Here is a 130,562-nt window from a genome sequence, read left to right as displayed (position 1 = left end):
TTTTTCCCCATATTAGCTCCCCCCACCCCCGGCATCACAAAGTTTTTATGGACTGCCCAGATTTTCCCCATCATTCCTGTGATATTTCCCAAACTTGGAGTTATGTTTATGAAAGATCTTAGCAAAGCTGGTAAAAGGTAAAGGTTGTCCCCTGTGCAAGCACCAGTCGTTTCCAACTCTGGGGTGACATTGCTTTCACAACGTTTTCATGGCAGACTTATTACAGGGTGGTTTGCCATTGCCTTCTCCAGTCATTTACATTTTTCCCCCCAGCAAGCTGGGTACTCATTTTACCGACCTCGGAAGGATGGAAGCCTGAGTCAACCTTGAGCCAGCTACCGGAACCCAGCTTCCGCTGGGATCGAACTCAAGTCAAGAGCAGAGCTTAGGACTGAGCAAAGCTGGAATGACACACATATGGACAGGAAAGTCTGGATCTTTGTGATCCAGTCCACATCAGCATTATTTTTGCCATCCTGGTTTCTTACAGTGGACATTCTCCTTGGTCCCCTCCTCAGTTTCTGATTTAAAAATAACAGCTAAAAAGTTCCAGGTGACAAAGGGAGAAATGGTTGCTACCAAGGAACTGGGGCAGGAAAATGCCAAGAGACCTACCATATGGAAGCCTCATTGCTGTTGTGCTATAGCAGTAGCTGTAGCAGCAATGGGACAACTGACCAAGTACAAATTAAAAGCTTCCTTTCAGGATTTAATTTGCACTACATATCACAAGTTCCCAACACAGGAACTTGTTTTACATTCAGTCCTCAGCCCCCCAAAATATAGTTTATCTTTTAGTTATGTAAGAGTGTTCTATCCATCTTTCTTATTTAAAAAAATCAAAATTGCTAACTATGTAAAAAAAAAAAAAGTAGTGCTATGACTGTTAAACAATGGCTGTTTTCCCACTTACCTTACCCCGGGGCGACGTCCCTCTTCACCGTGCTGCGTCTGCGCGGATTTCGCACAAACTGCTGCGCAGCAGCAGGAAGAGCCGCGTAGTCCCGGGGCTTTTGCGTCGCAAATGTAAACTGCTTTTTGGCGGTTTACATTTGCGACGCAAAATCCCCGGGACTACGCGGCTGTTCCTGGTGCTGCGCAGCAGTTTGTGCGAAATCCGCGCAGATGCAGCGCGGTGAAGAGGGATGTCGCTCCGGGGTAAGGTAAGTGGGAAAACGGCCAATATAAAGTTATACAGGTGAAAGCAACAACAAAACCTTAAAGTTTTAAAATTAGTCAGATACTAGAATTCCTGCCTAGTTTAAAAAAATAACCTTTTGCCTTGTAAAAATTTGCAGTATTAAAGATTGACAGATCACTTTAGGGACAGAATTCAATAAAAGTTATGAAAAAAATTAGGAAGATGTGATAAAGAGAGAAGGCCCACTGGACATGTGCCAAGTGCTTTCCCTCACCCCTAATTGATCACAGGCAGCCAACATGCATCTGGGATTAAGGATGTTTGAACAGAGCACTTCTATTTCCAGAACATTAAGCTCTAGAACAGCACTCTTCAAGCACCAAACAGGAAGTTAAGTGATGGCAAGGTCAATTGACCCAAAGGGAGAAGCCAGAGCTATGGCTTAGCAGAGTCAAGGCCAGGCAGCACTACCAAGAAGGCTTTGTCCTTTGTGGCCTCCCACCTTATTTCTGAAGCTGGGCATTTCCTCATTGAAGAAAGAACCAACACGAGGCCACACACACCTATCCCCCAGTAAGGCTCCATAATTTCAATAGCTTACAAATTAGAAATAGTGAAGAGGAACAGGACTGTTTTCCCCTTGCAGACTTACTTACCCACACTCCATGGATAGAAGCAGATGTGCTTCTTTAATTATCTGAAATACTTCAAATAATCACAACAGTTTGCCTCAGAAGGGATATGACAATGCTGAAATTGGTTGCTTTATATTCATAATAATGTTCTAGAATGAAAGGTCTGGTTTGCAGAAGTCACCCAGATCCTAGTAACTGAATAAATATGAAGGGCTAGAAAGAAAATTCCAGAAATTTTAAACTGAGAAACAATGAAAGTATTAATTTTCATATTAAATAGGACCATTTCAGGCAGGTCTTCCAGTTATATTAACTAGTATATGTTTTGTTTTTTCTTCTTACAGCCTCCCTCATTCAAGTAGAAAATCAACCTAGGTAGGAAAGCATATTTATTACCAAGCATTTTCCTTCCACATTAAAAGCTTAATTGTTTCAGTCATTGTCTTTGTGTCTTTATTTGTAATATAGGAATAAGGCCCATTGTGGAGAAAAATACAACGGGCTCAATAAAAAGGCTCTGGGCAAGTGCTCCCCTCCTTTGTAGTCTTCCCACCCACCCAAGTGAAGGCATTCACTCCCTCCCCCTCAAGGGGAGCTGATCTCAGCCATCTGGAGAGCAGTTTTAATTCTGAGTGATCTCCATCCCTTACCTGGAGATTGGCAACAATAGTTCCCCAGGAGGAAATGGCTGGTTTGGAGGGTACAGCGTATGGCATTGTACCTGTCTGAAGTTCCACCCCTCCTCAAACCCCACCATGTTCAGGCTCCACCCCTTAAATCTCCAGAAATTTCTTAACTTTGCAACCCTATCTCCTTTCCTCTCCCTTCCCTGTCACCTCCCCACTCTCTGCAGCTTTTACATAGGAAAAAGACAGTCTTTCTCCATAGTGTGTGGGGCGGGAATGAAAGCAGCTTATATCATTCTTCTTCCCCCCTCCCTTTGATCTGCACAACAACCCTGTGAGATAGGTTAGGGTGAAAGTGTGTGGCTGATCCGAAATCACCCAGTCAGCTTCCACAGCAAGAGCCTGGGTCTGGTAGACCCCACTCTGAAGCCCTAACTCCTCTGCCCTCTTCAAAGTGCACAACAGAAGCTCCAGGAATTTTCCACCAACCTGGAACTGGCAGTCCTGTTCAGGACTGACCACAATAAACTCTCCTTCATTTTCCCTCCCTGTCTCTGTCTCTGGTCTGCTGCTACAGAACGCCATTTTCCCCTCTGTCTCTTGCTGTTTTCCTTCCAGAGGAGGATAGGGAGAAGCCTTCAGCCAATCAAGGGAAGGCTTTGTTTCTCTCCTCTGTGAAGCACTGTGACAGATGGGTCAGCCAATGGGAGAGAAGGGAGAACCAGAAACTGCCAGAACCAAGGCTGGTTGCTGTTTACTAACAGAATCAGCTTGGCTGACAGGCAACAGCTACTTGGTTGGGAGAGAGGAGTGTACTCAACCAGTGGCACGCAAGTACTCTTCATTGATGGTTTGATAGGCCAAATAGGCCAAAGGTTGATGCAGCACAGCCCCAACCAATCAGGATCCTCTGTTTTGCCACCACAAATGAGCTTTTATTATATAAAGGATGTAGATAGAAAAAGTGTACGACTTGTCTATAAAAAGTGTAATATGATTCTAAGTTTCCAGTAACTGGAAATGATTGTGTTTCATATGAATCTGAATGGAACCCTTGGGTTGCAGTCCCTCAAAGAGCGGTACATATGCTCCATTTAACTGTACTTTAATCCAACTATCAATATGTTAAGCCTTTGTATATATATTTTCAGGGCCCTATAATTTTCATGTTTCTCTTAAAATATTGGATGCTTTAGGTCAGGGGTGTTGAACATTCAGTTTGGGGGCCGAATCAGGCCCTCGGAGGGCTCCTATCAGGCCCCCGAGCAATTGGCTGTCATCTGCTTCCTTCTCCCTATATCTTGCTTCCTTCTGCATAACAGCTTGTTTTGCAAGGCTTGCTCAATTGCACGGGAGCTACAGAGTAAAACCTCTGTTTTCTCCATTGGCCGAGGCTCCTCCCTTGGGAAGTAAGGGGGGAGGAATAGCTTACTTTGCCAGGCTTTCTCAATTGCATAGCAGAGCTACTGAGCCAAACCTGTCTTCTTTCTATTGGCTGAGGCTCCTCCCCCCCCCAGTCCCCTGGGGAAGGAAGGAAAGAGCCAGATCTTCTTCGTGGTCTCCGTGCTTCACACTCATGGGATATAGCGCTCGCGCCGATCCCCCGAATGGGTACCTAAAAAGCCCGGGATTTTTTGTGCTCGGAACCAGTGGGCATGTACAGGTGTCCCAGTACGCATGCTCACCGGAGCCAGTGCGCGGATCCCGCCGGTTCCTTTTTGACCGCCGCGTTGATAGGATCTCCTTTCGATTGCTCCAGTCAGTATTTGGTAATCCTTTGGATTTTCTCCTTGTTATATAGCCCGTTCGTTGTTTTCTTAGTATAGTAGTTAAGTGTTATAGTTAGTTATTGTTGTTTAAAAAAAAAAGACTGTTGTTGGACTTGCCCTTTGGGGTTTTATTTCCCCCCCATTCCCTTAGAAATCGCTCTGTGTGGGTTCCAACGCCTATGGAAAGGCGTTGGGTTTTTTTAAAACGTTGCCGCAAGTGTGGTAGCAAAATTGCACCTCTTGACGGTCACTCCCTCTGCTTACTGTGTCTGGATGAGGGATACCGAGTCGACTCATGCCTGCATTGCTCAAGTTTCTTGAAGCAAACTCACAAAAACCGGGCGGTAAGACTATCAGCAGCACTCATAGAATCAGCTCTTCATCCGCCGAAAATGGCAACGGGCCCGTCGGTATCAATGGGGGAAGCCACCCCGGCCCCGACGGTTACATCGGTCAATCCATCGTCACCGGTGCAGACCGATATGCCGACCGAGCAAGGCCGACCCACAAAACGATCCTCTGAAGGGTTAGTGGTGACTCCAGCCAAGAAATGTCGGGATGATTCGGGGACCCGATCGTCCCTCCCAAAGAAGTAGGGTGACCATAATGTCTGAAGGCCAGCCAGGGACACGTTGGGGGGGGGGGAAGGTAGGGGTGCGCGCAAAGTGCGCGTGCCGCCGGAAACAGGAAGTGACGTCACTTCCGGTGACGGCATGCCACCACAGGAAACAGGAAGTGACATCACTTCCTGTGACATCATTTCCCCGCGTCACCTGCCGGAAATGGGAAGTGACATCACTTCCTGTGACATCATTTCCCCCAAATGACATCATTTCCCCCAAATGACATCATTTCCCCCAAATGCCACTGCCGGAAACAGGAAGTGACTTCACAGCACTTCCTGTGACATCCCCAAAAATCCCCCAAATATCACCGCCGGAAACAATTTTGTTCTGAAATCCTGTATATACTTCATCAGTATATGGGATAAGGCACTTTCTCAACTGTGCTGCATAATGCAGCCTATTTATTTTGTCCTGTTTGCTCTGTTGGCTCTATCTGCGCCACCTTCATCACTTTCGGGGTGTGGATCCCCCAGTGGGGTGCTCTCCCGACTCCCTCCGCCGGCTGTTTCTGATAGCCCTGCGCCCCCTCTTTCATTTGATATGTGTCCCGTGCGGGTGCCACCCTCCCGCCGGGAGATGCTGCAAAATGAGCCCCTTTGAGGCTTATGGCGGCAGGGCTCGGGGGAAGCGAGCTAGACTGCTGTTCTTTTGAGGGGTTATAGAGTGTTTCGAGCCCGTCCCTGTGGCATCGGTCCCATCGTTGTGGGGCCCAGGGGGCCGGCGCAGCGGCACGCCGAAGCAGCCTGTCACTAATAACACAGGTCGAGATGCAGGACAGGAACCCGGAAGTGACCGACAGGCTGCTTCAGCGTGCCGCTGCGCCGGCCCCCTGGGCCCCACAACGATGGGACCGATGCCACAGGGACGGGCTCGAAACACTCTATAACCCCTCAAAAGAACAGCAGTCTAGCTCGCTTCCCCCGAGCCCTGCCGCCATAAGCCTCAAGGGGGCTCATTTTGCGGCATCTCCCGGCGGGACGGTGGCACCCGCACGGGACACATATCAAATGAAAGAGGGGGCGCAGGGCTATCAGAAACAGCCGGCGGAGGGAGTCACGAGACCACCCCACTGGGGGATCCACACCCCGAAAGTGCTGAAGGTGGCGCAGACAGAGCCAACAGAGCCAACAGGACAAAATAAATAGGCTGCATTATGCAGCACAGTTGAGAAAGTGCCTTATCCCATATACTGATGAAGTAAATACAGGATCTGAGAACAAAATTGCACCAGAAGACACAAACACAAAGCTCCCTTACACTGAATCAGTGCTTGGGTCCACCAAAGTCAGTATTATCTACTCCAGTCACAAACACAAAGCTCCCTTACACTGAATCAGTGCTTGGGTCCACCAAAGTCAGTATTGTCACATAAGAACATAAGAGAAGCCCTGTTGGATCAGGCCAGTGGCCCATCCAGTCCAACACTCTGCGTCACATAAGAACATAAGAGAAACCCTGTTGCATCAGGCCAGTGGCCCCTCCAGTCCAACACTCTGTGTAACATAAGAATATAAGAGAAGCCCTGTTGCATCAGGCCAGTGGCCCCTCCAGTCCAACACTCTGTGCCACATAAAAATATAAGAGAAGCCCTGTTGCATCAGACCAATGGCCCCTCCAGTCCAACACTCTGTGCCACATAAAAATATAAGAGAAGCCCTGTTGCATCAGACCAATGGCTCATCCAGCCCACCACTCTGGTCACATAAGAACATAAGAGAAGCCCTGTTGCATCAGACCAATGGCTCATCCAGTCCACCACTCTGGTCACATAAGAACATAAGAGAAGCCCTGTTAGATCAGGCCAGTGGCCCCTCCAGTCCAACACTCTGTGTCACATAAGAACATAAGGAGGGAAGGAAGGGAGGAGGGAGGGAAGGGAAGGGAAGGGAAGGGAGGAAGGGAGGAAGGAAGGAAGGAAGGAAGGAAGGAAGGAAGGAAGGAAGGAAGGAAGGAAGGAAGGAAGGAAGGGGGGAGGGAGGGAGGGAAGGAAGGGGGGAGGGAGGGAAGGAAGGAAGGAAGGAAGGAAGGAAGGAAGGAAGGAAGGAAGGGAGAGAAGGAAGGGAGGGAGGGAAGGAAGGAAGAAAGGAAAGAAGGGAGGAGGGAAGGAAGGAAGGGAAGGAAGGAAGGAAGGGAGGAGGGAGGGAAGAAAGGAAGGCCGCCCCCCGCCCCCCCGCTTTCGGCCCCCTTACCTGCTTCCAGGGCGGAGGCGAGTCCAGCGGCGGCGGCCTCTCCCACGCTTCCCTGGCCTCCGCCGGGCCCCGCGCACAGGCGGAGAAGGCGGCGAGGGTGGGAGCTGCCGGCGCTGGCCTCTGGAGGCCTCCAGGGACCAGCGCCGGCTGCTCCGCGGCCTCTCCGCGGCCTCCGCTGGTCCCTGGAGGCCCTCCAGAGACTCGGGAAGGCCCCCAGCGACCAGCGGAGGCCGCGGAGAGGCCTTCGCTGGTCGGCGCTGGTCCCGGAAGGCCCTCCAGAGTCTCTGGAAGGCCTTCCGGGACCAGCACCGGCTGCTCCGCGGCCTCTCTGCGGCCTCCGCTGGTCCCTGGAGGCCCTCCAGAGACTCTGGAGGGTCTCCAGGGACCAGCGGAGGCCGCGGAGAGGCCTTCGCTGGTCGGCGGTGGTCCTGGAAGGCCTTCCAGAGGCTCTGGAAGGCCTTCCGGGACCAGCGCCAGCTGCTCCGCGGCCTCTCCGCGGCCTCCGCTGGTCCCTGGAGGCCCTCCAGAGACTCTGGAGGGCTTCCAGCGACCAGCGGAGGCCATGGAGAGGCCTCCGCCACCGCTGCCGGCCCCGCGGGCGGGCGGGGAAGGCGGCGAGTGAGGGAGGGAGCGTCCCTGCGCGTGCGCAGGGGCCCTGCGCAGGCGCAGGGACGCTCCCTCCCTCACTCGCCGCCTTCCCCGCCGGCGCCCGCGGCCCACCGCCTCCGGGGCTGGCTAAACCGGGACCTCTAAATGGTCCCGGTATAGCCAGCCCGGGAGGCGGGAATAGGGTGCCAGAACCGGGACATTCCCGGGCTCCCGGGACGGTCTGGCCACCCTACAAAGAAGTCTAAGTCAAAGGAGAAGCGGAAGAACAGACTTTCCCACACTCCTTCTCGGGATGCTTCGGCATCAACGCAAGCTGCTCCACCTCGGAAGATCCTGGCATCTCCGTGTCCATGGAGTCCTTCGGTGTTGAGAAGCAGAGGTTCGCAGCCGATCCATCTGTCGGGATCTGAGCAGGAGATCTGACCCAGCGCACCCATTCATCGGGATCGCATCGTCGGAGCGACAGCGGTTCGGTATCAGAGATCAAGGCTTCAGCACCGAACGAACCCCTGGCACCTCTTCCACCAACTGTGGGACAGAGAAAGCTTGAACCGGCTGCTATGGTGAGACGTTTCCCGCCACCTCCGCTGTGGGATCAACATCAGTGGCCTTGTTCCTATGGTTATCCGTACTCACCATACCAGTGGTACTCTCCACGTGACTTCCCCAAATGGGACCAGCGGTCGGAAGCCTCGCATCTCTCGAGGGTTTCACATCACTCCGTGCATCGGCATCGATCCCTCCTGAGCGACGCAGAGAGCGGGTGGAGAAAGTACAAGCGCGTTCGTCGGTGTTGCTGCAGTCACCTGAACGAGCTTCAACCGCGATGCTGTCTGAGCACTCGGTGAGAAGAGACTCCTCGTCATCGGACTCTGAGGTCGGTACAGATGATCCTAACAGAGCAGTGGAACCTTCACTAGAGTCGCATATTGCCGAAGACTTTCCCATCTCTCCATCAGAAGATCTGAAGTCTTATGGGGACCTGGTGAAGCGGATGGCACACTCCCTCTCCCTCACAGCGGTTCAACTGCAGCCAGTCGTCGATGACACCGTCTTTGATATAATGCAGAGAGACACATCGATGGCTGTGGCCCAACCAGTGACCAAAGTTATCCTGCAGGCGGTGAAGGAGCCCTGGGCAAAGCCAGCATCTACACCGATCTCTACGCAGAGACTGGACCATATGTATCGGGTCCAGGAGGCTGGTGCTGAGTTTCTGTTCTCCCACCCCAAGCCCAACTTGGTGGTGGTCTCCTCATCATTTAAGGCGTGCAAGACCCATTCTTCTCCACCTGACAAAGAGGGCAAGAAATTAGACAATGTGGGCAGAAAATTCTATTCAGCTGGAGCATTGAGAGTTAAAGTCTCCAATTACACTGCGTGCATGGCTCACTACCAATAGCAGCTCACACCGCTATTGTCTTCCTTGAGCGAGGAGAAGCGATCTTCATTTAAGAAGCTGCAAAAGGAGGGCTTTGCTGTGGCTAAGCAACAACTGGCTGCAGCAAAGCACATGGAGGATGTATCGGCTAAAACCATCACCTCTGCCGTTTCCCTGCGTCGTCACTCTTGGCTAAGGTCTACAGCTCTTCAGCCTTACACCAGGGCCTACGTTGAAGACCTGCCTTTTGAGGGTGAAGGTCTTTTTAGTTCAACCACCGACAGTGTCCTTCAAGAGATGGACAAAAGCATAAAGACCTCAATAAACCTGGGTGTCCCGGCTTCCTCTAGGTATGGCAAGCCTAAGCAATGGCATAAATCTTGGCTCAAGAGGCCCTACCAGAAATTCTCCCCTGACCAGCAGTGGAGACCTCGCTCTTCGCACCCAGAGAGTAGGTCCCCCTATAGGGGAAATAACAAAAACAGATTTGCTTCAACATCTCAAACCACCGGCAAATCTAAGGGTGCCTGCCCACAGAAGCAGGGCCTTTAACTTTTCTGTAGCACACATTGTCGCCCCTCCTTCGTCACATATCTGCCTCCGTCAATATCTTCCGGCTTGGGAGTCCAACTCCACAGACAGGTGGGCTCTTTCCATCATAGCAGAAGGATACAAGATAGACTTCAGTTTCCGACTCAGTCAGTGATTGTCATCACAGCCCCTTCCCCACCTCCGCTGGTGGAGGTGAGCAAACTCTTGCAGAAACAAGCCATAGAACCGGTCCCAGAAGGGGCCAGAACGGGGGGGTTCTACTCTCATTATTTTCTGGTTCCCAAACGAGATGGGGGATTGAGACCAATTATGGACCTTCAAAATCTGAACAAGTTTATTGTGTACCAGAAATTCAGGATATCCACCCTGCAAACAATCCTTCCCCTCATCAACCAAGGGGACTGGATGGCAACGTTGGATCTCAAGGATGCCTACTTCCACATCAGCATCCATCCTTCGTACAGGCATTTCCTTCGTTTTGCAATAGGTTCCAACCATTTTCAGTACAAAGCCCTTCCATTCAGCCTGTGCACTGCACCACGGGTGTTCACCAAGATGATGAGTGTTGTAGCAGCACATCTTCGGCTTCAAGGCATAGTCGTATTTCCGTATATCGATGATTGGCTCCTTGTGGCGGAGTTGGAAGAACGTCTATCCAGCCATATTGCAACTACTCTTCATCTCCTTCACACCTTAGGTCTGCAGGTCAACTTAACAAAGTCTCATCTTACATCATCACGGACAGTTCAGTTTATAGGGGCCTTGCTGGACACAAGCCTTCACTTCTCTTTTCTGCCTCAGCAGAGAGCAATGGACATTATCAATCTCTTCCATCTTTTCCAAAGTCAGAAATGGGGCACAGCACAGCAGCTGCAGTGGATGCTGGGGCTGATGGCGGCAACTACAAGCGTGCTGCTGTTTGCAGAATTGAGAATGAGAGGTCTTCAACTGTGGTTCCTCAGACAGTTCCAGCCTTTACGGGACTCACCTCAGAAGAGGTTTACAATTCCACTCTCAATCCTCCAGACCCTTCAGTGGTGGAAATCCAGAGACAACATCTGTCAGGGAGCTCCCTTCCATTTACCTGTGATGACAGTTACAATCACCACAGATGCGTCTTTGTGGGGCTGGGGTGCTCACATAGATTCTCTGTGTGTGGGGAGACCTTGGCCTCCACAGCTGACTCATTGCCACATAAACTATCTAGAACTGTTGGCAATTCATTTCGCCCTTCAGTCTTTTCATCCCATGGTGGCGGGGAAGGCTGTGGCTCTGTTGACGGACAATACTACAGCCCTTTGTTATGTCAACAGGCAGGGTGGGATAGTCTCGTGACAGCTCTGTGCGCTAGCAATAGAACTGTGAATGGAGTGCCTGGAGCATGGCATCTATGTAAAGGCTGCGCATCTTCCAGGGGTGCTCAATCTGCAGGCGAACTCGTTGAGCAGAGGAGCAGCATCTCCACACGAGTGGGAGATGCAGTGGCGCTTCCTTCAACCTGTGTTTCAGCTCTGGGGGTATCCTCAAGTGGATATGTTTGCCACTGCCAGGAATCGGAAGTGTCCTCTGTTCTGTTTCAGGGGGGGCATGGATCCAGAGTCACTGAGATACGGCCTGATGTTCCCGTGGAATGATTGGTTCCTGTACCTGTTTACGCCTCTGCTGACAAGAGTTATCAACAAAATTGCGAGGGAGAGACCATGGTGCATTCTAGTGACGCCGTGGTGGCTTTGGCAGAACTGGTTCCCAATCTTGCTTCAATTAGCGAGGGAGGTTTTCTATCAGTTTCCGACGGAACCGGACCTTCTGTCGGTCCAGGACGGACACGTGTTTCATCACAACGTGCCTCATCTACAGCTGACAGCGTGGTTCATCGACCCTGTGAGTTCTCCAGCAGAGTCCAACATGACTTTCTAAATAGTAGAAAGTTGTCTACCCGTGCTTCCTATGACAGGGGAAGTGGGGGAAGTTTCTTCAGTTTTTGGCTGACCCTACAGTTTCACCCCAACGGGTGGGTCTGTCGGTGATTTTTGATTTTCTGTTATCTTTGGTGGATGCTGGACTTTCCTTTTCTTCTGTTAAAGTTTATTTATCAGCGATATCAGCGTACCACGAGCCTGTTGAGGGGAATTCAGTTTTTGCTCATCCTCATTCAAAGAGGTTTCTAAAAAGACTGCTCAGATTGCATCCTCCATCAAGATCACCTCCACAGTTGTGGGACTTGCCTTTAGTATTGGACAGGTTGACACGGCGTCCCTTCGAACCAATGGCAACCTGTTCTCTTCAACTTCTGTCATGGAAGACTGCTTTTTTGGTGGCTATCTCATCGGCACGCCATGTAGGGGAACTCATGGCTATGCGTTGTGACCATCCATGTTTAGTTTTTCATGAGTCTGGAGTGACGTTGGCTCCTGATGTTTCTTTTCTTCCTAAGGTGGTTTCCCAGTTTCACCTTAAGTTGGACATTTGGTTACCCACGTTTTATCCCACGCCTTCCTCGGATGAGGAACGTCAGTGGCACACTTTGGACGTTAAGCATGTGTTACTGTTTTATTTGAGTCATTCTAAGAGTTTTCGCCAGGACCAGCATCTTTTTGTTTCTTACGCTGCTCCTAAGTTGAGTTCCAGAATTTCATCTCAGCAGCTCTCGAAGTGGCTCACTGAGACTATTAAACTGTGCTACTTGCTGGCAAAGAAGCCGTTGCCTGGGCCCATTTGTGGACACTCTACTAGAGCAGTGGTGACGTCGGTGGCATTCCTGAAGGGTGTTTCCTTGACGGATGTGTGCAAGGCCACCACCTGGTCTTCTCCGCATGCTTTCATGAAGCACTACACCCTGGATGTGCATGCTCAGCAGAGGACTCATAATAATAATAATACTTTTTATTTATATCCCGCCCTCCCAACCGAGGCAGGCTCAGGGCGGCTCACAACACATAAATACAATGTACAATAAAACCATACACGATAATTACAATTATATAAAACCATCATTAAATCAACTTGTATTAAAATTAACATTATGGTGCTATGACTCAGATCTTCTATAAAATTCAGTGGCTAAAACATTTCCAGCGAAACTTTCTTGGCTCGGTATTAAGTGAAGGCTATTTTAAAGAGGTAGTTCTTGCAGGCCCTGCGGAATTGGTCTAGACATCGCAGGGCCCGCACCTCCTCTGGGAGTTGATTCCACAGTAGTGGAGCTGCAACGGAGAAGGCCTAGTCCCGAGTAGTCTTCAATCAGGCCTCCCTTGGCCCAGGGATATTCAGCTGGTTCTTTCCAGCTGACCTCAGCCCTCTCTGGGGTTCGTATGGGGAGAGATGGTCCCTCAAGTAGGCAAGTCCTCGGCCATATAGGGCTTTAAAGGTAATAACCAGCACTTTGTAACAAACTTGGTACAACATTGGCAGCCAGTGCAGTCCGCGCAGCCCCGGCCATATGTGCTCCCATCTTGGGAGTTCCAACAACAGCCTAGCCGCCGCGTTCTGCACTAGCTGCAGCCGCCGGGTTCGGCACAAGGGCAGCCCCATGTAGAGGGTGTTACAGTAGTCCAGTCTCGAGGTGACTGTTGCATGGATCACCGTTGCTAGGTCCCAGCGCCCAAGGAAGGGGGCCAACTGCTTCGCCCGGTGAAGGTGAAAAAACGTGGACTTGGTAGTGGCTGCTATCTGTGCCTCCATTGATAATGAAGGCTCCAGAAGAACCCCCAAGCTTTTGACCCTGTGAGCCGCTTTCAGCGGCACACTGTCAAAAACCGGAAGGGGGATTTCCCTTCCCGGGGCACCGCGGCCCAAGCAAAGGACCTCTGTCTTCGTTGGATTCAACTTCAACCCACTCAGCCTGAGCCAACCTGCCATGGCCTGCAATGCTAGGTCCAGGTTTTCCGGGATGCAGTCAGGCCGGCCGTCCATTAGTAGATACAGCTAGGTGTCATCTGCATATTGGTGGCACCCAAGCCCAAACCTCCGAGCAATCTGGGCAAGAGGGCGCATGTAGATGTTAAATAACATCGGAGAGAGAACTGCACCTTGTGGCACCCCACACACTAGTGAGTGCCTGCAGGACAGCTCTCCCCCAATTGCCACCCTTTGTCCCCGTCCGTCAAGGAAGGAGGAAAGCCACTGTAAGGCCGACCCCCTAATCCCTGTGTCGGCGAGCCGGCAGGCCAGTAGCTGATGGTTGACCGTGTCAAATGCTGCCGACAGGTCTAACAACATCAGCACTGCCACGCCGCCTCGATCCAGATGCCGCTGGAGGTCATCCACCAAGGCAACCAGCACTGTCTCCGTCCCATGACCCGGACGAAAGCCAGACTGGTGAGAATCTAAGGTGGAAGTGTCATCCAGAAAACTCTGCAACTGTAACGCCACTGCCCTCTCAATAACTATATCTAAGAATGGTAAGTTCAAGACCGGTCGGTAATTCGCCAATTCGGCCGGATCTGCTGTACTTTTTTTCAAGAGAGGGCGGACCATAGCCTCTTTCAAGGATGTTGGAAATTGTCCTTCCAAGAGGGATCTATTTATGATATCCCATACAGGATATCTAAGCTCCATCTGGCAAGATTTAATTAGCCAGGAGGGGCATGGGTCAAGATCGCAAGTTGTAGGGCGCACAGTAGAGAGAATTCTGTCGACTTCCCCCAGGCTAAGTGCGTCGAAGTGGTCCAAGACAAAATCAGAAGACAGGCATGGAGCCTCGAGTTCTTGTATCCAACATAGCAGGAAAGTCCTGGCGGAGCGACGAGATTTTGTCTGCAAAAAATTTCGCAAAAGCCTCACAGCCTATTTCTAATTCTCTCACATTTGGTCCACCTTGAGGCAGAGTAGTCAAATTCTCAGTTATCTTAAATAATTGTGCCGGGCACGAATTTGCAGACGCAATCCTAGCCGCAAAGTAATCTTTCTTTGCGGCCTTGATTGCCATCTCATAAGACTTCACAAACGTTCTGTAGGATGTTCTCGTTGCTTCATCACGAGTATGCCGTCACCACCTCTCTAGTCGTCTGAGTCCCTGTTTCAGCTGCCGTAGCTCCGAGGTGTACCATGGAGCCAGCCTATTATGGGGACGCAGAGGACGCCGGGGTGCGATCTCGTTGATGGCCCTGGATAGCCTGTCACGCCAAGCCTCTACCAGGTCATCAAGGGAATCACTAGGGGGCCAGGGGTCCCGCAGAGCCATTTGGAACCGCTCAGGGTCCATCAGACTCTGCAGGCGAGCCAAAATAGGCTCGCCGCCCATACAGGGTTGGGGTGGCGCACCCACACGGGCCTTGAGGGCTAGGTGATCCGACCATGGCACCGCTTCTACAGCGATGTCGTCCACCAAAATCCCGGACGCAAAGATCAAATCTAACATGTGCCCGGCTTGATGCGTGGGAGTGGTAACAAATTGGGAGAGTCCCAGTGTCGCCATGGAAGACACTAGGTCCATTGCCCGATTGGAGGCCATGTCATCCATATGGACATTGAAATCACCCAAGACCATAAGCCTTGGGAACTCCAACGTCCAGCTTGCCACGGCCTCCATCAGGGATGGTAAGGCATTGGCCAGTGCGTTAGGCGGATGGTACACCAGCCAAATCGCCAACCCCTCCCCCACATCCCACGCCAAACCAGCACATTCTAAATCATCAATCGTTGGGGCCGGGAGAGCCCTGAAGGAATAATCCTCCCGTATGAATAGCGCCACCCCCCCCCCCCCGCTCGTTTGTCCGTGATTGGTGAAAGACCGAATAACCCGGGGGTGTCATCTGGGAGAGAGCCACTGTCTCCCCATCTTGCACCCAGGTCTCGGTCACGCAAGCCAGGTCCATATCCTGCTTAAGCAGGAATTCCCTAAGGATTGAGGTCTTATTGTTTATGGACCTGGCGTTACATAATACCAATGACGGAGACGGGCTATTCCTCTTAGCCCCACTACCTGTCACTGTCGGGATGGGACACAGGCTGGAAGGGGGCCAAGCACTGTTTTGTCTCCGCCTCCTTCCCTTATCATTCCGTCTGCTCCCACCGTCATACCTTCCCCTCCCCATGAACACTAGGATCCCCAGGTCAGACATCCCACCTGTGCCCGGTATGTCCTCCACTAATACCGAGTTGTCTTCTCTTCTTCTCCCCCTACCTATATTATTCTAATCTTAACCTTCCTCCCCTTCTTCTACGTCATCCCTGAAATTGCCAGTCCACATCTGGGAGTTGTGGTGCTGCAAGCTGTTTCTTCTGGTTGACCATCTTCCCGCCTCCAGGTATGTCTTGCTTGCTAATCTCCCATGAGTGTGAAGCACAGAGACCACGAAGAAGATAGACAGGTTGCTTACCTGTAACTGTAGATCTTCGAGTGGTCATCTGTGCATTCACACTACCTGCCCTCCTTCCCTACTGCTGACAGTCTCCCTATGTTAGGGGCTTCCAGCAGTCAAGAAGGAACTGGTGGGATCCACACGCTGGCTCCGGTGAGCATGCGTACTGGGACGCCTGCGCATGCCCACTGGTGCTGAGCGTGAAAAATCCTGGGCTTTTTAGGTACCGATTCGGGGGATCGGTGCGGGTGCTATATCCCATGAGTGTGAATGCACAGATGACCACTTGAAGATCTATAGTTACAGGTAAGCAACCTGTCTTTTCCTTTGTCCAGTTCCCTGGATCCCATGATAGAAATACAAAGAAAGCATCTTTAAAACCAATGAGTGCTAATGTTTTAAGCATGTTTTAAGTTTTTAAAAATATATATTTGGGTTTGTCTGTGTTCTTTATAAAATTTATATCTCTGCTACCTGATCTTAAATAGGTACACACATGGCCCAGCATGGCTTGGCCCAACCCAACATGGCTCGGCCCAACAAGAGCCGCTCGAGTCCGCTTGCGGAGAGGGCGGAATATAAATTGAACTTAATAAATAAATAAGGTCTCATTTATGTCAGATCCGGCCCTCATAACAAATAAGTTCGACACCCCTGCTTTAGATTATCCTTATGTTTCATTGTTCTGTTAAAATCTCACAGTTCTACTGCAATAATGATCCAGTTGTTTAAGCTTCAGCGGGGAGGGCAGGATATAAATGGAAATAAATAAATATTATGTAGGGTTGCCAGATCCCCCCTGGCCATTGGTTCGAATGTGGGGTAGGATGGACAAATCCATGTTGGAAAACTCCTAGCAATTTGGGAATGGAGCTGCAGGGAACAGAAACCTCAGCAGGGTACAATGCCATAGAGGTACATACCCTCCAAAACATCCATTTTCTCCAGGGAAACTGATCTTTGTAGTCTGGAAATGAGCTGTAATTCCATGGGATTCCCCACCTGGAGGCTGGCATCCCTATCTTTTGTATATACTTACTTATAGAAGGTGAAAGACATAAGCCCTTTTCAGTTGTTATGTTATTGGAATTGTTACCACACGTATAGGACAAAAGTGCTATACACATTCCTCCCATTATACAAAATTGCCATTTCTTCTGAAAGTCTTAGTACGTGTGTACTGGACAGTTAAGTACCTGTTGATTGTGCACTTTGGGAGGATTGCATGCAGAGCATTCATGCCATACGGATGGTTATAACACCAGGAACATAATGACTGAAAAGAGTTATAAATATGCCAGGTATTCGGAAATATTGTGTACACTTCTTGCAAATGCTAACGAAGTGTATCAACACTTTCAAAATAATGCTCAAATTGTGTTGATGTTGGCAACAATCTAGATAAATAACTATTATAAGATCTTAGTTATTTCAATAAGACAGAGGCAATATTTTACTTTAACTGAAATTAATGGGAGTTAGAAATGCTTGACATGGAGTAGATTGTTCCCCTTTCTGGTGGTACACTCAGTTAGAATGCTTAAGCTGAAGTCATTTATTTTAGAGACACTAGATTTTTCATGTGAAGATTATCTGAGTAGGGGGTTTTTATTCAACATTTTATATATCAGTGCATGTGTTATTTTCTTCTGCGCTTCAGTTTTTTCACCTACGAATAAAATAAATAACCAGACTGAACTTCTTCTGTTTTCAGCTCTCTGAGCCTTGCTCAGGCAACAGAAGAAAAGCATCCTGGAACAGCATATGTCACTTTGCAGCTGGGAGAAAAAGAACTCCAAAATATGGCCTTGGGCCAGGGCACAAACATTTCTTCTCCTTATTGCAAAGCTACTGCTTGGCGATTAGAGAAGTATCACAGTGCCAAGGCCACTAGAGACAAGACAACTTCACTTCCCAAAGGTTTTCTTAAATATATATTTGGAATTATTAGCAACAGACTCTCCAGTAAAATCACTGAAGCTTCATTGGTGGGGCTTTGCTCTCCTTCTCATTCTCTGTTGTACCCATTCTTGTCATCTGCTATTCTAAAGTGGGAGTGGGCCTGTAGCTCAGTGGTACAGCATCTGCAGAAGATTGTATATTCAGTCTGGCTAAAAGGATCAGGTAGGAAATGATATGAAAAGACGTTTACTTGGGACCCTGCAGAGCCACTGCCAGTCCAAGTAGACAATACTGACTTCAACATACCACTAGTCTGATGTGGTATAAGGCACCTTCAAGTGTTTGTGTCCTCTGTACCTGCTATGCTTGTCTCAGTGCTTGGCTACTCTTCTCTAATATTAAAGTGGGCTAGACAGCATAAAAACAACTGAGAACTGCTTGGAATTCCAAGTTCTGTAAAAAAGTTTTAATAAATTCAGTGGAATAAGCATTGTCTGCACACCCTGGGCTTTCACTGTCTTTCATGGAAAAGCCATTGGCTGCGTACTAGTAATACCTGTTGCCTATGTTGCTGGATTCCATTTCCTAAGGAAAGGAAATATTTTGAATTGAATAGCGTTTTGTCCATCCATAGCTTTGTCCTGCAATACTGGAGTGAAGCAAATATGGAAATTAAAATGTTGCTTCCATTGGGTTTCAGAGTTGCACATGGGTTAGATATTTCAAAACAGCCTTTTGTTAGGATTGTGGAGATCTTTTCACTGCCTGTTTGACTAACATTTGTCCATTTTTACATGGATGTTATGTGTGTGTTTGTTGTTGTTATTTGATGGGTCTTTGACCATATTAAACATGGATGATGATGACTAACAATAATAGATGGGCATAAAAAACCATAGATTTCTGACACAAAAATGCAAAGGGTGAAATCTTTTATGTACATTTATTTTATTCATTTATTTTTCACATTTATATTCTGCCCTCCCTACAGTCGGGTTCAGGGTGGATTACAAATAATTAAGCCATTTGGCTTCTTAGTACTACACAAATTAATAAATAATGAAAATACATTAAAACAAAATTTAAAAACAAATTGCACCATTTGTTATGTGCACAGTCTCCATAACTGGTGCCGCTGAACTCTGGAGTTTGTTTAATCTGGGCTGTGTGAAAGTAGTATCTTCAGGGGGTGGGGAGGCAACTTTTTTATTGGATGCCTACCACCTTAGCCAAAAGCCTGGTGGACCATCGCCTGCAGAATGGTAGAAGGTCCTGCAGAGCCCTGATCTCATGCAGGGGTGAGTTCTGCCAGGGCAGAGACAGCCCTAGTCCTGATCAAGGCTAACTGGACACCCCCTTGGGCCAGGGACAAACAGCAAATCCTGGTCAGCAGAGTGCAGGGCTCTCCAGGGCACATATGGGGAGGGGCAGTCTCTAAGGTATGTTGGTCCCAGGCTGCATAAGGCTTCGAAGGTCAAAAACCAGTACCTTGAAGTGGATCTGGTACTCAATCTGTAGCCAATGGAATTTGTGTAGTGCCAGCTGAATGTGTGCCCACACAGGGAGTGCATGCAGCAGGCATGCAGCCACATTTTGCACCAGCTAGAGTTTCTGGATCAGATGCATGGAGAAGCCTGCGTAAAGTAAGTTAGAGTAATAAAGCCTAGAAGTGACCATTGCATAGGCCACTGTAGCCAAGTCCTGGGAGGAGACGTAAGGGGACAGTTACCTGATTTGCCAAAGATGATAAAAGACAGACCTAGCAACAGTGGTGACCTGGGTGACACAGGGAAGGCATCCAGAACCACCCCCAAGCTCCTCACCTTCTGGGTTGGCACAAGTAATGCACCATTCATAGTGGGCAGCCTGATTCCCATTTCCATGCCCCCCCAACTTATGTACAGGACCTCCATCTTCATTGGATTAAGTTTCAACCAGCTCTTCTGTAGCCATCCAGCCACAGCCTCCAATGCCCTGGTCAGATTTTCAGGGCAGGGTCTGGGCAGCCACCCATCAACAGATAGAAGTGGGCATGTTACTCTCAGTCTAAGACTAGCAATAGTTGGAAAATATGTTTAATGGAGCTGAAAGATTTTTCTGATTCAGAAGGTTCTACTAGTACACATATATTAGCACTGCACAGAAAAATTTGACTAAAAGCAGTTGTCCTGGTGAGTTGTAACTCCTACTGAACTTTAGAACTCTTGTTTATCTTTGGCCCAGGTCTCCTAGACAACTCAAAAACGAATTCTGATGGAAAAGAAAGGAAAGGGAAGGAAGGATCACCTCCCAGAAGTGCTAAGTTTGGCAGAAAAAGGGAAGAAAGCCATGGAGGAGATATCAGACTCAGTAGGTTCTCTCATACACAAGATTTTCTACCTCTCTCCCTGCCTTTTGTAACAGAAGCGAAGTATGGACAAGCCCCTGAAAGATGTCAGAGAAGTGAACCACATTCCAAATGCTTAGGTCGCTACCGGTAAGTGTGTAGAAAAACGAAACACCCTATCTATTCAGAGCATTTCTCAGTACTTCTGCTAAGAGACTTCTCATGATCCCTGACAAACACTAAATTTAAGTCCGTGGGAAAGAAAATGTAATATGGACTGAAGAAACCCATGCCAGTATGCAGTTGAAAGTGCAGCCTGTGCTGCCCAGTTTGGTACCTCAAATGAACCTCTTGTGCATAGCTGTCCTATTCATAGTGGAGTCAAACACACCAAAAGTGCATGAAATGCAGATGTATTAACAGAATTCATGTTGCTGTTCAAAAGTTTGGACCCATCCCTACTAAGAACCCCAGTAATGCAGACATCCTGTACCTCTTGCTTCTTGCATTATGGCTGTCTCTTTGTGTGCTTGCAATTTAAAACCTGATATACATAAAACAGCCATCCCATAGGGTTGGTTCCTTTGGCTGTTTATGTCCATGAGTTGTTACAGGAGAAATCCCTAGTCTGCATGGAGACAACCCTGGGGAGGAATTTAAATAGTTTCTATACAGTTGTAGTTTTGTGTTCTCAAAATAGGGGGAGGTAGGGACTAGGAGTAGAGAATGGGATCTAAAAAGGCTAAAATAGGTGGTATAGTATCAGTTTTGCCAGAAAGAGCAAAAGGCTTTGCTGAAGAAGTGGTCTGAGGATTATAATAAAGGTTATGTTAGCAGAGGCGGGATGAATTGACTGAACAAGGGAGAGATGGCAGGAAGCAAGGTCCAGAAGGACCTGTAGCATCTGTACAGCGTTTTAGAGTACGCTGCATAGGAAATCACCTCAAACAAACCTTAAAAGGAGTCTTGAGATACCTTAAACATTAAGTACCATCTTAAGTAGAATCAATGGATATAGAAGGGTTTCAGGGCAGTACTGCAAAAGATATATTATATTTAAGTTTCCATGGAGTCAAACATGTTTCATCAGCCGTGTTGAAATATGGTAAGGTATCACAAGATTCTTAGCCTGTTTGGAGTTCTGCTGCAGCAGGATAGTACAACTACACCTCTGGAATTAAACGCAGGTAAGGCTCTTAGTAATAACTTTCTGAGTATTTACATACTCATTCCCTGAAGATCATAAACAGGATTGTTTAAATGTATTTTGTGTAGGGCAATTTGGATTTACTAGCCACAAACAATGACTGGATTAGCACATACAAAGAGGCTGCATAGTCAGGATAATAATCCTCTCAAAATGTGGGGATTTATCTTTTGTGAGACAATGACTAATTTACTGTGTTATTTGTGCAGACCACGCCTGGTTACTCTATCAACTGCAAAGGAAACTAATAAGACGATCTTACTGAAGCGCTGTGAAGATGGTGAAACATCCCATTCTTCATCTCTACTAAACACCAGACAAAAAAAGCCCCCCAAAACCCTACTGTGCCAGAGTGAAAGCAAGTTTTTTTCTAAGAGACGCAAGAGTGAGTGCCTGAATCATAGGCCCCCAACACAAGACCTATCATCCACTGAGAGAATTTCCTTTCATGCTTAGAAACTGCTTCAAGTTGTGGGTACCAGATATGGCAAAGCATACAGCCACAAGATGTATACAGTTGAAGGACTAGCAATGACCTCTTCAGAAACATATGGCTTTGTATGTGGTGCTCGGACAATGCAGAAAAGTGGTCTCAGGGCCACAGCAGTCATGCTGGAACAGGGTTTTGGAACACAGGATACAAATATACATGGATATCATCCACAGAAGCTTCTGTGACAGATAAAAACAACACTATGAATGAATTTATTTTAATGTTTTATTGTTGGCAAATTTCACAGGGAAAATTCTGAATTAAGATTATGTTGTTTTAACAAAATGGCTAACTGAAGAGGGCGGTATTGGGTACTCAGGTTTCTTGGAATAAGTTGAGGAAAAGCTTTCCTAAGATTCTGATGTTGAAAGGAGAATCAATGTTACATTCTTGGTTTCTCTTAGAGCCTGAAAAAACTAGGGACCTAGACATGGCTGCCTTGTTCGAGTGAGAGCCAGTTTGGTGTAGTGGTTAAGTGTGCGGACTCTTATCTGGGAGAACCGGGTTTGATTCCCCACTCCTCCACTTGCACCTGCTGAAATGGCCTTGGGTCAGCCATAGCTCTGGCAGAGGTTGTCCTTGAAAGGGCAGCTGCTGTGAGAGCCCTCTCCAGCCCCACCCACCTCACAGGGTGTCTGTTGTGGGGGAGGAAGATAAAGGAGATTGTGAGCCGCTCTGAGACTCTTCGGAGTGGAGGGCGGGATATAAATCCAATATCTTCTTCTTCTTCTTCTTCTTTCTTTTATGCAAGAAAGACTGTCCAGGTCCTTCACTTTCCCTAACTGCATTCCATTGCTTGAAACCTGTTCCTCTCAGCCCAGCTCAGCTCCAACAGTGGAACTGACCTGGGCCTCAGAGAAAGATACATCAGGCAACAGACCCCAACAAACAGAGGTTAGGGAGAAGGGGAATGGGAACATTCACTTTCCTCTCCCATACGCTCTTTTAATGGAAAAACAAAATAAGCCACACCGCCACTTTAAAAAAGGACAAAACACACAGACGTCTAGTTGGGTCCTTTGAGAAATATATGGAACAGATCATACTGCTGACAAAGGGGAAAATTGTAATGTGATTTTTACAAATCTGAAAGACAAGCAAAATGAACTTTTTCAGAGATCCCAGTTTGCCATATGCTTGGCTGTGCTGTTACACACTGTGTCAGATCATATTTTCAGACTTCCCCCTCCTGTATGCAGACCTCTTTAAGTATATGAATCCTTAAAGAAGTCTGCATACATATGAGGCCATACTCTTTCCTTGGACCAACATACAGCAATTCCTAGAAAATGAAGAGTTCAACAGAAGTCCCTACAATTGTATGGTCTCATAGCACCTTAAAATTTGCATGTCTAGAACTTTCGTTTGTTTATTTTAAGCATTTTTATGCCATGTTTTCCACCCAATTCAGTGTTCCCAAGGTGGCCAGTAGTCAAAAATATTAAAGCAAATTTTAAAATGCATAAAATTTAAAGCATTCTGCTACCAGTTGGGCTTTAGTTCATGAAAGCTTAGACTAAAAACTAGTCAATCTATTTTTGCTGCAACAAACTAACACAGCAGTCCTTCTGGAATGATTGCTTAAGGGCTTAGTTACATGTTATACTTTTCCCAGGTCTGTCCCTGATTCAATGTTGGAAGTGCAGAAAAGGACAACTAGAATGATTAAAGGGAACACTTCCCCTATGAGGAAAGGCTAAAGCACTTGAAGCTCTTTAGCATGGAGAAACGACAACTAAGGGGTGACATGATAGGTTTACAAGATTATGTATGGGGTAGAGAAGGTAGAGAAAGAAGTACTTTTCCCACAATTCAAGAACTTGTGAGCACTCAATGAAATTGCTGAGCAGTCGGGTTAGGACAGATAAAAGGAAGTACTTCGGTTTGGTGTAGTGGTTAAGTGTGCGGAATCTTACCTGGGAGAACCAGGTTTGATGCCCCCCCTCCACTTACACCTGCTGGAATGGCCTTGGGTCAGCCATAGCTATCACAGAGGTTGTCCTTGAAAGGGCAGCTGCTGTGAGAGCCTCTCAACCCCACCCACCTCACAGGGTGTCTGTTTTGGGGGGGAAGATATAGGAGATTGTAAACCGCTCTGATTTACAAGACATGAATCTGCAGTCGTCGTTTTCTTCTTCATCCAAAGAGTAATTAACACACGGAATTCACTGCCACAGGGGGTAGTGGCAGCTACAAGCATAAGTAGCTTCAAGAGGGGATTGGGAACAGATGTCCATCAGTGGCTGTTAGCTACTTAAGAGCCATAACTGTTTAACTTAAGAGCCATAGAATAAATGTCAGATGTTTTAGAGCCACAAGACATGAATGTCAGGTGTTTGAGAGCCACAAGACACGATCGTCAGATGTTTGAGAGCTGCAAGGCAGGCAAATTGATGGGAGGGAGGGAGAGGTGGAAAGAAAACAACTTTAAATGCATTCTCCAAGCTGGCCACCGGGGTGGTGGGGGCTTCAAGAGCTACATAATATGTGTGAAATAGCCACATGTGGCTGCCGAGCTGCAGTTTGGCCACCCCTGGTATAGATGGAATTCTCTATCTGGGGCAAGTGATGCTCTGTATTCTTGGTGCTTGTGGGGGGGACGGACAGTGGATGGGCTTCTTGTGTCCTGACCCCACTGGTGGACCTCCTGATGACACCTGGTTTTTTGGCCACTGTGTGACAGTGTTGGACTGGATGGACCATTGGCCTGATCCAACATGGCTTCTCTTATGTTCTTATCAACACACTTTCCAGGTTTGACCCAGTTCTGATCAGCACCATGGTGCACATAGAACAGGAACTTAAACTCCCCCCTGCACCATTTTTCCAATCTCATGACACAGGAGATACCATTTATCATGTGGATGAAACTTAACCTGTAGTCTTATCAGTACATGTGAAGTTTCTGTAGAGGATCAAATAGCAACTTCCTCGGGTCCTTTCAGGTTGAGAAAACAGCATAGGCTTAACCTACTCTTCATGGGCACTGTGATCCAGATCTCAATTGACCCTACACACACCTGAGAACTTGGATTTAGGAAATCCCAGCACTCATCTGTTAACTGGACCCAGGGATGGCCTGGGAAAAGTATAGAATGTAATTAGGCTTTGAGCTTGAGGGTCAACACATTTAAAGGGACCATTTGCCTATTAAATGCCTTCCCTTCATTTGGAAATAAGGAAGGATAAGGGCACCTTCTTTCGGGGCTCATAGAACTGGACCCCAGTCCAGTCTTTTTGAAACTTGGGAGGTATTTGGAGGAGATGCACCAGATGCTATGCTGGAAATGTGGTACCTCTAAAAAAAACAGCCCCTCCCCCCCAATACCCACAGATCGATTCTCTATTATACCCCATGGGAACCAGTCTCCATAGAGTATAATGAAGTGCTCAGCAGACATTTCCTCCCCCCCCCCCTTTCTGATAACCTTGAAGCAGGGGGAGGGTCTCCAAACTGATGAATCCCCTGCCCCCAACTGGCGATTGGCAACCCTACCATAATTCCTAATTGCTTGAGTATTTTAGTATATCAGAATTTTTCATTAAAAGACTCCACATCCTGTAACCAAGGACTGCCCTGTCACTGTTGAGGGACAGGTCAGATTTAGGTATAGTTTCCAACTTCCTGACTAATACAAAGAAAGCCTACTGATGAAATTTTGTTGATGATACACAGACGTCAGCCAGTTCCTACAATGAATTTGTACCTTAGTTATCTCACTGTTTTTGGTACTTGGCTAGCAGCCTGACTGACCCCATAATCAGGATTTTAAAGTGTTGCATAAATTAACCTGAGCGCTTCACTTAACTGCATTATATGCCTGTAACACAGGAATGTATACCCCACCAACACTGTATTGCATCCATTAATTCTGCCTGGGAGATGATAGGACCAAGACCAGGTTCCAAAGAGTACACAATGGGATATTTAAGGCCAGGGTTTCAGCCTTCAGCCTGCTTTGCTAACAGGATCTATCACAAGGCCATCAGATTAGATAGGCCCAACGTTTTTTGTTTTTTGTAAGATTGAGAGGAGTTGAAGTTCTGTAAACCACTGAAAGGGAATGCATACAGAAAAATTCAAAACCATCCACAGAAGACGACTAAAAAAATCACAGGAGAATTTTGAATAGCAAAATTTTAAAAAATCACATAATACTTTTTATTAAGATCAAAATAACAGAACACAATATGCAAAGTTTTGAACTCCCGAAAACATTACATGGGGTATTGAAGGGAGTAGAAGATGTCTCAGACCATGATCTTAAGATTTCTTCATCAGCATCCTGGCTGGTTGCTAACCTCCAGTTGGAGCCTAGGGAGATCTTGGAATTACAGCTGATGTGGACTACAGAGATCAATTCCCCTCAACAAAGTGGCTGCTTTGAGAGTGGACTGTAAGGCATTACACCCTGCTGGGGTTCCTCCTTTCTTCAAACCCCACCCTCACCAGGCTCTACCTCCAAGTCTCCAGAAGTTTTCGTATCCAGAAATGGCAAGTTTAGCATTCTGTGCAGAAAGCCTTATCAACCAATAGTAATAGGTCGGTATCAGGTTGTACCTTGACGTGTTGGAAATAAAAAAAATGGAATCTGTCTAATGAAAAGCTAATCCAATGGAAAGCTAAGAACTTCTAAAAGGTTTCCCTGGTACCAAACAGAACAGGCATGTCCCTCTGAGGTCCCCTTCTCCCATTTCTCCTAAGGGGTTTCACACAAAGAAGGCTCTCATAAGTCTGATTTGCTATGGGAGTCATCAAGGCAGTGTATTGTGCACTGTTGGGTTATTACCAGAAATGTTTTTCTGCATGTTGTTAAACCCCTCCTATAGCAGATTTGTACTGATTTATTTTTTGACTGGTGTGATGCCCTCATTGAAATTGATCTGCAGTGCTAATAGTAATTTAGCAGAACAGCTCTAATACAAGCTTGTGCAGAAGAATGTACAAAAAGTTGATGGGTGTAGCAGCCTAATAACCGGGGGAGGGGAAATGACTCTGGATGGACATAAAATATGATAAATGATCTACTATTCAAAGATAGCTTTTGGAATCACTGGGTAGCTTGAAAGCCCCAGTGTAATCTCTCCAGGAGATACTGGTTATTCTACAAACCTGGGCAGCAGCACATCATTGTAACCATGTAAGATCTATTTCATATCTGAGCTCCTAGTTAATGTATACAAATAGCTTGCCATGCAGAGAAAGACATTTTCAAGAGACCTTTATCAGGCAATGAGTCATAAAAATAGCCCTAGGGCCCTGACCTGGATAGGCCAGGCAAGTCCAATTTTGTTAGATTTCAGAAGCTAAGCAGGGCTGATGCTGGCAAGTACCTGGATGGGAGGCCTCCTTGGAATACCAACAGTTGGGAAGTGGGGACAGGATTTATTCAGCTATCTCTAGGAATAGCCTCCAGGCCCTTAATAGGGGTCAGTCACCAGAGGTCACCATGACTTCCAGATACACTCTCACTCACTGTCTCTCACACATGCACACACAAATACAAAAAAACCAAAATAAAAACAGCCTTAGAGAACAGCAGAATACAAGTGCAATCCATTCTTCTGCTTCATCTTTGCTTATCTTGGATGCAGAGGGTCTCCATGTTACTTTCTCGCAGTTTCTATGCCATTCACGAGTGTGTAACAAGCAGCAACTTGTTCCAGTCATTGATGATAAACTCCAATCTGTGCATTTTCATGTTGTAAGAGAAATGCACACCTTGAAACCCTTCCTGCTGTATAGCTGCAAAACAATGCATGAGTCCTGACTAGTTGCTGAAAACCAGTTTCATATTGTATTTGTATTAAAAGGAAAGTGAAATAGCTGTACTTGATCCAAGGCTTGTTGACACAGGCCAGCATTCTCTGTTCTGCATTAATTGTTGCTGTAAATTCAGAGGCATTTAAAAAAGCAATCCAGCTGTGAAGCTGGGGGAGGGATCCATATGGATGTAACTACAAATTAGTAGGGTTGCCAACCTCCAGGTGGGGCCTGGAGATCTTCAATTGGAGTTGATCTCCAGACAACAGTGATCAGTTTCTCTAGGGAAAATGGCTGCTTTGGGGAGTGGATGGTACCCTGCTGAGACCCGAGGGGTCCCCCTCCTCAAACCACACCCTTCCCAGGCTCTACCCTCAACATCTCCAGGAATTTCCCAACCCAGAGCAGGCAAGCAACTATACTAGAAAACCTTAAAATGGACGGAAAGGTTTGGTTGGCCCACAGGTGTGGCAGAAGTGTCAAGGACGTAAGATGACACCATCTTTGGGACCAATCGTATCTTAAGAAAGGGCTGGAGGACATCAACAGAGGAAGCGGCTTGCAGCTCTCCGTAGTTAAGGGAAACCAAAACGAAAGGGAAATTCGGCTGGGAGGCGTGTCCCGGGAGTACTGCACGTGATTGGGAGGCAATGCATCTCCCACGAAGAAATCAAGAGTTAGAGGAAACGGGAAGGTTGGAGGGCGCTTCAGTGTTATCGTCGGGGCCAGAAAGCCGGTAAATACTTCTACTATTTATTCTTGAACTGTTTTTTCGCTGTGCTAATATTGAAAGGAAATATTTTGATGCGTTTTGAATACAAGAAGAGGATTGGGGCATTTAAAAGCACGGTTTCACAGCTGTTCAGTTCGCTTGTTTTTACTCTCGGTAATTTGATAGGAGTTTTCAGTGCAATCGCGTTCGTGATGCCTCAGCAGTTCCCGTCTCTCCCTCGCCGCCACCCCCTTCCTACCACCATTGTTTATCTCTGGTTTTCTCACAACGCTGGTTTGAGACCAGATTTTGTTCTGTTTATTCGTTAGGGGAATATTCTGCCATCTTCCAGTTTGGGTGGACTCAAAAGCATGATACAAAACACAGCTAGAAACAATATATTGGCAGGATACGTTGTACAACTATACGATAAACACTGTGCACCAGACAATTTTCTCACACTTAGGCCATTAGCCTAAAAAAGCGGTCTTTGCCTACTTGCTGAAGTTTAAAGCCCAACCCATTAGTCAAAAGGAATTCTATGGGGTTCTTTGGGAAGTTTTTACAAGAAAAAGTGAAAACACGCAGTTGGGCGGAACGCGCATTCGCTCTCAGATTTGTATTTGCCAGTGTCTGCTTGTTTTTACGGCTGGTGGATAACATAATAAACGAATACTTAATTGCATGCTGAAGAATTTAACTTCAGGCCTGTGAAGCAATCTTAAATTCACACTATAGCTTCGGAATAAGATGCCAGCTTCTGGGGTGGGGTGGGGTGGGGTGGGGTGGGGGGAATACCCCAGAATCACAGTGCATCTCCAGACTACAGTTTCCTGAATAAAACGGATGGTTTGGAGGAGAGATTCTGTGGCATTGTAGGCTATTGAGCTCCTTGTCCCTCCCCAAGCTCAATTCTCCAATCTTATATAATAATAATAATAATAATAATATTTTATTTATATCCTGCCCTCCCCCGCCGAAGCAGGCTCAGGGCGGCTAACAACATCCAAACTTGAGCAGTTTCCCAACCTGGAGCTTGCAGCCATAAATTATAATTTGGCAGGGATAGAAATTTGTTTTCTGCTTTTGTAACCCCCAGCTAGGAACGGAATAAGCCAGGAAGAGGTGGAACCTTTTTATGCATGGAAACTGGTGAGGGAGGGAAGCTTTTGCTCTAAATTGTAATTTTAGAATTATTGTTTCAGAGATGTGTTATTTAGTGAGGAGTGCATTTGGGACTCTCATTTTGGAAGCCTGTTCACAATTTTCAGCCAGAGATTTCTTGGCCCACCAAGAAAAACATGAACTTGGGGGGCGGGGGGGGGGCAGGCTGTGTGAAGGAGGGGGAAGTTAATTGTTTGGACTTAGGTCTGGGTAAAGGCTGGATCTAGATTGTTTTACATGGATCCTCATGAATACATATTATTTCTACATGGAAACAAAATAAAACCACCATCATATTGTAGACCATGGATGTCAAATTTATGGTCCATGGGCAGCAACCCATGGTTTTAATCAAGTCGGCAGCTCTTTTCTGTCCCCTCTTCTCCCTCACCCTTTGATGCTGTGAGGCTGCCAAAGTTCCCAGGTCCTTCTGCCTTGTTTGCCTACTTCAGCAGGAAGCTCTTCTGGGCTCGCAAAGCTGCAAAGAAAATGTGGGATGGCTTTTCCATTAAGGTCTCTGCTCCCAGATAGGCATAGTCTGTGAAACATAGCCTTGAAACTTTGTCTGTGCTGCAGTGTATTTCAATGGAGTGGAACTCCAGTAGTTTCACTTTCCAGCATTTGTATGGCCAGTTGAAGCTGTTGCTTGCAGGATTTGTCTCCTTGCAAAAAAAGGATTAATGCTTTGAGACGGCTTCTCTCTGCTGAATGGACCTGAGAACTGGTGCCTAGTGAGTACTCCAATCTGGGAATCCACAGACAAAGAGGGATATTACACTGAAGAACCATTGCTAATCAGAGTAGACTAGGGGGATGGGGAAGAAGCTTGCCCAGCCATTTCACATTTTCCTAGGCTCAGAGCATTTTATATTTTTTGTTTCTGCTGTGATCCTTGTGCTTTTTCTTGAGGTTTTATTTTAAAAATTGCATTGCCAAATCCCACTATTCCCCATTTTAAACAATATTGCAAGAGTTTTAAGCATGTTTGTATTTTAAGTACAAAATTTCTTTAATTGTTTTTGTCTGTGTCCTTTATAAAGTTTATATCTCTGCTATCTGGCATCATATTTTATGTTACGAATGGCCCAGCCCCACAAATCCTATTTATTGCAGATCCATCCTTTGTAACAAATGAGCTTGACTCTCCTGAGTAGACCATGTCTTAGTTTGTGGTCAGCACAACAACCATCACTCATCCACAGATTCATGGTGCTACAACAGTGCAAAAATGTTCCAAAGTACAAATTCTCGTTAAATAAAGCTCTCTCTCGGCTTGACTTCACGAACAAAGATTTAAGAAGGGTGCAGTACTCCATGTCTGCTGCAGGCTCGCTGGTGGCTGACAAGACCAATGTGGGACAGGCAGATCCGGCCACAGTGGCTGCAGGGAAAAGTCTGATTTGGGGTTGGTGCTGTAGCAGTGCGATTCTTCCTCAATCTCCTTTTGTCCTCAAGACCAGCTATGCGTGCGTTCTCAAAGGAAGAGACAGCCTGGTGGATGGTGTGCCTCCATGCTTTGCGATCTGAGGCTAGGTCAGACCACTGGTGATGGTTGATGCGACAGGTGCCAAGGGATTTCTTCAAGGAGTCCTTGTACCTCTTCTTTGGTGCCCCTCTATTTCGATGGCCGGTGGAAAGTTCGCCATACAGAGCAATCTTGGGAAGGCGGTGGTTTTCCATCCTAGAAATATGCCCTGCCCAGCGCAGCTGCGTCTTCAACAGCAGTGCTTCGATGCTTGTAACCTCCGCCCTCTTGAGGACTTCAGTGTTGGTCACAAAGTCACTCCAGTGGATGTTGAGGATGGTGTGAAGGCTGATGAAAGTGCTCAAGGAGTCGCAGGTGATGACGGTATAAAACCCACGATTCGGAGCCGTAGATGAGGGTTGTCATCACAATCACTTTGTAAACATTGATCTTTGTGCCTTTTTTCAGATGCTTGTTGCTCCACACTCTTTTGTGCAGTCGGCCAAATGCACGATTTGCCTTTGCCAGCCTGTTGTCAATCTCCTTGTCGATCTTGGCGTCTGAGGAGATGATGCACCCCAGGCAGCTGAACTGCTGGACTGTCTTCAGAACTGATTCACCCACAGTGATGCAGGGAGGGTGATAATCTTCCTGGGGTGCAGGCTGGTGGAGAACTTCTGTCTTCTTCAGACTAACTTCTAGGCCGAATAGCTTGGCAGCCTCTGCAAAGCAGGATGTCATATGCTGCAGAGCTGATACCGAGTGGGAGACGAGTGCAGCATCATCAGCAAATAGTAGCTCTCGGATGAGTTTTTCCATTGTCTTGGAGTGAGCCTTTAGTCGCCTCAGGTTGAACAGGCTGCCATCAGTGCGATAGCGGATGTAGACACCATCGTCATCATCTAGATCTACTGCAGCTCTTTGAAGCATCATGCTAAAGAAGATCGTAAAGAGAGTTGGCGCGAGAACGCAGCCTTGCTTTACACCTGTGCCTATTGGGAAGGGCTCCGAGAGGTCGTTGCAGTGTCTGACTTGGCCTCGCTGGTCTTCATGTAGCTGGATGATCATGCTGAGGAACCTTGGGGGACATCCTAAACGTTCCAAGATTTGCCATAGGCCTTTCCTGCTAACGGTATTGAAAGCTTTGGTAAGGTCGACAAAAGTCACATATAGACCCTTGTTCTGTTCCCTGCATTTCTCTTGGAGCTGCCTGAGAACAAATACCATGTCGGTGGTGCTCCTGTTAGCTCTGAAGCTGCACTGGCTCTCTGGGAGGAGTTCTTCTGCAATGGTGGGCACCAGTCTGTTCAGGAGTATTCTAGCAAGGATTTTGCCTGCGATGGAGAGCAGGATTATCCCCCGGTAGTTGGAGCAGTCTGACTTTTATAGCTACAATTATACTATAGACCATGTCTTAGTTTATTATAGGCAGCATGATAAAAATTCCACATCCATGGGTTTGTGGTGCTCCAACAGTGCGAAAACATAGCTCCAAAGCATGGATCCTTGTGGATCCTCATGATTTTTGCACTAGGTCATCGCAAATTCAGCATCAGATAACCTATGATGTCGATAGCCACAAATTGCATAGCAAAAATCATGTATTCATAGCTTCGTGGCACCACAACAGTGCAAAAACAGGGTTCCAAAACACAGATCCTCAGTATCTTTGCATTGGATCATGGTGCAACATCACCATCAAAATACATATCATAGCCATGGCTGTGGACACTATATGCGGTTTGATGGTGAGTTTGGGGTGACCCAAAGTGAAGACCATAAGGATCTGTGCTTCAGAAACATGTTTTGCACCATGGTGTTTCCACAAAGCCATGGATATGTGATTTTGTGTGTGTGTGTGTGTAGGCCCTGCCCATAGACATGATAATGTGATTTGATGGTGAACTTGGGGTGACTCACAATAAAAACCCCAAGGATCCATGTTCTGGAACCATGTTTTTACACTGTTGTGGTGCCTATATAGACTAAGACATGGTCAACAATATGATGGTGGTTTTATTTCATTTCAGTATAAAAATCATATGAATTCATGAGGATTTGTGCTTTGGAACCATGTTTTTGCACTGTTGCGGCACCAGGAATCTGTGAATGTGTGGTTTTTGTGGTGCTGCCTATAGAATAAGATGGTGGTTTTATTCATTTTGGCTTAAAATCATATGAATTCATGAAGTTCCATGTAGATCGATTTTTAATTTTTTCCTTTGGACTTTAAAAGATCACTGTTCTGTTGTGTTACTAAGTTCTGTTTTTGTTACATGATATGATGTTGTGAAAAGTAAAAATGTTTTGTTCTCTTCGGATTATTGCAAGATTCATTCCAAGTTCTACCCCACAGAACCCACAAACTGAGGTTACAAAACTGAAACCCATTGTGGGGTGGTTGGAAGTGAACTTGCAGAGATCCCAAAACTGTGGCTGGTATAGGAGGGTTGGCCATTTTTCCACAGGTAGTGAAATTCATAGTATCTAATATGAGAACAGGGGTCAGTATCAATAATAAAAGGTTATTGTATTGAATCATCACACTGTAGTTGTTAAAGTTTATGAAATGGAGTTGTCAAGAGGTCATGCCAAGCTTGGACACTGCAAATATAAAAGATGATTTTCCACTTCTACATTTTGAATCTTCAACATTAAGTAAATCAGAGCAAAGAAGGGTTTCACAATGTATAGCAAGAGAACACACGAACAGTTTTAAAACACACATGAGTCCAGCCTTGGGAGAGTTTCAGGTGTGATACAAAATTTGCTTTAAAAGTGAGGTGCCTTTTAGACAGAGAACTTAGGTGAGTTTCACCTGAAGATTTTGAAGATCTAATGCAACATTTTAGGGTACTAGCTGCTTTAGATGTAATTGAAGAGACTAGTAGCCCATATGCATCACCAGTAGTGCTGGTAATGAAGAAGAATGGAGCTTTTATAATAGTAGCAGACAACAGGAAACTAAATAATTTGACAGAGAAATATGTTTTTCCTCTGCCAAGAATAGAAGAGACTTTTGCATTGCTTGCAGGATCCCAGTGGTTTTCCGTCTTGGATTTTAAAGGTGGATATTGTAAAGTGCCAATGGAACCAGCAGATTGCCAAGAGATAACATTTACCACCCCTTTTGGTAATTTAAGATGATGCCTCTAAGGACAAACCAGCACTCCATCAACATTTCAGAGAATGATGGAAAATGTGATGCATGGTTTGAATCTAACAGAAACAGTTGCCTTTTGGGGTGACTTGATTATACTCTCTGCGATTAAGGAAGAACATGAGCAAAGTCTCCTCGTTGCAAAGACTTTAGAAGTGTGGATTGAAGTTGGCCCTTTCTAAATTTAATCTATTCCAATCCTCTTTATCCTGGCCATGTAATATCTGCATCTAGAACAGAGCAAGAGAAAAACAGATTCTATTACTACCTGGCCAGTGCCTACAAATATCTTTGGAGATTTCATCGATTCTTTTTCTGTAGGTTCTTCTTGCTTTCTGAGGACTTTCCCCCCTCCTTTGAGCCACCTTTAGGCAGAGCCTAACAGCTTGAAAACAAGAAGAATAACTGGGTCTCCTTCAGAGAGTTAAAAATAAACTCTTACCATTTTGGTAGCCAGTTCAGGATATTTTATCAAACATCTTGATTCCTCTCTTCCTTAATGACTCCTATAGAAGTCTCCTCCTTGCCTTCCAGATCCATATTATTAACCATTTATTGTGATGTAAGCTATGCTTACTATGGGATAGCGGCATCAACACATTAACTTTTTTCATTCGATAGGAAATAATGGGGTATGTTTAGTATAGAGGTGTAGCGCTGGGATATCTTAACGTGAGCTAGCTTCAGAGGACTCTTTGCTTGTGACATTGATAGTTCTGAATATCTGAAAGAAATATCAGCTTGTTTTCTAGTGTTTTCAACAACCTGTTTAAACACCCAGATTCAGAATTTGTGAGCATTCATGTAGCCAGGAAGTCTGCCCTGCCTTTGTCCCCTGTTGTGCATTGAAAGGCTAGAACACATTCAGCATTTATTCTTATTTACCTCGGTTATGCTCCACTTGGCTTTCCAGTGAGGAGGACCCAAAGTGGCTTATATTGTTCTCTTCTCCATTTTATCCTCACAACAGCCCTGTGAGGTATGTTGGGCTGGGAGTGCATCACTGAATCAAGGCTTTTATGGCAGACTGAGGAATTGAACCTGAGGTCTCTCAGTTTCCTAGTCCAGCAGTATAAGCATCACACTGTTATGACTTTGACAGAGCATCTAAGGGGCATAACAGGTTAATTCGTGTTACTGAGTCATCATGCTTTACCAGGTTATCAGGCTGAAGTCTGCTAGTTTGATTTGTGTGTTGTGCCCTTAGTGTTTAATATGATTGAATAAAGGCATTACTGCAGACAAACTTCTATGTCTAACACATACAATCAGTGGAAAGATGTGAAGTTTTGAGGGGAAAATGCAACCCCCCCCCCTCAATTCTTTCCCCTCCCCCCATGGATTTTTTAAAAATCCAACATAAACACTGGAAATTATGGGAGAGACAAAACATTTCCATTAAATCTTTTTGGGAATTGAAAAATGTTGTTTGAAATTAAGTTTTCCTCCCCACCCCCCACCCCCACACACACATTTATACTCCTGTGGGGACCCATTGGAACTTGCACCTTTTTCCTGTCTACCCATTTTGTCCTCACAAACACCTTAGAAGGTAGGTTAAGCTGAGAGTGTGTGCTTGGCTCAAGGTTACCCATATTGTTCGACATTCTAACCCAGAGATGTCAAACTCATTTGTTATGAGGGCCAGATATGGCATAAATATTACTTTGTTAGGCTGGGCCATGTGTGCTATGAAATGTAATGCAGATAGGCAAACCCAATTAACAATATTTTTTACTCAAAATACAAACAAAAGTCCCAATAAATGTATTTAATCATATGCAAGACTGTTTTTTTCAAAGGGATACAATAAAGGGTATCTTACATTAGGAACTTTAAAGGTTGAGCAGCTAAAACATAAAATAAAATACAAATATTTATTGCATGAAAGTATAGGCTTACAAACCACATACACAGAATACAGATAAAAGCTCAGAACAAAATATGCAGAAACAAATTTATATAGCACTTTGGGGAGATGCCCCGTGGTGCAGAGTGGTAAAGCAGCAGTACTGCAGTACTGTGGTGTGAACTCTCTGGTCACGACCTGAGTTCGATTCCAGCGGAAGCTGGATTCAGGTAGCCGGCCCAAGGTTGAATCAGCCTTCCATCCTTCTGAGGTCGGTAAAATGAGTACCCAGCTTGCTGTGTGTGTGGGGGGGGAGACTTTAAAAGACTAGGGAAGGTAATGGCAAACCACCCCATAAAAAGTCTGCCATGAAAACGTGAAAGCAACGTCACCCCAGAGTCGGAAATGACTGGTGCTTGCACAGGGGACTTTTCCTTTGGGAGATGCATCATCATCCTTGCATCCCTTTCATATGCCTGGTCTTAGCAGCTGAGCACAGCTACAATCTGTATCTTGCTCTTTTGTTTTCTTCAGCCCAAGAGGCATACTGGACTCCACTGCCCCATCCCCTGCAACAACCCTGTGAGGTGGGCCAGGCTGAGTGACTGGCCACAGGTGACTCAGTCAACAGAGTCCTGATTCAGGAGAAGGGAGGGTTTGAACCTGGCTCTCCCAGATTTTCCTACCCCCCGTTCTCATTCCTCCTGCATTCCCCACAGAAGTGGTGGTGCTGAGGGGAAGGCCTGATGGAGAAGGTACTTTTTGACCTCTTGCTGAGAAGGTGGGGGGGGGGGGGTGAGAAGGGAGGTTGCAGTCCCTCACCCACCCCAACATTCACTCTGCCTCCCAGCTCTGTGCCTGTTTAGACTTGTGGTTGAAACATCAGTGCCTCTTTTTCCTTTCACTCTTTCACTTGTTTCCAAGTCTGGGATATCTTTCCCCTCAAATCAGCATGCACAAGACAGCTCAGTCGTCTCCTAATCCACATTCCAGCCCTCCTCCACCTTTCTTCCCCATTGGCTCAGTCCATTCATCGGCAAACTGCTGCACCTGCTCTCGCCAACCCTCCTTGTGGTCACTAGGCACTTGACTCTAGCACTCCTGACTGAGTCAGAGGAGACAGGAGGTGGAATTTCTTCCTCCATTTTCACTTCCATTCCCCTCACACTATTTCAACCTCTTAGTCCTACCCCTTAGCCATTTCTTTTCCATTTCTTCACAACGCCAGCCACGCATACATACCTCACTGTGTGTACCCATTTGCCTGCTCGCCCACCCCAGCTGCCTCCTCCCTTCCTTCCCCTCACACCATTGCCAGGTAAGAGCCCTGGATGTACTGGTTCTTGCCCCCAACCCTATGTCTGACACCCCTGTTCTAATCACTACACCACATTGGCTGTATATGTGGTAAAAGATTTTTATGTAAGATAATCATTAGAAAACAACTGTAGCTTTATAATAATGAGTGTTTTCAAGAACTGTGTGAGATTTTGTCCCAGATATGTTGTAATGTCTGTGACAGTAATAAAATAGTTCCTTGTTTTCAATGCTGCCAGCTTTAACTTGATTTCTAAATATGCTGCTAGACTTACTGTATGGGTATGTCCAAGCAGCATTTTGTCTTGATTACTACAAAATTTGTGCTCGTTACCATTTATTTTTTTCTTACCTCTCAGATAGAAAAACTAACATTCATGTAGTAGAGGATGCAGCAGCTTGCATCTCGTTCTGCAGTACTGTATATTTGCAGTTTTGCTTGTAGAAAATGAACTTTCATAAATGTCAAATACAATTGCATATGCTAACTAAATAATAAAATGTGCACTTTATGTTGTTAAAGCAGTAAAATAGATATAGATTTGATAATTGCACATCTTCCCCCCCCCCGAAAAAAATCTCTTTTTTTCCTAGGAAAAAAGGGTATTTTTCAACCAGGGCTCAAAAATGTCTGGAAAATTTATATACTTTGAATATTTATTTCTAACTTTTATTTCCAAACTGGCTTAAAACAGTAAAAAATACAATCAAAAGCAATACAGTATAAATAAAACAAACAATAATTAAATATATCTTGGGCCCTTCAGTTCTGAACCCAGTGGACCAATCCAAGAGCACACTCCTCTGGTCACTACTAAAATTTATACCTGAAGACAAGAAGAGCAGACAGCTTAGAAATAAAGCTTGCAACAGTGTTCCTCCCAATCTACTCTGTCTGCTTTCTGATTGCTGGTTTAAAATGCCAGTTTGGTCTAGAGCAGGGTTTCTCAAACTCTCCCTTCCGTGGCCCGGTTATTTTTACACTTCTCCTTTGTGGGCCACTAAAATTTGGTGTTGGAGCCAGGAGACTTTGGGGGTGGAGCTGGGAGACAAACAAGTCTAAAACTTGCAATATTTTGTTTAGGAAAGGTAGGAGAATAGTGGGGTTTTGCAATGCAATTTTAAAAATAAAACATCAAGAAAAAACACAAGGATCACACAGCAGAAAACGAAAAATGTAAAATGCTCTCAACCTGGGAAAACATGAAATGACAGGCCATTTTAAGCTTCTCTCCCCACCCCCAAAGGAAGGAAAGATGGCTGCGCTGGGGAAACATGAAATAGCAAGCCATTTCAAGCTTTCCACCCCCCCCAGCTCTTTGGGGGTGGAGCTGGGGGGGAGAGAGAGAGGGAGGGGGGAGAGAGAGGGGGAGAGGGAGAGAGAGAGGGGGGAGAGGGAGGGAGGGAGAGGGGGAGAGAGAGAGAGGGGGAGAGGGGGAGGGAGGAGTGGAAAATGAAGCATTTTGCCCCACCCCGGTTTGCCCCCCCATGGCATCGCACCAGCTCCCATGCCGCCTCCTCCCTCCCCCACCCCAGGTTAATTTCGGGCTGTGTAAAGCCCTCCGGCCCCCTCCCCTGCTGACCACCTCGTCAGCGGGAAAAACGGTGCGCTCCGAGCGCTGACTCGTTGCTCAGGCAGGCCAGCTGCAGATGGAAGAGACGGCATTCAAAAAGGGTGCCATGACTGTTCCCACCCCCACACTTCCTTCCCATCCAGGAAGTGTGTGGGCGAGAACAGTCATGGCGCCCTTTTCGGACGCCGTCCCTTCCATCTGCCGCTGGCCTGCCTGAGCAATAAGTCAGCACTAGGAGCGTGCAGTTTTTCCTGCTGACGAGGTGATCGGTGGGGGAGGGGGACGGAGGGCTTTACACAGCCCAAAATTGGCCTGGGGTGGGGGAGGGAGGAGGAGGCATGGGGGGATGTCGGCGGAAGGCCTCGCGACCTGCAATCAAGGCCCGGGTGCCCCGATGCCAGGTCGCAGCCCTGCCATTGGAAACGCCGGTCTAGAGTAAGTTACAGGGGCCCTGCAGAACACAAAGATAAACCAGGGTCCAGCTATTCCAGAAAACAGTGGCCAAAGCTAAACATGGTAGCAACAGCTCTCCTGTGACTGCTGCTCAGAGAGAGAGACTGCCTCAGAACAGGAAGCTTCCATTAAGTTATGTTGGCTAGTAATAGCCATTGATGGCTCAGTGATCCTAAGAATCTGCCTTTCACAGTCATGTAGGGCTGAGTTCGTGCATTGTTGGATATCACGCTGTTGTGCTATAGCTCCTTTATCTCGTCCACCCAGCAAAATCCAATGGCAAATGACTGCTACATCACAATGACAGTATAATATTCAGCAATGTGTAGCTATAGCCTTGTTCAGCACTCAGTACATACCTTCTTTTTTTTAATCAGCATATTGTATCTATTTGCATCATCTTTATTTCGAGCTCCTTTATTACTGAGAAGTCAACTGGCTTAGATAGCTGTAATACTATACAATAATTACTCAGCTGTGGAAAAATTTCCTTTTTGGAAGCCTGTGTCCTTAAGATGTTATCTCAAGTTTTTGACTTGCACTATAGAGTGGATGAATGTCTTCTCCACAGTGAAACTTGATTTACAGCAGGGGTGGGCAAACTTGCTTAACGTAAGAGCCACATAGAATAAATGTCAGATGTTTGAGAGCCGCAAGATGTGAGCGTCAGATGTTTGAGAGCTGCAAGGAAGGAAGGAAGGCATGCTAATAGAGTGGGGGGGGGGTGGATAGAAAGCAACTGTAACTTTAAATGCTTTCTCCAAGCCAGCTGACAGGGCGGCGGGGCCTTTGAGAGCCACACACTATGCGAGAAAGAGCCACATGTGGCTCTCAAGCTGCAGTTTGGCCACGCCTGATTTAGAGTGTTAATTCCCTCCTCCAGGTACTCTTAGCCTGAAGCATAGAAATCATAGTGCCAAAGAAGTAGATGCACTAAGAAGAAAGTGGACTCTCACTTTGAAACCAACCTTGAACCTACAGTGAAAGATTCTTCCATTAAAGGTATGAGCCTATCAGTCTAAATGTTATTTTAACAGTTTGTGTAATCCCCAGTATCCTTGGTAGGTAACTAAAAATGAGATCGCCTGCAGACACCTAGTGATAGATTTTTGCTTTGAATGCCCTTTTCATTATTTTTAAACCCTCCATGCATCTAGAAAACTTAGCAGGAATAAAGCTTCTGTGCCCCGCCCCCCGCCCCGCCTCGCCTTTACTTGCTATGGTTAGATTTATGCTTTGTGGGGAGCTTTTTACATAGGGGAAGTATTCCAGAATTTGAACCTCTCATGGTCCTCCAGCTGCAGTCTGAAGTAATGCTGGTCCATTCCTTGACCTTACTCTTTTCTTTTTCTGCTGCATGTGTAAAGCAGGTTGAAGCACCCTTTGTGCGTGTTGTAACAGAAAGTGAAAGAACTCTTCTAGAACGCTATGTTGACATCCTTACAGGAAATGTGACTTGGCAATTAAGAGCTTTCCAAATAGAAGTCATATGCTTCTCAGTTCTGATGATCTCACCATTTTAAAATCAGTTGCAAATAATAACCCCACCACCACTTTAATGGCAAAGCACTCTCTGCTGCTGTATTTAATTTATTTGATTATATATACCCCTAACTCTGGTGCATCTATCTGCTCTGGGCTGAACAACTGTCCCCACTTTGTTTCCCTAAGCAGAGCTGTCTGAGAATAGTTATGAACAAAAACTCTCCTTCTCCTGGGTCTTGCCCACTTGATTCAGACTGTTTTGAAATATACCTGAAACTGGTCTTCTCTTTATCCTAGCAGGTGAATTTCAAGATGAAAATGCAGACTGGGTTTCAGAAAGCTGTTGCTAATTCCAACGTAGGGCTATGGTGGAAGAGATACTGTCTGTATCTGTTATATTTGAGTAATCTCTTCCTGGTGACTGGTTACATTGCTTTGCTGTTTTATGCTCTCATCTGGGAAGCTGGAAATATTGTCAGCCTTCCAACCAAAAGAATTGGCTTCTACAACATCTGCCTGTGGAACGAGGAAGCAGAAAAACTGGATTGCCTTCTGTTCAAGGACTTGGAAAAGATGGGTATCAACAAAATGGCACTGGTCTTGTCCAGGATCTGTGTCTATTCCACACCAGTATTGTGCCTCTATGTTTTCACTACCATCTTACAGGCCCTGTGCTTAAAAGACAGAGATGGATGGAAACTAGCCTGTACTCTCTTGGCTGTTTGTGTTCTGAGCTTGCCTGCTGGTATCAGTTTGTTTCTCTTGCAGACTCAAAGGTGGATTCAGATCTCTGAACTTGGAGAGGGTTTTGCAGCCTTAACTGGGGCTCATGCCTTGCTCTTGATCCACATTATCATTATTGGTATGTACCTGGCAAAGCTCAAAGATGCACTCCCCCCGGGACAGTTCTTTCCTGTAAAGAGCATCCCATGAGTACATTTAAGTACTGAGTCCATGCATTAATGTCAGGCAATACGTATTTAAAGTGCCTTTTGAACAACACCTGCAGGTCAGTCCATATTCCCCTAAGTCAAGTTAGAAGTTGTGTTGCTGTGGGCATATGTTGATTCTGCAAGTTAATTACTTTGACACTTGGCTTTTCTAAAGCAGTTCCTATGAAGCAGATGCCAGGACTTAAGACACATTTTGCACAGAGAAATAGCCACTTGCAAAGATTGTCAATTTAAAAATTACATAGGAGTATCGATCATTTCCTTCACCCTCCCTTTCATAGCAGGCTTTGGGGGACACACAGCAGCCTTGTAAGTGGCGGGGAGGAAACAAACTAGGTTGCAGACTCTTCTGTTTGGCACAACAGACATCACAATGGGCAGGGTAAGAAGATGCATCCAACAAATGTGCCCTTCTGTGTCCCAAATGAGCTGAGTGTGAGGGATTGTTATTGTACAAGATGAGCACATCAGGAGAGAGCTCTTACACCAGTGTATAACCTTCTATCTGCAGTTCTGGGGCAGAAAGAATGCTTGATTTTTTGAGCTATAAATGGAACAGGGGAAATATACTTTCTCCTAATGAGAGCTCTGGGGATTGTTCTGTGACTGGGCAAACACATTTGTGAGCTCCTTTTGTGCTACAAAATGATTAATATCACAGAGGTAATTTGAAAATGATGAAACTATAGGTTAAGCAGCACAATATTCTATTTCTTTCATACGTAACTAGTCACTGTCATAATTCACACTGCTTAAGTTAAGGTGGTTGTGATGTCATTCTCTGATTTTTTAAACCAAAAAGAATACTACAGTGAGCTGCAGTTTGGTACACTGGCTTTGCTGTAGTTTTCAATTAGTTGAGGTGTTGGTGCAGTATTTTAAAGGGAAAATGGCTGGTATTTCTGTTTATTCCCACCATACAGCAAATGGAATTTGGGTCTTGGAGAAGGCCCCATATTTATGACATGCAAAGGAACCCTGCTGCAGGGTAGAAAAGATGTTAAGGAAATAGGGTGACAAAATGCAAAGATGGACAGGACTATTCCCTCTCAAACCCGATGAGGCACTGGTTAGGGATGGTTGTTAAGACTTTCTAAGCATACTGCTGATTTTGCCATGATAGTGATAATGCTATCACCTTGATTTATCTATATGTTGATGAGTAAGGAAGTTTTTTCTTAGTTTTTGGTTGTTGCTAACAGTTTGAAACAAAGCAATATTCCATTTTTAGATGCATCTGTTTCATTATAGTAAGGTTACATATAAGGTTTTAATTGGCATTGAGATTGTTTGTATTGTAATTCTTTCCTGTTTGCTAAGGTTATGAATGCAGTAAAGTTTATGAATATAAATGGCCTAGTCACACTTTCACCTATTTGTGCCAATACAAAACAAATACTTTTTGTTATTCCAGCAACAGTGTTCAAATAAAACTTGTTCATCATTACCTGATGTGATGTATTTGACTTTTTAGAAGCAGAACAGATTTCAGGTGGAAGTTGTAGGTTCTCCTCAGTTTCCATTCATGTGGTGCCTAATTAGGATCAGGACCGCAGCATCAGGCTCTCCTACCCCACCATAACTGTTTCCTCAAGTTGAACAAATTCCATAAAACTGGAGACTGGCCTGCTGCATGAGCCCACTGTTTCAGCTCAGGAAAGCAGTGCTGGTGCAAAAAAATAAGCTCCTTCACCACACAAACCACAGTCCTGGGATCCAAATTGGAAAACGTGGGGAAAAACCTGCAAGTTACATCTGTTGCAGAGGGTGAGGATTCCAGACTCAACCTGCAATGCTCCACGTGTGAGAGTAAATAGGGAACGTTTCACTATCTATATCACAGCATTTCTCATTTCACCTGTACAACTTGCTTAAATATTTTCTTACACTAAAATATTATTTTCTTACACTAATAGCCTAGGAGAAGCCTCATCAAGTTGAAGGCCCAAAGTATGAGCTTCCAGCAATCCTGATCCGTTTGCTAGGTACAAGTTTTCATAGGATGGGAGAAGCAGCACAGGATAAATACTTCCAGCAGACCTAACTACAGGAGTATCTAGTTTTTACACTTAAGATCTCAGTAACAAGGTGCCATGCTGAAGCTCCCAAACTTGTGATGATGGAGCAAGCTGTAAAGAATGTAGGATGCATAGGATATTTGTGGTCTACCAGTGTTCATTTACCTAGGGAATCTTTGCCCGAAGAACTGGAATTTGAATGCTTGCCAGAATCACAGGGGCTGGAGAAATCAAAATTGCCAACATCTTGTTATTCTTTAAACTGGCTCTAATACTGTTGTTAATGACCATATAGTGTGGGTTGTTGTGGTTTTTTTGGGGGGGTGGCTCTTTGAAGTTTTAAAAACAGTTTGCACTTCAGTTTAAGGCACTATGTGCAGTAAAGCAATTAAAACGGTTCTTATTTTTATTCTGTACTTGAGTGCTGTGTAGCCCAGCAAAACAGCTGCAAATAAGCCAAAAGTATCTTGACCGTATCATACTGCAGTGAGCCTACTGGAGAGTAAGCCCCTGAAGGCCACAGGGCCAGCAGCTTCTCAGTTGCAGTTAAGAGACAAGGAGAGTGGCAGAACCTGGAGAATCAACTGGCCCCCCAGCAACCTTCCGATCACGGGCAGTCAGACCTGGCTAGCAACAACGCTAAGTATAGAGCTCTTCTTTGTAACACAGTCTGGGACTTATGTCAGGTTGTGGTTGAGCACTTGGTGAATAAACTGCACACAGCAAAGAGCTTGGTCTCCGCTTGGTCCCTAACCTATATGTAACAACTGTGGGTTTGAGAGGTGTAGGTTAGTCATTCTATGCCAAATCAACAAAATTCAGCATGAGAGTTGCATCACAGTCAAGGATCTTGCTGAAATTATACACGTGCATGTATTGAAATGTATCTACAGCCAAAACAATTTTTTAAAACCCACCATCAATGACATCAGGGTTACAGCCTTCCAAATACTGTTCATGCTCACACTTTGCATAAAATGTACTTGTTATTGTTGCCACAATGAAATATGCTGTACCTACAAAAGGCACCATAGGCTTCATTTTGAAGTTCAAAACATATTTTCAGCAATGTAGCAATTTCACTGTGTCAAAAGTGGCAGGATTGTAGCATTAACTGTTGACCAGGAATTTCCCATATGCATTATTTTCCTGTTTCCAGGTAAGACTGCAACAAAATTCTTGACTGATGTGTGTCTCATCACTGTCATAGGTGTACCATCAAGGTCCATTTAGCTGGATATATAGATCCAAATTTAATGTACATAAAAATATTAAAGCACCTCAAATTTATTAAAAACATACTTATTTTTGTTGCATTTTTAAAAAATCAGCACCTTATATAAACATTAAAGCAGTGGTCCTCAACCTTTTTGGCACCAGGGACCGGTTTTCTGGAAGACTATTTTTCCATGGACCAGTGGGGGGGGGGGCATGCTTTTGGGATGATACAATTGTGCACTTTATTTCTATTAGTTTAGTGTGGTGGTTAAGTGTGCAGACTGGGTTAGAGAACTGGGTTTTATTCTCCACTTGCAGCTGCTGGAATGACCTTGGGTCATAGCTATCGCAGGATTTGTCCTTGAAAGGGCAGCTGCTGTAAGAGCCCTCTCAGCACCCCCCCCCCCACAGGATGTCTGTTGTGGGGGAGGAAGGTAAAGGAGATTGTTAGCCTCTCAGATTCAGAATGGAGGGCAGGATATGAATCCAATGTATTATTATTATTACTACATTGTAATATATAATGAAATAATTATAAAACTCACAGCCCGGTTGCTAACAGGCCACGAACCGGTATCGGTCCATGGACTGGGGGTTGGAGACCCCTGTCTTAAAGAACATTATGACTGATCCACGGTAGTGTTTTTTCCGCCCTCGCTATTCTGCTTGCCCCAGTTCTTGTCAATTTCACACTACTTGCCCCATGCATGCACTTTGATCTGTCTCTTCCTCAAACTTCCGCTGCATCTTCTTGATCCTTGTTTTCCAAGAAGTTTCTGCCACGCATTTGGGCCTGATGTTTCCAGTGTGAAATTCCTCCAAGATCCATCCCTTTCCACGCTCACATTTCCTCCTTTCCCTCAATGTCTTTTGTTGCTGTGCGACCCATCCTCCTTGTCTGACACACAGGAAATGTGGCACTGACTTCCACATCACTTTCCAATTATTTTTTTTTACAGCAAGCACTGTTAGCATTACAATGTACTGGTGAGGCAGCACGAGACTCAAGCCTGCCACACTACACCCCCCTCCTTCTGCGTGACAATTTTTCAGATACTTTTTTTACATGTTTTTAAAAATAAAAAAGTGATCCATTGCTTCCTGGTCATGATGCTGTGCAATAAAAAAAATATTCAAGTGAGAACTATCATGGGGTGCCACTTGGCCACAGCTTATCTTGTGTGGACAACGTTAACAGGAATTTCCACCCCTTGAATGTGATGTGGTTGCATGTTTCACTTTTCTCTAAGCACTTTGTGTGCTCTTGTTATATGTCACACTTTCATCTTGCTTTGAAAAAGGGAGTGGTGATTTAAATGTGCTTCACTGTCTTCAGTTCATACACATTTATATCATCTTGCTGGCCCCTTCATTTTATGCCATGAATTCACCTTCACCAAAGTATAATGGGAATCAAGGCATTTAAAAAATGTTTTCAAAGCTCCTGGTGCATACAAACAGCTGTCCAATAGTGATGCTGTGGCTACACACATGATGCTTTCATCTCTCTCAATGAATGGAAGAAGCTGGTTTCCTGTCCTTTCATTCCCACATTGTTACAGAATCATGCATGCGTTTAAAAGAAAAAACAAAACAAGTGGGAGGGGGAAGAGCAGGAAGATGGGTGAGCTGAGGGGCAGGGAAACACATCCACATCTCTACTGCAGGGTGGAAACTGCAAGGCAGATGACAGGATTCGGTGTGGCAGGGACTCAAGTGTAAAATCCATGGAGTAGAGCTACAAGAACTGGACTGGAAAAGCCACACATGGAACCAGAGGCAACAGCAAGGTGCAGAATCAGTCTGTCTTTAATTACTGTTGTGAGTGGTTGCTCACAAATAGCTAGTCAATTTACTGAACAAAGGTTATCAGATACCACCACCCCCTGGGACATTTCCTGTCTTTTGGTCAAAGATCAAGAATAAAAACCAGGGATGCAATTTTGGGCTGTATCAACAGAAGTATAGTGTCCAGAACACATGAAGTGATGGTATCACTTTGCTCTAGTTAGGTCTCACCTAGAGTATTCTGTTCAGTTTTGGGCACCACCATTTAAGAAGGATATAGACAAGCTGGAATGTGGGCAATGGAGATGGTGAGGTCCGAAGACCAAGTCCTATGAGAAAAGACTGAAGGAGCTGGGTATATTTAGCCTGGAAAAGCGACTGTGAAATCATAAATATCTTCAAGTGCTTGATGAGCCATCATATAGAGGATGGGATGGAGTTGTTTTCTGTGACCCCAGAAGGGCAGACCAAAACCAATGGGCTGAAATTAAGTCAAAAGAGTTTCCGGCTAAACATTAGGAAGAACTTGCAGACAGAACAGGTTTCCTCTGGAGGTGGTGGATTCTCCTTCTTTGGAGGTTTTCAAACAGAGGCTAGATGATCTTCTGAGAGCAATGCTGATTCTGTGAACTTAGGCATATCATGAGACGGAGGGCAGGCAGGGTTGCATCAATGCTTAGTTCTTGTGGCCCTTTCTTACAAGCCCAGGAAAATGCTGAGTGATCACCACTTTGGGGTCAGGAAGCAATTTTCTCCAAGCCAGTTTGGTCAGGGATCCTAGAGGGTTTTTTTTGTTTTGCCATCATCTGGGCATGGAACAAGGGTAACTGGGGTTGTGTGGGGTATTTGCAAATTTCTTACATTTTGCAGGGGGTTGGACTAGATGACCCTGGACATTTCTTCCAACTCTATAATTCTATGCAAAGCATTAGCTCTTCTACTGTAGAATAAATTTAAGTTGCCAACTTACACAAGAAACTTATAATTTTAAAATAATTATCAAGCTGGGGGGAAATTCATCTCTAGTAGGATAAGTGGAGCTGAGAGGGAAAGGGGGCCAGGTGAGCCTCAAGATCCTCAGAAAATTTGTAAACTGGACTGAAGAGCTGGAGAGCCACATGCTGAGTGCTTGGCTGCAGCCCAGACTCTGGCTTGAAGCAGGGCAGCTTAAGATGGAGCTTTGAGCAAAAACTTACAGCTCTTTCTCAGCGTAACACAAGCAGATCTGCATGCAGGAAACATATGCTATCATTACTCCTTAGTAGTGCAGTTCAGTTATTAAAATCCAAACAAGCACCATGCTCAGAGAACTTGGAAAGATGCATGGTTATGACATAGTGCTTGTGTCGTACGCTTGCCCTCTGCTATAACCCCAAAGTGGCCCTCATGTCTCAAAACATCCTTAATGGCCAGACTGTAGAGAAATGTGTTAAGGTTAGAAATTACCTAAAGAAGATCTCCCTGACATATTTTAAAGCATCGTCATCTTCATCTGATTTAGTGTTTTCGTTGCTGGCTGAAGTTTCCAACTTGTTTGGAGTCTTTGATCTGGTCCCAGGGCTCTGGGCTCCTGCACCATCACTTCTACTCAATGAAGTCCTCTGAGGATCTGCCACGACTTGCTGAGGCTCTTGGGCTTCATCTTCAGATGATGTGATCGCCGCTTCCTTGCCCTTGCATTTCTAGCAAACAAAGTAAACACACACATGTACATATTAAGGAATGACTTGTCTCCTTTGCTCTGGGCTCAGAAAAAAGCCCAGCAGGAACTCATTTGCATATTAGGTCACACCCCCTTAATGTCACCATTGTTTTACACTGGGCTTTTTAAAAGAAAAGGCCCAGCAGGAACTCATTTATGTAGCAGGACACACCCTGACACCAAGCCAGCCGGAACTGCATTCCTATACGTTCCTGCTCAAAAAAAGCCCTGAGTAGGAGATATAACTCCACATTGTGAAAGGTGACATCCACCATACTGGTTACCATTTTAAACATTAAAAGTGATTCTCTGAGGCGAGGGAAATACACTGCAGCCCTGTATTTGACAACAGTGGTGGCACAGTGAAAAGAACTACCAGACCACCAGTAGCCACCACAGTTAGATAAAGGAGAAAATCAAGTAGCCAGGAGCCAGCGCTGGGACAGACTGAGAATGGTGTAAGCTGCTTTGAGTCCCCACTGTAGGGGAAGGAGGGCTAAAAGTGGAATGAATAGATGCTCACCTCAGCCAGAATGCAAAGAGCTGCATCTATCAGCTCTGCTTCATTCATACAATACACAGTCTCAGTCCTGCAGAGAAAAACATCACATGATGACGCCTGAAGTACATGATGAGTTAGGAGAAAACTGGCCGCTGCAGGCAAAAAACAGCAGGTAGGAGAAATTTTTTTCATATTTTCTCTTTTATCCCCCCTAGTCAGATATAATCACTATAACTAGTCCTTGGAAAGAAGGTCAAGAATCTCCTGAAATAGATTTATCCATTATTTTAAGTGCTCTCCAACTTTGCCCTTAACTAGGGCTCAATTTCTGTCTCCTATTAGTCTTCCATTCTCCACTCACTGAACCTTGTGCACAACAAAAAATTACTTTCAATTTTTTCCCTTGCTGTGAAACAGTAGAGGGGGGGGCATTTGGCACATAATAACCTTTACAGGCTCCTAAACCTGTTTTTCATAACCAAATGCTCACAACTGTACACCAGGTCTGTGATAAGGAAATAAATTAATCTGTTGTTTTCACAGTCTAAGATGGCCTACCTTGTACTGGAAAGAGTGAAAGTACTGAGATTAAGTTCAAAACCAGCAGCAGGTAACAAACATGTTTTATTATCACATATTTTAAGACAGGAACTGGTAGGGCGGATAATTAATGAAACCACAGGAGGAAACCTAATTAGCATCTTAACGGTCAAAAGGAGAGCAACAATGCCATCCTAGGCAGAATTATACCCTTCTAAGTCCATCAAAGTCTGTGGGTTTAGTAACTGTTTAGGATGGCACTGGAAATCATCAAAACTTTCATGAATGACAAGCACTAATCCATAGTCCATCACTACGATTCCAAAGCGTGCCTGACCTCTAACAGTAGTCAGCACCTTTTCTCCCCTTACTCCATTTAGCACGATCATTGCTAGGGGATGGGCAGTTCCTGAAAAACTGTGCATTTGCTTCAGGTGAGGGAGTACTTCCCAGACCAGTTGAGGACGGAAGTAACCAGTGGAGGGTTGGTTTTGTTTACTATTATTCCACCCTACTCTCAAATTCGCTTTTTCCCATTAATTCCCTGGCATTATGTCGCTTCCATCCATCTGGAGCACCACCGTTCAGAGGACACTAGCAAAGTGAAATAGCAGCTGTTCTCACACAACACTTCATTGCTGGGAATTTCCAAGCAACAGGGCTAAACAACTCATATGACTTACCCTTACCTTGGCCAAACCTTTTTTCTCCTCTTTCTCCTCACTTCTGGCTGCTTTTGCGCAGGCTCAGCTGTCCTGTTCATCCATGATGGGAGGATTCGCTTCTTTGCTACTTCAGAAGTTGCCATTGCTCATTCAAGAAAAAGCAAACCAGGGAAAAGTTAAGATAGTTTGGCTAGATTGTTCCCGGTACAGCCATGCCTATTCAGCCATATCACATGGTGGGGGCTGGCTAGATCTTTATATACTCTTAATCCCCTTTCATATTCACAATCAGAGTGTCTGAACTGGAAAAGAACTATCCTGCTATTTTAGAATATATGTACTGCTAAAGTAGGGATTCAAATTCATATTTCAGAGCAGAACGCAGAAGCTGCAATGATCACAAACCAACAAGAAAGGGGTAAACAAACTCATACACTGCATGCAGTGGGGGGCTTTACTGGGTAGGCTGCTTAGCTTTCAGTGCGTATAAACTATATTATAGACTGTGGCTATGGTTTTAATGCAGCAGAGGCTAAATAATTTGACTTCCCAAAGCTGAACTATATGTAGCTTGTTTATTCTCTACTCAGAGAATAAACAAGTTACATGTAGTTAAGCTTTGGGAAGTGATTTAAAAAGAGACATAGGCCATGATGTTTTCAAAGCACTGTAATGAAACAGAGTGCACGTAAGTTATGGTCTTGCTCCTTTAAGAACTCGGAGAAAGAAATTCAACCACCTCTAAATTCAACTACTTCTCAAAGCTATCTGAGAATTTCTGCTGGTCAGGAAGCATTTAAAGGCACAGGAAACCTGCGGGAGAGAGCATGAACCCTAACAAGAAAGCAGTTATTTTTGGCTAGTTTGTTTTACTGTTTGAGACGCTCCGCTTGTGCAGCTTTTCTGGAGGCCAATCAGGTGCATTGTAGGCTGATCCCGATCCACCAAAACATCCTTATATCCTGGAGCCGAGCGCTCTTTAACCCTCGCCAGCAAGACACCTCGCAACAAAAACCTCAAGCCTCTTAGGGGTTACTTACTTCGCCCGTACGTCAAGAGCCTTGGCACCGCCCTCTCGTTCCCTTGCAGGAGGCCGCAAAATAGGGCGGCAGAACGGCCTTTCGCCCCAAAGCCGCCCCCCCCCCCCCCCCGATACTGAGCCCCGACTAAAGAAACGCTAGACTAGGTGGTGGTGCAGAGAAAAACACAGGCCGGAAGAAAGCGGAGCAATGTACGCTCTGAAGAGCCCCCTTCCGTGCAAGGAAAACTGGCTCCACCTCGCCCTGTCTCCATTGGCTGCCAGCGAAGCTTTAAGGGACAACAGAAACGCCCCTCAATCGATTCGCTCTGCGGCTGCCGAAGGGTCGAGGGGGTCATTTAAACTCTACTGGGGAAAAAAATAATAAAGACCTGTACTGTATATATAAAAGCAGTTAGTTCCTTAAGTATCTCTCTGAAGCCAAACAGAACCCACAGGTCCCTTCAAAAGAGAAACAACTAGCCTTTAGAGCAGGAGGTGTGGCCAAACGTGCTTAATATAAGGGCCACACTGAATAAATATCGGATGTTTAAGAGCCACAAGACATGAATGTCAGAAGTTGGGTATCTTTGGATACATAAATCCAGTGACAGGAACTGTGAATGGGCAAGATAGATCTTTGTACAAACCTGAAAAAGGCCCTAGTTTGCAGAAAAATGTGAAATCTAAAAACCCCCAAAAACCGAGTAGCTTTAAAAAACCAAAAATGATAAAAGGAGCATTTGTAGCTTTAAAAAACATTGCCTCAGTGGCAGTTGCTTGATAACCACAGTACTCCTAGCTTGGTTCTGTCAGTAAAAAGCAGGGGAAGGGGACAGGACCCTTTCCAGGCCTATTTTGGCCTTTGAGGAAAGAAGAGTTGGTTTTTATACCCTGCTTTTCTCTACCTTAAGAAGTCTCAAAGCAGTTTACAATCTCATTCCCTTCCTCTCACTACAACAGACACCCTGTGATGTAGGTGAGGCTGAAAGAGTTCCGGGAGCCTGTATGTACAATAGTGGGAAATTAAACACAGTTCTCCGGATTAGAGTCCACCACTCTTAACCAATACACCACAACTGACTCTCACCAAACTGGGATCCTTGGGGCCAGGCCTGATAAGGATTGCCAGCTCCAGGTTGGGAAATTCCTAGAGATGTTATCATGGAGTCTTAGGAGGGAAGTGTTTGGGGAAGGGAGAGGCCTCAGCTGGATATGCCATTGCTGCTGCTGGACAGGATGAAGCAGGCAGGAGGGCTGGGAGAGTGATGGGGACAGAGAGAATGATGGGGTGAGGGGCAGAAAGTGAGAGATGACGTAGGGAGGCAGAAAACAAAGGGTGTAATGAGGGGGAAGAAACAGGAAGTGACACACATGGAGAGAAAGATGATGAGTTGCAGAAGGGAGAAAGAGTGAGAGAGGTAGGGGAGAGGGGAGGAAGCAAAGATGGGGGAGTAGGATAAACTCATTCAAGATTCCTGTGGGTCTCCACTGTTCCAGTATAAATTTGTGCGTCAGAGCTTTCAGATGAATAGGATTGTATGTCCATCAGAATGATACTTTTATGTTCACAACAGGAAGGGAAGAAGAGTTGGGTTTTATACCACTTTTTGTTTTACCTTAAGGAGTCAGAGCAGGTTGCAATTCTCTTTCCTTCCTCTTCCAGTGCAAGGCACCTTTTGAGGCAGGTTGGGACTGAGAAAGTTCTTGAGAGCTGTGACTGGCCCAAGGTCACCCAGCAGGAGGGGAATCAAGTCTGGTTCTCAGATTAGTCTACCGTTCTTACACCATGCTGTTTGCTGGGGGCGGGGGGAGATGTTACAGAGACTAGTATTGTTAGTCTCTAAGGTTCCATTGGGCTCCTGACTTATGTTGCTTCTACATATTAACATGGCTACCCATCTGAATTTTTCTTTATGGACTAAGTTTACTTAAAGCAAAGGAAATGTTCTTCAGCTATTTTGTTTTGCATTGCATATGTACTCTGCTGCTTTTCAGAAGAATAAATGGCTTTTTTAAAAAAAGCCCTGCTAATACAATCCCCCTCCCCCATTTGGACTTCTTGATTTTATTTGCTAGAGAGAATTAAGTTCAGGTAGTAAGTAGTCCAATCACAGAGGAAGCCTGCTTGCTATTGTAGGATGGAAGATCCATTGGACAAAGAAGGAAATCAGGTCACTGGAATCTGGAGTTGGATTATGATTTTTGTAAAATCTAAGGGGCTCCTAACACTGATGCACAACTACTAAGCAATGAAGCATTTTCACCCTCCCTTTGCAGTTACTACGTGTTGGATAAAAAGGCAATGAATTGCCTCTGGAGAAGTCATAAGCCTTCAGAACTGGCTCAATACATGGAAGTGAAACAATGGGCTATTCATCAGAGCCCACAGACAAACTGTTTCCTAAAGCTATAGAAACAACACATGCACACAAAGCACAAATGCAATTTGACCATGTTCTTTTAATAAGAAATGCAGAAGCAAACATAGAATACTGTAAGGTTTAGCACAGCTACTTCTTCTCAGCTGGAAACTTTGTAAGTCTGTACCCCACCCTGGCACAATCCTGGAGATTTATGGCTGTGCGCTATTGAGAAGCCCAGGAAGAGAAGAGGCAGGTCCTTCCTGGAAGAGACTTGGACATCAGTGCATATCTGCTAAGAGCATAATTAGTTTAGGGCAGCTGCTGCAACTTGAAAGTGTTCTAACTGGCAGTGGTTTGGCATCAACTGGTAAGACGTTGCTAACCTAAAGGAGAATGTAACATTATGAGAAGTGGTCATAGTTCTCTCCTCCCCAGTGTAGCTTGTGTCTCAATGGTTAATACTGATCTTTTAAAAAGTTTTCCCATCACCACAGTTCTGTTCAAGACTTCTGTGCCAGTAAAGTGGTAAGTTTGATCTTCCCATCCATGGAGGCAGTGAGGCAGGTCCCACAATCCATAGCTGTGCACCAGTCCACCGTGACCACTGGGGCTCTGTGTCCTCCCAGGGAGAGGCAGCTCTCCAGCACCTTCTCGTTGCTACTCAGCTGCAAAACAGAAGAAAATACAAACTCTTTTTCCCTCCTGCAGAAACTGCCCATCCATTCAGAAATAGAGCACAATCTAGCCTTATTTTGACTAGAAGCTATGATATACTTATCTAGGTCAGTATTTATATATATGTGTGTATTTATATATATTTATATATGTATGTGTGTGTGTACACATACACACACAGTCTAACTGGCAGTGGCTCTCTGGGGCCCCAGATGGCAGTACTGTACCCCACCACTACCACCACACACACCTGATCCTTTTAACTGGAAATGCCTGGGATTGAATATTCCGCACACAAAGCAGATGCTCTTTTTCAGAGCCAAAGCCCTCCTTTGAGTGATTTGGGGCAGCACTCTAATTTCACCTCAAGAATGTATCAGATATCCAGCTAGGTGTTCTATTACTTTTTTTTTTAAGTGTGCAGTCTTTTACAATCTCTTTCATGCTGCCCCACAATAACTCTGCAACACATGTCATCATTATTCATGGTTATGTATTTTGAGACCTGGAAACAGAAGTCTGTAAATTGGCAAATTCATGGGCTGAATTGGGATTTGAATAGATATCCATGTCTGGCTCTGCACCCACTAAGATGCACTGCTCTCAAAACTAGTATCCACCACACTTGAAAAAAGACATTAATATCATCATGAGGCTTCCAAATAACATACAGTATGCAAAAAATGGAAAAATCCAGCACTGTTGAAGCAGAGGAAGCCAAGATTTGGCACATGCTTGTAGGGAACACAGCCAATACTAGTGCACTTTAACATCAGCCTTTCATCAAAAGTGCTCAGTTTGCATCTGCTACTTCTGGGATCACTCCTCCAGCCTCTGTTACCTTGTAGATGACTCCCCCAGAAGAAGAACAGGTCAGCATGTAGTTTCCCTCAGAGTCAAATGCAAAGAGCCTCCCATGTGGGACCTGAACTTGCTTGTAGCCACTGTAGCCAGACAATACAAAAGGGCCGGTGGCATCTCTGGGGAGGCCGTATTCAGAGACTTTGGAGCCACTTTTGTGAATATTCCATTGGATAAACTGGGTACAGTTGGGGGGGGGGAATGGAAAGATTCTGGTCAGATGCAAAAACAATACACTCGGCATTTATTCTGTTCTATAGGGACACTGATAGCTACAGAAGCAAGAACAACAACTCACAAAATGTCAGAAATGAATCTAGTGGCTATTTCCCCCCTTCATTAAGGCCGTTAGCTCCTTTCTTTGGGGCCTACCCGACCACTTTCCTATTAGAGCTTATGAGGTCACAGCATTCCACTAAGTCACTTCTGCATGACATCAGTACTGCAATACCCAGTTCCCAGGGACTGGCTCCTCTCTCACAGAGCATACCTTCCCATCTTCTCCAATGCTGTAAACAGCATTCTCATCATAGCTGAATTCAACAGAATAAACCTCTCCATCATGGGCCTTCCAACTCATAGCACATTCATGTTGCTGCATATCTGGAAAAAAGACAAATTTATTCATTTTGAGTACTGAGACTGCAATAGAAAGCACAGAAGAAACATAAATTTGTCCTGCTTCTACTAGCAATAGGGAACATACCGGAAACTGTGTCAAGCACTGAAAACCATTCATCACTTTTAAAAGAATTTCTTAGCTATCTTCCTGTAATTCAAGGTCACTTCCTTGAGATGCAGAGATTTCAGCTGGCATTGACTGCACTTTTCAGAACCTACCCCATGGTCAGGAAATTACTATTTTTCAAAGGAGAGCTAGTTTTACCAGGCTGCACCTGCCACCAAATCTCACACTAGTGCAGAGCAACTGTGGACAGATACAACACAGCCTTCCTAAGAGAAACCATTCCTATATATCAGACCCAAGGAAAGAGTTGAGGTAGATGTATATACACAAAGTTCCCTTCATCTCACAAAGGCAGCTCTGACTCTCAAAAGTTTACAACCTGAAACTCTTGTCAGTCTCTAAAGTACTCCTGAACTCAAATCAAACCGTTCTACTGCAGACCAACACAGCTACCCTCTGAAGATGTAAGGCAATATATATACAGACTCCATACAAGGCTCCTCAAGTGATTAGGAAGCATAGTTTAAGGGAACTATTCATTTGTTAACTCTTGTTCTAATTCCAGAAAGTCACTACCCCGTCTGCAGAGATAATCTCAGGAGATCCTGTTTTACACTTTAACTATTCTTCAAGTGCCAATGATATCTTTAGCAACTGAGCACATAGAAACTTTCACACGTTGTTTGCAGCTGCACAGGAAGGTTTGCAACCTGGGGTGAAGGGGGCATCAAGGAGTCTTTAGGAACAAGAATGGAATCCCTGCCTGCTCCTCCCACTCTCCTGCTTAGCTCCAAGCCCATTCACTGACCTGCTCAGTCACACAACATGAAAAAGCCAGATAATAATGCCCCTTCCCACTTCTCTGGAAGACTGGCATGCCAAGAAGCTGCAATGCCAAGGCAATGACTGTGCATGGCTGAGAGGAAGGCAATGAGGCCTGCCAGACTCCTTAAGGCATGCACTGAAGCAGTGAGTGCCAAGCAGTAATCTTCTCCTCAGAATCTCCTGTCCTTTTCTGTTTGGGAACCCTGCCCGCCCCCCCCCGAAACGTGGGGGAAATAGAAATATATGCAATTCTTACTGTCCTATCAGACCTAAACTAACATAGTACTCTAACAACATAAAATGCATCATGTACAAGTTACTGCAATATTTGAAACATTTATGGAATTTCAAAGTTATACATGCCTTAGCAAAATTCAAGTACACCCAATAGTGAAAACAAAACTACAAGCTGATGCACCCTATGCTATTTGCATGTGTACCTTCATTTTTGCTGTCTAATTAGAGACAACTCAGTTGTCAATGAAACTTTAAGTTTTTCTGGGGCTCTGATGCAGTTTCTGCCCCATCTCATTCTGATCTGTTCTCTCCTGCCTGTAAAGTAGGGCAGAAACCTACTTTTTACCCAGTCTGCGGATATATCTGTCACAGTAGTTCGAGAGGTGAAAAGGTCAACTCAGTTTGAGGACAACAGAAGACATGCAAACTGCTGAGAAGTCCTGCATGCTCTCCTCTAGAAGATTAGGTACCTTTCTAGGTGCAGAACAAAATAAGAGTCGATTGCACCTTTAAGACCAATTTAGTTTTATTCAGAACGTAAGCTTCTGAATAAACCCAGTGAGAGTGGGTTTAGCATCTGTAATGAGATAAAAAAAACATTTTTTTATCTCATTACAGATGCTAAACCCACTCTCACTAAGTAGTTATACATCCACAGTATTCCAATGTATTTCTCTTTTAGAATTGCGTATCAGAATAATTTTTTGTATTGACATACTCAAAATAGGGATATTGGCTGTTTATCTCATTACATATACTTTACCCATTTTCACTATATTTTATTGTATTTTTTTTTCTGTGGCAAACTAGAATGATGTTTACATGTTAAAAAGTAAATTAGGTGGACAAGAACATCACTATCCAGTGTATTTCTCTTTTAGTTGTATTGACACACTCAAACAGGGACTTTGGTTGCTTATCCCATTACATATATTGAACCCATCTCCCACTATATTTTAATGTATTTTTCTCCTAATGACAAACTACATGTATGTTGCATGCTTAAAGGTGGGTTAGTTGGATAGGAAAACAGATAGAAATTCCTTCCTTTTGGCCCATGTTTATAGCAATAGAGTCACTGACAGACATTCTCACATTTTGACATACTACTGTTTTGTTGCTTTCGCATGCTCATGCTACTCAGATCAAAGGTTTGCTCAACTTGTTAATTTTACTATTCTGTCATTGGTTCTTGAATCTGTACCACTTCGCATTCAGGACCACTGCCTACCAGCTATGTATGGCTCTGCTCACTGTGCCAGATTCCTCGTCTGATGAAGTGTGCTTAAGAGCACACGAAAGCTTACGTTCTGAATAAAACGAAGTTGGTCTTAAAGGTGCAATCAACTCCTATTCTGTTCTACTACTTCAGACCAACACGGCTGACTAGTTCAATCGATCTTTCTAGGTGCAGAAATGCATCTTGGATTTAAGAGCTCTATGTGTACAGCAGGCATACCTTGCCTTTAGAAACATTTCACTCATTTGAAAAGAGAAAATATCTCATAAGAGCTTTCTTTCATTACTCCTCAGAATTTAGTACAGGGGGAGAGGTCTTGGGGGGGGGGTGTGGAGAATGGAAAAAAACCTCCCCTCAAAATGTTTCCAGGTTTCTTCCCCAGGCCTAGTCCCATACATAAGAGGCTGGAGGGAGGGGTGGGAGAAAACACACCCAAGCAACCTCCTAGAAGAGTCCCAATTCTATTCTGATTCTCAATGGGAATATTTGTATAAAATATTGTTGTATGCTGTCTTGAAACATGAAGAGAAGTGAGGTATAAATGTGTTAATGAATAAATAATAAATTGCTGTTTGTTCCCAGAGTGCCAGCACTGGTGCCAGCCCTATGGATATCTTGTGCTCCCCGCATTTCACAATGAGGGGACTCGCCCCACAGGTTGAGAGCTCAGGATATGAGAATGTAGGCTAAGCATTTGTGCCAAAGACAACCAAGCTGTAGTCCAGGTTCCCAATTTACCAAAGAGACGAATAATGCCATCAGCTGCTCCAGTGACCAGCAGATTTCCATTGTGATTGAAGGCTGTGCAATTTATAGCAATTGGCTCAGGTTCAAGTGAAAACTGAAGCTGGAATGGGAACAAAAACAAAACATTAGGACAACTTAATTATGTGTCCTTTTCCCTGAACTTCGTTTGTCTGGCAGATTCCCAGAGGAGCAGTGAACTCTGCAGGGTCAGGTTACTCCAGTAACCATCTGGCTTCCTGTTTCCCTGATCAGCTCCAGGCCCAAAGGGAATCCAGGACGTTCTGGCCAAGGCAGCCAATCTGTCCCTGCACAGTGTGACTTCTTCTCACTACTAAAGGATGAGAATGACTTTCCCCAAGACTTTTACATTGCCCCACCTCTGTTAGAGAGAAATGCTATCTGTTCTTAGACTCATGGGTGAACAGAATGTCTTCTGTGTAGATAAGGACCTGTAAAAACAAATCCACACACTGGCCTGGGCACTTCTTCACCCATATGCTTATGGCTGTCCTTGTTCACCACTTCCACCACTATGAAGCAGAGGAAGAAGGGCTCCATTCTGTTTTTCTGCCATTTTAGTTTTCCTCCACTGAGCAAAGCTGAACTACTTTTTGATTGCTGATCCTGGCACTTACAAGGTGCATGAAATGCAGGCGGATCCCCAACACAAGAGATGACCAAGATGAAACTAGGTCTGAGATTCGGGCCAAGTCACTATGTATGGGTGGACACTATACCTAAGGTTGCCAACTGGCCTGCAGAAAAGTTTTTTGACCCTTTAATGCTGTGCTAAAGTGTAGAACCAGGCAGCTGAAGTTTTTCATGGCACGGAGGTACGAAGTGTCCTATTAAGCTTCTATTAAAGAAACAGGACATTTTTCTCAAGGCCAAACAGCTCTGCTACGGCAAGGGAACACCAGGGAGAATAGCAGGCCACAGTGGAGGAGGAATGGGCCCATCTGAAGGCAAGACATGAGGAGCTAATGAGGGGAGAAATATTGTAGTAAATGGCAGGTTATTGGTCTAGCACAGTGACTAGGAGACAGAGCTGGAATGCACAGAGTTGCCAATTCAAATATCACTGAAGCCCCAAACTCACTAGGTGGGCCAAGACAAGCTGCTTAGGACTTTCATTCACTGGCACTATAGGGGCAATACTGGTTTACTTTGCATGGCTTTTGTAATGATTACTGTTATTACTTAGCACTTCTACAGCACTGAACACAACAAATTATTCTTATTATGATTATTGTTCAGTGGGAAAGAGACAGGGGCTGGTCTCTATTACTTTACTCTGGAGATGGAGAGATTTTTTTCAGAATGCTCCTGAGCTCTTTCCAGATGAAAGCCACACACCTAAGCCCAAGATTTTAAGCCATGTTCACATGCCCACAGTGGGTATTTTCCTCTCTGCTGATCACTGGCAAAACTCCAGAGTAAAGCAATGGAAGCCCAGCCCCATTCAGCCATTCAAGGAACAAAATTTGATCTCAAGGGGAAGGTGGGGAGACTCAAAGATAGTATTTGAAAGAATCCATCCAAAATAAACTGGAGACTGGCTAAATACAGTGTGTTCATTGGTGTTGATAACTGTTAATGTCTTAATGAGCTACAAACTGAGGGAAAGATGCCCTCGACTTTTTCCTAGAAATTAGGCTTGAAGAAAAAATATTAAATACCTGCTGCTTCATGGTTTTTGTGTCCCACAAAAGCAGCTTCCCAGGCACTTGGTTTGTGCCTTTTCCTCCAGAATCTGGAGCTACCAGGTCCAGATGGCTGACCAGCCCCGATGCTGCAGCAGAGCAGACAAAGGAGGCACCGCTAGGGCTGCAGGCAAGGGAGAGGATTCTGAAATGCAAAACACCATGTGAACACACACTGTACAAGACAACTACAGAGCCAGAAGGAAAAGCAGCCATTTTCAGCTTCAGCCAAAGCTCCAGTTGGCCCACAAAAAGTTCCCCCATTCAGGCTATAAGAAGCCCCATGCTATATAGAAGCCATGAACTACCCGGGTCTCAGGGCATCTCTCAGCTTCTCTTAAGTGGAACATGCATAAACTACCAACAGCCAATGACAAAATCTAAACTGAGGGAAGGCAAAGGTTGGCTGGGGACTAATCACACGCAAATTAGATGCATATTAAAGATTGTGGCCTCTTGCAATGTTCACAGTCTCTCAAGCAGAAGCAACAGAAACATGGGTTTCCATATGCTAAAGCTCTCCCCCAGAGCCCATTAGCTCTTCCCCTAAAATGTCTCTTGCCAATAGGCAGAGAGCTAATCCTGTCTATCCTCCATCTTACTGGACAACGAGATGCTTCCAAAGAGCCTAGGAGGCATTACTAGGAGAACAAAGCAAATCTAAAAAAAAAGACAGGCAGATGGAACCTCTGAAACAGCAGCCAGGCAGTATTACAAAGAGCAGACATGCAAGTGAATTACAATACCAAGCAATTCATTTTACAAGTGCCAAAGGTGAAGGGAGTGGGTCTTGGCTCAGAAGGTTACCTGGGCATGTCTTCATCAATACTGATTTCACAAAGATTCTTCTTGGCCTCTGTATCATAGAGACGGACCGTCCCGACTCCACTACCCAGCAACAACTGCAAACAAAACCATCTCTCAGAACAAGGTATCTGAAATCTACTAGATACACAGAAATGGCATCAACTGCCCTGACAAGTCACAGGAAGGGAAATATTACTCATTCAAAAGCTATTAGAAAGACCATGAGATATAGCTTAGGCCCACCACAAAGCCCTGGGACATCCAAGACAAAAATTAGTTTCAGAGACTCAAAGATATGGAGATTGTAGTTACTTCAATAGCCATTTCCATTACAACAATTCCAGCTACTCACCAGCCTGTCCCGTTTGGTAGCCCACTCCAAGGAAAGCAGGGGAGATTTGGAAATTGAAGAAGCTTTGGTCTGCATAATGGGATTGAAAGACCACACCTTGATGACCCCATCCACATCCAAACTGGCCACTCTTCGCCCAGAACAGTCAACACTAAATGGAGAAGTAAATGATGCAGTTGCCCCTTGTAAACATTTGTGATAGCTACCTCTTCCAAAATGTGCCCAAGCCAGTCATTCAATCTATGTGTATCTTCTATGCAAGTCCCAGATATTCTCTATTGGAAATTATTACTTTTTTTTTTAATATGCAGAACCCTTTGCAAAAACAGGCTGTGAACTCAGTCAAGGCTGGAAACCAGAGCTGAGAGACTGGGCCTCACCTAAGGCCATCCTTGGGTTAAACCCACACATCAGCCCAGAACTCCAGTCTTCACCAAACCACAGTGGCTCGCTCTAACTTGTCCCCCGCAAACATGCACACACTCCTTCCCCAAAGGAATGCATTGCTTACCGGCAATGCATGATGGATGAATGGTGCTCTCCATATTCTTCCTGGCTCAAGACAATGAATGGCTGCTCCTGCCTGATCCCTCCAGTATCCAAGTCAGACCCAAAAGTTTTTGTTAGGGTTTCTGTTTGCTCTGTGTGTGGCTCAAGAGGCATCTCTGTTTCAGTGGAAAGAACCTCCAGCTTCCGTTCAGTGGACTGTGCCTAAACCAAGAGAAGGACCCTGTGTATAGTACAGCAAGTCAGGAGAATCAGTCAAGCTATTCACATCTCAGTGTGCTACAGAGCCAGAGTTTTATTGCACCACATCAGCAGCTAAAATGCCACCAGGCACACTGAGGGTAATAAGCAGCAATGGGGAAGAGCTCAGTTGGTCTGTAGCACCATTTGCACTTGCTTTTGGGAGAAGAGCACCTCATGTGAAAAGCAAAGAGAGCATATTAACACCCAGTATCAGAAGACAGCTGTAAACCACTGCAAAGACATAATTTCACACCTAACCAGGATTAGAAAATGACAGAGTATGTCCAAGTGTAGCATTAAAGGCCTGCACTTGAACATACTTTTGCCATTGACTGGCATGTGAAGAAAGGCTGGGAAACATTGAATAAGAGATAAAGGTTGCATTGCTTTATTTGAATAGTGAACACAAATAAACCTGCCTTATACTGAATTAGACCTTTTCATCCATCAAAATCAGTATCATCTACTCAGACCAGCAGTAGCTCTCCAGGGCATTTTGTGAAGGTCTTTCACATCACCCACTACCTGATCCAACTGGAGAAGCTGGAGATTGAACCTGGAACCTTCTGCATACAGAGCAAATGCCCCACCGAGTCATATTCCCCCTCCTCAAGAGGAGATGAACCCTCTCTTGTGGGGTGGGGGCACTTCATGCTATTGATATGATGTTTGTGAAAAGCAACACCAAAGACAAGATGGCTATTCTCACTGCAACACCATACCCTCTACACCATTTGGGGCCACTGGCACTAACATGGGGTCTCTCCAAGCATGGCTGATAGAATATATTAAGCGATCTCATATTGAGTTGGACTGTTGGTGCACATAGCAGCATTGTCTACTCTGATGGATAGTGGCTCTCCTGCAAAGACCAACTCTGTCCAAAACCTGTTATCTGAGCATCTGCCCAGGATTGAACTCAGGACATTCTGTGCACAAAGCAGAATGTGCACCCCCTGAGTCACAGCCCTTTGCCAAAGAGCCAGTTCTGCATGAGAGAAATTCTAGATTTTTCAACATTATCTTCAACCTTCCCAGCCTGCTGAGAATAAAGATTAAGAGTATTTATGGGTTTTATTAACATTCACCACCTTGGCATTCTACGTAGACCCAAACAGGGCAGAAATAGCCCTCTTGTTTTGTTCTGGCACCTGAAGCCCTAGGCTGAAACTGACATCAAAGCCTTTAATGACAAACTCAGCAAACACCTAAAGAAATTTTTGTTAAATTAAAAAGGAAAGTGTTTAGATTTAAGATGGCAAAAATGCTCTTAAGGTACCAAGCAGAAGAACATTTGTCAAACCCAGAAAGAACTGTCCTGTCTGGAAATGCCAGTAAATGCCAACTGCTGCCAGAGCAATAAGTGCACACACAGAAGTCAAAGGGCAACAAAGGCTGATGCATCTCTTTTTTCAGCAAAGTTTCTCAGCAAAGTCTATTAAAGAAGCCTATGAATGGAAGAAACTGACAGGTGCCTTAAGGGAAACAGCAGCTAGTTAAAGAACAAGACAGTAGGAGTGGGGGAGGGGGGAAGGAGTTTCACCATGGATGAAAACATAGTGGGTTTCACAGAGATAAGTACTAGAACCAGCAAGCAGTGTGTAACTTACTTAGATGACTGAGAGGGGATAAACAGGTAAGTTTACATGAACAGGGCTCTTGTGGCATTTTAAAGCCTAATAAAATTTTACTCTAATATAAGCTTCCAAGGATTACAAGGATCACAATACATTCAATGAAATTGCTGAGCAGTCAGGTTAAAACGGACAGAAGGAAGTACTTCTTCACCCAAAGGGTGATTAACATGTGGAATTCACTGCCACAGGAGGTGGTGGCGGGCGGCCACAAGCACAGCCAGCTTCAAGAGGGGGTTAGATAAAAATATGGAGCAGAGGTCCATCAGTGGCTATTAGCCACAGTGTGTGTGTGTTTGGGTATATATATATATATATATATAAATATAATATTTATTTATTTGGCCACTGTGTGACACAGAGTGTTGGACTGGATGGGCCATTGGCCTGATCCAACATGGCTTCTCTTATCTTCTTATGTACAGTCTATTTTTTTAGATGCCAACATATGGATCCTCACTGGACAAACCTTTTATATAGGAGATATGCGAAAAAGGAAAAAAAGCAATGTGATATCTGTTTGCAGGGCTTTTTCATAGCAGGAACTCCTTAGCATATTAGGCCATACTCCCCTGATGTAGCCAATCCTCCTGGAGCTTTCAGTAGGCCCTGTACTAAGAGCCCTGTAAACTTTTGGGAGATTGGCTACATCAGGGGTGTGTGGCCTAATACACAAAGGAGTTCCTGCTACAAAAAAAGCCCTGTCTATTTGTATCTGCATAAGTTTCCCCATCAGACTATGATTTCCATTCCACAGGGCTAAGTGCAGTGCCCAAAAGGGTAGCCCTTCTTGGCTGCTGCAGAAAAAGCAAATGAATCTTGTGGCACCTGAAAAACTTGACTGCATTGCATTCCAACATGAGGTTTTGTGAAGCAGAAACAACTTCATTCACTGGCTGTGCTCAGCAACCATCCAACTGTCTCTGTATTTCTTTGACTAGACTTAGGTTTTACATCATTGGTCCCTAACAGCTTATGCTGGAATAAAATTCTGTTAGCCTGTTGTAACAAAAATAAGCCAGAACCTTAAAAACTAATATGGCTACCCCACTGGAATTATCCCCAAATCTGATGACTTTGCAATGGAATGATTGATAAGATTTAACAACAAAGCCCATTAAGCAAAAATAAATAAATAAACCCTACAATCATACCATCTAAATGGACACACAATTGCTCAGAAAAGAGAAGGCAGAGACCTAGTGGAAAGTTCTGGTCAGACAAGTACAATAGAAGAAGCCAAACACAACATTAGGAAAGATTAGAGAAAGAGGTTAAAAAAAAAATTAAAAAGCAATCATTTCATGACCATTTCATTTAGTACACCTACAATTAGAGCAGAGGCCACCTAGTCTTAAAAATCTTGAAATCAAGGTTTCAGCCAACTAGAAATCCAACATTTGCCCACAGAAAAGTAGCAGAGCACCCTGCTCACACTCACGTTTAGCATCCCTTAAGAATCACCAGAACATCTGCATGTCTTTCATCAAACACAAAAACAGTGCACAATCCTGCAGTCCCATCCCTCTTAGAAACCAGCTCCTACCTGGTTAGTTGTTTTAGATAAAAGCTCCTTCCGTTCCTTTCCGTGATCCTGCAAGCGCCTCTGACGCTGCTGCAGGGAACTGGACTCTGTTGCCGTCAACCCACTGAAGGGGCTTTTTGCCTCCTTGCAGCTGCTTGTCACCTCCTTCCCTTTGCTGCCCTGGAAGGCCAGGAGGAGATTGGTCAAGTTTGGGTCCCTTACCAAAATAAATTAGCAATTCTGGTATGCAATAAAACATTGCCTAAAGCACAAGAAATATTACACATGGGCTTTTTTCTTTCTCTTAACAACTTCATCCTCAGCTTGAAAATCTCACAACAATGAGGAAGGGGAAAATGGGAGCGCCTCCATCCCCCATCATAAGTTGCTAGGTGTTATCCAGGGTTGCTGTATGTAAAATGCCTTTTTTTTTACATGTACATAGTGTACTAAGTCACCCGTTACCTGTGTCTCATCCAAGTCAGGCTATTCAAGAATCTACCTAAAATTATCTACAAGTAATCTCCGGCAAAACATGAGTTGATGACAAGAACTTCAGGATTTTTTTTTAAATGACTTTACTTTTATAGACATATGCAAATAGCAGTGTTAGTCTAAAGGCTAATTCCTAAAACAAAAGTCACATGAGTCCTCTTATTGGGAACAACCAAAACATCACAAACAAGCATGTGAGCTCTTGCATTCCACAGAACTCTTCCTAAAGTTGGAGGTGAGTAGGAAAAGTTATTTAATTTAAGGCTTAGTAGCAAGGCCTGACTAGGCAATTGCAATCTTAACACAGAAAACAGGATGTTCTGTGGAATAAATGGTGCTAAGTTCTTGGGAGAAAAGAAAGAAAAAATAAGCATGAATGCTTTTGTTGTACCCAGCACCATCCAGCCTGATGAAGAGTTCTAAAGAGCTCAAAAGTTTGCAGTGTGTGTGTGTGTGTATATATATATAAAATCTCAATTTACAACACAAAAACCAAACAAACTACAGTTATCTAAATCATATATCAAGTGTAAATACACAGATGGTCCTCTGTAATCATCAACTGCTGTCATCTATAATATCCAAATCATGTCTTAAACATAAACTACAGACATCTATGCCATACAGTCATAGGGTGGCCAAACTGCAGCTCAGGAGCCACATGTGGCTCTTTCACACATATTGTGTGGTTCTCAAAGCCCCCACTTGCCCCATCAGCCAGCTTGGAGAAAGCATTTGTCTCTTTAAATCATTTCTCCAAGTAAAACCAGCTGGTAGCTTAGAGAATGCATTTAAAGTTAAAATTGATTTATTTCCACCTCTCCCTCCATCCATCTATTTTCTTTCATTCCTTCCTTCCTTGTGGCTATCAAACATCTGATATTCATGTCTTGCAGCTCTTAAACATCTGACATTTAATGTTTTAATGTTTTAACCGCTTAAATTATTTAACTGTTTTATATCTGAAATTGTTTACTTTTAAGTCTGATTAATTGTTGGAAGCCGCCCTGAGCCATTCGTGGGAAGGGCGGGATATAAATCCCAAATAAATAAATAAATAAATAAATAAAAATTTATTCTATGTAAGTAAGTTTGGCCACTCTTGACTTATACTCATTTAGAATTTACTTATATATACTCTTGATTTTTCATTTAAATATACTCTTGATTTCTCAATTTAAGCACATTTATTCTGTCTTTCCCAACTGCTTTCATATCTGATATTTTATTATAACAGGCATATGTTGCCTGATTCTTCCTTTTTCTCTATTTCTGTCTTAATTTAAATGTATTCCCAATTCCCAGTTATATAATAAAAAAATACTTTCCATTTTTTTTAAATTCTAAAATTGGTTTGTTGTGTATAAAAGGTGTTTGGTTGGTCTAATGAAAGTTACGACATAACTTTCCCTTCATGTAAATGCTGAGAAAAGGGGGAGGCCTCAGTGCAATGCAGAAATAATGACAGACTCTTGACCTCAATACATGGTAATAGAAGAGAAAGGAAGAGAAGTTTCTGAGACACAAAACATCCACATACTGGCTGCTCTTGCTCCACCTCACCTGGTGATTTGATTGCTCTTTCTTGCCCACCAGCGGCACACCAGTCTGTGCTGAGGATGTCCCTGCAGTCTGCATCACTCTAGAGGGACCCTTCTTGCCCTGAGGCAGGAGGGAAGACAGGAATCCCCCTCGAGCTTGCAGAGAGTGAGCTGTGCTTCTCTGGCTGCAGGTCATGTCACTGGGTGGTGGTGTGGGGAGAGGAGAGGACATGAAGAAGGCAAAGGTAAGGGTTCCACGTTGAATGTAAGCTCAAAGCAGAAGAGTCAAGGACCTTTACTTTGTAAAATAATACCACATAATGCCTGGTTAACCAAGACCTTTCCAGGCTATACTGTCAAGGCTATGGTGACTATTGTCAGCCTGTGGACCAGCTTCCCTCCAAGCTCTGTATAATGAATCTCTGAACAATTCAGATCCTTACCTGTCATTGCCCTGCCAAAAGCATATGTAACTTGAGTTGTGCACATTGATACTTCTGTGTTCTCCCCTTTTCTTTTCCCCTACCCTCCCTCTGCTCTTGCAACATCCTTGGAGTAGAGACCTGGATTTTTCTTTATCTTTCCTTGCTTATGTTACTCTAAACCAGTGTACTACTGGAATATTATCATCACCATGTATGATTCCATGTCACTCAAGCTTTAATACAGTAACACACATAACTCCACTCTGCGTGACACCAACAGACACACCAAGGAGCATGGCTCCTAAAGTCCTTCTATTAACATCACACTGGGTGCATTCACACTACACTAAATAATGCATTTTACAACTGGATTTTTGCTATTCTTACACAGTAAAAATCCAGTTGCAAAATGCATTATTTAGCATAGTGTGTACTATGTTGATAACAGCTGAGGTTTCTGGGCCCCTTCCTACCCAGCTCACCTGGGGAACCTGAAGCTAAGAAGACCTTAACAAAATTAAGCTTGCTATAAAATCAGGCCAGGATCTTCTAGATACGCACAGGGAAAGGACACTACCATGTCGCAACCACAGCTCCTGAATCATATGCCAAACACCTGTTTGCAGCCCCACAAACAGCTGGTTCCTCTCAAGCAAATACATGTACCAATGCAGCTCCAAAGCTTCAATGAGCTGCTGGCAACTCAAGTACAACAAGAATTCATGTAGAGAGACCCATAAAGTCCTCACCACTTATTTAAGGAGTTATGGAGTATCTATAGGAAAATAAAGGTTGTTACAGAAGCTGTTTGCTAAGAGCTTTTAGATCTCTGGCAGAGTTACACAAGGACCCTGGAGGGGGGAAATAATTCAGATAGCACTCCCAGTTATCTGCCTTTCAGAATTAACACACATGTCTCTGAAGTTGCCTTTCCAGGCGAGCATCTACAATAATGGGGCTCAGTTCCATCTCTGTCATCCAGCCATGTGACTCTCTGACCCAGCCTTCTGCCAACAGACTCACAGCTCCGAATCCCCCAGGCGGTCCATGTTGGTCACATACGAAGGCAGTTTATGATGAAGGATCAGCTCTTCCTCCTCCTGCTGCTGCGGTTCCTCTTTCTTCATTCGGTAGTATTCCGCCTGCAAGGCAAACAGCTAAAAAGGGGGAAGGGGGCACAGAGAAATTCATCTCAGTTTCCCACCTTGCCAATGCTAAGCAATGTTCCTGCCCTTCTGCTATTGACATGGATGCCTCTCTATCTCTTCAACCTTTACACACCAACACTACAACGATATCCTAGAAGTCTATGGAAGCCAGTCACCTCTTGATGATACACTGACTGAGGGGTGCCTCTCCCACCTACACATGAAGCTACCTTAGACATAGTTGGCTCACTGATCTATCAAGGTCAGTACTGTCTACCTGGACTGGCAGCAGCTTTCTGGGATCTCAGAGGTCTTTAAAATCACCTACTACCTGCTCCTTTTTAAATGGAAATGCTAAGGACCGAACTTGAGACCTGCATGCCAGGATTTCTAACACTTAGCCATGGACCAATCCGCTTAGAAGTAATGCAGGTTAAAAAATGAGAAGTGATTGACTGAAAACCTAGTTTCCTGCCACACTGTTAATGGTGGTGGAGACAAAGTTTTAAGGATTACACTAGCTGAAGAAAGCAGAAGACTTAAGATTTAAGGCTTGATGGAAAGAACCAGTGAAGGATAAGTTCACACCAGTAAAATGTGTATTGGCAGGAATGGAGTAGGAATGGTATTCAAAACCCAGAAGACATTTGAGAGGAGATAAAAAGAGGCTGCTGCTCAGACTCTCCTCCTAGATTTTTCAGTGTTTTTAAAAAATCTGCAACTGAATATTGTTTTATCAATATAACATTATTATAACATGTAGCAGGTTCTCATTTAAAGACAAAAGGCCGTGTTTAATCCTTTTTGTTGCACAGACAAGATCCCCCCCAATACCTTCACCACAAAAGGCACTAGAGACTATTGTTTTTAATGGAAGCTTGAAGTTCAGGGAACCTGTTATACATGTTGTTATAGTTATGTCCATATAATAGTGTTCACTTCCCAATCAAAACAAAAAAGCTCCCAGTGGGGGGCAATTGGCCAATGTAGGGAAAACGGCTGCCATTTGGGCAGGACCAAGAAATTTCTAATTCTCTGGTCCACACAGTGGCCAGCCAGGCTTTGCTGTGAGCTTTCCCAAAACTATGGGGCAATGCAGTTTTGGGAAAGATCAGGGGAGAAAATCTGCTTCCCTACAGCACTGAGTCTAGGGCAAACAATCTGTGTGGAAACAGACTAAGTACTGTGTTGGAAATTATGTTTAATAACACTGAAACTTCAGAAGCTTCTGTCTCACCTTTTGGCGCAGAGTTTCGTTTTCTTCTTGCAGGAAATTACTTCTCTGGCACTCTTCATCGAAGTTCAAGATGACTGGGACAGGTAAAAAAGGTTAAGGATGAAAGACTTCAGACTGAAGTGAAATCCCTCCCTCTGGAGGTTCATCAAAGCCCAAGTAGTTTCTAGAAGTATTCTGAGACTTGTTTGGCTTAGCATGTGGCAGCCAACACTTATGCTAGAAGAGAATTATTTTAGATGTCTTTGGTACTGTTTAAAATTAAATCTGTGTATTATCCCCAAGTCTGGAATCTTAACAGTGATTGCCAACCCACCTTCATTTTGAGGTGCTAGTATTAATCTTTAAAGCCTTTCACAACCTGAAAATCTCACACCTGAGACACTATCTCCACACATAGTGCAGCACCTCCAATCATTTTTGCATGTTTTGTTAGTGGATCCAAGTGGCAGAGGCTGTGGTGTTCTCAGTGGCTACTCCAATTTTGTGAAATGTACTCCTTGAAGAAGTGAGAAAAGCTTCAGTAGTTTACAAACCTGCATACAACAGATTGTATGCATATGTTTTTAAATTGTGTTATTAGAGAGGCTGCTTGTTAAAGGTATTGTTTCCAAACTGTGGTTTCTGATTTTTGTTCTGCAAGTCACTTTCAGGCCTGCAGTGTGGGAGAAAAATGGGGTTTGAATATTTTAAAATAATGGGGGAAGGACAGTGGCTCAGTGGTAGAGCATCTGCTTGGTAAGCAGAAGGTCCCAGGTTCAATCCCCGGCATCTCTAACTAAAAAGGGTCCAGGCAAATAGGCGTGAAAAGCCTCAGCCTGAGACCCTGGAGAGCCACTGCCAGTCTGAGTAGACAATACTAACTTTGATGGACCAAGGGTCTGATTCAGTAGAAGGCAGCTTCATATATTCATTTAAGTATCACAAAGAACTATCTAAAAAATGGCTGTCACCTAAATCTTGTCTGTTTATAAGATATCCAACCATTGGTTGTGCTACTGTGAACTCCTGGCCTCTTCACGAGTGCTATGGAATACCAAACAATAGAGCAGTTTCTGTGAACAGGGAGCAAGGTCAGTTTGGCTTCAAGGCTGGGAAAATCCCATATAAAGTAAAGATTAGCTGTGCAGTGTTGAGGGGAAGCTAATAGGGCAAGGTAGGGGCATTTTGAAGATAAGAAGTCAAGGGTCCAAGAAGGAAACCAACCCCCCCCCCCAAAAAAAAAGATGAGGATTGGGTTGAATTGATTTGTATTAAATTAGCCAAATCTTTGGCAGTGGGTTATGAAGCCCAGATGATCTGGCTGTTTCTGTAGGCTGCAGTATAGAACAAAGCTAGTTTTTACATCTGAATTTTGCCTGCCCAGTTCTATGTGAGTCTAGTTGAGAATAATTATTTACTGCAAAATGAAAGATCTGAACTGACAACCTGGAGAAAAGTTAACCCAGAATAGCCACCTACACAATCACAGGCAAAACTGCTACCTGCCCCAACTTGAGAAAGAGAGATGAACTACAGACTCCAGATTATTCTTCAGCATGTAAAAGGATATGCATGCACTGAAATAAGACACTGAGGAAGTTGTGCAAAGACACAATGAAGGTGTCTGCCCACTGGCGGGAAAAATATGTGCTGAAAGTAGGGTTTGATTCTGGATTCGGAATGAAGGGCAACACAAACCACTCCTTCCACTCAGCCTGGTTCTGAAGTTCTGAGGCCTGCTTCAGAAAGAATTCCTGAGTCTTGTCATTTCTGGATGTCTAAAAATAAGTTAAACAGAAGGGGGCTTAGATTTTGTTTATTCTTGCTGCAACAAAGACCCTGATAAAGTTATAAGAGCCCACCAAACATAGTAACAGGAGCTGGAGAAGGCAGGTGGATACAGTGTTTGATAAGACAGCACTTGATAAGACATGATTTTAATGAAACCATCCTGTCTGAACACAAGCTCACCAGCTTGTCACATACCTGCACCGTATGGATGAGGTAGTAGCGGTACAAGCTGATCTTCAGCTTGTTCACTGTAGGTCGGTACACATCCTCCAATCGACTGAAAAGGCGCCTCTCAAGGTAAGTCCAGTAATCCCGAAGAGCAGTCAGATCATAGCTCTGAACATATTGTTGTAACTGTTCCACTATCTTATCCACCTGAAAATACAAAGACAGAACCATAAGAAGCTGTTAGTTTGGGTTATGGCACTCTACAAAGCTACCTTTCTGTGAGTCAAACCACTGATTTATTTGTTCTGATTTACCGCTCTTTAGGCTCAAGAAAAGATCTTCCCAGCACCTCCTGCCTGAAACTAGAGATGGAACCTCAAACCTTTTGACCAGACATGCAACCCCCCTTTTCTTTTCGTTTCAAACAATTTTTATTAGTAACATATGGTAGTATATTCAATTTCTTACATCATTAATAACTACTTTTTTCCTCTATCCCATATATTACTTTCTACCTACCCCTCCCCCCATTACTTGACCCCGCCAGTGTACTATACTTAAAACATTATTATTAAAAGTACCCTTAATTAATAAGAACCAAAATTCATAGCTTCCTCCCTCTTATACTTAGTCATTATCAAAAATTGTCCAATGTCTTTTTATTTTCCACTCTTTTTCTACATATCTTCTGAACTTCTTCCACTCCATCTTAAATACCGTACTTCTAAATCATAGTCTCTTAAGGTTCTTGTTAACTTGTCCATTTCACTCCATGTCATAACTTTTACAATCCAATTTCTCTGGTATTTTTTCTTGTTTCCACAACTGCACATACCGTGTGCTAGCAGCTGAGAGCAAGTACCAGATTAAAGTCCTATCTTCTTTTGGAAATTTTTCCATTTGTAATCCCAACAGAAAAGTCTCTGCAACTTCGTTAAATTCGTATCCTAAGATCTTAGAAATCTCTTGTTGAATCATCTGCCAATACATTTTTGCTCTTTCACACGTCCACCACATATGGTAGAAAGAACCTTAATTTTTTTACATTTCCAACACCTGTCCGGCATCTTGTTATTCATCTTTGCCAACTTTTTAGGAGTCATATACCATCTATACATAATCTTAAAACAGTTTTCTTTGATACTCTGACATGTTGAGAGTTTCATAGAGTTCTTCCACAAATATTCCCATGTATCCATCTGTATTTCTTTACTTACATTAATTGCCCACTTAATCATTTGAGATTTCACTACTTCATCTTGCATAGACCATTTTAAAAGTAACTTATAAATTTTCGAAATTAATTTTTCATTATCTCCAAGCAGAACTTTTTCTATTTCCGTTTGTTCTCGGCTTATTCCTTCAGTTTTAATATCACTTTCCACCAAACTCTTTATTTGTTGCATTTGAAACCAATAATACTTATAATTCAGCTCCTCAGCAGTTTTCAACTCTATTTTACCGCTTTGTATTTTTAATAATTGATTGTATGACATCCATTTTCCTTCTCCTAGCTCAGCTGTTATTTTAATTACTTCTGCAGGCACTATACATAGTGATTTTCTCTCATCGCCATATTTCTTATACTTCATCCAGATATTTAGCAAATTACTTATTATGTAATGGTGAGAGAAAAAACCATCCATCTTTTTCTTCCCATAGTACATATAAGCGTGCCAGCCGAATTTATTTCCATGATCTTCCAACATTAAGTTTTTTATTCAATAACGTCACCCAATCTTTTATCCACACCAAACAAACTGCTTCATGATATAGTCTTAAATCTGGTAACTGGAATCCTCCTCTTTCTTTAGCGTCTGTTAAAACTTTCATTTTAATCCTTGATTTCTTTCCAGCCCATACAAATTCTGAAATCTTTCTTTGCCATTTATTAAATTGTTTGCTGTCTTTCACAATCAGGATAGTTTGGAATAAATACAGTATTCTCGGCAAAATGTTCATCTTAATTGCAGCTATTCTCCCAAGCAAAGACAAATTAAGCTTGTTCCATTTTTTCATATCTTCATCCATTTTACGCCATAACTTTTCATAATTATTTTTAAACAAATCAATGTTCTTCATTGTTATTTCCCCACCCAAATATTTTACTTTAGAGGTAACCTCACATCCTATTAGCCTCTGCAATTCTTTTTGTTTATTTACTTGCATATTTTTACATAAAAGTTTTGATTTTTCCATAAAGTCCCGCCAATTTTCCAAAATTTTGTATTTTAGCTAACAACAAAGGAGTTAACTTGTGGAGGATTTTCATTTATAAACATTATATCATCTGCAAATGCTCTATATTTATAGGTAAAACCTTTAATTCTCATTCCTTCTAGTTCTTCATCATCTTGTATTTGCATCAATAAAATTTCAAGAGTCATAAACAACAATGGCAAAAGCGGACAACCTTGTCTTGTACCTTTGCTAATTTTCATTTCAACTGTGAGATCTGCATTTATACATAACATCGCACGTTGTTCAGTATATATTGCCTTTATCATTCTTATAAAGTTTTCCCCCAACTTTATTTTTTCCATTACTGAAAACATAAAGTCCCAGTTCAGATTATCAAAAGGTTTCTCTGCATCCACAAAAAATAATGCAACTTCTTTCTCTGGATGTCTTTCATAATATTCTACAATATTTACAACAGTTCTAATATTGTCTCTTATTTGCCTTTTGGGAAGAAAACCCGCCTGATCTTCGTTTATAAAATTTATTAAATATTGTTTAAGCCGTTCTGCCAGGATTCTTGTGTATATCTTATAATCATTATTTAATAATGAAATTGGTCTATAATTCTTTACATTCGTGACATCTCTATCTTCCTTTGGAATCAACGAAATTACAGCTTCTTTCCATGTATTGGGTATTTTCCCATTTGATCTTATCGCATTCATCAATTTTTGAATTTTCGGTACTAATTCTTCTTTAAGCATTTTAAAAAATTTTGCCCTATAACCATCTGGTCCAGGTGCCTTTCCAGATTTCATTACATTAATTGCTGCTTCAATTTCTATTTTTTTAATTGGATCATTCAAAAAATTTTCCATATATTCAGTTAAGGGTGCTATGTTAATTTTTTGCAAATACGTTTCAATCCTTTCTTTCTTTACTTTAACACCCTTAAATGAATTAGCATAATACTTAAAAAATTCTCTCTTTATTCCTTCTTGGTCCACCATCTCTATCCCATCAGCCACAATTTTGTTAATAATTTTACTTTCTCTCTTTTTCTTCAGTTGCCAAGCCAAATGTCAAACATTAGATCTCAAAGTAACCAGTCCTTGAATTTTGAAACAAAGTTTGGTTTATTGATAATCCATGTGGCTCAGCCGAGCTAGGTATTGGAGCTGATACAGTGTAACAGTAAAATGCATACTTAAAGATGGCACATCAAAGGTTCTATAAACAATTCTACATTCGCTAAACAATTCTACATTCACATGTGAAACTTCTCACTGTAACTTCCTTATCTCTATTGTGGTCAGCTCATCCTGGGTTCCAGGGTTGCTTGTCTGGGAATTAGTCCCAGGAGGTTTTATCTTCAAAGAGTACATTCCTACATTTGTTAGTAACAGCGAAAGGAACAAAGGGGCGTTCTCTACTTTGATGTGCACAGGCTCAATTCATGGTTAGTAACATTTCTATACTTTGGTAACTATAATAATAAAGAAATAGACAATGCTTGACACCAAGTACTTCCCAGGCTTGTTTGCTCCCTCAAAAGATTTCTGTTGTAATTTTTTCAAATTCCATTCCATTTCCTTATTTAACAAATGTCTCATTTGTGTTTGCAATATTGTAATCTCCCTTATAATTTTCTTTTTCCCTGGCCTTTTTCTTAATTCACCTTCTTTTTTCTTAATTGCATTTTGAATGTCCAAGGTCTGTTTATCTTTTGCTCTCTTATCTTTATTATTCAATGTTATTAATATTCCTCTCATTACTGCCTTATAGGCATCCCATACCGTCTGAAATTCTATATCTTCTCTATCATTAACTTGGAAATAAGCTTTAGTTTCATTTTTTAAAGATGTCACTATTTCTTTATTTTGTAGTAAATCTTCATTTATTCTCCATCTTCTCGACTTTTTTAGACAATTTTGTAATCCACATTATTGGGTTATGACCAACTCCTATTTTGGGTAAATCTCTTTGTTATAAGTCCCAGATCTTTAGTACCCCACAACATGTCAATTCTAGAAAAAGAATTATGTCTGGCTGAAAAAAAGGTGTAGTCCTGTACTTCAGGATTGAACTTCCTCCATATATCCTCCAAACTCTCTTGTTTAACCAGTTCAAAAAAAGATTTTGGCAATTTCCCTTTTTTATCAATTTTTTTCTTCCCAGATCTATCCATTGCGTTCTGAATTGTTCCATTAAAGTCCCCCATCAACAAATTTTACTCATAAACCACTTCATCAAGATGTTGCATAATATTTTTTTTTTAAAAATGTCCTTTGCACCATTTGGAGCATAAAGTCCCAACAACAACTTTTTTTAGCATTCAATAAAATTTCCACTGCGATGTACCTTCCATCTTTATCTTTAAAAACCAATTTCAGGTCTAATTATTTTTTAATATAAAAAATTACTCCTCTCTTCTTCTGTTCAGCAAATGTATAAAATTCTAGTCCCAACTGCTTATTCCATAAAAATTTATAATTCTTTTGTCTAATATGCACTTCTTGTAAACAAACTATATAACAATTTTGGTTTTTTATCCAATGAAATGTTGCCCTTCTTTTTTGTGGTGAGTTTAGTCCGTTTACATTCCAAAGTATTAATTTGTAATCCATCATGGTGCAAATTCTTTATTTTCTCCGTAAAATCTACGCAGTTCCTGTGTGTTTGTAGTTGTAATCCTTTTCCCTTGAGGTCAAAGCTCAAACCTTCAGGTATTATCCATCTGTATCTCATTCTGTTGTCACATAATTTTTCTGTCAGTTTTTTATATGCATTCCTGTCATTTAACACTTGTCTTGGCAACTCTTTCATAATTCTCATCCTACTACCTCCCACTATCAATGTCTTTTCAAAATTTGGGTTCATGAGTTTTCCCACCCTTTCTTTTGTCATAAATCTTATGACCACATCTCTTGGCAGATTGTTCTTTTTTGCATAGAGTGAATTCACTCTATACATATAATCATACATATTTCTATTCCCTTCAGGATCTTCCTCCAAAAATTCTGCAATTATTTTTATGATATATTCTTTCAAGTCAGATTCTTCATCTTCTGGTACACCTCTCAGACGAATCTGTGTCTCCATCAACTTGAAGTCATGTATTATCACCTTTTCTTGTAATTTTAATAAGGTGGAATCATGTGTTTTCACTCTCTCTTCCACCTTCTGTACTATTTTTGTTATTACTACAGTCTCATTTCTGAGATTCCTATCTCTTTTTTAAATTCTTTTTTTGAGTCCTCAATATCCTTTCTTATTTCTTTTTTAGAGGCAGTTATCATTTCTTTCACCCCTTCATTATCCTGGCTTCCATTGCATCTAATTGGGCTTGCATTTTCTCCATTGAAGCAGACCTAGTATGAATTTGCTTCGGGTCTGATATGTAAAAAAGATCAAAAATTTTTATCTCACCAAATTAAATTTGGACCATCAGTTTTAATAGAGTGAAGCTTGCCCTTTCCAATGAACCCAATTTCGCCATCCTCTGAGCCTCCCAGGCTCAGATATTAATGCTTAAAGTTTTTATTTTCCCCAAAATGGCGGACACGACTTTTGCTTCACTTTAAAAAATTTTCCTTCTTTCCCTTTATCCAATTCAGATCTTCTTCACCACTGTCCAATAGTCCTTATTTTAAAATTACCAATTCAATTAATTCCACCAATTTTTAATGTCCCAGTCACTTTAAAAACATTGTTAAAACTTTGTCCTCCCAACAATGGCCGCCGATGTTTCTCTCTGATATTATAATCATAAAGTAGGCTGTTTACTTCTCTTACTTCCTTCTTCTTCCTCTGGTACTTCCTGCTTTTCCTGCCACCAAGTCTCGTTTCACTGGTAAACAGATCTCACGATGTCTGACGTACTTCCTGTGTTGACTGTGAGTGCTGCAGATCTCTGACAATGGGGCTACTTCCTCAACCGCAGATAGACAAAACAATAAATTCCTTTCTCCTTTTAGCACTGTCTTTTAAATTTACAAAGTTCAAATTTAGCCCCTTTTCTTCTCTTCCTTTCAGGCTTTCATTATATCCAACTCCCACCTTTAAATGTTGTTTTGTTTAGCTTTAGTTAGTCTCGGAGTGAAAAGATAGCGATCAATACCTTTTTTTTGTAGTTTATCCAAATCGACACCAGTCTTTTGTAGATTAGATGTTTAAAGTTGTAAAAGAAGACTCGGATCCTGTTGAGCTTAAGTCAAAGAAATGACTCTGGAAACTTCTGTAGATGATGAATATGCAACTTCTCTCCGGAGATCCCTCAAAGCCTCAAAGGAGCTCCCTCCGGAATTCCCTTTCAGCCAAGGTAAGTCTCCTCAAATTATCTGTGCATATATTGGACAATTCTCTAGCTGAGAAAAGTAGTTAGAAGGCATTAGTTTGCCTTTTACTACCCCGAACAGAAGTGCCAGCCTGCCCCCGTTAAGGAAAGCAGCTCAGCGCGCCATTTTCTGATCCCGGAAGTCAACAACCCTCCTTTTCTATTACCCAAAATGGGCATGTCTTTATGGCAGGTTGAAAAAGGAACCAAAAAGCCTTGCACGCTTGATCAAGATGTTCCATGGAGATACTCCTTCCAACTATGGCAAGAAGGCTTGGAAAGATATACGTTTGACTTGATACATCCTGTTTGTCATGTCCTGATTGTCCTTTTGCCATTTGCTGTTTCAGGGACTCACTGAGGCTGGTTTTTGCAGAAGTTGTCTCTGCTTTCAAAACAAAGAATACTATCCTTGGTATTCTAATTCTTCAACTGCTGTTCTAGGTCAGCCTTCCACAGTGCACCTAGCTCAGCACTTTGTCTTCTCCACAGTTCAAAGGTTTAACACTGAGCTTGGCTTTTTACATAGAGCTGCTTGAATGGGGAAGGAGAAGAGAGAAGAAGAGTGAAATGAAAAGAATACAGGTGAAAAAATGCACAAAAAGCAAGGGGTGGTGATTAAACCAGAGTGTAACTGGTTAAACAAAGTTATAAGCTGCCTGGCACATCCGATGTGCTAACTTAAAGGTAAGCATTCAAGCATGGCAGGCAGTTACAACATTATAATGAAAGCAACAAAGGTAAACCGTGGGAGAAGAATATCCTGCGGGCATTTCATATTCATGGAAAGGAAAGAGAATATGAAGATCCATCAAAGGCATGAGAGGATGACTTGGCAATAAAAGCTGGCAGCTCCAATTTTGGTTATAGTCAAAGGTCAGAATCAGGCAACGTAAGCATTCATATCTATGGTATGCATCTCATAGTCACAGCTGGAAATCATGATTTCATGGACTACATATAAGCAAGAAATTATCAGCATTTATACACAACATTGCTATGTAATTGATTTTCACAATCCTACGGCAATCATCATTCCCATTTTCAAAGTTACAGCTGAGAAAAGGGAAAGCATACAAGCCCAGCAAAAAAGTGGGGGCATGCACATCCATGTTTTGGGGGCCATTTGAAGGTGCTAGTTTTGACTTACAAATTGCCAAACAGGATAATCAAAGATTGCCTCCTTTTAAACCTGCCATTCAAGGCCTGACTAGAGTACCACCTTTTCTGAAAGCAAGAAGGGCATCCACTAGAAACTGGGTCTATTAAGCAGTCACTCTAGGAATAAAAATCACCTTCCCCCAAGGGGGTATGTTTGGCCTCCTTTCACAGCTAGGTTTCTTACAGTTCAACTAGAGCCTTCTAAAGCTCACTAACTTCCAATGGACTGTAAAGGGTGCAACTGGTCTTGCTGCTCCAACTTGGGAGGTTTTTTTTCTGTTATTGATTAAACTGATTTTCGTTTTAACCATTTGCTCACAGTATTAATTTATGTTTATTTTATGCTGTAAACCATGTGGGGTGCCAAGTGATCAAAAGCTGTAGTCATATGTGATTTGACAAACCATGTTTGTGTTACATGGCTGATTTCAGTCACTCTGTCCCAGGAAGGATCCAAACTACTAGAAAGAACAATGTCAAAAAAACAGCAACCTCAGGATGCGTTTCACAAACCAAGTCTGTAGAGATACAGAAATAGTTCACTGTTGTGAAATGAATCTGAAAGGGCTGGGGCAGATACTCAACAGGGAGGCAAACGCTCAGCCCAAAGACTGCCTTTCATTACTTCACCTATTGGAAAGCTGATGAGCCTGGCCCAGGGCGGGGGCAGGAGATGATCGCACTCGCAGGCCCTGCTTAAATCTGGGGGACCCAACCAATGTTCCCTCTAAGTTGCAGAGTCTTGTGAGCAAAAATTCTACTTTGTGAGCTACAGGTATTAAAGTTGTGAGCTACTGGCATTCAAGTTGTGAGCTACTGCATAAATTAGTTTGCTCTGGAGCCCTCCTTCCTGAGCTAAGACAAAAATGTGTGAGCTGGAGGCTAAAAATCTGTGAGCTAGCTCACGCTAACTCAGCTTAGAGGGAACATTGGCCCCAACTAACACCCACGAGATGGCCATCAAGATCCTTCCCAACCCGCCGAAACCGAAGCCTCATTCGGGCAGGCCCATCGAGCCAGCAGCCAAGTCTCCTTATCCGCGCGCTGCTGCAAGCGCGCCACAGTTCCCCGGCTGAGAGCGTTTCCAGGCACACTTGTGTTTGCGACGGCTGAAGTCAGCCAGGAAAGAAAGAGACGGGGGAGATGGGCAGCCAAGGCTAGCCGGAATGTCCTCCGCTCAGCATCACTTCCCTTCCCCTGCTCTCGCCAGCCAGCTCCGGCCCTGTGCTGAGGGCGTCTTCACGGCCCCTCACCCGAAAGCCTTTCTCCTTGTCCGCCTTGATCTCCACATCCAGCTGCTTCAAGGTGGCAGTGAAGCCGCGGAAGAGCAGATACTCCCGCACCAGCTCATCTGTGCGCTCCACAGCCGCCGCCATCGCGCCGCCGGGTCACGGGGAAGCCGAGGGCTCCAAGCACCGCCCTTCGATGCCGGCCCCCAAGCCCTTTCCCCGCCCTCGCTCCGCCCCTCTCGCCTTCAAGCTGCCTGAGCCGGAATTCCCCGCCTCCCTTTGTCGTTAGAGTCGGGAAAGCAGGCATGAGAGTTTGCTGTGTTAAAGAGAATGTAGCAGCCCAAAGAACATTTTCCACGGAACGTGGTTCATTAAAGAGGTCTTAATAGACTTCTGAAGGATTGGTCTCATTTTTGTGTGCTTGCATCGGGAACGTTGAAGGACGTCGACAAAAGTCAATTCTTTGTTTTTATATAATTTATTTATTTCGTTCATTTATGCCCCGCCTTTCTCCCCAACATGTACCTAAAGCTGCTAACATTCTAGCATTGTTCTCTTCTCCATTTTATCTTCGCAGCTACCCTGTGATGTGGGTTAGGTGCTCTCTCTCTCGCTGTGTGTGTGAGCGAGAGAGACTCAATAAGCTTCCAAGCTTCCTTGGCACAGCGAGGATTCGAATCTAGGTCCCCCAGATCTTAGTCAGATGCTTTAACCGCTCGCTGTCTTGTAAGCACTGGCTCTCTTGTATAGCGATCAGAGGGGAGGCTAGCCGCCTAAACAGGCAATTCTAAAGTCAATAGCAGTGAATAATAACAAGGCTTGTCTTCAATTCTATCACATGTATTTGGTGCCGACGGTACGCAATCCACTGTTTGGAGCGCCATTATAAAGCAGCGCTTCTTTCTGAAACAATGTGTTAGCCTGGCCTGCACATCCCAGCACACTACAAAACTTCATGAGGCCGGGCTGCTGCACTGCATGTTGGTATTTGTACTCCCGATTGATGGCATCTTTATTATTATTAACATCAAGGGCTGTTGCAATAAGAGCTTCGGGAAGCATCTTCCTGAGAAATGGGCTATCATATGCAGAAAATGTCTTTTCAGTTGCAGCCAATCCTAAAACTGAAAAACCCATTCATCCCAGACTCCTGGATCTGCGAACAATCAGGTGTGTGACTGTCAGTGCTAGCGTCTCGTATGAGCACAGCGCTCATCTGCAGTGCTACCAGCCCAGTGCAGCGCTGGCGAGGTGACCCATTTGTGGGAAACAGCGCATGTGTGCAACACTGCACAAGTACATTCTTTTTGCCTGCCTGTTGTCATCTTTAAATCGGACCAGCGTCCGGGGGATAATGGGGGCATCAGCATACATCGTACGGTGTTGTGAACAGTTATGCAAATATATGCTCATTCTAAGCGACACACAGCTAGTCATTATTTTCCTGTTCTGCCACGGGCTCCTCCTTTTGCATACATCTGCTTTTCTTTCCCGCGTTTTTGTTGCCATTTCAGACCGCATGCTATCAGAATCTCTTGCCTAACCTCAAAGATTTTCTATTGGCTGCTCGTGACACCTCCTGCATTCGGATTGGTCACCTCCTATGCTCTCCTATGTTGGTGCTATGGCAAGAGTGAGCGGGAAGGTATACGGAGGGTGGGGACGTTGCATTGTTGGTTACTTGGTGCAAGGTGAGGGGGAATTCCAGGCAGCCCTAGAAATTATGTTTTGCGTGAGGCATATTTCTCTAAGAGCCCTGCAGCACTATCCCAGGAATCAGTTTGTCAAAATGGAGGGTGCGGGGAGTGGGGGGGGGGGGGGAGATTAGGGAGCAGGAATCGACCACCCTACAAAACGTTAGAGCTTGGACAGGTAGACTGAAACAGGACATGTAGATGTATAAAAAGGCGCTAAAATTTAGCAAAAGGAGAGGCAGTAAAGAGAAGGGATAGAAATTGTGTGTGTCAGAAAGAGCCCTCTTCCACGTGTTTGCATTTTTCTTGAATATTAACTTGAAAATGGCTTTTCCGAGAATACAATGAAAAGTCCAGTTTGAGGGAAAAACACATTTTCTGCAATTTGTCTTTACCAGTGATTATCAACACGCAGTCCTAAATCGGTTTACCTACAAATAAGCCCCATTGCTTTCCCTTTCAGTAGGGCTGTCCTCATTTGGACAAGGTACAGTGCTGAATTTACCAAGGAAAGCACCCTCCCCTTTTTTTCCACCCTGCAGTCAGTTATATATTGTAGTAAAAAGAACCTTTTGTTTAGCAAAAGTTAGAGAAATACAGGGAACCAACCATGAGAAAATTACAGTATGTTCCTTTAAAAGTATCATTTAAATCCAAATCTTTCTCTATATACCAGCCAGGTACTGATAATTGTTCATAAATAGCAATCTGAGTTTTCCACTCAGATTAGTAGGATTTCCTTCTATTGATTTTAAAATGTAATAATGATTTGCATTCATTTTTGCATAAATAAAGGCATCCTTGGCATTTCCAGATGTTCTCAGCAACTGCCCTATTCATAATTGGCTATACTTATAGAGTATTTCATAAATGAAATATATATATATATATATATATATATATATATATATATATATACACACATATAGTGTGTAGGGAAAGTGAGGAAATTAAACCCTTATAATTTAAATCATTTTAATCTACTATGGAAAAGAGAAATATATTTTATATTTATTTCTGTCTAGGAAACCAATAAATCTGAAGTCTTAGAAGTAAACAAAACTTTGAACAAAAATTTTAGAAGATGAAGTAAAGTTTTATGCCTCCAGATGGGTGGGTGATCAAGAAATGTAAGGAATGAGTGAGGCTGTTGGCTTGGTTTGTCCTAAGATCAAGCCAAGGAGCTCAGTAGCGTGGGAAGGATATGGCAGCTTTCAACTGCAATAAGGCAAGACTCCCTGATCACAAGCCCCTTGAAAGATTCTTTAGACATAAAAGAGATGTGTAGACCAAACACAGCCACACTGAATCCAACAAGACTGTCTCTGTGTCACAGATGATGCAGGACTTGGACAGCGTACCTCGGGTTGAGATTGGGATCTACATGTAATGGGTTGCTTCCCACACCCAGCACCCCAGCCCAGGTCCCCAATAACAGTCTTGCTAAGCAGCCAAGTTTTAATCATTTTATCTTGGATTGAGTCCTCACAAAGTGTGGATGAGGGGCCAGAGCTGAAAGTTCAAATGACTGAATCTTCATTCTGCCCAAAGAACAATATATGTTAGTCAAGTGGACAGGGTTGTACCTTTGTTACCTTCCTTATGTGCTGCTTTGCTATGTATAAGAATTTTTTTAGCATTGAGAAACATTCCATTATGGGAATCTCCCCACACTCACAATCTGAAGTGGTACAAACCAGACAAATTTGCTGTCTCAGATCTCTGCTGGGAAAAGCATCACCTGCTATATTTCTGCATGTTAGGCTATTGTTAAACGTTATAAGCAGAGGTTCAATTTAAAAACTGTGAACCTTAATAGGTAATCTGCCCTGATCTTGATGGCTCATACTAGCTATCAGATCTTGAAAAATAATCAGGGTTGGACCTACTTAGTGTTTGGATGGGAGATCATCAAGGAAGTCCAAGATTGCTATGCAGAGTCAGGCAATGACAAACCTCCTCTGAACATCTCTTGCCTTGAAAACCCCACAGGATCACAATAAGTAAGCTGAGCCTTGACTGCACTTTCCACCACCAACATGTAATCTGGACTCAGGTTCTTCCTTAAGCAGGGACTCCCAATATTTGCATAATTGATTTACACATAAACCAATTAAAATGACTTTCTGTCTTCTTGTCTTTGTATAGTGCACAGAATTAAAGTTTCTGTACATTTTCTGCTGTATCTAGTTTCTTCCCTTTACACTGCCTGGTTCCTGTATCTCCAATATGGTTATCATTTTCCACCACCCACTGTAGCTATGTCCTTAACAACAGCACAGCAAGTTGTTAAAGACACATGAAAAGACTGGCTGGGGTTTTTTTCTGGTCTACTGATTGCCCTGTCCTCCCACTTTGTCCTTTCTTTACAGCAACCTCAATTCAGAAAGCACTTTCTGCCAGGGCTGAATTTTGGAAGAAGCTGATCATGATCCTTACCCATCTTTGACATACGCAATTTTAAAAATATGTTAGGCCTAAACTAGCCAAAGTAAGGGTAGATTTCAAAAGACTGTTGAAAACATGTTTAAGTCCCCACCACAAGGAAATCCAGTAGTGTGAGAAATAAATGAAAATAGAGGTCTCAAGATTTTCATATAAAATCATAGCTGTTTTTTAACTTTATTTTTTTCTGGCCAGTTTTAACCTCTTTGACTTATTTGATAGGGAGAAATGAAATGATTCAATTTTTCTATAATTGATTTTAAATATTATTTGGACTTAAGAGTTTATTGAAAATGTATTTTATGTGCATATGCATATATATTTATTAAATAATTGATAGTGAGGCAAGAAATTACACTTGTAATCATTAACACTGAAAAATACTGATGTTTTCCATCTTTTGCCTTCAACACAGAAATTTCATGTTATATGCAAATGTTTATCCTACAAATATTCTTATTCCTATTGTTAAAAGTATTTCCCAATGTTTGTAGAAGCAGAAAAAGCATTTTAAAAACATTTTTGTTGTGTGCACATGTATATGCATATGCAGAAATGACAATAAATCCATGCCCATGCATTTAAAAAATCTGTCCCACAAAAATCAGGAATATCTGAAAGCTTAACTTCAGTTTGATTGTGCCTATCATGTCAAAAAAGCATTGTATTTTCCTTTAGCCTATTAATTTGTTCAATCATGCATGAAAAGTTATCATTTTTGGACCATTTTTAGCACATAGTAATGGTGGGTAATAGGGCAAGAATTTTGACTTCAGGAACTATGCATTTTCCTTGTTGTGATTGTCACCCACAATACAGATTTACTTTTTAAAGTAGTCTTGTTTAGCAGAACAGCATTTTATTGCAGCTTTTGATGGAGGCAACTGGAGACTGCAGCACCCCATATGCCAGAGTGACCCCTAAGAGCCGTACTCGTTTGCAGGATCTGGAGCCGCAGGTTGGCAAAAGACGCTTGTCTCAAGCACGCCACAGGGCTACCTTGGCAGAGCTCTTCAAAAACTTGCGTGAAACTGTATATTCACAAGATAATTCCACATCAAAGGTACAGGAATAAATATGAATCCATACAAATGACAGGAAAATGTTATTATTTTATTAGTGTTACGCGTTTTCTTCCATGAGATTCAAGGCAGCATATATGTGGTTCCCAGGTAGGGTTGCCAACTGCCTGTAGGGAAAAAAGTCCTGTCCCTTTAATAAATGTTTAATGGGATATTATTTGCCAGGTGATATTATTTACCTCCATGCCATGAAAAGTGTCACCTATGCATTTTTTGTACACCTAGCCTCTATTAAAGGGACATGATTTTTTTCTCCAGGTCTGCTGGCAACCCTGTGAGACTGTGTCCTATTTAGGCAGTCAACAGACACAAACTTGCTTGATTTTGGCAAGGCTGCTGTGTCATGTGTACCCCAATCTTCTCAAGTTCTGTTTACACTGGTTTATGTACCTTTTATTTCAATATGACAACCTTGCTTGAGTTACTTCAGAACAAGCATACCGGAAACTTTGTATATCAGAACTGTGTTTGTGACATGTTCCTGTTTTCATCTGTAGAAGATTTTGAATTTTGGTTTTCATAAATGCAATGAGGGTACAATTTGATTCTATATTTGTAAATTGTACCTAGAACCTATTCTCAGCAGTGTACTTATTCTCAGCAGTGAGGAAACTTATTGACTCCCAAGTGGCAAAGTGCTTTTTAAGATTATTTTTTATTTTGTCATCCTAGAATAGATTCACAGAGGCAGTTCACATAGTGATTATCGTACAGTAAATACATTCATTTCCCTTTAAATGCATGCTGTTTGCAAGTCACAAAAAGGCTATGTTCATCATGTTTAACACATGATGGGACTTTCAGGCCACCAGACTATCACATGATCATTGTAAGCCTCATGTAAAAATATGAGCATGAGAATCTGCCTTGCTTTAATATTATTTATGTGTTCTGAAGAGTCTGTATGGAAAGAAATCCTATTCCTGATTGAAAAAAGGTCTTTTCATTTGCTATGTCTCTTTACTTCTGTCTTTTCTTTCCATAGTCTGATGCGATTTGAAGTCTCTGTTTTCTGTGTTTGATTAGTGTCAGGTTTTATGTAAGGCTAAGAATTATATCCAGGAGCTGGAACAAACCTTGGAAAATCTGCTGAAAATGAAAGGTATTGTACACAAGTATTTGCCCAAATCTGTCCCCCAGTTTTGCATTATTTCTTTGGTATCAATAAGATAGATGGCCAAGTTTTGGGATCATTATCAGCCTGCATAGTATGGAAATAGATTTTTTTTTTTTTGCAAGCCAAACTTGTACAAATAATAGAGCAAAGGCAGATGAAGAAGAAGGGTGGGAAGGAAGAATGCTTAATCCCCTTTTATGGTTGCCAGTTCTCCCTTGTACATCTCTCCCCACCCTAAGCCATTTCCCCCAGCCGGTTATTCTCCCCAGTTTTATTTCCAGTTTCAGAAATCATCTGCAGGAAAAAATGGCATGGGAATGCGTTTGCAGGAGAGAATCACAGGTGGTAGAAGAATTAAATATCCCTTCTGCCTGCCTGACGATCCTCCTTTGCAAGTGCCCCCCCCCCCACATATCCTATTATTCCCATGGGCTTGGGAACCCACATTTGCTGAGGTAGTTTCTAGTTCCACCCTAAGGGAAGGTACATAAGGATTATAAGGGAACTCTGTGTTTCCCTCATACTTATTTATTTATTTATTTATTTATTTGGGATTTATATCCCGCCCTTCCCACAAGTGGCTCAGGGCGGCTTCCAGTGGCTTCCAGTACTCTCTAGTTCCACTCTTAATCTTCTCTGCTAAATTAGAAGTGGCACACAGCATAGCCCTTAAGAAAAATTGCCCCTCTTCCACAGTTTAAAATAATGATGAGCCAACGTTATGTCTACTTTTTATCTTGTTAACTTTGGGAGTCATTCCTAGATGTATGCCTGCCTCTCCATTTTGTTTACATAGAGCAAAGATGTTGACTGCATAACATATTGAAAAATGGCAGGTGGTGCCATCCTAAGGAAAGTTACACCCTTCTAAATCCCTGGGAGTCAGTGGTCTTAGAATGGTGAAACTCTGGCTTTGGAATACACTATACAAGACTGTAAAAATATACTTGGATGATTCTTCCATGATCTTTCATATGCCATAGATCCCCTTTGATGTGCATTCTGGAATTGGTTGCTATCTGTAGCACATGAAACAATATACGCACATCATTTTCTCGAAATACTGAGCAAGCCTCTAAATATGCAGGGAGGTAATCATGTTAGTCTGTTGCAGCAAAAATAAACAGGTGTCTTGTGTCTCCTTAAGTCTAGCAGAATTTTATTCCAGCATAACCTTATGCTAGAATAAAATGTTGTTAGACTTTAAGATGCCACAAAAACTCCTGTTCATTCTAAATATGTAATTAGTGACAGTTGTGCTTTCTGCTGACAACAGAAGTTTTAAACCTGGAGGATGGAAATCCATCAAGCTTGGAGCAAGTAAAGGAGGAATATGTCAAGATGTACCTCAACCATTACAGGTATGACACCAGAAACCTACATTCTCTCCACTCCTGGCATCTAGAAGCTTCAGTAAGATGATGAGCATCTGTCCTGTAAGTTGTGCTCATCACCTCTGTCGTAAAACAACAGCAAGAATAAAAATCAACATAGAGCGAGCTCTTGCAAGCAGTTCATTATCAGACTCTTCTTTTGTTTCTCCCTGCCATTGTTGTCCTTTTCCATAATAACCTGGCCAACAGAAGAATACTGCTGTCAAGAAAGGCCTGTGGATTTTGTTCCTAACCTATAATATATGCAAAGTAGCTATATATTTCAGTTAGCTCCTATCTCTCTCTCTTGCATTCTAGTTCTGTGCCTTCTTCAAATGACATAACTCACAGTGGCCCCACAGTATGGTGTGTGGTTCAAGAATATGAGAAGAATTCAGTAGATGCAAATACAGGACTTACACAGTCACCGGCTACTTCTTCTCCTGATCTTATAGAGTTTGAACGGTAGGTGAAGTGGTATGTTGTTTCTTCCCTTAGAAGTGACACATCCAAAAGATATATGGGGAGAAATTGCTTCTGACTCCAATAGATGTAAGTTGGAAGAAGTTCAGTAGGCTTGGCTTCTTTCTTTGCAGTGATAAGTGAAATTGTATCCCATTGGACTTTTCCATCCTGTGGTTCAAAGCACACTTAAAAGGGGCTGGAGGTTTTCAGAATTCAAACACTGACTGCTGAAATGACTGGGCGCTTTTATATTAGTCACTGGATGTTAGTACTTGGTGCACTGGCAGACTCCAAAGGTTCTCTATCTAATACAGGAGAAGCTGCTGTGTGCATGGTAGAGCTTTGAAGCTTTTGTAGAATCCCTTTCCCCAAAGAACAGATAAAATATTTGACCATGTCTGTCACTGTTCAAGAGTCTTGGATGTGTAGCCTTTGGCAGGTGAGGGGTGTCCTTCACACACTGGAACATGTATATATACCTTGATTTTGAGCACTGTACAGAGTGGGATAAATGCTTGTTGATATAAGGGAGAAGCCAAAACTTAGATGCAGAGTGACTCAGCTTTCGTTTTTGCCCCTCATGTACTATATTTCTATTGGAACCAATTTTCAGTCCAGTGGCACCTTTAAGACCAACAAAGTTTTATCTGAGTATAAACTTTTATGCACACACACACACTTCTTCACACAAAAGCTTATACCTCTATAAAACTTTTTGGTCTTAAAGGTGCCACTGGACTCAAATGGTGTTTTGCTCATTTAGACAAACACCTGAATCTATATTTCTATAAGTAAGCACAATACATTTTTTCCCTTTTGCCATCTTTCACTTTTTAAATTCACTTTGTACAGTAAGACTCTATCTTGGCCAGTAGATGGCATAGGCTTGCTTTTCTTGTACAGCATCCTGTAGTGTTATGGAAGCAGTTCCATAGGAGTTCTTGAAAACAGGTGGAAAAGCATTAACTGGCAGAATCTCTACACAAAAATTAAATAATTTTAGTACTGTTTTTGTGTCTTCCTTTCTCACTTTCAGTGATGAATCAGTGTAGGATAGTAGTTAGACTGTCAGATTAGGATCTGACCCAGGTTCAGATCCTATCTCTGCCATGGAAGCTTGCTGACTGACCTTGGGCTAATGCAGACTTTTCAGCCTAACCTCCCTAACATGGTTGTTCTGAGAGGATAAAGCAGAGGAGAGGAGAACAACGTAAGCAGCTCTGGATCTCCACTGGGGTTAAAAGAGGGGTATAAATGAAGTAAATGAATGAGTCAGAAATTTTAGAAGTTGTTTTATGCAAAGTTGGATCACTGCTCCATATAGCTCAGCACAGTCTATTCTGATTGGCAGCAACTCCAACTACCTGTGATTCTTTACACAGAGATCCTGTGTATGTAAAATATGTACTTTGAGACCCAGTCCCTCCTCAGCAATGCAGACTGTCAGTGGCTTCTATTATGCATTCTTATAACATAATTTTTTACATTGATTCTTTTTCTTCTGTAATCAAACATGTTACATTAATCACTCTTCCACTGTAGATAGATCCAAGTAGGCAGCCGTGTTGGTCTGAAGTAGTAGAACAAAATAGGAGTCAATTGCACTTTTAAGTCCAACTTAGTTTTATTCAAAACATAAGCTTTCGTGTGCATGCACACTTCTTCAGATGTGGAATGAGGTACAGCAAGCTGGTCTTAAAGGTGCAATTGACTCCTATTTTGTTCTACTCTTCCATTGGGTTTTTCTTAGTTCCTTTAATAGTGCTTTTCTTGCAGAGACACAAAGGTAGATAAATCAATATGACAAATAGAAATTTAAAACTTGGCAAATACAACAAAAGCTAGAAATTTTTTCAGACATTCAAACCACATGATTCCTTTTTGTAATGTACTGAGTTTGGACATGAGTAACAGTCAACATACTTTATTAGCTAGTACATCACAAAGATAACATGGCGGGGCTGGGGCCCTGAATATAGACATTCGCTTGGAACAACCCACTTCCCAGTCAGGTCCAATCCTGATCATTTAAACTTCCCGCCACAGATCTTCAGAGGTGGTTAGCATCTGTCCCTTACATTCAGGTGACCCGTGGTTTCCCGCTGGTCACCGCAGCGCACATAGCCGCACTGTGTTGTAACTTCAGGGACCAAAAATGCAAGACGTAACACTCCTCCCCCCCAGTTCAAGATACATAATCTCTAAGGTATGCGGGTGGCTGCCATTCCCTATATGATCACCGAGGTTCAGCCGGGGGAACGGGTTGCTGGGATCGTCAGCAGTGCCGCTGGTCCCTCATTGTGGGGCAAGGAAAGAAGGGACCCGCACGGCAGCATTGGCAGCGGAGACACTGCCCGCTCCCCTGCTGGAGATAGATTTATAAAGTCACTGGGTGGCTCCTCCACCAGCATGACCAGAGCTGGTGGAGGGACTGCCAATGGCGATTGTCCACTTTTTCCAATTTCCAATTTCCTCATCCTCAGCCTCCTCTGTTCATCCGGCAATGCAACTGTTCGATATGTCAACAGAGGATTTGCCCCTCCCCTCCGTTGAGATCTCATATGAGCGGGACCTGGTGACCCACAGCACTCAGCCTCGTATCCACTCCAGGCCACTCGAAAAATTCTTAGCATAGACCGGGTCCCCTGCGAAGAACCCCCTCATGGCTTCTCAGATCACAGGAGAGTTGTGGAGGTCCAGAGTGCAGTCTGGATGCAGTCTGTCCAGTTGGATGATCAACTGCCTGCCCATTAACAGTTCCTCTGGGCTCTGGCCAGTAACTGGGTTCGGGGTAGTACGGTTCCCAAAAAGGAAGGTGGCCAGGCGGTGGCCTCAATCCCTATGCACAATGTGCCCCAAGACCTCTTTGGTCATACGGACCATGTGCTCCGCTTGGCCATTAGTGGCCGGGTGGAAGGGAGCAGACCATATATTCTGGATGAGGTATCTGCCTAGGAATTCCTGGGAGGTAAAAGCGGTACTGTTGTCCGTCACAGCAGTCTCGGGGATCCCATGAGTGCAAAAGGCTCTCCATAGGCAGGACAGGCACCTTTCTACTCACCCTTCTATTTCTTCATCCATTCCCGGCCACCATATGTAGCTACGTGCCAGTGCTTTCATACGCACTATACCTGGGTGCATCTTGTTCAAATCTTAGAGCTGGCCAAGGATGCAAGGACATGGCTAATCACTGGGACGGGTGGTCCTGTAGGGCTTTATTTATTGTGCATTTATAGTCTGCACATATTCGCACATCCCCATTTGGTTTTACAGGAATGACTATGGGGGTCTCCCATGCAGCATGGGAGACAGACTTTGGTACCCCCTGGGCCACTAGGCTGTCCAGTTTGGCTTCAATTTTAGGTTTCAGCGTGAATAGGACCTGCCAAGCCTTCATCCTTATGGGCCTCACCTGTGGGTCGAGCTGCAGTGTAATGGGTGGCCCTTTAAAACACCCCAGAGTGCCATCAAAAACCTCAGGGAATTCTTGGCACACATATTCGAAATTGTGCATTTGAATTTGGCTCAGACTATTTCTATGCCCAGAGGTGCATAAAGTGGTGAGCTGGCGCTTCACCACATGTCCAACATCCCTTCATAGTGTTCAAACTGCATCCTAACTCTAGCCCACTTTTAAATCTGGACGGGGTTCTTTTGGAAGTCCCTCAAGATGAACCCCGCTGGCCACAATGGTGGGCTGCCGTTAGGGCATAGTCACTTACGGGTCTCCTCCAAGATTATGGAGATGGAGGATCCAGGCAGGGAGCCACTTCAATGTGAATTGATACTTTTACTTTATCAGGGGTGTCTGGGGGCAAGTTCAGTACCTGGATGCTGGTGGAAACTGTGGTATATTCTTCAGTCACGTCATGGTGTGTGGACTGGTGCCTCCGGTTGGGCTTGGCTTGGCAAGCTCGAGCGATGTGGCCCAATTTCCCGCAGTTTCTGCAATCTGCATTTCAGTAAGGGCAGTTGCGGCACTCGTGTGGATCCCTGCAGCTGGCACACTTTGTACTGACTGGCTTCTCTGTGGCCTGTGGTTGGGCTGAAGGTTGCTGCCTGTGGCATGGCTGGCGGCGGAGCTGGTGTGCTTCTTCCCCGTCGGAAGCTGATGAGGTGGCAACTTGATGTGCGCTTGTCACAGAGCAGCTGCTGTGGGCCTGTTCAAAAGTGGTTGTTTGAGTGCCTTGGCGAGGGTGATGTCATCGGTGGCCAGCAGTTTTCGGCGCAGTTTTTCCTTTCGAACACCCATCACGTAGCAGTTGAGCAAGATCTCCTCCAGGTCCCCTGTGAATTCGCATCACAAGGTGAGACCCCGGAGTTCGGAGAGGTAGTCAGCGGCAGACTGCTGCCTCGTGTAGAACGCGTTGCTGCTGCTTCATGTAGAACGCATCCCTGTGTGTGAGGTGGGTAAGCTGCAGTGCCAAGTGGTCAGTCATGACCTTGATTAAGTTTTTATAGGTGGCGGCAGCCAGCGTCATCAATGCAATGAGCCGCTTCATCAGCTGGATGGTCTCCACTCCACACGAACTCAGAAGGAGCGCCTTCTTTTTGGCCGCTTCCTCCATCTTGTGCAGCTCGATGTAGTAGCTGAGCCAGTCCACCCATGATTCCCACAGATCAGGCCGGGTAGAGTTGAATTCCAGTAGTGGTTACACTACTACTACTACTGGAATTTACAAGAATGGTGAAGGCAATTTATACTGAACAACAAGCAAAACTCTGTATGAATGCAGACTTGACAGAAAAAATTATAATCAGCAAAGGAACAAGACAAGGTTGCCCTCTATCTCCATTGATATTTATAATGACCTTAGAGGTACTGCTTATGCGGATTCAAGAAGATAAGGAGATAGAGGGACTGAAACTGAAAGGTTTTTCCTATAAATACAGAGCGTTTGCTGCTGATGTAATGTTTATAAATGAAAACCCAACCCCAAGTTATGGTGAGTTGGCAGGCTTCTATATAAATAAAGAAAAGTCAAAAATTTTGTGTAAAAACATGTCAAAGAATAAACAAGAAAAATTACAAAGCTTAACAGAATGTGAAGTGAAGTAAAGTATTTAGGTGTAGAAATAACAACAAAAACATTGACTTGTATAAAAATAATTATGAGAAGCTCTGGCGGAAAATTGATGGAGATTTATTAAAATGGAATAAGCAGAACTTGTCTATAATGGGCAGAATTTCTGCAATTAAAATGAATGTGTTACCAAGAATTATGTTCTTGTTTCAAACAATTCCAATAGTGAAGGATGACAAACAATTTAATAAGCAGCAAAGGAATCTTTCAGAATTTATATGGGCTGGCAAGAAACCAAGAATTAAAATGAAAATTTTAACTGATGCAAAAGAGAGGGGAGGCTTCCAAGTGCTGGATTTAAAATTTTACCATGATGCAGTATGCTTGGTGTGGATTAAGGAATGGATAACGTTATTAAATAGAAAATGATTAACATTAGAAGGCCATGGAAATGTTTTTGGTTGGCATGCATAACTGTGTTAAGGGAAAAGTAAGGTGGACGGCTTTTTCTTACATCATTATATAAGAAGCAATTTGTTAAAAACCTGGTCAAAATACAAAAGATATGGGGATGAGAGGAAACCGCTTTGGATTGTGCCAACAGAAGTAATAAAGTTATACTCAGATATTAATGAAGAGAAATGGTTATCATATAAACAACTGTTAAAAATACACGGTGGTAAGGTGGAATTGAAAACGGCGGAAGAATTGGAATATAAGTATAATTGGTTTCAATTGCAACAAATTAAAAGTTTGCTTGAACAGGATGTCAGAAATGATGGAGTAAGACAAGATCAAACAGAACTGGAGAGAATGCTGTTTGGCTATAATGATAAATTGATTTCAAGAATCTATAAACTATTATTGAAATGGTCTACAGAAAATGAAGTGGTTAAGTCTCAAATGATAAAATTGGCGATAAATATAAACAAAGAAATACAGATGGAACAATGGGAATACTTATGGAAGAACTCTATGAAGATATTGACATGTTATAATATTAAAGAAAATTGTTTTAAAATGCTTTACAGGTGGTACATGACTCCTAAGAAACTGTCGAAAATGAACAATCAGGTGTCGGATAGATGTTGGAAATGTAAAAAACATGAGGGATCTTTCTACCACATGTGGTGGACTTGTAAATTGGCAAAACAATTTTGGCAAAAGATTCAGCAACAGATTTCATAGATTCTGGGTTATAACATAAAGAAGGCACCAGAAATCTTTTTGTTGGGATTAAAAATGGAAAGCTTTCCAAAACAAGATAGAGCAATACTTTGGTACCTTCTTTCAGCTGCACGGACATTATATGCGCAGATGTGGAAGCAGGACAAAATACCAGAAAAGTGGGACTGGATTATGAAAATTATGCATTGGAGTGAAATGGACAAACTGACAAGAATCTTAAAAGAATATGATTTAGATAAGTTTAAAAATGAGTGGGGAAAATTTCAGAAGTATGTTGAAAAACAATGGAAGGTGAAAGGACATTTAGTGATTTTTGATCATAGTTAAATGCTAGAGGAAATGTAAATGGACTATAGTTAAAAAATGTGACTATGGGACTATACCTTTTCTTATTTTGTTCAATCTATATTGATAAGGATTATGGTTAAAATGAGATTATGGGAATTTACTTTTCTTCAATTTTATTTTTATGAAAAAGATTGTGGACTAAAGGAGTATAATGAAGATGGATAATAATCATAGTTAATGGTTTTTTCCTTATTTTTAATTTACTGTAGCTATAAGATTTTTGTAATGAAGATTCTTAAAATGTTAAACTACCTTTTATTTATTTTAAGTACTTTAAGTAAAATGCACCGGTGGAGGTCATGAAAAGGGGAGGGGGAGGGAGGTGGAAAATGTGATGCAATGCATTGGTACTAAACATTTAATAACAGTTGAATATTATTATAATATGTTGCAAAATAATAAAATTTGTTTTACTCGAATTCTGGTAGTGGTTGTCCTAGAGCCACAGTCATCCCCTCGACCCCGGTGTGTTGCTAGAAGCGCTAGAGCTCGATGCACAGAGCATGCAGTGCGGTTGGGTGAAAGGCTGGTTGCTCAACAGGATCCCATTCTTGTCGCCAGTGTAATGTACTGAGTTCGGACATGAGTAACAGTCAACATACTTTATTAGCTAGTACATCACAAAGACAACATGGCAGGGCCAGGTCCTCAAATATATAAATTCACCCAGAACAACCCACTTCCCAGTCAGGACCAATCCTGACCAGTTAAACTTCCCGCCACAGATCTTCATAGGCGGTTAGCATCTGTCCCTTACAGTCAGGTGACCCGCGGTTTCCCTCTGGTCACCACAGCGCGCATAGCCGCGCTGTGTTGTAATTTCAGGGATCGAAATGCAACACTTTTATTTTTAAAAATGCCCATCTCAACAACTCTGTTTTAAAAGGAATTAAAGTAGTTTGGGAACCTTTCTTATCTCATCAGGCAAACCATTTCAGCAGTGGGTAGCCAGGACAGAAAATGCTTATGTATCGGCAGTGGATCTTACCTATATTGTAGGACAACACATGAAACTGATACTCCACCTCCAGTTAGAATTTAAGGGAATCTGTTCCAGAGATAGCTGGCAGGCTGGATTACAGAGTCTGGAAAAACATTTGCACAGTTGAAAATCAAGGCATTATGGAACCAATACCATTCTGTGTATGTCCGATAACAACGGAAAACATTTGGTCAGATAGTGGTTGGGCGATTCCCTTGCTTGACATTTTGTCATGTGTTCTCTCTGCCTGGTTACTAAATTCCAAAGGCATGAACAGATTACCTGATTGCTCTGTGTGCTATCGTATGCCATCCAAACAAGATCCTGAGATCTTTCTCCTTTCCTATCTCATTCTAGATACTTATATTTTTACAAACAGACAGTAGACCTCCTGGTTGATAATGGAGTTGTGAGCCCTGAAGAGATTACCCTCCCTGTGATCTCCACAGCTGTTTCCCATCTGTGGCAGGGCCTCCCTGAGGAAAGGAGAAACAGTGTTCTGCAGTACTGTAGTCAGAGACAGAGTTTCATCTCTGAGGTCAAGGCAGCTTCCCAGGAGCCTGCATGCACTGAGGACAGCATGAGGAACAGTGGAACCAATAGTCTGGAAGCAAGCAGTTCTCTAAGGTCCACACCAGAGGAGGTGAGCATCACAACTCCTTTTAGTGTTACTATCCTACAGTTCTCAGGAACACAGAATTTCCAGATGGAGTAGCCAGTATAATTCCAAGTAGCCTCCTCTAGCCACTTCACCTAGGAAATGCTACAATTGATTCAGAAGTAAAAGGTTAAAAACTGTAGAAACAGTAAGGAAATATTATGGGTTTGTTAGTATCTGTTGCTAGGAAAAGCTATGAAACCAAAGAATCTCAGCCATGGGCTGAGCCTTATCCAAATAAAGAAACAGTTTAGTGCCTGTCTGAAGGTAAACAAACAGATTTTTCAGTGGCATGGAGAGAAAAAACAATGATTTGACACTCATGTCACAAAGCTAGACAGATTAGTGGAAAGGGGGTGGAGGGATGCTCTATGAGTAAGATGCTTGCCAAATGACAGAAGTCTCTATGCTATAGAAATATTTGAACTGCTTAGCTAAGCAGGCAGACAAGTGCTAGTCCTAAATTCATTCTGGCTTTGATTTCCTTTTGGCTTGCACCTTATTCAGAGGTGGATTGCTGTTGCCTTGTCTGCCTCTGGGTAGCAACCCTGGGACTTCCTTGGTGGTCTCCCATCTATGTATTAACCAGGGCCCACTCTGCTTAGCTTCTGAGATCTGAATGTGTTTTATGTATGACGTGCAAATAGAACATTTCCATGGCAGTAAACCACCACTTGATGCACTGGCATCAAGATACTCCAAAATGTAGTACTGATCTGCATAGCTATTTATATACTTGTGTATTGGCAGCCGCACTGACCCTTGCCCATGTAGAGGCTGTTTTCAGCAGCATTTATGCCACTGCTATTGAATCCAAATTACCCAGTAGGCTAAATTTTCCTCCAATCTTCTTCGTGGTCTCTGTGCAGTCCCACATATGGGTTTATCCGCCAGGATCGGGCCCATCTTGGAGAATTCAAAGCAATCCTAAGGCGTTATTTTTGGCGCGCCTTTCCCCTCGTCCCGGGGAGGGGGCAGCGTCTGCGCATGCCCAGACGAGGGGGAGGCGCCCAACCCACTCAGTTTCTTCTTTACTGCCGTCCGGAAACACCTATCTCGCTGATCTCCCGTTTTCATTGCAGTCCCTTGAAATCTTTATCTTTCCGATCTACTTCGTCATTCTTCGTTCCTCTTCACTCTTCATTCTGGTATCGTATATTTTTTAAAAAAAAATCTTTCTCTTTACTTCGTTTTCGTCCTCCTCTCCCCCCCCCCCTTTCCAGGCGGATGGAAGGAAAGGAAAAAATAACCTTTAAAAGGTGTGTTCGCTGTGCTGCGATAATACCGTCTATCGACGGACATTCTTTTTGCCTTTTCTGCCTCGGCGAGACACACCGAACAGACTCCTGCGTGCACTGTAGCCAATTCGGCAAACAGGCGAGGAAAAACCGCGCGGCAAGACTCAAAAACCATTTGCTAGAGTCATCGCTACGCCCAGTAATGTCGCACGCATCGGGTTCGCAGACCTCTCCGTCTTCCCTACTCCATAAGGGAACGACTCAGCCGGTTGCTTCCAGCAAGCATAAATCCGGCAAACACCAGAAGAAGTCTGACGAATCCAAGAAGCGGCACCGTACCGAGTCGACCTCGAGAGACCCTTCGGACCCGAAGTCCCCCAAAAGGCAGAAGTCTAGCCATAAGGTCCTCGAACCCATCGCCGTGACTCGACCTCCTATGCCTCGTCCAACCACGACTGTTACTGCTTCCATACGGACCACCCCGGCATCGAAAACCACCGCGACTCCAGCCATCACGCCACTGGAAATTGTCCGCATCAGCTCCAGATCACCATCAGTGCACGAGTCGCTGCCAGACCAAATCCTCGGTACTGAGTCCCCGACTTCGACAAAGAGCCAACACCTCAACATCCTAGATGATCGCTCATTCCGTGAGGTCCCGATTCTCCGACAACCAATCACAGCTCCGTCACTAATCAGAGCTCCCTCGACTCCGAGAGAAGAGATCCCGAAGTGGCCACAGAGACCGCTACTACTATTACACTCCTTCGAGGTCTAGATCACCATCCCCTCGCAGATACCACAGATACCGAAGGTCACCCTCTCCCGGCTTCTACAGACACCGCACCCGTGAGCATTCTCGGTCCCGTGACGACTCTAGACACCGAGAAAGGGCCTACTACAGGGATCACTCTCGTGAGGATATCCGCCCTCGATACCGAGACGTGTCCCCACACCGAGAACACCTGTACCACGACGACCACCAACGGTACCGTGACCACATCTCGTTGCCTAAACCACCTTCTCCGATTGCCTCTACGGCTATAGAGCCTTCTAAACGTATCCAGCTCTCTGGATCAGAACAGATCAGGAAGACTCCAGAAGTGGAGATCCTCGATGACTCAGAAGCAGAGCAATCTGTGTCCTCTCATTCTTCAGCTTCCGACCTCCATTCCCCGGACTCGGACATAGCCAAACCGGCCGACCTCTCTCCATCTGAAGGGCCTAAGTCATATTTGGACCTACTATCTAACATGGCTAGCTCTCTCAATGTAAAGCTGACAACAGATGTCCCAAGAGTCTCTGACGTGGTCTATGACCTAGTACACGCAGACCTCCCTGCGGGCTCCTCATTTCCTATGCTCCCAGTCCATCTGGAGACTTTGAAGGAAGCCTGGGACAAACCAGCCTCTGTACCACCAACGTCTAAGAGGGTTGAGGCACTTTACAAAGTACATGCGCCAGAGTCGAAGTTCCTCTTCAACCACCCGGCTCCCAACTCAATGATAGTCCACTCTTCATCGAAATCCAAACAGACCAGGCATCCTGTCCCTCCCGAAAGAGAGGGTAAGAAACTGGACACCATTGGGAGAAAAATTTACTCCCTCACTACTGCCACTACCAAGATCCATAACTATATGGCATACTTCTCTGCGTATGCTTACAATCTTACGACCCAGCTGAGTTCCTTGGTCACAGCCCTCCCTGAGGCCACTCAGAAGCAAGCCACCCACGCGCTGCAGGAACTTTCTAGAGTCAGCAAGCAGCAGATAAACACTGCCCGCCATGCAGCCCAATGCTCCTCCAGGACCCTAGCTTCAGCTATTGCCCTGCGCAGACACGCCTGGCTCAGGTCTTCTTCCCTGCAGCCAGACATCAAATTTAAAATTGAGGATTTGCCGTTTGACGGCCAAGGCCTATTTAACGCCACAACAGATTATATACTCACCAATGTTGATGACAGCAGGAAAAGAGCGAAAAGACTAGGAGTCACCCAGCCTCAGTCTACCTTAAAACAGAGACCATGGAAGCCCAACTATTTCAAGCGCTCCAGATCTCCTCGCCAAACCGAACCTTGGAGACGCAAGCCTCCTCAAACTAAACAACCGTTCCAACAGAGGGCACACCCTCAGACCACAAAGAAGACAACGCCGACCAACAAACAGTCTCTTTGACTCCCCTGCTCCACTCCCACTACTTCATCGCCCAGACATCAGACTGCAGCCGTTCTACCACAACTGGAAAGTCATAACATCGGACTCTTGGGTACTGTCAATCATCCAAAACGGATACTCAATAGAGTTCAATTCGACCCCAAAACACCACAGGTTCATCTCTACTCCTCCGTCACCCCATCTGCTCCTAGAAGTAGCAACCTTGCTAGACAAGGGAGCTATAGAACCAGTCCCCCCTCAATACCACCACACCGGATTCTACTCACGCTACTTCCTGGTCCCGAAGAGAGACGGGGGCCTACGCCCCATATTAGATCTCAGAAAACTGAACCTCCATATCCATCACAAAAAATTTCGGATGGTTACACTTCAATCCATCCTTCCACTGATCCCAAAACAAGCATGGATGGCATCAATAGATCTCCAAGATGCCTACTTTCACCTCACCATCAACCACCATCACAGGAGGTTCCTCAGATTTGCCACAGGGGATCAACACTATCAATTCCGTGCTCTTCCTTTTGGCCTCTCAACAGCTCCGAGAGTATTTACGAAGTGCATGGCAGTGGTAGTAGCGATTCTGAGACAACAACGCATCTCCATTTACCCGTACATAGACGACTGGCTAGTCGTCTCCCAATCCAAGGAACAGCTCCAGTCCAATGTCTCCGCGACCTTTTCCCTCCTGGCCACCCTGGGCCTCCAGGTCAACACTACAAAATCAAATCTGACCCCTACTCAATCCATACAGTTTATAGGGGCACATCTTTCAACTCTGACATGCAAAGCCTACCTGCCGGCAGACAGAGTACAGCACATCAAATCTCTGGCCAAATATATCATTCTACTTCACTCTCAGACAGCTTTCACCTTTCAAAGGATGCTGGGACTTATGGCTGCCACCACTTCCGTCCTTCTATTGCCAAACTTCATATGCACCCTCTTCAGTTGTGGTTCGTGAGGACATTTCATCCTCAACGTCAACATCAACTCGCTGTACTCACTATTCCAGCTCACATCATCCCCTCTCTGAAATGGTGGACTTTAGACCATCACCTCCTCAAGGGAATGTCTTTCACTCAGACTCCTCCCTCGGTGATTGTCACTACAGATGCTTCCAAGTGGGGATGGGGAGCCCACTTAGGACAGCTTACTGTGCAAGGCCAGTGGACAGAATACGAAAGGTCTCTCCACATAAATTGCTTGGAGTTGATGGCGGTCCACAGGGCGCTGTGATCCTTCTGTCGCTTCACAACAGACATGTCCAAGTTACATCGAACAACATAGCCACTGTCTTCTACATAAATCGACAGGGCGGTACTGCCTCCATCAGATTGTGCAAGAGAGCCTTGACCCTATGGCACTGGAGCATTGTTCACGGCATTTTCCTATCTGCAGTGCATCTACCCGGAGTTCAGAACATTCGAGCCGACGCTCTAAGTCGACAGTCCATCAACGACCACAAGTGGTCCATCAACAGTCATTATCATCTCCCTCTCTTTCAGAGGTTCGGTACCCCGGAGATAGATGCATTCGCAACACCAGACAATGCACAATGCCCCCGCTTCTACACGCGCGGCCAGTCGTCTCCTCTATCTGCAGGGGACGCCTTCCTACAGTCTTGGAGCGGTCCAATACTTTACATGTTTCCTCCAATACCACTCATTACGAGAGTACTACAGAAAATCATGTCGGACAATGCCAACTGCATCCTAGTGACCCCATGGTGGCCCCGTCAACCGTGGTTCACCACTCTCCTTCTACTGTCACGCGGTCTATTTCACCGCTTCCCTCAAGCCCAGGACCTACTATCTCAGCAGAACGGCAGGGTTCTCCATCACAACCCCGCTCTCCTCCGTCTTACAGCATGGAGGATCAATTCATGAACTTCACTCCGGAGGTCCGACACATCTTGCTCAATGCCAGGAAACCTGCCACTAGAAAATCCTATGCTCTCAAATGGAAACGCTTTTCCAAATACGCTGATTTGCATTGCTTTCGACCCGAATCAACCAATATCAATCAAATTTTGACTTACACTCTGACTCTCTCTAATACTGGACTGTCCTACTCTTCTCTGAAGGTTCATCTAGCAGCTATCTCTGCATTCCATCCATGCATTGATGGCTCCACTGTATTCTCACACTCTGCTACCAAGGCCTTCCTGAAAGGGATCCTTCACCTCCACCCACTAATCCGCAAAATACAACCCGCTTGGAGCCTATCTCTGGTCCTCAGTTAGCTAATGAAGCCACCCTGTGAACCCATGGCTTCTATTTCTTTACATCTTCTGACGTGGAAAACAGCCCTCCTAGTAGCCCTTACTACCGGCAGACGGGCCAGCGACATCTGCATTTTCAGAGCGGACCCTCCGTACACAATTTTCCACCACAATAAGGTGGTGCTACGCCAGGACCCCACTTTCTTACCTAAGGTGGTGTCACCTTTCCATCTAGGAAAGCCTTCCGTCTTGCCGGCATTTTTTCAAAACCCTACAGATACGGGTCAACGCACCCTACATAATTTAGATGTACGAAGAGCTCTGGCTTTCTACATCGAGCGAACTAAACAGTTCCGAAAGGACAATAGACTTTTTGTGTCTTATGCTACCCACAATCAGGGTGCCAGAATCTCTACTCAAAGATTCTCTAAGTGGATTACCTCCACTATATCTCTATGCTATGAACTGGCTAAGCAGCCCATACCTGAGCACTTGCGAGCTCATTCCACTAGAGCCGTCGCAACCTCAACAGCCTTCTGCAAGGGCATTCCAATGGAGGACATCTGCGCTGCTGCGGTTTGGTCGTCCCCATCTACCTTCGCCTCGCACTACGCTCTGGACGTTCGTGCCCGGCATGACACCTCCTTTGGGCAGGCTGTGCTGAGATCAATCTTCGACTGATTTCTTCCACTACCTATTTGTGAGTACAAGTTTATTCTCTCTATAACTTACAGTCCTTCTATTACAGATCCAGCACCCGCCTCCTGACAAATAGCTTGCCAGTCACCCATATGTGGGACTGCACAGAGACCACGAAGAAGATGGACAGGTTTCTTACCTGTAACTGATGATCTTCGAGTGGTCATCTGTGCAGTCACACATACCCACCCAGCCTTCCCCGCTGCTGGACTATCATATCAATGCATTCACTACACCTCTCCGGCGGCGGGAAGAAACTGAGTGGGTTGGGCGCCTCCCCCTCGTCTGGGCATGCACAGACGCTGCCCCCTCCCTGGGACGAGGGGAAAGGCGTGCCAAAAAAAACGCCTTAGGATTGCTTTGAATTCTCCGAGATGGGCCCGATCCTGGCGGATAAACCCATATGTGTGACTGCACAGATGACCACTCGAAGATCATCAGTTACAGGTAAGAAACCTGTCCTTCCTCACTTCCCTCATCACTGCATGTTTCCTTACCTGTTCCTTTCTTCAGGTTCCTGTGCCCTCCACCTCCTTCCATTGCCCCTGTCTTCTCCTTTTTTCAGTCTCTCTAACCTCTTGTCCCTTGGCTTAAGAACATAAGAGAAGCCATGTTGGATCAGGCCAATGGCCCATCCAGTCCAACACTCTGTGTCACACAGTGGCCAAAATTTTTTTATATATATATACACACACACACACACTGTGGCTAATAGCCACTGATGGACCTCTGCTCCATATTTTTATCTAAACCCCTCTTGAAGGTGGCCATGCTTGTGGCCGCCACCACCTCCTGTGGCTTGTGCTTCTTCTACACTTTATTATTAGGCTGTCTCTCTTGTCAATAATTAACGTGTTTGGCTTTCTAGACATAATAGGCTTGAACACATAAAGCTGCCTTACAACAAATCAAACCACTTATCTATCAAGTTCAGTACTGTTTGCTCTGATTGGCAGTAGCTATCCACAGACTCTGGCAGAGGTCTTTCACATCATCTACTAATAATTTTTTAAATCCCCCTGCCCCTGAATTAGAATTAGGTTTCAGCAGATATAAGCTGGTTAAACTACAGTGCAGGATGTCTGATTCAGCCAACTTCTTAAGTAGCCATGGATGTTAAAATTGTACTAAACAGGTATGAGACCAAGGATGTGATTGGTATATTGACTGGCGATATAACAAAGGCATTGAAGCCTCAGTAATGAACTAGTTTTCCTACGATTCTTCACTACAAAGAAGGTAAAAGCAGTTGGAGCTAATATTTCACCAAGGTGGCAGGTCACAAAGGTGCCAAATCCAGCTAATGCCTTCCCCTCCTTATGAGTTTTTTTAAGGTTCCTCTTCCTCCTAGAATGACAAAGCAGATGTATGCAGACAATTCCAGAGAGAGCTGATCTCCGAGGGAGTTGTTCCCACGAAGAAAAAAGGGAGGGGAGTGTTATTGCACAAATCACCATCCTTACCAATAAATGGAATAAGCGGTGAGGTAAATAGTGCCTCAGTATTCAGTACTTTCAGTTCTCCCTTCTTAACTGCTTCAGCTTCTGCAAAAAAGACCTATATCTCCCAGCTGCATTCAGTTTGGGGACTGGATTGTACAGCTGATATGCTATTAAAAAACCTGGAGCCAGTAATGCTATTCCTGGTTTTTACCAAGCCTCCTGTAAATAAATTTGGACTCATATTCAGCAATGACAGGGAGTTGAAAGGTGAAGTTCCTGTGAAACTGGCTGGCTTGTGCCTCATCCTTTTTAAATTAATTATGGTAACCTCTTATAAAACCAGTTAACAACAATAAAACATAATCCAGCCTAATAAGATGCTGTTTTGCCTCAAATAAATATAAACTAGATTTTTTAATAGTCTGAGCTGTTAAAACGTAATAGAGATTGGGTGCTACTAAGAGCTCTGGTATGTAATCACCCACCCCTGCTGCCCAGTTTCACCTCAGTATTTCCCAGTGATTTTCTTCCCTCTTTGTTTAGCTACCTCCTCTCCTTTTTTTCTCTTGCAAACTCTAATCACTGTGGGGAAAAAAAAAAAAAAAAAAATATATATATATATATATATATATATATATATATATATATATATATATATATATATATATATAAAAATAAAAGTATGTTGTATAGTGTTTGGCATGACAGATCCTGACAAAGCCAGCTCCATGAAATGAGGCAAGGCAGTTAGCATTCAGCACCAGCACCACCTCTCCCTCACCTCCTCTACCCTCATTCCCAGCCTCTGCCTGCCCTTGTCCCTCTCCCCAGTGCATCTTCCTTCCTTGTCCCCCAGGAGTCTTATTAACCTCTTTGGTTCCTGCCAGCGATGGGATTGGAGAGATAAGGGGAGGGAGTACCAAGGAGCAGAGGCACCCCCTGCTGAGTTGCTATTTGGTCCAGAGGCTTTCATTATTTATTTAGGGAATTTATATGTTACAACTCAAGAGTCCTGCTTGAGGTTTAGAAGTAAAAACAATACTCTCCCAGTTAATATTGGCATAAATTATGAACATAAAAACAAAACAAACTATTAAAAACAGTCCACTTAAAATCCTAAACACATCCATAAAACAGATTTTTTTTAAATGAAAACCCTTAGTTAAAAGCTTCGGTAAAAAGCAATGTTTTAGCCTGACACCTGGCTGGCTTGGTGTCAGGAGGTGTGGCCTAATATGCAAATGAATTCCTGCTGGGCTTTTTCTACAAAAAAAGCCCTGCCTAAAAGGCAGTACTGTTAAGTGCCCAGCAAGCCTCAGATGTGGGCCTTCCAAAGATGAGGTGTCATCACAGAAAAATGTCCCGTCTCTAGTTGCCACCCACCTCACCTCTAAAAATAGGAGCACAGACATTAAAGCTTGTGAGGCAGATCTTAACTGGTGGGCTGGACAATATGGGAGAAGGTGTTCCTATTCAAGTTATCTGAATAAGCCAGCATTCAAACTAGTGTTCACAATGTTGTCTCTTTTAGATCCTCTTTGAAGATGCCTTTGATGTCGCAAGTAGCTTCCTTGACAGAAATGAGACCCAAGAGATGTCCAGTCAAAGGTATTGGCTTCAGCCAAATGAGTTGCTGTGTTGTCATGCAAGGGCATGTGCTGCTTGGGAGAAAAAAAACATATTATGTTGACGTCTATTGGTGTGTTTGACTAATTAATTTATTAGCTGGGAATTTTTAAACACTTCCTAATCAGTGGAAACAACCATCTGTTGCTTTTTAAAAATAAGACAGCCTTGGCAAAAAGTCACATTCTGTGAGTAGGAGCTGGTTGGGGGTACCAGTGGGATACCATACAGAGCTGAGAACTCCCACCCTTGCAATCCTGTGTACCTTCCAGTTGCTGGTCAGAGGCTGCAGTGGCTCTCTGGACAATTCTGGAGATGCTTCAGTCAAGGGATCAGGGGTGGGGGGGCTGAGCCAGATAATGGCGGACACCTGATCTGAGGGCTTCACACCTAGACACCTGAAAAGCCTCTAAAATTAGGGCTTTTATGTAGCAGGAACTCCTTTGCATATTAGGCCACACACCCCTGATGTAGCCACTTCTCCTGGGGCTTACAGTAGGCCCTCTACTAAGAGCCCTGTAAGCTCTTGGAGGATTGGCCACATAAAAGGGGTGTGGCCTAATATGCAAAGGAGTTCCTGCTTAAAAAAAAGCCCTGTCTAAAATATAAACTTAATAACATCTGATAGAGGAAAATCTTGCCATAATAGAAACCAAACATCCTGAAGGGTTTAAACATCCAAAGTAAATGGATTCTCCTGCAAGAAATTAAAGAGATAACAGAACAAATAAATCCTCTACAGTAGAACCAAGCTGATAGCATGGCTACCAGACTCACAGAGAAAGAAAACACAGTGAATGAGACTGCAAGTATCTTAAAAGGTATAGGAAACTAGTTACTGCAATTAAAATGGGGTTTGAAGCAAAAACTAATGGATGGATGGAAGGAATTGTTAAAACTAATAAATAGCCAATTAAAGGAACTGGCTGACAATGTAAAAATGTAACAGAGGCTGCTAAAGAAGCATATGATATGAGCAAAGTACACCATGAGAAAATTATAAATTTGGAAACTGAAACAGAGCTATGAGATTAAAAATAACAGACCTGAATGATGGAGGTCACCATACAAACATTTGCATTCATGGGGTTCCACAAGGTGGAATATGGTGGGATTTCTTATCGACTGGTTTGACTCCCTGGTCCCAGATACCCCCTAAATAGAACAGACTTTGAAAGAGCTCAAGAATTGCAACTTCAAGAGTAACAGATACTTCAACACAGAGATATTGTTGTATGTGTCACATGATATGCAGTAAAAGGCCAGTTCCACAAGCAAGCCTGGAAACTTCCATTCTGAAGTTATGAGGAAGACAAAGTGATGTTTATGCAAGACTTAAGCTCTGAAATGCTTAGGAGAAGATGTGCTCTATGTCAAGTTACAAAAAAAGTTACAGGAAGCCAAGATAAAATATCGCTGGGGATTCCCTTTTTAATTAATTATACAAAGAAGTAAAACTTATGTTGCTACCTCATTAAAAGAGGCATTCAGATATGTGAATGATATATTTTTTCTTGTATGTCTGTAATACTTAGCTATGGTAAATAATGTTAAAAGTTTATTGTTTGATTATAACATTTAATTAAAAAATTAAAAAGAGGCATTGAGCGTCTTAGAAGATTTACAGTTGAAATTCCCAAGTGAGAGTAATGACATTACAGAAAAGGATTCGGAAGGAGGAGGAGAAGATAAACGCAAAGTGAATGGCAGATACAGTGAAGGAGAATAGGGGAAGGGAAAAAAGTCAACCAACAGGACAAAAAGGTGGCATCTCAAGTCATCCCAAACTTCCAAGACAAATAAAATTCAAATGATGATGAAGATACAAAGCCAATTTTAACTTAAAGAGACAGGTTGATTTAAAATGAAAGGACTTAAATTAAAATATTAATTTTGTAGAAGGGTACTGTAAAATGCTATTAATTAACAATTAAATTAAAAATTGATTAATACCTACAAAAATTGAATATTTCTGAAGTGAAGAGTAAGCATAACAATATTTTAAATAAGCCAGTGGAAAGTAAATAAATAGGTGATGTGACAAGAACATTTTAAAAATTCCAGACACAGATGGGAATGGTCCAGAATTCTATAAACAATTTAAAGATTTATGATTATCATATATGACAAAATTATTTAACCAGTTAACAAAAGACAATCAATCACCACACTCATGAGAAGACACAAGAATTGCAATGATTTTAAAAACTGGCAAGCAAATAGACAATTTAGATTTGTACCGACCAACAGAATTATTAAACCATGGTGCAAAATTATTCACTGCAGTCCTCACATCTTGAATGAGTGTCATAATAAAAGTTTATGCTCCTCAGAACCAGTTTGATGTGGTGGTGAAGTGTGCAGACTCTTATCTGGGAGAACTGGGCTTTATTCCCTACTCCTCCACATGCAGCTGCTGAAATGGCCTTGGATCAGCCATAGCTCTCATAGGATTTGTCCTTGAAAGGTCAGTTTCTGTGAGAGCTCTCTCAGCCCCAGCTACCTCACAGGGGTAGTTGTGGGGAAGGAAAGGAGATTGTGAGGTGCTCTGAGATTCAGAGTGAAGGGCAGGATACAAATCCAATGTCGTCTTCTTCTCAGATCAGTCAGGAGTTGTACACCAAAGGCAAATTGCAAACCCAATACACAGAATATGCTTTTTGTCCTGTCACTAGAACTCTTGGCAACAGCCATAAAGACTAATAACCATATTAGAGGTCTAGAAATAAATGGTCAAATATATATGATCAATATGTTTGCTGATGATGATATAGCAATATTAACTGTAAATCCTAAAGAAGCATTACCAGAATTAATGAGAGAGATCTATGAATATGGAGCAATAGGAAGACTACATATTAATACCCAAGAGATTAATAGTGTTTATATTGATGGCAGCCCAAAGGGTAATAGCAAAGTGTTAGAAATTTGAGAATTTTTAACATTACTAATTGGCATTCCGAGCTATGTAAATAGCTATGGTAGAAAAATTGATATATCAGCTTAGAGTAGTGAAAAGTAAAGTTAAAATGTCAGATTGGCATGATTTTATTTCATATATGAATCAGAAAGGTATTCAACATCTACCCAAGCCCTTCCTCAAATTATGGAAAAGAAATTAAGTATAAAGTATACAAAGAATTATTTTTTGAAACAATTTCCAGTGTCATTAATGATTTTGTTTCTTAGCTATGCCTTGTAAAATAAACTGAAAATATGTTAAATATTAAACCCTCTGTCAATAATCTGTCTACCAGTGGCTATTAGCCAGTGTATTGTTAGAACTCTCTGTCTGGGGCAGTGATGCTCTGTATTCTTGGTGCTTGGAGGGGGCACAGTGGGAGGGCTTCTAGCCCCAAGGTTGGACCTCTTGATGGCACGGGTTTTTTGGCCACTGTGTGACACAGAGTGTTGGACTGGATGGGCCATTGGACTGATCCAACATAGCTTCTCTTATGTTCTTATCTGATTTAACATTGTTTTCCTTTTGTATTTTGTATGGGAGGGATTTTTTTGTAATCTTGTTTCTATGTTTTGTAATTTAGAAGGTTCTTTCCTTGTTTGTTTGTCTTGAGCGGTGGTTGTTCCTTTTTGCTTTTTGTTTGAAAAATTAATAAAATTGTTTTTAAAACCTGCATAGCTGGGTTGTCACAGTAGTGCTTTTGTGAAACTGCCATGCTTTTCCTTGGAATAGCTTAGAAGAATTCAGTTAGTGTTTATATTTTATATTTGTTTTAAATAATTGTGAATATATGATCTAACACTTACATTGGTGAAGTACCATAACCGACTTGGCCACAACCAATGAGACACTGCTTTGAGGTTCAGGGCAAGAATTGGATACCAACAGAGTAGTACTGTTGCAGGTCTCTAAGGACATCACAGAGCACAGGCATTCACAACTAGACTGGCTGTAGATGGTGGCAAGGCTGGCTGTTTGCTGTAGCCCCCAATCCAGCCAAAGGCCCACTGCCCCTAAAGCACACCCTCTCTCTCTCTCTCTCTCTCTCTCTCTCGGTTTGACTTCGCGAATGAAGATTTAAGAAGGGTGCAGTAGTCCACGTCTGCTGCAGGCTCGCTGGTGGCTGACAAGACCAATGCAGGACAGGCAGATCCGGCCACAGTGGCTGCAGGGAAAAGTCTGATTTGGGGTTGGTACTGTAGCAGTGCGATTCTTCCTCAATCTCCTTTTGTCCTCAAGACCAGCTATGCGTGCGTTCTCAAAGGAAGAGACAGCCTGGTAGATGGTGTGCCTCCATGCTTTGCGATCTGAGGCTAGGTCAGACCACTGGTGATGGTTGATGCGACAGGTGCCAAGGGATTTCTTCAAGGAGTCCTTGTACCTCTTCTTTGGTGCCCCTCTATTTCGATGGCCGGTGGAAAGTTCGCCATACAGAGCAATCTTGGGAAGGCGGTGGTTTTCCATCCTAGAAATATGCCCTGCCCTGCGCAGCTGCGTCTTCAGCAGCAGTGCTTCGATGCTTGTAACCTCCGCCCTCTTGAGGACTTCAGTGTTGGTCACAAAGTCACTCCAGTGGATGTTGAGGATGGTGCGAAGGCAGCGCTCAAGGAGTCGCAGGTGATGACGGTATAAAACCCACGATTCGGAGCCGTAGATGAGGGTTGTCATCACAACCGCTTTGTAAACGTTGATCTTTGTGCCTTTTTTCAGATGCTTGTTGCTCCACACTCTTTTGTGCAGTCGGCCAAATGCACGATTTGCCTTTGCCAGCCTGTTGTCAATCTCCTTGTCGATCTTGGCATCAGAGGAGATGATGCACCCCAGGTAGCTGAACTGCTGGACTGTCTTCAGAACTGATTCACCCACAGTGATGCAGGGAGGGTGATAATCTTCCTGGGGTGCAGGCTGGTGGAGAACTTCTGTCTTCTTCAGACTAACTTCTAGGCCGAATAGCTTGGCAGCCTCTGCAAAGCAGGACGTCATATGCTGCAGAGCTGATACCGAGTGGGAGACGAGTGCAGCATCATCAGCAAATAGTAGCTCTCGGATGAGTTTTTCCATTGTCTTGGAGTGAGCCTTTAGTCGCCTCAGGTTGAACAGGCTGCCATCAGTGCGATAGCGGATGTAGACACCATCGTCATCATCTAGATCTACTGCGTCTCAGTTTTATTATTTTATTTAGAACATTTATGCCATCTTTTCTCCCTATCATGTTCTACAAGGTGGTGAACACAAAAACCATGAAATATTTGGACAATTAAAATACAATCAAAAGTATAACATTAAATTAAAAACACATAAACAACACTAGAAGGAGGCTAATAACCATTGCTGGGGGTATGCCAGATTGAACAAAAAAAATCTTCCCCTGCTGGCAGAAAACACTGATAGAGGGAGGCAAATTATTTCCCCTGGGGAAGCAGTTCCAAAGTTTTAGTACTATAATATAGTGGGTTCAACGCAAGAAAGGCGAGGTGGTAGTGATCATAGCTCTTTTATTAGATACTTAATAGTGTATGGCTGTACTAAAAGACTGAGGAACTGGGCCAATGGGACCAACTTATATACACTCAGGGTTCCCACACAAGCATGTTATTGGACCATTCAAACCAGCAGAGGGGCCCGTAATTGGAGCAGGGCAGCAGGGATTTGGATCCTGCTGTCCATTGTTCCCAAGTCCCCAAGCTCCATCCTACAGGCTCCAGTGAGCCAGGCAAGAACACCATTACATATACACATTTAAAATCACATATACAACAAGACAGAGAAGGCCTTTTCTCCAGCCACCGCCCATCTGGCCTCAGATGTCTGGGTCAAACAAAGCAGGGCCTCCAACTCTTGTTATCTCTTTACCACTGAGAAGGCAGATCCGGAACCTTAATCAACGACAGAACACCCACCTGGTTCTATTGTACTGGGCCTTCCATGGGGTTGACTACAATCCCACCTGTGATTACCAAGTGTTTTCCACTGTGTTGTATGCATCAAAAAGAAACCATTCATTTTCTTATAATGGGAATATTTTGCCTTCTTTTTCCTTGTTTTTCAAAAAGTTGATGGGGAGTTCAGTATGGTTTTTTTTCTGTCTGTAGCTCAACATTCGCAGGATGCAATTCAGAAAGCCAAGAAGATAGCCATCATCTCTACCTGCAGATCATCACCTTCTTGGAAAGCCTATTTTTTGCTAACAGCCAGCCATCACAGGTAGCACTTTGCACATGTTGTAAGACAGCCTGCTCTCTAGTCACTCCTAGGTCTTAAAATTACCATAGATATAACTGGTGAGTGAACACTACAGTCAGATTCTGTTCATGAAAATAACTTCCCCAGGACATTCCCTGATTGATCTTTGAGAGCATGTAAGGAACGTAACATAAGAATAATTGCAAGGGAGGGGGAGTAAAATCCCATAGGTAGGGGTACAAGTCAGCACACCCCAGTCACCAAGAGCTTCTGTTGGCCACTAGGAGCACTCAAGAGCTGCTTCTGTTTTTTAGCACAACCTTCATTCCTCAAACCAAGTAGTAGGTGAGGGCAGGTTGCCTAGATTATAGAGAGATTAAGAATAGGAAATTGGGTTTAAATGACAATGACTAAAAGACTGACAGGACAATTGGTTACTGTGTAGGTTGATGACTAAATCTACCCATCCCAGCCCAACTCACTTGTCACAAAATTGGGCAGGAATAGCAGGTTTCCTGTTGAGAGGAGATGGGATGGACAGAAAGTAGCAGCAGGAGTCCCTATTTGTATTAAAACAAAAATACTGGTGGCACCCAGTTTCCTTTTAGATAACTGCAGCAGAATCTGCCTCATTAAAGAATGTATGAGAGAGTTTCTATTTCAACCACAGCTTTGTCCTTCCTGATGTACTCATTGCATGCCTCCTATTAGCACTGCGTAGCAAGCTGGGATGAGGATGTAAAGTCTTTGGATCTTGCTGAGTGCATAAAAACCTGTGACAATCTGTAAACAATAAGAAGGGATGAAAAGAATGCTGCTTGGATTCCACAACCAAAATAGTTTCAGAAGGCAGCCATGCTGGTCTACAGAAGAACAATTAAATTCAAGTCCAGTAGTACTTTAGAGATGAATAAGTGTTTCAGGGTGTAAACTTTCAAGAGTCAAAAGTTCCTTTTGTCAAGTCACAGTAGGTACTCTTCTGTGTCTAATGAAGGGAGCTTTGACTCTCGAAAGCTTGTACCCTGAAACTCTTGTTGATAACAAAAGCATACAGCAACAGAACACAGTACAGATGGGACAACTAAAATGATCAAGGCAATGGAGCATCTGTTTTTGAAGAAAGGCTTCTGAGGTTGGAGTAGGGTTGCCACCCTCCAGGTGGGGCCTGGAGATCTCTTGTTTTTACAACTCATCTCCAGCTGGCAGAGATCAGCTTCCCTGGAGAAAATCTGCTGCTTGAAGGGCATGGTGTAATTAGTAGACTGATCAAAGCCACCAAGTAATATACCGTCTTTCAGTTTGCAAAAATATATATTACAAGAATTGTGTATAACGCATAATAAACAATACAATAATGATAAAGGTCAGCAGTGCTAGGACCTTTTAAAATAACAGAAACCCCAACAAGGTCAGAAACCCCCATCCCCAAATGAATAGATATAAATCCAAATTTGGAAATAGTCCAACTGGAATTCACAAAGTGGGTGCTCCTGAGGAATGTAGCTTCAACGTAGCCGCTTTCTTAAAAAGACGTCTCTCTAGATTTTGATGACATTTCAATTCTTTCTTCAGTTTAACAGCTCAATTATACAGGAACCCCGTTCTACATTCTGTAGTCACAGCATCAAGCTTCTCATTTTAGTGTGAACATTGGGCTCTTTCCAATGTTCACACTGATATGAGAAGCTTGATGCTGTGACTATAGAATGTAGAATGGGGTTCCTAAATAATTGAGCTGTTAAACTGAAGAAAGAATTGAAACATCAAAATCTAGAGAGACGTCTTTTTAAGAAAGAGGCTACGTTGAAGCTACATTCCTCAGGAGCACCTAGGTCCTAGCACTGGCGACCTTTATCATTATTGTATTGTTTATTATACACAATTCCTTCAATATATATTTTTGCAAACTGAAAAACGGTGTATTACTTGGTGGCTTTGATCAGTCCCACTGTGTGAGGGACAGTCAGGGTCAGTGTGTAAAAAGGGACAACTTTAAATTTTGTCACCTTTACCCAATACTTCAGGGAACCAGAATTAAACCTTGTCAGAAAATAATGAAGGCACTGATAGCGTTTTAAAGTCAAAAACCAAAGATTAAGATTATGTTTATTAAGTACAGAAGGCAAGAAAGGAAGGAAATAATAACTGATGGATGTTTATAAAAATCACTTGGCAGGCAGGAATTCAAATAACAGATAATCTAAAATAATCTAACTATATATGTTGGCAGGCTGAAGTTGTAATACAAAAAACCAATGAAACAGTGTTTCCCTTACTTTGGATAACACTCTTAGAAAAAGATTTATAAAGTATATTCAGACTTTTCATATATAAATCCACACACTATCTCATTCACTCAGAGGACTGACTGAACTTGTGACAGATATATCCTCTCACAGACCCTTTCCTCTAGCAATCAGGTACACTCTAGAGGCTGTAGAGCAATACCCAGGAACTAACACCCTTGAGGGCTATTCATACCAGCACCTCAATCCCACACAGCTAGGATCCCTATCTGACTTCTAGAATTTCCATACAGCCACAATAACCTTTTGTTAGTGCCAGGGGTCTGTCCTTTGGCACTGACAGAACTCCTCAGCAGAGCCTTAAAGTTTCTCTCTGCCTTGTGACACAGTGTGCCACAACTCTGAGAGTTTTCCCTCAGAAAGAGCTTTGGGTTTTCCCCTTCTCACAAATAAACTCTCTTCCAGACAGAAGCTAAATAGCCAGTTCTGTCTCAAGGAACTGAGCTGACAATCTGTTCTTATCTCCAATCTCCAGTTGAACTTCAATTGCACTCAACACTCAGGAGATTTACCCCCTCTGCCAGTCTTCTTCCACTAGATACATTCATATCCATGGAAGCGGCTCAGCCAATCAGAGTGAGTTTTTCACCATTCCCCCAGATAGACTGCTTTAAGTCCATCACGGGCTGCTTTGAAGGGCGGAATCTATGGCATTGTACCATGGGGAGATCCCTCCCCTCCCCAAATCCCACCCTCTCCTGCCTACAGCCCCAAAAGTCTCCAAATATTTTCCAACACAGACCGGGCAACCCTAGGTTGGAGTTTCATAGTTTCAATTAAAAGGATTCCTCTCATGAGCAGGCACATGACTGAAGCTCACAAAGTGATGGTCTGGAGAAACTGGGGAGAAATTCAGGGTCCATGTGGTGACATTGGTTAAGTTCAAGAAAAAGAAACGGAAGTACTAACTTACACTTCACATCATTGCCCCAATACAGTGAGAGAGACCTGTTCAAAGTTCAATGGGAGCTTGGAATGGCAAGCTGTGTCATATAAGAGTAGCCCTTTTACACACACCAGTATCCTTTTCCAAGTACAAATAGAATTCCAGAGGAATAAAGAGAATGCCTCTCATTGCTTCTGTAAGGTCTTTCTGTAGCTTTTGATACAGGGGGCCATGCCATATTGCTAAATTCCCTACAAAGTCAGGTAGGTCTAAGCAGGGCAATGCTGAAAAGCTACCAGTCTTTCATATCAGATTGAATATAAAAGCTTGCCATGGGAAATGTAAAAGTCAATCCAGGGGTTACCACAAGGTTCCATGCTGTTTCTCATGTTATATAATATCTATCCAAAACTTTGGATATCAATATGCTGATAACACTCAGCTATATATAATTTCTAAGTAAGCCTCTAGCTGCTGTCATCTCTGCCTTGGGCCAATGTCTGAATATGATTGTCAAATGGCAAATCCAGATAACACTTCTGGTCAGGAGGGTAGCTGCTTTGTGGTTGCCAGCAGTGTTGCTGGGTTGCCAGCAGTGTTCCCTCTAAGATTAGTGTGAGCTAGTTCACAGTTTTATAGCCTCCAGCTCAAACATTTTTGTCTTAGCTCAGGAAGGATGGCCCCAGAGCAAACTAATTTCTGCAGTAGCCAAATCACTCACTCACAACTTTAATGCTATTAGCTCACAAAGTAGAATTTTTGCACAAGACTCCAAAGCTTAGAGGAAGTATTGGTTGCCAGGTCTGACTCAAGAAATATCTGGGGACTTTGGGGGTGGAGCCAAGAGCAAGGGTATGGCAAGCACAATTAAACTCCAAAGGGAGTTCTGGCCATCACATTTAAAGGGACCACACACCTTTGAAATGTCTTCCATCCATTTGGAAATAATGAAGGATACTGGCACCTTCTTCTGGGGCTCATAGAATCAGACCCCCTGGTTCAATCTTTTTGAGGAGGTATTTTGAGGAGAGGCACTGGATGCCATGCTGAAAATTTTGTGCCTCTGTATAAAAAACCAAACCCCCCCCCCCAGAGCCCCACGGATCAATTCTCCATTATGCCCTATGGGAATCGATCTCCATAGGGTATAATGGAGTGCCCATCAGACATTTCCCTTCCCCCCTCCAGCTTTCTGATAACCCTGAAGTGGAGGGAGGGTCTCCAAACTAGGGAATCCCCTGCCCCCAACTGGGGACTGACAACCCTAAGTGGGATTGTTCTTTGTATCATCCATAGAATGCAACTTTCATTGAAAGACTAACATCTTGAGAGTCTTGCTGGCTCCTAGTCTCTTGCTGAAAAAATATATCACTATAAGAGCAAAAAAATGCTCTCCCCCTGTGTCATTTACTTCAGAAGCTGCCTTTCTTTTTGCAGTCACTAAATCTGGCCAGTGTTCCATCCTTTGGCAACTTTGAGGCTGAATTACTGTGATGCTGTCTACATAGGACTGCCCTTAAAGGTGATCTGGAAGCTTCAGCTCATGTCGCAGCCTGCTTGTCCAGCTTTCAGGACCACATTATTCCTATCTTAAAGTCCTTTCATGGGCTGCCTATTTGATTCAGGGTCCAACTCAAAGTTGGTAGAATTAAAACTTTTCATACCTTGGGGCCCATATACTTGAAAGGCAGTTCATTTTGTGTCCACTTGACCAACTCTATTCTGGAAGGGAAACAACAACATGCAAAGGTCGTATGTACTTCCAGTAATCAACAGAATTTGATTAGCACCACTAAAGATTAAAAATCCCACAAATCGGCACCCTGAGTGGTCAAGTTAACTTAAAGATGGTGCTGGAAGCTCCCAGCAGTCCTCTCCCCCAATAATAAATCATGTTGCTACTTTATGTTGGTCCCAACAGAGCAAATAGCTGTGCCCTGTGGCTGTGTCAGGTCAGGAAAGTGGCATGAGGAATGGCTTAAGTCCTCTCCCTTTCCTTATAGTGCCATCACAATCAGAATCAGGACCCCATATGCACCTGATTTTTCCAGTGGGGAGGACCATTCACATAACTCCCATCATGTCAAAAAGCTGAGCTGATAAACTTTTGGGCAGATGACAAGGAAAAAAAGCAACTAGTCTTGCTATAGATTCGTCCAGTTAGACACAAAATATGGCCTGCTTTGCAAATATTTATTTTATTTATTTTTATTTTATTTGATTTGATTTATATCCCGCCCTACCCCACCGAAGCGGGCTCAGGGCGGCTTACAACACAGAGATTCTAACAATAAAATTCAAATTTTAAATACAATAACAATTTACATAATTAAGAAATTAAAAACATTAAAAAACATTAAAAAGTCAGTACATCAATCCAACAATGTGCAATCTATAAACTTTCTTCAATATTTTGGTAGTTTTGGTGCCGGTCAGTTAAAGGTCAACCAGAAGAGGACTGTCTTACAGGCCCTGCGGAATTGTCCAATATCCCGCAGGGCCCTGACCTCTTCCGGTAACTGGTTCCACCAGCAAGGGGCTGTTATTGAGAAGGCCCTGTCCCTGGTTGACTTCAACCGGGCCTCCTTTGGCCCAGGGATTACGAGCAGATTTTGGGAGCCAGATTGAAGTACTCTCTGGGGAACATATGGGAAGAGACGGTCCCTAAGGTAGGCAGGTCCTAGGCCATATAGGGCTTTAAAAAGATAATAACCAGCACCTTGTACCGGACTCGGTATATTATTGGCAGCCAGTGCAGTCCCTGAAGGCCCGGCTGAATGTGCTCCCGTCTAGGGAGCCCTAATAGCAGCCGAGCGTCAGCGTTCTGCACTAGCTGCAACTTCTGGGTTCGGCACAGGGGCAGCCCCATGTAGAAATATATGTTCTAATAAAAGTTTCATTGCATTTTCCCCTTTGTGACTTGCAGGAAGAAGTTTTTCAGTTAGATTATGAGACTGTGATGTTGCGATGCACTGAGACATTTGATGATGAAGATTTGTAAATTGTGCTTCTACTGACCCCACCCCGCAGCCTGTGCATCGATCACAGGAAGATATGTTGCATCCATTTCTAGGAATGTGCTATTGGAAACTGTTTGTGTTGACTTTGCATTTTTTTCATCAGTTAAATTATTTGCACCTTATAATGTACTGCAGTTTGATATTTATAAAGTTTTAAATAAATTTTATATCCAAAATTCAGTGCTGGTAGGTATAAAATGCATATGCTGAGAATAACCATATTTTTATTGATCCTCCATTGTGTTTCATAATTGGTACTATGCCTTGAGGACCAGGCAGATCTATTTGTTTAGACATATCAGTTTGGAATAAATGGCATATGTGACTAGTACAGCTACTCTCCCTGCCTGCCCACATCAGCCATATCCATTCGGTCAGCTCCCACTGCTACCACCACATTTCTCTTCAGCTGAGCTCCAGTACTGGGAGTGATCTTGGCTGACAGAAAAGCAGTAGGTGAGGGAAAGAGGAAGTGGTAAGCACAAGGAAGGTTTTGTTTCCTTCACCCAGGCACATTTTTCACTCTAAAAAAGTGGGGAGCCCCCTCCCCCTGGGTAATTGTGGCGCTCACTGGGTTGAACGCAGCAACCTATTAACAAAAAATACTGGCAGATTAGGATATTTACTGTATTCTCCACCCTCCTAGCAATCACCTCCAACTTCAAGAAATTTTTTTCCTAAAGTCATGAGACTTGCACTAATGAAGAACCATGGCCGGCGGGAAGGGGAAGGCTGAAATAAGAAGGGGAAAGGAGGCAAAATCTCTGTTAGAGGATCCACATGGTTCAAGAAGCCCCAGGAATCAGCTTTCTTGGGTTGGAAGGGGCAGCTGTGGGAATATAAATATGAGGGGGAAAATCTTTCTGCTGATTCCAGCAGTGGATCCAACACATTCCATTTAGTTTGCCTCTCAATGGAACCAATGTACAAGTTGTAAAAGCCTCCATGAAAATATCAGTACAATAGCTTTCCTGCTATTCAGAAGACAAATGCAACTTGGATGTCAAATCCCAAGCAGACTAGGTTAAAAGATACATAAAGCTAAGGTGATGGGTAGTTTTTGTAGAAGGAAAGTCTTAAATTGTGCAATTCTGCTTTTATGTAGTAATCTGCCTTCAGGCTAGAGGAAAAGGAGTTTCCTCCTATGTGGAGGTGTTCTTTATTTTATTAACAAACTTGTTAGTTTCCCAACCTTTAAAAATGACAATGTAAACAATTACCACAATTGCTAAATCCAGAAATAATCTGGTCCACCTGGGTTGTTTTATAAAATGTCCTGAAATAATGAAGACTGTGTCTGGATACTTTCCAGAGTTCTGTTCCTGAACTAGGGCTCACTTCAGTGCTACTGTCACCATTTACCTTTCTGTTTCTAATCAGGAACTATAGAATATTTTGTTCAGAACAAAATATAACTTCATGTAGTAAGGAATAATTTAGATCAGGGGTGTGGGAGGATGAAACTCCTTACTCAACAGTTGTTTAGGATTGCCCTGTAATTGCACCATGGCACCCAATTGCCAGCACTATTCCTACCTTTCAAGATAAAACAGCCTCTCCGACAGTTCTGATATCCTTGTTATCAAAGATAATATCTTCTACCTGCTTCCTCTTTGATTGCAAATACTAGCCAACTGCAAATTTTGTTTGCTTTTGTACTAATTATTTACAAGATTTATATCCCAACTTTTTAGCCCATCAGGGACACCAAGGCACCTAACAATTAAAAACAAAATACATAATAAAATAAAAGTAAAATACTTACATAAAAATATAGAGCAAGTAAAACCCAACCCAAGGATAGGAAGGAGAGGTCATTTAAGGAATGACAAACAAATTTGTAAAGATATCAAATTTGTAAATGTAATTTCACGTAGCTTTATGAATCTGTTAGAACAGAAATTTTCCTCTTTTTTTAATTAATAGATTTTATTTTATTAAATCTAATCCAATACAAGGGGAACCTAGGGAACATAGAGAACAGATGGAACACAGGGAAATAAATAACAGAAATATAAATCTAACATACAATAATCCAATTTAGATAATTGGATTCATATAACAAACCATTTACAAAAACAATACATAATATGCTAGGTATTAAGAATTAAGAAAAAGTCTGCAGTTCATTCTATTAGGCAAAAAGGAAATATTTCCAAAGAATTCCAGAACCAGGGCCCAAAGCAAATCATAATCTATAGCCAAATCAGTATCATTTTTGAAGAAAGGGTTATCCATTGTCTTACCCATTACATACTGGCCTCATAACTTATCATACCACATTTCAATTGTGGGAGTATGTGGGGGTTTCCAATATTTAGCAATCGTCATATGAGCTATCACCAACATTGTCGAGATTAAAGACTTCTGATCTTTACTCACCAATTTATCAGGCCAGATATCAAGTAAAAGAAGTTTAAAATCTACTGGAATGGTTAAATCAAATATAAGTTTTATTTGCTCTACCACTTTATTCCAAAAGTTTGACACTGTTGGACATTCCAACCACACATGGAGCCTTTAATTTTGCAGTTCCTCCAACAATCTGGACTTGAGACCCTAGAGTTTTTACTCGTGACAGGGTTTAAATACCAAAGTGAATACATTTTTAAAAATTGGAGATGAATACTAATGCTTTTAGCCTTAATGGAAGGGGAGTTCCAGATCCTTTCCCAATTGCTTTCCTCTAGCCTTTGAGGTAGCATTAAATTTCAGTGTATAATATAAGAGGGTGGATATGAATGAAGAGAGTCAATTAAATAATTATATATTTTAGAAAGCAAACCTTTCTTACCAATGCCCTCCTCTTTAAGCAAGACCTCAAATGGCGCCAATCCATAGTATCAAATTTGTAAATGTAATTTCACATATCTTTAAGAATCTGTTAGAACAGAAAGTTTCCCTTTTTTAAAATGCAGCCTACTGAAGTTTTTTTTTAAATGTAAACTACTCAACACCGAAGAGTGGTACATCTTCAGTAAATATTCTGCTACTTCTACAGGTAAGCTTTGGTGAAGACGCCACAGGAACTGCATTGCAGAAATGGAAAAAGAATCTAGGAGAGGCAGCTTCCAACATCCTGCCTATAATTTGCAGGGTGCTTATTAACTGCAAATTCTCAGAATATTATGGGCAGCTGGAAAATAGCAGTTTGCATTGTTTCAACTCTTTGTGTCCCATTTGGAAAGCTTTACTTGGAAACATCTGAACATACATAGAGGTTGGGCGGCAATTGCCTCAGAGTTATTAATAGCATGCAAAGCACATCAAGTAAGATGTGTGCTGAAAAAAGGGAGTGAGCAAATGTGTTTGAGACTCTAGTAAATATAGGGTTTTTTCATTTGCTGTAGAGGTCTATGAGACATTAAAAAATTAGGCAACACCCCTGCCACATTTTTTTGAAAGTTAGCACTTAGATAAGTCTTTAAAAACTGGGGCTAGTCTGAATGGTAATCATGACCGTTCTGGATCAAACAGGCATATGAGATGCTCCAAATTTATACTATAGTTACCTACAACCACTGGTCAGGCCAGTATCTATGAGGAAATTGGTCCCTAGTCTTTTATGAAAGCTCAATTAGAATAAGCTAGGTTTACTGACTAAACTTGTTCTTGGTACTATCAATTGCTCTGAACACTGCTTGACAGCCTGACTTTGTTAACTGACACATTGATGAACATAGAACAAAGTAGGAGTTCAGTAGCACATTTAAGACCAACAAAGTTTTATTCAGGATGTAAGCCTTCATGTTCATGCACACTTCTTCAGACGAGGAATGAGGCACAGTGAGCAGAGCTACATATAGCTGGTGGACAGTGGTTTTATTGATTGATGAGCAGTGAGTGACCATCACTGTAACTCTAAAGCAAAATATTCAGGGGTCCAAGAAACAGAAGACTGGTCCTTATTCCGACTCCAAATGAACATGCTGTCTAATTTTGATAGAATAATTAATTTTAATTTATTAAATATTCCAGGAACTATATAAATTGCTTCAGATGGGTAACCATGTTGGTCTGAAGCAGCAGAACAAAGCTTGAGTCCAGTGGCACCTTTTAAGACCAACACAGTTTTATTCTGGGCATAAGCTTTCATGTGCACACACTGCACATGAAAGCTTATACCCAGAATAAAACTTTGTTGATCTTAAAGGTGCCACTGGACTCAAATTTGTTCTATCTAAATTACAAATATTTAGGCTGATTCCGGACTCACCTTTCTCTGGAACAGGCTTCCGTTTCTGGGCAGAGCAAACTGGCGATTTCGCACCAGTTGCTCCGCGCCGGCATTTTGCGCAGGGCAAACCCGCGATTTGCCCCGCTGCAGTGTAAACCTGTTTTTTCAGGTTTACACTGCGGCAGGGCAAATCGTGGGTTTGCCCCGCGCAAGATGCCGGTGTGGAGCAACTGGTGCAAAATCGCCAGTTTGCTCCCCCCAGAAACAAAAGCCTGCCCTGAGAAGGGTGAGTGCGGAATCAGCCATTTAGTCTTCTGCTCTAAATATCTAGCTTCTCCTCCACTGGAGGAGAAATACTTCTACATTTTGGCAAGAAGTGGAAGTTCTTCTATTAACTACATTTTAATTTATTGAATCTGCATATGAATAAAGTGTAGAAGATACTTTTAAGGATAAGAACATAAGAGAAGCCATGTTGGATCAGGCCAATGGCCCATCCAGTCCAACACTCTGTGTCACACAGTGGCCAAAAAATTATTTATATATATATATATACACACACACACACTGTGGCTAATAGCCACTGATGGACCTCTGCTCCATATTTTTATCTAAACCCCTCTTGAAGGTGGCCATGCTTGTGGCCCCCACCACCTACTGTGGCAGTGAATTCCACATGTTAATCACCCTTTGGGTGAAGAAGTACTTCCTTTTATCCGTTTTAACCTGTCTGCTCAGCAATTTCATCGAATGCCCATGAGTTCTTGTATTATGAGAAAGGGAGAAAAGTACCTCTTTCTCCACTTTCTCCATCCCATGCATTATCTGTAAACCTCTATCATGTCACCCCGCAGTCGACGTTTCTCCAAGCTAAAGAGTCCCAAGCGTTTCAACCTTTCTTCATAGGGAAAGTATTCCAGCCCTTTAATCATTCTAGTTGCCTTTTTCTGGACTTTCTCCAATGCTATAATATCTTTTTTTGAGGTGTGGCAACCAGAACTGCACACAGTACTCCAAATGAGACCGCACCATCGATTTATACAGGGGCATGATACTGGCTGATTTGTTTTCAATTCCCTTCCTAATAATTCCCAGCATGGCGTTGGCCTTTTTTATTGCAAACGCACACTGTCTTGACATTTTCAGTGAGTTATCTACCACAACCCCAAGATCTTTCTCTTGGTCAGTCTCTGCCAGTTCACACCCCATCAACTTGTATTTGTAGCTGAGATTCTTGGCCCCAATGTGCATTACTTTGCACTTGGCCACACTGAACTGCATCTGCCACGTTGACGCCCATTCACCCAGCCTCAACAGGTCCCTTTGGAGTTCCTCACAATCCTCTCTGGCTCTCACCACCCTGAACAATTTAGTGTCATCCGCAAACTTGGCCACTTCACTGCTCACTCCCAACTCTAAATCATTTATGAACAAGTTAAAGAGTATGGGACCCAGTACCGAACCCTGTGGCACCCCACTGCTTACCATCCTCCATTGCGAAGACTGCCCATTTATACTCACTCTCTGCTTCCTATTACTCAGCCAGTTTTTGATCCACAAGAGGACCTGTCCTTTTACTCCATGACTCTCAAGCTTTCTAAGGAGCCTTTGATGAGGAACTTTATCAAAAGCTTTCTGGAAGTCAAGGTAAACAACATCTATCGGGTCTCCTTTGTCCACATGTTTGTTCACCCCCTCAAAGAAATGTAACAGGTTAGTGAGGCAAGATCTTCCCTTACAGAACCCATGCTGAGTCTTCCTCAATAACCCGTGTTCATCAATGTGCCTACTCATTCTGTCCTTGATAATGCTTTCTACCAACTTTCCCGGTATTGAAGTCAGACTGACTGGCCTGTAATTTCCCAGATCTCCTCTGGAACCCTTTTTAAAGATGGGGGTGACATTTGCTACCTTCCAGTCCTCAGGAACGGAGGCAGATTTCAATGAAAGATTACAGATTTTTGTCAAAAGATCCACAAGTTCAACTTTGAGTTCTTTCAGAACTCTCGGATGTATGCCATCCGGACCCGGTGACTTATTAGTTTTTAATTTGTCTATCAGTTGTAGGACCTCCTCTTTTGTCACCTCAATCTGACTCAGGTCTTTCAACACCCCTTCCAAAATTAGTGGTTCTGGGGCGGGCAAAAAGTTCTCATCTTCCACAGTGAAGACGGAGGCAAAAAATGCATTCAGCTTCTCAGCCATTTCCCTATCCTCCTTCAGTAATCCTTTTACCCCATGGTCATCCAAGGGCCCCACTGCCTCACTGGCTGGTTTCCTACTTCTAATATATTTGAAGAAATTTTTATTGTTGGTCTTTATGTTTTTTGCAATATGCTCCTCATAGTCCCTTTTTGCCTGCCTGATCACAGTCTTGCATTTGATTTGCCACAGCTTGTGTTCCCTTTTACTAATCTCACTTGGACTGGTTTTCCACCGCTTAAAGGAGTCCTTCTTACCTTTTACAGCTTCCATTACTTTGTTTGTTAACCATGCAGGCCTTTTCTTATGCCTGTTTGTGCCTCTCCTAACTTGTGGTATGTATATTATCTGAGCTTCTAGGATTATAGTTTTAAATAGTCTCCAAGCTTCCCCAAGGGTTTTGACCGTATTTACCTTTCCTTTCAGTTTCCTCCTCACATGCCTCCTCATCTCAGAGAATTTACCCCTTTTAAAGTTAAATGTGGTTGTGGCGGTCTTTTTGGGCAACTCCCTATTTATACAAACGGTGAAATCAATAACATTATGGTCACTGCTCCCAAGCAGTGCAATCACTTTTACATCTCTCACCAAGTCTTGGGCATTACTTAGGACCAAATCCAGGATCGCCCCACCCCTGGTAGGTTCTGAGACCATCTGCTCCATAGCACAGTCATTGAGAGCATCAAGAAACTCAATCTCTTTCTCTCGACCAGAACACATATTGACCCAATCAATCTGAGGGTAATTAAAATCACCTATTACGGCACAGTTTTTACGTGTAGCCACTATTTTTAAGCCTTCCATCATATTATAATCGTCCTCTCTCTTTTGATTTGGTGGGTGAAAACAAACTCCCATAGTTAAATTTCCTTTTGGGCCCTCTATTTCAACCCAAAGCATTTCTAAAAGGGAGTCTAATTCTCTGACCTCAGTCTTACTGGATTGTATATCCTCTCTGACATACAGAGCCACCCCACCTCCTACCCTTCCCTCCCTATCCTTCTGATATAACTTATATCCAGGAATCACAGTGTCCCACTGATTCTCCTCATTCCACCAAGTTTCTGAAATTCCCACAATGTCTATGTTTTCTCCCAACACTAAGCATTCCAATTCACCAATTTTACTTCAAACACTTCTAGCATTTGCATACAAACATCTATAATTTCCCAGGCAAGCTAAGCCTGCCACCTTCCTCCTGCCGCCTTGAGACTCTGGCAGACAGTCCATACTGCTTGTCACCATCACAGTGGACAACTCTGATCCGTTACCCGGTAGAAAAATAGCAGCCAATCCTTCATCTCTTTGAGACGAGTCCTCCCGAACCAGAGACATTTCATCTCCTGTCGGCTTTCCCCCAAGATTTAGTTTAAAAACTGCTCTGCCACCTTTTTGATTTTAAGCGCCAGCAGCTTGGTTCCATCCGGGGACAAGTGGAGACCGTCTCTTTTGTACAGCTCCCGCTTGTTCCAGAAAGCATCCCAGTGCCTAACAAACTTAAACCCTTCCTCCTTACACCATTGTCTCATCCACACATTGAGACTTCTAATTTGTGCCTGTCTCTCCTGCCCTGCACGTGGAACAGGTAGCACTTCCAAGAAGGCTACCTTGGAGGTCCTGGCCTTAAGTCTCCCACCTAGCAGCCTAAATTTTTCCTCCAGGACCTCACGACTGCATTTCCCCACATGGTTGGTGCCAACATGCACCACAGGCTCCTCCCCAGCACTGTCTATCAGCCTATCTACTACACGCGTAATGTCCGCTACCTTCGCACCAGGCAGGCAAGTCACCATACGGTCAGTACACGGTTTCGCCACCCAGCTGTCTACTTGCCTAAGGATCGAATCACCAACTACCCAAAACTCCCCTCTCCCCCTGCCTAGGGATGGTTCCTTGGCGCGAAAGGATTCCTGCTCACCAACCGAAGAAGAGGTCCCTTCTGAGGACACATTCCCCTTATCCTCAGCACGGTGCTCTGTTCCCTCTCGACCCTCACGCTCTCTGGCAGCAACGGGGCTGCTACGTTCAGAGCGGGGCTCATCTAATACGCCCCCGAGAGTCTTCCCCAAGTGCTTAACTGACCGTCTCTGCTTCCCCAGGGCAGTAGATGTAGATGAGGATGTAGATGTCATCAGGTACCTTAATCTTTGAAGAGAGATCCTTTCCCATGAGAGAAAGGATGAATGCCCCTTGAACAGATGAAGCTGCATGATAGTCAGACCTTCTAGTCAGCACTCTATCAAAGTGGTAGTCTACTCTGACCAGCACTCCTCTTAAGGATTAAAAACTGATTATACAACAGGAAGCAGAGAATAGGAATAAATGGAAAGTGTTTGCAATGGAGGGAAGTAAGCAATGGGGGTCCCCCAAGGATTGCTTTTGGGGCTGGTGCTATTTAATTTGCTCAGAATGGGGGTGTGCAGTGTAGTGGCCAAGTCTGCAGATGACACAAAGTTATTCAGGATGGTAAAAACAAAGCTGACTGTGAAGAGCTCCAGGAAGATCTCCACAAATTAGGTGAGTGGACAACAATGTGGCAAATGAAGTTCAGTACAGTAAGTGTGAGGTGATGCACGTTGGGACAAAAAAATCCCAACTTCAAGTCTATGCAGTTCTTGAGGCTGTGAAGGAAAGAGACCTTGGGATTTTTGTGGGTAGCTTAATGAAACTGTTTACCCAGCAAGCTGCTTCAGTGAAAAAGGCAAACTCTGTGCTGGAGATTATTAGGAAAGGGACTGAAAACATAATGGCTAATATTATAATGCACCTGTATAGGTCTATGGTGTGGCCTCGTTTGGAATACTTGTGTGCAGCTCTGGTTACCATATCTCAAAAGGACCATTGCAGACCTGAAAAAAGTATGGAAGATGGCAACCAACATGATCACGGGGGACAGAGCACCTCTTGTGTGAAGAAGGCTGAAGAGTCTGGAACTTTTCAGTTTAGGAAATAGATGACTAAAGAGGGAATGTGATAGAGGTTTATAAAATTATGCCTGGGGTACAGAGAGTAGATTTCCCCCCCCCCCACTCCCTCTTCCAAAATAATACAACTCTAGGGCATCAAATGAGGCTGATGGGCAGTACATGCAGTACATAATAAATAAATAAATAAATAAGGATAGACAAAAGGAAATAATTATTTACACAGCAAGTGATTAAATGTGGGATTCACTGTCAGATGATATAGTGATGGCCATAGGCATAGATAGCTTTAAAAAGGGATTAGACAATATGGCTATTAGCCATGGTGAGTAAAGGGAACCTCCACATTTGGAGGCAGTAACTCTCTGAACACCAGTGCTGGGAGGCAACATCAGGGGAAGGCCTCAGCCTCTATGTCCTGTCATTGGCCTTTCAGAGTAACTAGTTGGCTACTCTGTGAGAAAGTATGTTGGACCACATGGACCCCTAGTCTGAGCCAATTCTTATGTTCTTATGAAGCTGCCTTATAATGAGTGGGCTATCAAGGTCAGTATTTCTATTCTGACCAGTAGCTGCTTTCCAGGGTCTCAAATGCCTTTTTAAAAATCACCTACTACCTGATCCTTTCAAATGGAGATGCCAGGCCAGCAACTGAATCTGGAGCCTCCTGTATGCAAAGTAGATGCTGTACCACTGAGCCAGTTTGGTGTAGCGGTTAAGTGTATGGACTCTTATCTGGGAGAACCGGGTTTGATTCTCCACTCCTCCACTTGCAGCTGCTGGAATGGCCTTGGATTAGCCATAGCTATCACAGGAGTTGTCTTGAAAGGGCATTTGTCTTGAAAGGAGTTGTCTTGTGAGAGCTCTCTCACCCCACCCAACTCACAAGGTGTCTGTTGTGGGGGGAAAAGATATAGGAGATTGTAAGCCGCTCTGAGACTGATTCAGAGAGAAGGGTGGGGTATAAATCTGCAGTCTTCTTCTAAGATGAACCCTGCAACCCAAGGTTTATACATGTATTTATAATACAAACAGCTAATGATTTTAAAATCTGCTGCCAGATTAATTGGGGGCACCTTTTAAAACTGGAGGACTTCAAATGTAGCAGCCTCAGATTTCTAGTTTTTGTCTTTTATTACCATATATGAGTAGAATGCACAGTGCACATGTAGCAGCCAAGGCAGCAAGAATGAATCCTTATAAAGAAACAGGAATTGAATTGATCAGCTATATGGAAGAGAACCAAGTCCAGCTAACCCCACACTTAAACATCTGATAGATATAGTTTTTCATGTTGAACAGTATGGATAAAGTCTCATCTGCTGGACCAGGCTGTGAATATTGTGTGCAAATCCCTGTTCAGCTATATGAGCAGACTTGCTGAATCAAGGTGGTTGTGCATATGGAACAAATGAAGAAATGATTCCAGTGAATCTGAAATATAAGAATGGTTTTGTATAGGCATTCTAAGTGGATGCTTGTTGCAGGGCACAGATAGATAGGAAAGAAACATCATAGGTCTCACCCTAAGTTCTACCATGCAGTGGGAGAGGGGAGTGGCATGCACAGTACATCCGTGAGAGGGTCACAGCTGAAAAAACTGCTCAGGAAATAAAAAAGCCAACTTATATGAAACTCATGGGTACAGAAGTGGAGATGTAGAGATGCAGGATGCACAATCCTTGTCCAACAAAACATACAGCATTATAATGCACAGTTGATGTGACTAAATTTTTCTTTGCTTTTCTTATTTTTTTTTGGGGGGGGGGGGTATGGCTTAAAAGGTAAAGATAGTCCCCTGTGCAAGGACCAGTCGTTTTCAACTCTGGGGTGACTTTCACAACGTTTTCGCAGCAGACTTTTTACGGGGTGGTTTGCCATTGCCTTCCCCAGTCATCTACACTTTCCCCCCAGCAAAGC

General features: G+C 43.4%; 5 protein-coding genes across 6 annotated transcripts; 3 read left to right on the top strand and 2 right to left on the bottom strand.

Annotated features, from left to right (window-relative positions):
- The first annotated feature begins 2,126 nt into the window (after positions 1–2,126).
- Positions 2,127–21,969, top strand: LOC132576271 (uncharacterized). The gene is made up of 4 exons (XM_060245275.1): positions 2,127–2,151; positions 17,545–17,750; positions 19,956–20,208; positions 21,475–21,969. Exons 2-4 carry the CDS (start codon positions 17,633–17,635, stop codon positions 21,719–21,721), a joined length of 618 nt encoding a protein of 205 aa, XP_060101258.1. The 5' UTR covers positions 2,127–2,151; positions 17,545–17,632; the 3' UTR covers positions 21,722–21,969.
- A 6,158-nt stretch (positions 21,970–28,127) lies between these two features.
- On the top strand, positions 28,128–43,101 carry TMEM140 (transmembrane protein 140). The gene is made up of 3 exons (XM_060245273.1): positions 28,128–28,258; positions 40,100–40,218; positions 40,999–43,101. The coding sequence occupies exon 3, from the start codon at positions 41,014–41,016 to the stop codon at positions 41,632–41,634; it is 621 nt and encodes a 206-aa protein (XP_060101256.1). The 5' UTR covers positions 28,128–28,258; positions 40,100–40,218; positions 40,999–41,013; the 3' UTR covers positions 41,635–43,101.
- Positions 43,102–46,681: 3,580 nt separating this feature from the next.
- Positions 46,682–51,372, bottom strand: CYREN (cell cycle regulator of NHEJ). Its single transcript, XM_060245272.1, has 4 exons — positions 51,128–51,372; positions 50,112–50,232; positions 48,904–48,970; positions 46,682–48,360 (listed from the first exon to the last, which is right to left on the bottom strand). Exons 2-4 carry the CDS (start codon positions 50,228–50,230, stop codon positions 48,121–48,123), a joined length of 426 nt encoding a protein of 141 aa, XP_060101255.1. The 5' UTR covers positions 50,231–50,232; positions 51,128–51,372; the 3' UTR covers positions 46,682–48,120.
- A 2,176-nt stretch (positions 51,373–53,548) lies between these two features.
- WDR91 (WD repeat domain 91) lies at positions 53,549–81,410 on the bottom strand. 2 transcript variants are annotated; one of them, XM_060245270.1, is made up of 15 exons: positions 81,231–81,410; positions 72,327–72,506; positions 71,912–72,118; positions 70,362–70,445; positions 69,000–69,133; positions 67,574–67,751; positions 65,537–65,695; positions 62,118–62,317; positions 61,607–61,757; positions 61,255–61,349; positions 60,424–60,592; positions 58,736–58,844; positions 55,498–55,610; positions 54,988–55,185; positions 53,549–54,136 (listed from the first exon to the last, which is right to left on the bottom strand). In XM_060245270.1, exons 1-15 carry the CDS (start codon positions 81,351–81,353, stop codon positions 53,972–53,974), a joined length of 2,265 nt encoding a protein of 754 aa, XP_060101253.1. In that variant the 5' UTR covers positions 81,354–81,410; the 3' UTR covers positions 53,549–53,971. The 2 variants fall into 2 exon arrangements, with proteins under 2 accessions (XP_060101253.1, XP_060101254.1); XM_060245271.1 differs by having other exon boundaries at positions 69,000–69,118.
- Positions 81,411–86,145: 4,735 nt separating this feature from the next.
- On the top strand, positions 86,146–119,336 carry STRA8 (stimulated by retinoic acid 8). Its single transcript, XM_060244572.1, has 8 exons — positions 86,146–86,408; positions 87,454–87,529; positions 88,821–88,905; positions 89,236–89,382; positions 97,282–97,567; positions 106,888–106,964; positions 113,037–113,148; positions 119,246–119,336. Exons 1-8 carry the CDS (start codon positions 86,220–86,222, stop codon positions 119,318–119,320), a joined length of 1,047 nt encoding a protein of 348 aa, XP_060100555.1. The 5' UTR covers positions 86,146–86,219; the 3' UTR covers positions 119,321–119,336.
- Positions 119,337–130,562: the final 11,226 nt, after the last annotated feature.

The sequence above is a fragment of the Heteronotia binoei genome, chromosome 8 (genome assembly GCF_032191835.1).
Source record: "Heteronotia binoei isolate CCM8104 ecotype False Entrance Well chromosome 8, APGP_CSIRO_Hbin_v1, whole genome shotgun sequence".
NCBI lineage: Eukaryota > Metazoa > Chordata > Lepidosauria > Squamata > Gekkonidae > Heteronotia > Heteronotia binoei.
The sequence above is the reverse complement of the archived record's forward strand: the minus strand, read 5'-3'. Positions and strand labels throughout refer to the sequence as shown.

Bases quoted from the DNA above. Each gene is read 5' to 3' on its own strand.
- LOC132576271 (XM_060245275.1), top strand. From the start codon at position 17,633: ATGGCCTTGGGCCAGGGCACAAACATTTCTTCTCCTTATTGCAAAGCT. The intron at 17,751-19,955 runs GTTTTCTTAAAT...TCTTTGGCCCAG, and splicing joins GACAACTTCACTTCCCAAAG to GTCTCCTAGACAACTCAAAA. The intron at 20,209-21,474 runs GTAAGTGTGTAG...TTATTTGTGCAG, and splicing joins AAATGCTTAGGTCGCTACCG to ACCACGCCTGGTTACTCTAT.
- TMEM140 (XM_060245273.1), top strand. From the start codon at position 41,014: ATGAAAATGCAGACTGGGTTTCAGAAAGCTGTTGCTAATTCCAACGTA.
- CYREN (XM_060245272.1), bottom strand. From the start codon at position 50,230: ATGGCAACTTCTGAAGTAGCAAAGAAGCGAATCCTCCCATCATGGATG. The intron at 48,971-50,111 runs GTAAGGGTAAGT...TTTTCTCTGCAG, and splicing joins AGAAAAAAGGTTTGGCCAAG to GACTGAGACTGTGTATTGTA. The intron at 48,361-48,903 runs GTGAGCATCTAT...TTTGTTTGCTAG, and splicing joins CTCTTTGCATTCTGGCTGAG to AAATGCAAGGGCAAGGAAGC.
- WDR91 (XM_060245270.1), bottom strand. From the start codon at position 81,353: ATGGCGGCGGCTGTGGAGCGCACAGATGAGCTGGTGCGGGAGTATCTG. The intron at 62,318-65,536 runs GTAGGAGCTGGT...CTCTTGGTTTAG, and splicing joins TATCTAAAACAACTAACCAG to GCACAGTCCACTGAACGGAA. The intron at 61,758-62,117 runs GTAAGCAATGCA...TTCTCCATTTAG, and splicing joins TCATCCATCATGCATTGCCG to TGTTGACTGTTCTGGGCGAA.
- STRA8 (XM_060244572.1), top strand. From the start codon at position 86,220: ATGGAGGCAACTGGAGACTGCAGCACCCCATATGCCAGAGTGACCCCT. The intron at 86,409-87,453 runs GTACAGGAATAA...GTGTTTGATTAG, and splicing joins AAGATAATTCCACATCAAAG to TGTCAGGTTTTATGTAAGGC. The intron at 89,383-97,281 runs GTAGGTGAAGTG...ATCTCATTCTAG, and splicing joins GATCTTATAGAGTTTGAACG to ATACTTATATTTTTACAAAC.